The sequence below is a fragment of the Podarcis vaucheri genome (assembly GCF_965113315.1).
Source record: "Podarcis vaucheri genome assembly, chromosome: 3".
Taxonomy (NCBI): domain Eukaryota; kingdom Metazoa; phylum Chordata; class Lepidosauria; order Squamata; family Lacertidae; genus Podarcis; species Podarcis vaucheri.
Window position 1 is genome coordinate 25051021 of NC_138761.1, and position 144179 is coordinate 25195199.

The 144179-nt window shown below is 42.2% G+C and overlaps 1 protein-coding gene and 1 long non-coding RNA gene across 4 annotated transcripts; both read right to left on the reverse strand.

Annotated features, from left to right (window-relative positions):
* Positions 1–18345: 18345 nt before the first annotated feature.
* EML4 (EMAP like 4) lies at positions 18346–115189 on the reverse strand. Of its 3 annotated transcripts, XM_082217394.1 has the most exons (24): positions 114830–115189; positions 98195–98377; positions 75246–75375; positions 72475–72654; positions 67303–67431; positions 66247–66272; positions 65356–65388; positions 56032–56155; positions 53870–54019; positions 52935–53004; positions 51214–51324; positions 48275–48370; positions 47300–47434; positions 45765–45900; positions 42228–42379; positions 39860–39985; positions 39243–39374; positions 37811–37878; positions 32083–32171; positions 29347–29444; positions 23665–23752; positions 22606–22704; positions 22039–22169; positions 18346–21277 (listed from the first exon to the last, which is right to left on the reverse strand). In XM_082217394.1, the coding sequence occupies exons 1-24, from the start codon at positions 114894–114896 to the stop codon at positions 20807–20809; spliced, it is 3024 nt and encodes a 1007-aa protein (XP_082073520.1). In that variant the 5' UTR covers positions 114897–115189; the 3' UTR covers positions 18346–20806. The 3 variants fall into 3 exon arrangements, with proteins under 3 accessions (XP_082073520.1, XP_082073521.1, XP_082073522.1); XM_082217395.1 differs by lacking the exon at positions 72475–72654; XM_082217396.1 differs by lacking the exons at positions 65356–65388; positions 72475–72654.
* Positions 115190–121829: 6640 nt separating this feature from the next.
* Positions 121830–125569, reverse strand: LOC309529802. The gene is made up of 3 exons (XR_014218473.1): positions 125484–125569; positions 125143–125353; positions 121830–122185 (listed from the first exon to the last, which is right to left on the reverse strand). It is a non-coding gene; the product is annotated as an uncharacterized lncRNA (long non-coding RNA).
* Positions 125570–144179: the final 18610 nt, after the last annotated feature.

The window sequence follows — 144179 nt, forward strand, 5'->3', positions numbered from 1 at the left end:
AGTAGATAAATAGGTACCGCTCCGGTGGGAAGGTAAACAGTGTTTCTGTGTGCTGCTCTGGTTTGCCAGAAGCGGCTTAGTTATGCTGGCCACATGACCCGGAAGCTGTACGTCGGCTCCCTTGGCCAATAAAGCGAGATGAGTGCCACAACCCCAGAGTCAGCCACAACTGGACCTAATGATCAGGGGTCCCTTTACCTTTACCTATATTGCTTTTTAATGAACAGTCTCCAAGTGATTTACACTATACATAATGCAGCCAGACATATCAAAACACTGAACAAAATCAATACAGTAAAACATGTCTGAAGGACGCCAGGACCACATCCAAAGCATATGCAGTGGTACCTTGTTTCTTGAACTTAATCTGTTCTGGGAGTCTGTTCGACTCCCGGAATGGTTCGAAAACCAAAGCTCGGCTTCCGATTGGCTGCAGGAGTTTCCTGCACTCAAGCGGAAGCCGTGTTGGACGTCCAGCTTCCGAAAAACATTCACAAACTGGAAAACTCACTTCCGAGTTTGTGATGTTCAACAAAGGCGTTTGACAACCAAGATACCACTGTATTGAATTCTGCATTACACCACTTTACCAGTCATGGTGCCCTCCAAAGCATTCTGGGAAGCGTAGAATGGCTTATCAATCTACCCCTCTTCCCAGAGAACTCTGGGAAGTTGTAGCTCTGTGAGGGGAACAGAGGTCTGCTAACAACTCCCAGAATTCTCTGGGGGAAACCTTGATGGTTAAAGCAGTATAGTCATGCTTTTGATGTATGGGGTGGATTGCAGCCTGTGAAGCTCGGATTCTGAAACAAAAGCCTGAGCTAGCGGATTTCTTGAATAGCTCGATATTTAATGTGGTCTGGTGAGATGAGGAGCGCAGGCAGACCAAGCAAGGAGAGCTGTCAGATACTGAAGGCTACCATAAAACCAAGGCAGACTATTATGCAGAGTTGTGAACACAAACAGCTGCTCGCGAAGCAGCAGCAAATTACATTAGACGGTTATGGTCCAATTTAAAAATTGCAGCAGCTGAGAGCATTAAGTGGTGAGTCTTTGCCCCCACCCAGCTAACTCTCTTTTCAAACTTATTTTGTTAGGAAGGAGGAAAGGTTAGGAACTACCAACAAAAGGCTGGCAGCGGCAGAAACGTCACCCGTAATTTTCCTTGCTCCCCAGTAGCTATGGAAGCCTCTGTGCAAACGTAGGCCGTATTCACACCACATGTTCAAAGCACTAGGATACTACTTTTAACAGTCATGGCTTCCTCCGAAGAATTATGAGAGCTTTAGTTTGTTAAGGGTGCTGAGAGTTGTTACGCGGCCCCCTCACAGAGCTACAGTCCTCAGAGTGGCTTAACAATCAATCGCTCTGGGAATCACATTTCTGTGAGGGGAAAAGAGTTCTGCTAACAGCTCCCATAATTCTTTGGGGGAAGACATCATGGCTGTTTAAAGTGGTATCATAGTGCTTTAAATGTATGGTGTGACACATCCATTGCCACGAGGAATCCTGAGGAATATAGTTTTCCATTTAAACCTATAATTCAGCGTTTGCCATGACAACTCCCATTGCTCCCAGTATACCCCAACTCTCAGTAGCAGATTCCGCATGTGGGGTAAGAAGGGAAAGTCCTATTATGTGAGCAGAGATTTGTAATGCTCTCACAATGGCAGTGTTGGATGCAAGCAAGGGTCTTGTTGCAGCCTGTAGCTCAGTTAGGGTTAGAGAGATGGGATGGTGTGCCACAGGCAAAAGCCATATACCATGTTTGTTTGTGGTGTAGTGGTTAAGAGCGGTAGTCTTGTAATCTGGTGAACCGGGTTTGCTTCTTTGCTCCTCCACACACAGCTGCTGGGTGACCTTGGGCTAGTCACACTTCTCTGAAGTCTCTCAGTCTCACTCACCTCACAGAGTGTTTGTTGTGGGGGAGGAAGGGAAAAGAGATTGTTAGCTGGTTTGAGACTCCTCGGGGTAGTGATAAAGCGGGATATCAAATCCAAACTCTTCTTCTTTGTTTGTTTGTTTGTGACATCAAGTGTGATTATCTTTGGAGCCCACCCACAAGTGAAACTCTAACAGCTTGAAGATGAAGACAAAATGGGTGAAGACACTGCCTGCAACAAAATACACATTTTCTTTTCCAGTCAGAAGGGCTGTAGCTCAGTGGTAGAGCATCTGCTTTGTGTATACAAAGGCCCAGGTTCGATCCCTGGCCTCTCCAGGTAGGTCTGAGAGGAAAACCTAGATGAAATCCTGGAGAACCACTAGCCAACCAGAAAAGACAAAAGATGGACTAGTGATCTGACTCTGCAGTTTCTTATGCTCCTTATTCTACGTATGCCCTCACAAACCATGTTGGATTTGCAAGTAAGCAAGAATCTAACTTGGTCATCCCAGGTCTTAAGGCATATGCTGGGAAAATGCTTTTCAGCTAACTTATGGGGATAAAACTGGGAAGTTTCCCAAGTCAGAGGATCTTTAAATACTGGAAAATATTTGAAAGTTGCGATGTGCATCTTCATGGCATGTTTGCTTTACTATTTTAAATGGATATGGATGGACTGTATATTGGCGCCAGGATACAATAAAAAGCAGAATAGCTGGATGCCTCATGGTGAAATAAAAAACCAGGCATTTGGTATTGATTTTCTAATTCTAAAAAATAGAGCTTGGATCAGGTGCATAAATATATTGAAAGCAGGCTCTTTGAATTCTAAGTTTGCCAAGATGCAGAATCAATCCAGAAACCATTATTCTCACCATTCTCCCCCTCCCATTTCTTTACAGCATCTCATGAGCAACTTGTATGATCTGACATCTCCCTACTTCCTAAAGGCCTTCGTAGCATTACTATTTCAGGTAAAATTCTTCTAGATTCACATTTATTTATTTGTGGATCTGGAGGGGTTGAACATGAATGTCATTGCCATTCTCAGTTGTGTTATAACAGCTTGCCTTGAAAGATATTCCTGGTGGTTAGGCTGGCAGATGAGGATGATCTGGGTAAAATAATCTACTTCTTGTCTAAGAGATGGAATATCTCACTGCTAGTTCAGTGGCAGCAGGTGTCTGTAAACTCAAATAAAGGACTTTGTTGAACCTGCCCAGGTGCCAATATTCTTGGGTGAGCACTTTCTCTCTGTTCCATCCACACCAGAGGCACAGTTCGTGGTGACACAAAAGACGGAGCCTTTTCTGTGGCTGTTCCCATATTATGGAATTCCCTCCCAAGAGAGCTTAGACTGGCTCCCTCTTTGTTACCCTTCCACTGGCAGGCTAAGACCTTATTCAGACAAGCCTTTGAAAATTAAGGTGCCAGTTACAGCAGCGAGAATATTAATGGCCCAAAGATGGAAACAGGAGGAATTACCGACCCTGGAAGAATGGAGAATGAAAATGATGGACTATGCAGAACTGGACAAATTTACTGGGAAGATTAGATATCAACGAGACCATAAATTCATCGAGGACTGGGGAAAATTTGTAGAATATCTGAAAAATATATGTGATGAACAAACAACGTTCGTGGGATTTCAAGAAGCTCTGTGAAAGGTTGAGGAGTATTGTAAAAAAGAAAGTAAGATTAGGAAGGCATATAAAAAGGCAGTATTAAATTTAGGAAATGCGTAACTAAAATTTAATTACGGATGATTGGCAGATAAGCTGAAGGAAGCCCATAATATATAATTTGTGATAAACCTTTGATATGGTATTATATGTAAATTAATAAAAACTTTTACAAAAAAAATGAAAATGAAAATTGAGGTGCAGATGGTGCTGATCACTCGGTCTCTGTCAGGCCAAACTGCTTTCAAGTGCTGGTTTTAAATGTTTTTTGATGCAAGAGAGAGGCATTATGGGTTTCTGTGTCTGATGCGGTTCCTCTCCCCCCGAAGGAGCAAGTTTGCAGTGTGAGGATGCTTCTGGATCCAGCTGTGTCATTGGAGGCTCCTGGGAGTCAGGGATCATTCTCCGTACTATTATTATTTGAGGCACTAAGCCCTCTACCCACTCGAGAGCGGAATATGCACATGCAACAACTCACCAAACAATGAAATACTGTCCTGGCACAGTAATGTGTTCTGGATTTAGAGCACATTCTTCCGAGCTAATGATACATTTCTCTTCTCTTTATACATTTGAATTCCAACTATTTTGGTTGAATTATGGTCTTCATTTGGCAATGTGCTTTTGCAGATGAGCGATTCCCAGGCCTTGCATTAAAAGCTTTTAATCATTTTGCATGTTGGCAACAAGAGTGAGCTCCGGGGCTGTCCAGGGGCTTGGAGTATATTCAGCGTAACATAATCATGTTCAAATGAGAGACTCCTTCCACAATCTGTTAAGGAGCAACTGGCCAAACAAAAACACTTTCATCTGACAGGGTTTCCTTCATTCCTATCTCAATTTCCCATTAAGCATTAATTCTAATGCCTCTTTTTGTAGCTATTATATTAACCTATCACAATAACGTATTATTCTTGCACCAGCTTGATAGCGGTATGAATAAATGATAGCAGCTTTGGAATTACCAAGCTGATGGGCAACTTTGAATAGCTATAATGAAATATTTACTCCTATTGGCAGTAAAATAAAGCCAGAACGCTTCAAAACTAAACAAAAACCAAGAAAGTGGAACCTCCTTGGAAGTGGAATGATAAGTGTATGAAGCAAAACGCTCCAATTTTATGGATGTTGAAACTACAATTATTAAATTATCACCCTTCATTCTTCTTTTTGAACGTGTTAGTTACTTGTTACAAAAAAGATCTCCAAAAATGTGCAAAAGAACTCGATCCTGCAGGATGGCCACCAAGGATTGGAGAAAAAGACTGTCCATGCCTAATAGCCATGATGACTGTGCTCTGCCTCCACAGTCATAGAATCATAGATTTGGAAGGAACCCCAAAGGTCATCTATTCCAACCCCCTGCAATGCAGGAATCTCAGCTAAAGCATCCATGACAGATGGCCATGTTGGGATACTGTCAGGGAGATAAAGTCCATCATGGCCCCAAGCCGGCTGCCGGACGATCCATCGATCTCCCGTAGGCACGCAGTATCAGCAATTAGCGACATGAGTTTCTAGAAAATATCTTGCCACATTCTAGAGCTCATGCACACTCTATCAGCAGATAGTCACAGCAAAAGTCGCACTCAGGAGAGCATTATTTACAAGTTTTAATAAGCGTTGATCAGAACAAAGAAAGACATGACTGCCTGTGTCAGTGTCTCCAGCACAGAGAGAAAACGAAAGCAATAGAAACATAAACATCCTGTGAACAGGACATGCGCAGACTCTCTGACTCACAAAGCCTGCTCCCTTTTCAGGTGGAACGGAAATATCCTAACAGGCCATGCAACCTCTGCTTAAAAGTCTCCAAGGAGGGAGAGTTCACCACCTCTCGTGGGAGTCTGTTCCACTGCTGAACAGCTCTGACTGTCAGAAAGCTTTTCCGAATGTTTAGTCAGAATCTCCTTTTTTGTAACTTGAAGCCATTGGTTCGAGTCCTACCCTCCAGAGCAGGGGAAAACAAGCACGCTCCCTCTTCAGTATACCTGAAAGAGCACCCCCCCCATTGTTCTGCCTGGACACTGAGGTCCAGCGCTGAGGGCCTTCTGGCAGTTCCCTCACTGCGAGAAGCCAAGTTACAGGGAACCAGGCAGAGGGCCTTCTCGGTAGTGGCACCCGCCCTGTGGAACATCCTCCCACCAGACTTTTAGAAGACATCTGAAGGCAGCCCTGTTTAGGGAAGCTTTTAATGTTTAATGCATTACTGTATTTTAATATTTTGCTGAAAGCCGCCCAGAGTGGCTGGGGAATAAATTATTATTATTATTATTATTATTATTATTATTATTATTATTATTATTATTCCATGTGACAGCCCTTAAGGATATTTGAAGATGGCTATCATATCTCCTCTCAGACACAGGCACCAATGCTTCTGAATATCCGTTGCTGGAAACCAGAAAAAGGGGGAGGGCTCTCTTTCTCAGATCCATCTTACTGGTTTCCTACAGACTTCTGGATGCAGGACTAGATGGGTCACTGGCCTGATCCAGCAGCCTCTTATGTTCATAGATGTAAAAGGAGAGACATAAGTAAAAAAAATTATAATGTAAACACATTTAGACAAAAAAACCACAAGCAATTCATTAAAAAAAAATCACAAGGAGCGGCAGAAAAGCTTCACCAGGAAGCAATTAACAGCAAACATTGTAGTCCATCAAAGCCTGGAAAGTGGGACTATCAGTTTTTATCTGGCATTGAGAAGTTGTCAGCAATGGCATTTGGCAGATCTCATTGGGGAGAGTGCTCCACAAATGGGGAGCCACAAGTGAACAGAAAATGGCTTAATAGTACAGTGGTGCCTCACAAGACGAAAAGAATCCGTTCTGTGATTCTCTTCGTCTAGCGGTTTTTTCGTCTTGCGAAGCAAGCCCATTGACGGATTAGCGGATTAGCGCTATTAGCGCTATTAGAGGCTTTTAGCGGCTTATCGGATCAGCTGATAAGCGGCTTAGCGGCTTAGAAAAGGGGGGGGAGGAAAAAACCCTGCAGGAACTCGCAAGACATTTTCGTCTTGCGAAACAAGCCCATAGGAGATTCGTTTTGCGAAGCACCTTCAAAACGGAAAACTCTTTCGTCTAGCGAGTTTTCCGTCTTGCGAGGCATTCATCTTGCGGGGCACCACTGTATCAAGTAGACCAGCTACTTCACCTTTTCATTTCAACACACACACAGATCTGTGCCCCTGTTTATCTGTAAAGACCTTAGCAGCCTTGAGAAATGATACTTTAAAACAGGTAAGAATTGCACGGCACTTTGAACACAGAAAAAGAATGACAGACTCAATGATTGAGCAAGACAAATTGACAAAAGCAAATACCATCTTCGGCTCAAGCAACAATCGCTCCGGGCTTTGGGGAAATAAATCTGCCTCGGGCCTAGCAGTTTTAGGCAGTGTCGCGCTTACTGTGCAATGCTGTTTTAGCTGCGTAGTTTTTTAATGATGTAGCTACTGTATTTTTATTATGCTGTGCATATAAACACAAAATCATCACCATCATCAATTCTGAGCCTCATATTCAAGGACTCTTTTGCAAGCGCAATTCCGAGGCTCTGAATCCAGTCACTGTTTTGCAAATTCACTTCGCTGAAAAGAGGGCTGTAACTCTTAGCTTACAGCAGGGCTCCATCTAGTGCTTAGTTCTTTTTGGAATTAAGGTTTAGCACCCTGATGTGTATTATTATTATTATTATTATTATTATTATTATTATTATTATTATTTAAAAAAGCCTATTCTTGAAGCTATTACCTACCTTACATTTGCAGTGAGGCTCCAATTGCAAAATGGTCCGCTTAATATGCAATCATAGCTTCTAGGTCATGGCACAGTGATGGCACTGTTTTATGTGACACAGTGGAAAGGAGAAAATCATTGTAATGACGTAGACAAAGGGCCTTTTCTGAAAGTATATAGGTTTAAATCTGGGCATTAAAAAATGCATTATACTTGTACACTATGGGTTTCCCTTCCCAAGAGAGTCAAAGAAGCTATCGTTTCCTGCTTGGCAGGGGGTTGGACTCGATGGCCCTTGTGGTCTCTTCCAACTCTATGATTCTATGATTCTATGATTCTATGATTCAGAAGCAAGAAGGCTTCCTCTTGATGTCCTCTGGAACATGGAACCCTTGTCCAAATGAGAACAAAAAAGAACGCAAGCGAAAGTAATGCAAGCAGACAGAAAGTCATGTCATAAAAAGAATTTGAGGAGTGTAAAAACTCTCTGAAGTATGTTGGGATCAGCAACAGTGATTGGGGCAACCAAGGGCAACCAGGAAGCTGTATCGTAGCTGAGATTTGAACCTGGAACCTGCCATTCCAAATCCAGCAATCTGAACACTGCTCCATGCCAGTGTAAGCAGATTATTCATATCCTTATGTTAGGAGCCCAAAGACCTGTCCAACACTCAGAAATCTGGAAACAACAATATTGTCACTTTTAAAATTAAGCTTGATGAATGTGTGAGGAGATATTTTACTTATTATTATTGCTACATTCATATCCTCCCCATTCCTCCAAGTATCTAAAGGTGGCACATACAGTTCTCCTTCTCTCTAGTTTTACCCTCACCACAACCCTGTGAGGTAAATTAGGCTGAGGGAGAGTGGCTCCACTGAGCTTCCTGAGTGAGTCTGGATTTGAACCCTGGTCTCCAAGTCCTAGCCTAGTACTACTCTAACAACTACACCACACTGTCTCTATTGTAAATATTAAATTAATGTCCCATGGTTTATGGTGCAATTCTACATGTCTGTGCAGACATGAGTGTATAGGATTGCAGCCTTAGCTCACAGAACTGATGTCCCCATTTCTTTCTCCCTTTTAGAAAACTCAGAGATATTTTTTGAAGGCATTTCAAGTGGTGATAGATGCTGTCTATCTTGTTCTTTGCCTCAGGGATCTTTGAGCAATGTAGGGCCTTGATTTTCAAGGATTCTACACCATGCAAGGACCCAACCATTGGAGCCAACTCCTAGGAGCTGAGGTCCCTTTGCCCCCCCCAAAAAAAATTTATTTGAAGAGGCTGAGCCACCCCAAAGTTGATGGGCATTGCCATTCAAATGGTGTGTGTGTGTGGCACTGTGCTCAATTATGTAGGGTGGGGGGCTTACCCCCCATATTTTATTCAAGTTGGCACTCCTGGACCCAAAACATTGAGAATATGCTCCCTTGCTGCAGATAATTGCAGTGGTGATGGTGGGGTGTCAGGGAAGTAGAGCCTGTCGTTTGTGGGAAAATCAAAAGAAATGTCTGAAGAGGTAAAAAGGTAAAGGACCCAGTCAAATTTGACTATGGGGTATGGTGCTCATCTCCACTTTCAGGCCGAGGAAGCCAACATTTGTCCACAGACAGCTTTCTGGATCATGTGGCCAGCATGACTAAACTGCTTCTGGTGCAACTGAACACTGTGATGGAAACCAGAGCACACGGAAATGCTGTTTACCTTCCCATCACAGTTGTACCTATTTATCCACTTGTGCTGGTGTGCTTTTGAACTGCTAGGATGACAGCAGCTGGACAGAGCAATGGGAGCTCATTCCATCTTGCAGATTTGAACTGCTGACCTTACGATCAGCAAGCCCAAGGAGCTCGGTGGTTTAGAAACCACACCGCCCCCTGTGTCCAGGTGCCTGAAGAGGACTCCATTTTGTCATCATGTCCTTTTCTGTGCAAGCAACCATTTTCTGGGGTGCTTTCAGAGAGCCACTGTTTTCAGGTGGGATCCACATACCAGCAAATTCAAGTTGCACAATTATAGATGATCAGGTGGTCTCATGCAACAAACTTGTTTCCCCAAAAGGTCAGACTTCCCTGCCAAATAAGGAAAGTGAGGTGGGAACAAACAGTGGTACCTCAGGTTACAGACGCTTCAGGTTACAGACTCCGCTAACCCAGAAATAGTACCTCGGGTTAAGAACTTTGCTTCAGGATGAGAACAGAAATCGTGCGGCGACGGTGGCGCGGCGGCAGCGGGAGGCCCCGTTAGCTAAAGTGGTACCTCAGGTTAAGAACAGTTTCAGCTTAAGAATGGACCTCTGGAACAAATTAAGTTCTTAACCCAAGGTACCACTGTACTGGAAAACCTGGGACAACACTTGCTCTAACCTCCCCACAAGCAAATAAGAAATACTCCTTACATATAGCCAACACCATCTAACCTTCCAGCAAATGAATCAGGATGAATGCTCAATAAACAGGCTGTCTGGAAGCAGCCCATCAGTTCCACAGCCATTTCACTAAAATTTGCATCAGTTATTCTTCTGCATTTTAAGGGAGTATATTTTACTAGGTGGTGGGGGGGGAGTGGAGAGAGGTAAGAAAAGGGGATTTATCAATGACTTGTGAAAAAAGTGCTTTGGACCCCAGTGAGGCTCATGCAGAAATGCTGTGCTATTTCATGAAAGCTGCTCTTGGTTCTTGCATTTGGAATATTTAGACTTCCAGGCAACACTCAGCTGCAAAGTATTTTGGCTTTTGGCAGGGTATACTCTTGTTCCAAACGCACATGTGAAATGCATTCCAGGGTAATCTTTGAGAGAAGTGGGCCAGATGGTAGCAGTCAGAAGTGACCCAATTCTTTTTTAAGCCTGCGCCTTTCAAATGAGGTACCCTGGGAAGGCTTGAGCTCTCTGCTCTGCCTTTCACACACAAATGCACACCACTTTAAGGCTGGTAAACAGCTGGTTTCCTGCCTTTTTTTAAGGTCACAGTAAAGGAAGAGAAAACACACACAAGATCAGAATGAAACCAACCACCAGGCCCTGTGGCCTTTGAGCTTTGAAAGGTCTCCCAAATAACAGCTGGACACGAACGCCAGCAAGCAATCTCCAGACCGTTTGCAATTCACTTCCTGAAAGAGAAGGATCAAGGGGGCAGCTGTCAATCCTCCAGCAGTGCTGAGGAAAATAAATACTTTCATAGGGCTTTATTGAAAAAGGAAGCCCCCCCTTTTTTAATGAAAAAGCCATGATGACTATCAGCTTGAGCTGCCATAAAAGTGTTGGATGGGGGAATTCTCTGAAGGGGAAACTGTGCTTCAAATGTGCCACACTTCCCTGCCTGTCTCTTCTGCCACTGCTGGAGCAACAGCCAGGTAAGGAGGAGTGAGGAGGTCTTTTCCAGTTTGGGTTGCAATCTGAGCTAGACGAGACCTCTGGAACTGTAATGCTCTCCTATTCCAAGCGGAGGAAAACTGAGTGACATCCCTATGCATAACCCAACCAGTTAGTCATGACTAGGGATGGTGGGAAAATCCAGTTCAGTATGCATTTAAAGCGGAATTCATTAAAAATCACATTTTCTAAAACAGTACGATAACGAAAACACAGCTGTTGTTTGAAATTTGCACTTCTTCGAATTTTGCGATGCAGTTCGCCAACCAATGTTTACAAAAAAAAAAGGATCTCCCCAAATAAGCACATCCATTCAGCTTCCACATGTTGAAGTTGTTGGGCACTAGCATTCAAGAGCCATAAGCAAGTGGAGGAAATCTGCTGCTGAGCATTAAAGAATCATAGAGGGCTGTGAGGATTTCAGCTGTTGAAGCTGGAGAGGGTGCACAGATAAGCTTGGGTGATGTCCTGCTGAGCATGTGGGATCTTTGCCTTGAGAAGCCGCATTAGTGCTATTGTGTGTTCTGAATGGAGGGATGAGGATACACACACACACACACACACACACACACATGCACACACCTTCCAGTAGCACCTTAGAGACCAACTAAGTTTGTCCAATAACAAACTTAGTTGGTCTCTAAGGTGCTACTGGAAGAATTTTTTTGGTTTCTACTACGGCAGACCAACACAGCTATCTACCTGTAACTATATATATGTGTGTGTATGTGTGTTATTCTAACATAATGACCATTACTAACAACCCAGAGTTGCAGTAACAGGGTATTGCATACCCTGTATACAAAGTGAGCAAACCATAAATAACTAGTAAGAGGGGGAAATGGTAACAGGCCAATACAATTCAGGACACCCATATATCCCAACCTGTCATGGATGGTGAATGCTGGCCATCTAAGTCCGAAGCCTAAGAAATAAAATCCCTCCAGATGTGTTCTAGATCTCCCATCCCTCTGGAGGCATGAGACTGAGGTGTTATTTTTTTTCCTACGGTAGTCAAAGTCCATAAATTCTTATGCCGTAAATATAGATCCACTCTGCCCCCCAGTTTTTCAGTGCTGGGCTACTGAAATCCTAGATGTGGGAAATTAGATTCATAGTGTGTTCAAAGCCAAATTTATCACATTTGCACTTTACGGCACAATTATGAGAACAGCAGGAGTAAAAGACCCCAGGTCTCAAATCCTAAGCCTGGAATCTTTCTGCTTAAATTTGCTGACAAGTGATGAATTAAAGGGAAGGGGGGAAGAGGACGCACACATGATGAAGGAAATGCAATGTTCTCTGAACTTTTTACTGCAAGCAAATTTTTGGAATGTAACTGCAGAGAACAAAACTGCAAGATAAGCTTTATCTGATGAGCTCAGAACATCTTTGTTCTTTGAAATGGCCTGCCTAAATTCCTTATATGTGGCAGAACAACACACAAGTATAAAAATAAATGTAAAAATGCCTGCTTCCTCAGAGGAACTTGCTTAAGCAGGACACACTGCTAGTTTCTTGTCTGCTCCTCTCAGTAATAAATTGCTTCAGCTGTTTTGCAACCCCAAAATAGTTACTGAAGATTGGTTTTCCTCTACAGAACCAGAAAACGGATCCTTCAAAATTTGCACTTATCTGAATGTTGCGATGCACTTATCTGAACATTTCAATACAGTTCTCCAACAAATGCAGTGTGTCCTCTTCCAGCTCACAGAGAGCAACAGGGATGGCAGAGTTCACATGTTCAAGCCCAGAACTTGTGTTGCCCTTACTTGCAAGTGTAATGCCTGAATACGGCTAAACTTGCTGGATTTAACTGCAGCTTGCCTTTGACCTTATTCAAAAGAACAGTTGCTGCCTTTAGTATTATTGTTCCCCGATTAATGATTGGGGGCTGGCATTTCTTTCACTCCTTTAAATCAAGATCCATCCTCTTCCCGCCTCTCTGTCCATGACTTGGTAAAGCCAAAGGAGAAGGCTGATGAAATCTGAATTCACAAATACTGCCAGTGAGCAGACTCTGAAGAGACCATTTTGTTATGTTCTTCATATGGAATCAATATGGCAAATGGTAGCTCTCCCAAACATCCTCTCTTCGGGTGGGGAATTATAGGCCTCCAGCGCCAGGCAAGTCGTAGGCGCAGCGAACAACAAATCAATGCGGAGTTATGAAACGCCAATGCCGAGTCGATCAAAAAACCTGCAGCAATCGCACTGAGCATCTGATTTTCATTCTCACTCTTTATTATATGTAGTAAAATATGAATTTCAGGACAAGACCTGGCATGGAAAATCTGTAATGAAAACATGTGCATATAAAGTATGGGTAGTAGAGCATAGTCCAAGCTTGTCTCCTGCTCAGAATTGTGCAAAATTGCAGAACAATAAAGGGGAAAAAACCCTATCTTCATAATAGGACTATAGGTTATGAGGCATTGCAGAGAGGAATTCTCTCTACAAGCTTTCTATAGCCAGATACAAAATAAATAAATATGTACAGTGGTACCTCGGGTTAAGTACTTAATTCGTTCCGGAGGTCCATTCTTAACGTGAAACTGTTCTTAACCTGAAGCACTTTAGCTAATGGGGCCTCCTGCCGGAGCACGATTTGTGTTCTCATCCTGAAGCAAAGTTCATAACCCAAGGTACTATTTCTGGGTTAGCGGAGTCTGTAACCTGAAGTGTATGCAACCTGAAGCGTATGTAACCCAAGGTACCACTGTATCTAGCTATGGTCTATATTATTGTGTGCAAGCCATCTACTACCAATTCTGCTTTTAGGGGGAAGAGTTATGGAGGAGCAAATTTAAGTGTTCCTGGATGGCTCTGGATTATCCAGATCCATGCCTTTCTGTGTTTAGCCCAGGTTTGACCTTAGGAGTTTTGGAGCACAGGGCTGTCAGCATGCTGACATGCAGCGCATACTTCCCCATACCATCTGAATCAGGATAGGCTGTACAAGCCCTGGAATAGCACCTTTATGCAGTGGATAAGAGCCAATAAGCGGAGTTTAAACTCAGGGAAGACAGACACCTTTTGTGGGTGGTGGTGGTGCTGGGGTTCTTGTGCCCAGAAGATCTGCTAGCTGCCATGTTCTGGATGTTGCCTTTGAAGAAGGCAAAACCCTCTTTCCCTTGTGCTTGAGTCCTGCTAAGAGTTAAAAGCAGGCCTGTAAGTTATCAAGCTCTCCAGGCTTTCCCAATCTCTCTGGAGCAGCTTCTTTCTGAACTGATGGAATATTCTAAGTGCAGGGAGCCCACCCTGTACTGCTGCTTACAGAGCACATCTTGCTGTAGGAAGAGAAGGGAGAGGGCATTTGACATATTTTACGTTGGTGAAATACTAACGGTTGGGTATCAGCTGTGTGTGAACCCCACATTACAAGGTGGACTGAAGCAATTCAGGGAAGGTTGTGTTGTTCTCGAGTCAGATCACACCACCAACAAGTCTTCTCCAGGCACACCAGGGACTCCAGGAGGTTGAGGGCAGCTACATGGCCTTTAGCCCTCACATCTCAGCACCAGAGTCCACTACTGATATAGTTGGAAAACAAAAGATTATTTCATTTGGTCCATGCACGAGCCTCGGAAAGGACAGTGAACAAGTTACCTCTTCTAAGTGCCGAGAACAGTGGTGCTTAGAGGAACCACAAAATGACCACCCCCTGTTTCTTCCCACTTCCTGAAATATGCAGGAAACACATACCTAATGGCCAAGTTAACCTACCAACCACTCTGCTTCCAGACTAGATTTATTGCAATGTGGGGCTGCCCTTGAAGAGGACTCAACTTCAACTGGTCCAAAATGAGCTGGCCAGATTACTGGCTGGGAAGAGCTGCATCACTTGCCAGTTTGTTTCTGTGCCCTATTCAAGGTGCTCGTGTTTGTGTTTAAAGTTCTAAAGGACTCAGGCCCCAAATACCTCAGCAACTGTGACTCCTTGCCTACAGCCCCCCACACCTGTTAAGATTGACAGAGGAAAGCTCCACCATCTTCAGACGTTTGCAGGATCTGTGTGTGAGGGCAGCCCAGGAAAGAGCATACTCTGAGGCAGCTCCTAAGTGTCCCTCTCCATAGAGGTGTGTCTGCCATCTTCATTATGTAGCTTTCATCAGATGCTGAAAACAAACTTTAGTTTCCCTGGCACTTTATCCAAGATATATATTTTAGGACCCACTCTATTCTCAATTGTTGTACGTTTTAAATATTGTATTGCTAAAAAAATTTTAAACCTGCCCTGGGATCTCATGATGAAGGACAGCTAATACTACTGTTACTAGTAGTAATATTTCTGGATTCATGAAGTGCTATTGCAGCAGCACCTCCACATTCATGCGTTATTCAAGAGGTGTTGTTTCCCCACAGAAGTCAAATTATATGGGACTCAGCTTGTATGTTATGCCACTTCACAAACGTTGTGTCCACATGGCTCACTTTGTTTTTGGAGTTTTTCTGACCCATAAAATGATAGAAGACAAGGGATATATGTGGGAAATCTGAAGGTAATTCCTAGGGCACCATGCTGTCTACAGACAGACTTCTCCTGAGACCACTAACATTATTAGTCATTGATGAAAAACTTGGCAGTATTCTCCTTTTTTTGCACTTAGTGAGAGAATAACAGACAGAAATAGCAAATTTTCTGAAAATTTCATTTTCTTTAGAAATTGGCATATTGAGAGTATTTAAAATACTGCTGCTGGAAACCAGGAAGAGAGTCTGCAGAAGCCGCAAAGCTGATCTTGTTCCAAACTTATCTCAGCAAGTGTTCTCGCTGCAGCCGACAGAGACTCCAAAATGGAGAGTGCGTGTACTGGAAATGGAGTTCTCCAACCAAGTGGAATGAAAAGCACTTCATGTTCCTTTGTTGCCGCACTATGTAAATAAAACCCAACTGTTCTTTGTTTACAGTTTCAGAGAACTGAAGTCTGAAAGCTGAGCACTAACCAAGATCAAGTTGCTTCTCCCTTTGCAACATCTCAAACACACCCACCCACTACTTTTCTTCTGGCAGTTAGGCAAAAATTCCAGTCAGGGCCGGGGTGAGACAAGGCGCCACCTGAGGCGAGAGGCACAGCTGCCCTTCCTTGCTCTCTCTCACATCCCTTTTTACGTTTTGCTTCTGCTGCTGATGTGGCAAAAACATGCCTCCCCTTCCTCTCTGGCCTTGCTCTGAGAAAAAGAGAGTCCATCCTCAGAGAGAGGAATTCTGGGGGAAGTGGCCGGGGAGAGTGCCTGGATCACCCGCAATTTTCCAAGGTGGCTAGACACTCGCTTTTCCAACTGCTTAATCATTTTTAAAGGCCCCCTTCCCTACCCTAGAGAGAAAATGGAGGCGTGCTAAGGCAGCAGCGGGACGCAGGTGGTGCTGTGGGTTAAACCACAGAGCCTAGGACTTGCCGATCAGAAGGTTGGCGGTTCGAATCCCCGTGACGGGATGAGCTCCCGTTGCTCGGTCCCTGCTCCTGCCAACCTAGCAGTTCGAAAGCACGTCAAAGTAGATAAATAGGTACCGCTCCGGCGGGAAGGTAAACGGCGTTTCCGTGTGCTGCTCTGGTTCGCCAGATGCGGCTTAGTCATGCTGGCCACATGACCCGGAAGCTGTCTGCGGACAAACACCTTCTCCCTTGGCCTATAAAGCGAGATGAGCGCGCAACCCCAGAGTCGGTCACGACTGGACCTAAAGGTCAGGGGTCCCCTTTACCCCCTTAAGGCAGCAGCAAAACGTTAGGAGCAAGGGGAGACAGGTGGTGGCAGACGAGATATCTGACTGGGGTCCCAGGAAACAATAACTGCCCCCCACACACTGCCTGATGCAATTATTTTGCCAAATGGCTCAGCTGGTCCTGTCTTTAGTTCAGGCATAGGCAAACTTGGCCCTCCAGATGTTTTGGGACTACAACTCCCATCATCCCTAGCTAACAGGACCAGTGGTTAGGGATGATGGGAACTGTAGTCTCAAAAACATATGGAGGGCCGAGTTTGCCTATGCCTGCTCTAGTTCATGCCTTGATAATCTCCCACCTTGAGCAACACAAACTTCTCTTTCATCTACTGCCTCACCTTTATGGGTCTCTGCTGTCATAATTACGTTAGAGCAACAGGTGGTGAAACACATTCTTTCTTAAACCCCAAAACTCATTTCCTGTCTGTTCCTAAATGCAGCTCTCTTCTTGCCCCCCTCCCCACTTTTCCACTCTTCTATTGCAACAGAACTTAGTAAAACCTAAACAATTGAAGGCTATTGCCCGGTCCATTCTAGAGACATATGAATGGCATTCTGCAGTGTTTGTGCGAACGAACACAGTTGAGTGGAAGGAGAACATCAGCACCAAGGGAGGATGAAGCTTAGCAATGAACTTGGCCAGAGGACCAAAGAGAGTACCTGAGATAAAGGACCCCGGGAACCCCTTATCTGTGAGCAAATGCTTGCCTTTCCCCCATATAAAAAGTAGATTGGATCATGGAAAGTGCTTATTCTTCAGAATGCCATAATCCATTCTGCAGCTTCCCCATTCTTTAATGATTAAAGCCCAAGCAAAACATCTGTCACAAATAAAAGACTGAAACAATGAAGTCTCCTCAATCTCGCTTGGAATGTGAACGAGCAAACATCAAGCAATTAAATTCTGTTTCCCATCCAGCTGTTAACTCCTCCGATGCCAAGAAGCCTTTGTTTTCAAAGCACTTTGTTGTAAAAAAAAAAAAAAAAGCAGATGCAATCATATCTTTAGGTACATTAAGTTATAATCGCAAGGAATGGGGCTTCCATGTTCAAGAGCCTGTAAACATCCCCTCACCAAAATGCTGAGGACAAATGCCAAGAAGTGGCCATTTCCAGATGAATCTGAAATTCCACAAGCATCTGGCGGAACTACATGGACCTTGGGTCTACCCAACACAACTAAATCACCACTGAAAGACCAGGCTGGTTGTGGCCCATGGGAACTGGAGTCCAAAAGCACCTTTGGGTGAGATGGGTACACAAAATCCCCCATCCCTGCTCTAAAGCAAATGCAGTAGGAATGCTATCTAGTTCTAAAAGCTCATGTCATACTAATTTTAGTGAAACTGGGCTCCATAGGGCAACAATTCTGAACAAGCCAATTAGATAAATCACTAATATATTGCCCCAAATGTTTTATTTGAATCGAGTTGTGTGTTTTTTAACAAAACCACACCAAATGAGGTGAAAACTATGCACAATAATGTCTTCTTTTTAAAAAGTTGTCTTAAGATGTAACCTTATACGGTTGCTCTGAAAAAGGGCTTTACATGCAAAATTTATCGGGCACATCCCAGTCAATTGTTTCCTAGTCCTTTTTTTTGACATTCCTTCTGGCTTGCTCCAGAGTTAAAAGCTGGTTGCTTGGGCGAAGCTATCTGAAAAATGCCTCTCCACATACAGCAATCTATACAGAGCAGTGATTCCATACCACTAACATTCACTTTGGCCATTCCAAAGAAGAGTCTGTGGAAGACTTGCACTTCTTCTCCTGATCCCTGTGAATTAGTATGGGGATAAAAGGATGAATGCTCTCTCTGTGCAATGGTTGCACAGCTAGACCACCTAAACTGGAACCAATAATTCAGGTGAGCAGAAGATGGGTACTTAAAAACACCTGCAAGGTGCAGCCCCAAAGAGAAAAAAAGTACCATATTATTTTGATTCTTTTATTATTTTTTAAATCTTCAATTTTTTTTCTGCCATGAGACAGGAATGCATGATAGAAATGGCTCAAACATCTTCACATGACACTCTTTAAATCATATTTCATTCACAATTTCCCCCTAGAACATCTACAGTTAACATAATCCCACCCATTTCCATCCATTATCACAGATTAAATTATCCATTAAACAGTAGTTGCCAGCAATCGAAAGCTGTAAGGCTTTTTTTTTTTTGCATAATAGAAAAACAACAACCCTCCTTTAGACTACAGAATGAGAAAAAAAAATCACGTTAACTCTCTCATTTTACATGGCAACCCCCAGGTAATAGATATTTTCAAAATGAAATGCATTGTTTCATGGTATTCATCGAGGATGAAAAAGAGAGTTATGCGTCCAATAAGCTTTGAAAAAAACATTACTACATAGTACTTTTTCACCATAAGTGTATTCCTTTTAAAGGAATCCATTACACTAGGATGGGAAACCTGTGGCCTTTCACACACGGTTGAACTACAACTCCCATCATCCCTGGCTATTGGCCATGTTGGCTGGAGCTGATGGGAAAGTCCAATAACCAGCTGGAGCAGCCCAGGTTCTCCATCTGTGCCTTACACCTCGACACAATCATCTGCAATCGTCTGCCTTGCCCACTGACATTATTTGGCAAAGCAGCTAATCACACACAAGAGTTCTCCAACACCATTACTATTTAACAGCACAGTTTTAAAATAAACAGATAAATGGGTTGCTTGGAATCCACGCCTCTCTCCCGTTTGGAGAGAATTATTTTGAGGTTTTCCGGAATGGATGTAAACAAAGAGGAGATATATCTATCTATATATGTATATGCATACATACAAGTGTCCTTTGGGAGTTCATTTGAGTTCTCAATGTTACCAATGATGAATAGATACCTGATCTGTAGTAATTACTCCTGAGAAGATACTAGAAGGGAATGACAGTTCAGATGCACTTTGGAATGGCACAATCACGTAAACGCTTGCACACTTAAGACTTAACAAACTCATCCAAAGTTTCTAAAAACAATTCTAAAAACTAAACTCTAAGATATCAGCACAATAAAAAAGAAGATCCTATTAAATCAAAACATAAAACAACTAGGTTTTTTTTTCCAGAAAACTTTTTTTTTTTAAATGTAGGAAACTCTAGGTAATTAAGAAAAACTTAGCCGACAGGATTTTTTTGTGTATTCTTTTTTTAAAAATGGTACTTTTCCAAATGCATAATAAAATGCCATGCTATCCCATAACTGGCCAGGGTCCAGCCGTCTCAGAGCTGCAAGATTTACAGCAACTGGGCAAGAGGAATAAAACAAGCACAAAAAAACTGTAGCACGCAGAAGAGAAAAAATCCAAAAATATCCTACATAATCCATTAATGTGACATTTACATTAGAGCAATTAAAAAAGGAGGCTGTAAAAAACCCCATTTGAATTTTTCTGATTATGACGGTTATCCCTAGTTTTTGTAAGCAACTGATTTGTTATGTTAATCCCAAGCACCAGATTTCATAACTTAATGATATTCCTCTAACATTGAGCCTCTTCGCGAGAGAATGAGCTGTATCGTCTGAAGGCCAAGTTTAACTTGAGAATCTGAACTTGTGTCATCATGGAGTCAAGTCAGTTCACATCAAGGTCACAGTAGGTGTTCTTGAGTTTCAATATGTCTAGGCAAGTAGCTCCCTGGAAAAGACGTCCTACGGTGCCTGTCAATTAGAAAAACTACGTGAAGGTGGTTGTCTTAAAAGACCCAACTTAAAATCCATCGTCGGGGAAGGAGAAGTGTTCGTTAATATGAGTTGCCTTAGAGCTAGCTAGCAGCACCCACGTGGCTAGTAGGAATTAGTAGTGTTAGAAAATTGCATAGGTGTTAATAAAGAAGGCAGAGGGCATGATGCGCGATCGTGTTGTCCTCTTCGCTTCTTCCTCTCTTTTTAATATAAAAAAAGAAGGAAGAGCTCCCATAAAGAGCTTGCCGTTTCATTGGCTTTGCTGCACCCTGGTTGCATTATGCAGAAGGTATGACTTAGTCCTTCTGGTTGGTGTTAAAAAGTTCTTTCACAGGAGGCTTCCTCCGCCCCTTGGCATACAGCTGGAGCTAATTCCCTCTTCTCCTCTAGCCCTGGCCATTTGCACCATGCCTCTTTCCGACGGCAATTTCAGAATTACATTTAATCTATGTTTACATCCTACTATCCTGACCAGCTCTTGAACGGAACTGCCAAGACGGGTCCTTACAATAGTTCCATGCATTGAAAACAGAAGATCGGACTAAAGGTCGTCAACTGAAACCCAACAACTTGGGTTGCTCCTAGACTGGAGATGCTCCCCCTTCCCTTCTTGAACCCGACTCCCTTTTACAAAAGTATGCACACTGAGGGGATTTTCTTTTCTTCTAAAAAGACCATCTTGAACTTGCAGCTGTTAAGACAATGGAGAGGTTTCCTGCTGGTCTTCCGTAATAGTGGATTCGCTCTGCTCCTCGCTTGTTTCGTTGGATGGTTCTTCACCGTTTGGCTCTCCTGGATCCAGACTGCTCCCCTCACTATGCTCCTCGCTCTGCTCTTCATTGGCTTCCACAGTCTGCTCCAGATTACTCTCTGAGGACGTCGGGGAACTGTCTGTTGCATTTTCATTGGCTGCCATTCCGTCCAACGGCTGAGCGAGGGGAACGGGGGTACTCGGCTGCACAAAGCTTTCGCTGGCACTAGCGGGCACTTTGGCCGTGCCCATTTCTACCGTGATGTCGTTGTGTGGCAGAGTTACTTTCTCCACAAGTCTCCATTGGATGATACTCATGTCTTTGCCTCCAGTTGAAATCAAGTGGCTGTCGTTGTGAGTGAAGCTGACGTTAGTCACGTGGCTGCTGTGGGCGCTGTATTTATGACTTGGTGCCTGTTGAAACAAACCAGGGAATGACAGTCTGTGCTACTTGATGAGGATCAGGAGACTAATTGGAATAGCAGCTTCATGCCAGCATTTCAACACTGTGAATATACCAGGAACAAAAATATGCTTCTTACAAGGCCAATCTAAGAATCTCCCAATTTAGGAGGAAAGTAGGGGTGATTCAGGGGAGATTTTCATAGTCTTGAGTTGGACGGTGCTGTTAACAAGGCATCTCAAGCTGGACTCCCTAGATCCCTGAGTCACTCTGTGGACTTAGGTACCCCCAAAATGCTGCATTTTAAAAAAATGCAAAGTAAGGCCGACAAAGTTAATACTCTGAGCTCCAGTGGGGCGTGGGTTGAGAGGCAAGGGGGATTTTTCATTTTGGACGACAGGTGTAGACTTTAATCACACTGTATTTTTTTCCCTGGGCACTCTAACCAGTGATTTGGAGAAGCAATGTTGAAACAATTCCTCCCCCCCCCCCACATCTCCCATTAAGCCCAATGGATCTCTTCCCCACCCCCAGCAAGAACAGCTTGCATCCCAATCAAAAACTGGGTTGGGGGGGCAAAAGTCCACTTGCACCAATGATCCTGGAAGCAAGAGAATATTTTTATGAGTGGGGAGGAAGGGAGCAGGGGGAGTTGGTGAGCCTTTAGATGTGATACTGGAACAAGTATACCACCACTCCAGTATGAGCACACACATGGTTCCACACATGCATGTATCACCCTTGCCCCTAAAAATGTGTCATCTAGACATACCTTTGCCTTGGAGCAGGGATACTGAAATAGATGGACTTTACAAAAGTCATCAGCAACTGCGATCACCTTCCTGTTGTGGGACCTGATAAGAGCATTTATGTCTGTCCCGTCTGATCCTTCAGGCCACACTCCTTCAATAGAGGAAAGCCAACAAATTAAGAGTTGTCACCTGCTTGAAGAAATCTTTGCTGATTAGTCGCATGAGTGAGCAAGGCAGTTCTGGAGAAAGAGGCACTGTTTAGATGATGCACAGAATGGAATCCTGCAAGGGAAAGTGGCTGAAGGGTGAGGAATATGGCCTAAATCACTGCGTGCAAAGAAAAAGTCGAGCAACCGACCCCTTCCACTACTTATTGTGACCTTTCGAAAGCAGCTTCTTGAAAAAGAGGGTGGGAGAGGCCATTTTCTTCACACACTTCTTTTTTGCGACATTAGCCTCTGTTGAAAAGCTGCATCCCTGCTTAAATAGTTGAGCTAAGAAAGGGATGCACAGTTAACACTGTGCCCGCTTAGCTTTCCAGAGCACCCTTGATTTAAAATGCAAGAAGGGTCATCTTTGCTACTCACCAAACACCTGAAATCCCAGCACACAAGTGTATGTCGTCCAATCTATATCCTTACACTCAGAACGATTCCTCATTAGTTTGCAGCCGGCTGGAATGTCCCCTTCCAAAAAAATGCACAACTCTTATTGGAATCACATAAGCGGCATTTGTTTTAGCTGTTTCTGACATTAAGGGTGTTGCTTTTTCTTTCTTTCTTTGAACAAGCATCCAAGTGCATCTTCTAGCATTTCTATAGCTTTAAGGGTATGAACTGAGAACTCATGGGTCTCTTGATGCTGCTGGAGTACAACTCCTGTCCCTGAAACCACTGGCTACGCTGGTTGGGGGAATTCAACAACATCTGCAAGGCCACAAGTCTCCCACACCTGGCCTAAGGCAAGCCTGTCTTTCTCACATGGATATATAAACACTGGCTTAACTGCAGGGCTATACCAAATATTAGGGGGAGAATGTATACAAAGCTACATGCAGCTACCAGTCAAGTTCCAGGGTCCCCAAGTGTTCAACTTCACCCCATTTTTGGAAACGCAGGAGGTTAACGGAGACCCAGCAAGCTGCTACACTCTGCCGGTGTCCTGCCTTTGGGCAGGCCGAAGGGCCACGAAGCACGTGGCGTGCTAAGGAAAGAATGCTAAATAAATGCCAAGTAGCATTATTCCGTTGCTAAAGTGAAGTTTTAAAATGCCAGCAGGTGTCTGCACCAGTAAGTGACACAGGGCTCTAATGAGGCAAGGGTGTGTGTTGTTTTTGAAGCCGAAAACCTGCTTCGTGACACATCACACACCAGCACCACTCTCCCCTATAAACTGTTAAACTGATTGATGTCCCTGCAGAGATGTAAGCTATATTTGGAAGCTCTGTTAGCAAGAAGCAGCTCTGAATAATATCAGAAGGTCAGGTTACAGAAGGTCACGCCAGTATCCCCTGTCAGCAAGCGTTTTGCACCAACAGCTTGACTTGCAACAGCTCCTCCCCCCCGCCACCTTCCCGTCCCACTGCCTCCCATTATGAATGTTCAGGCACTCCTGTAGGCTGGAGGTAATTACAGCTTTGTACTCACAGTATAGTATTTCATAGTCTCCCGAGTTTGACATTATATACTTATTTTCTGGGGACCAGTCAAGGTGCGTAATATAGCTGGAATGTCCCTAAAACACACACAAAACCAAAAAAAGAGAAAACAAGCAAGCTATCAAAATTCCGATCAGCAGAAAGAAGTATTTCCGCCTGCTTCGCTGTTTAATCCCCCTTTGATAAGTTCATAGAAACAAAATGTCACGACTGACTGTAGGAGTAATTTACCAAGTTCTATCGCTGCAGAGAACCCATTCATTTTGATGGAATGCACGTAGAAGCCCATGAATTGAACTGCATAGGGCCTGCTGATTGCACTCCACAGATACAAATGCTTAAATTCTTCTGCCTGGTTATTATAGATAATTGGATTTTATGCTGTGTTAAAATTTCACCAAATCTTCAACAAAAGCAAGCTGATGGGATGCTAGAAGATATGCAGGAATGCAATGTAACAAAGGACTGTTTGAAGTGTCTGAAGCTAAATTTGTATCTGGCAAATGGTGAGAGAAAGAACAGCACCTTTCGCCTACAGCAGGTTTAGCTTTTGCTGCTTTGAAGTCTCCCCATGACCTGAGCTCTAAGTAGGTTCAGACCATGGTTTAGCCATGTGCTTAGGCTGTCCCTCCTCGTCCTCCTCCATCTCTGATTGCCCTTCTTACTTCTGACTCAGCTGACTCAGCCATACAGCTGCAAATAAAACGTTTTAAGTGTGTTGTAAAGTGCAATATACAAATATTACACTAGATGGCGATAGTGAACTATGGCAAATTCAATATATATTTCAAAACATTTTTTAAAAAAGCATTTTCACAGTGGGTTTTTTATGTGAGTGTAGATTCCACCAGTATCAAATCGTAATTTGCCAGCAGGTTAACATTTCAGCAAAACATAATTTGCCTGGTTCTCATGCAATGACAGATTATAATTTACTACTAAATAGGGAGCAAGAAGGGAAACACAGGGCTCATCCACATTATGCCAATCCACGGTCTGGTGTTACACATCTGAGCAGCCATTTACACATTTCAGCAGCCATTTCTGCAATTACTCCAGCTGCAGTTAAAGTGGAAATTGTTGCTGTGAGATTCATCTACGTATAGGCTGGTTCACAACCAAGATTTCCTCATGTGATTCAAAATGCAGGAAGATCTGTCAGGTAGAGGGGGGAAATAAGCAACCGGCTTTTAAAAATGTCCTCAATTGGTTTGGAAGACATGCACCAGGGTTAAAAAGCAAAAGCTCTCTCATTCTCTCCCTTCCCCTGCTCCTTCTCCTCATCCTGAATCTTTAAAATGCTGGAAGCTAGAACTGACATGGGGGGAGGTGCGGGGAGAGAGTTGGGACCACCATTTACTACATCCTGCCAGACATTTGGCAGCTGTAAACATTCCGAGGGGAGGCAGAGAATGGGTGGGTGGGGGGCCAATTGGGAAGGGGCACTCTGGAGTCGGAAAATCCCTCTGAGCCAGCAACTGCGATGGGAGAGGTCTGGACACCACATTGCTTCAATAGTTGAAATAGCAGAGTTTTGCATTCCACTCGAAAGGAAAAAACCTCCCCTCGGCAGCGACCACAGTGAGAGACATATTACACTTCGCTTCTGATCTACTGTTCACATAGTGAGAGTAATCACTACTGGCACCTTTGGCTAGTAAAACTGAGTGAGTGAACAGGGAAGCTCCCTTTCTCATCGCTAATGACAATCTTCTTGGATATGACAAGGAGAGAGAGAGAAAATATTAGGAGTTAAGAGTTGTTAGAGTGATTTATGTTGAACGGCCAGACAAGCTTACTCACGTTCAAGTATATATGAGCAGAAGCACCCTGAAGTCCATCCTTACTGCGTAAAGGATGGGGACAAGCAGAGGTACGCAGCACATGCAAGAATGCTGGCGCAGGAATTGTGCATGCAGCCCTGCCCCCTCCACACTTTGAACCTTCGCAAGCCCATAAAAATTCCAGAACATGTCTCTCACTCTGCATATATTGTATTATCACACCTATTTAGAGACCACTTCATGGTATAAAGCCATTGACAGCACACAGTAACACCAAAGCACAAGAACAATAAAACCATCCACACAGACTCTAAACAGAATGAAGCCATTTCATCAAACACAAAATAATTAGGACTCCACAATGTAAAGACTTTGCTAGTAGTTTGCTAAAAGTTTCTGAAGCAACCACAGGGATACGGTGCCATCTTGTACACGTCAACGGACATATGCATCTACACACAAGTGCGTGCTGCACACAACGTGAAGGTAATATCTGAAGGCAGTGCATGGATACAATGCTGTCCTTGTACACAGAAGATACAGTTTAATGCACAAAGGCCATGTCTCCTTCTGGTGCTAGAAATTTGAATTATGTAGTACTGTAAGTATGGCGCCGTGTTAGAGAGCCCTGACGTCCTCCCTGCCATCTGGACAACATCTGTATGGGCTGACCTCAGGTTTGAACATGGAATGCAAAATTTCACCAGTTTTCATTTAGATATCCGAGATTGCAAGGGAGATATCACATTGAAGTACATATTTTCCGGACTCCTTTCGGTTCAAAACACAGAAATCTTCAAACTTCCACTCCAATGCCCCCATTTTCAAGGGAGATAGCACAGTGCATTGCATTTTGCATTTCCTTCTCCTGGGCGGTGGGAATGTTGAGCTGGTTGGTACCCAAACACGAGGCACACAAAAGAGCCCTAAACACACAGACCAAACCTATTCTGATCAGTGTTTGGAATCCTCATATTACAGAACAAACAACCAAAGCAGGGATGAGCTAAGCTGAGGCAATTTTACCATGATTCAATATTCAAAATATGCACCCAAAACAATCCCTCTGAACAAGAAAACACTCTTAAGAACTAGCAAGTGAAATAATGGAAAATGAAATTTCGGGAGCCTTGTAATTCATTTAAACCGGGAAGAACATAATGCACACCTTTTTTATGAACTGGCAGAGAAATCAATAGGCAACCAATTCAGAGCTTTTCATAGGAATTGTAGTGTCAGAAATGGCTCTCCATTGGACTGTTTGGCTGAATGATTGTCCAAAGCATAGAACATGGGAAGCTGCCTTTAGCAAGTCAGACCTTTGCTCCATCTATCTCAGCGCTGCCCACACTGACTAGCAGTGGCTCCCCAAGGTTTCAGAAAGGTGTCTCTCCCAGCCCCTACCTGGAGATGCCAGGGTACCTAAATTTAGGACCTCCTTGCATGCAAAGCATGTGTTCTGCCACTGGGCTGCAGCCCTTTTCCAAGGTGCACAGATCACCCCACGTGTGACACTGTGTGGCAAAGCTTGGCCCTGATTCCATGTGTTGGAACAAGGGCCCCTGAAGAGAATTGCCTGCACAAGAGCAGCTGAATATGTGTAAGGAGTTAGGCAAAACAAGAGTATCCCGTGTCTAAAGCAAGTCTGCACAACACTCAGCCAGCGAAGCTGAATATGGGCCACTGGCCAGCTACTTGATAATTTTGCTGTGTTTGCAGCCTCAGGCAGGCCACAGCATATGTGAGCGACATCAGAAGGCTCAGAGTCTGGGAGGTATGTTTTGGCTGCAACAACAACAGGGCAGAAGGGCAAGAGGGGGGCAGCAGCCGTAGAGACCAGGCTGGGAAGGAATTCAAGGCAGATACTGGGGAAAGGGGTCACAGAAGGGACAAGGCTTGGGAAAGTATTAGCAAGTATTAAAACAACAGCAACCCTAAAGCAGGATCAGCGGTGGAGACTTCTGTATGAAAGACTGTCAAGAAATGCCAGGCATCTGTTTGATAAGTCCACCAGCATCCTTCTCTGGCTTCCTTTTTAGTCATGTGTCGGGAATCTTTGGCCCTCCAGATGTTGCCAAACTACAACTCCCATGATCCTTGGCCATTGGCCATGCATATTAGGGCCGATGGGAGCTGTAGCATTTGGAGGCTGGGACCATGGAGGAAAAATAACAACCAAAGTAGTCTGGCAGACAATGAGCACCTGACACACACCAGCCAGGCCTTCTAGTTCCCACCATGTCAAAGTGGTTGTAGCCAGAGGTGCCAGTGTGACCTGCTATACTGTTTCATGACCTTTCTTGATGTCCTAAACAATGTCACTGTGATCTAGTGTCAGCCTACCAGTTTTGATTCATTTCTCTTGGAAATAGCATCTACATTAGTACACCTAATTACAGCCCTGCAAGGGTAACATAGGATTAAAAATGAACAAAAACCAACCAAACAGGGGAAAGAAAACCTGGAATTCTGTAACAGATGCGCCTGCGATGCATCGTTCGAATGTTTAACAACCATCGGTTCTTTTCACAAATAATTATGTTAAATTGGAAATTCCCCACAAGGGGGCAATAGATTCTACAGATACACAATCCTCGTGCGCTGGAACAAGAGGATAAATGCTGTGCGATAAAAGTCCGCATCAACCATTGAAAGCAGCGTGAGTCAAAAGGTTATGTGCATTTCCTGTGCAACTTAGTGGAAGCCTGCATTTTTGACAAGCTGGAGCCCTGATCCCAGAGGATGGTCTGAAGGCGCATGGTGCAGGAACCTTGCCGAAGCTAAGCAGATCTGGGTCTACTTAGTGCACGGACGGGAGACAACACAGATTGGAACCATATGCATGCTGCCTTGTGCTTCATCGCTGAAGAAAGCAATTTGGTATTCATTACTCTGACTAACTAAGGCTCTTCAGAATCTCAGGGGAGAGGCTGCAGCTCAATGCTAAAGCTTTGCATGCAGAATGCTGCAGGTTCAGTCTCCTGCATGCACAGACAGGGCCAGGAAAGACCCTGTCCAAGACCCTGGAGAGCTGCTTGCAGTCATTGCAGACAAAACTGAGCTAGGTGGATCAAAATCTTGCTCTGTCTTACAAAGCTTTCCTATCCTTGAGTGACACTCCTTCCCTTAAAATTCACATGACACTCCATCTTTGTAACTGGTAGTCACTGATCCAGAGTTAACTGTAATCTCTGACACCCATGTTCATAACAGTTAATGCACTTAAAAGAGCCCATATTGCATGGGGGGGGGGAAGGACCTGTGCCACTGACCCCAACCACATGCTTCCCGCTTTATAACATGATCACCGCTGAATTGCTACACTTCTGCAGCAACGTATGAAGGGAAAGAGAGTATGGGAAGACCCCAATTTTTCATTGCCTTTTAAAAACCAACACGAATCCTGAAGTTAGTGCGCTGCAATGGATCATGTTATGGTTTTGGGTGTGGGTGCACAACATCAGTTCCTCCTACAAACTTTGTTGACGTTTACCAGGTAGTGTGAGGGCTGTTTGCTCCCTGCCTGTTGAAATTGTGTGGGGTGTGGATCGTGACTCACAAAAAAAACCCTTTTGGCATCATAGTACCACAGTGAGCACTTATGGGAGCAGTCAGACTTAAAAAACAAATAAAATAAAAATAAAATAAAATGGAATTTGTCTAAGTGACAATTTGGGGTTTTTTTGTGGGGGCAGATGAAACTATTATGGGGGCCCATGTGTTGCAGGTTAGCCATGCCTGCTCTAGAGATACATGCTACCCCACCGCAGTTTTTAAAGGCATTATTAGGGTTCCTGATCAATATGTGAAAAATTCCACACTGGTTGCCATTATGTTGCATGCAAAATCCTTTTACTGTTACCAATTCATCCTGCATAGGAACTTACAGTGCACTTTCCATATCTACTGTACTTCCTTCCATTTTCTGTCACTGTGTAGAGGTAAATGAAGTTATCATGGGATCCCACTGCAAGTAAGGTGCCATCTGCAATGAAAATCAGAAACAAACTGTATGCTGTGATATCCACTGCCAACTGGCATACCAAACATATTCCAGATGTGCTGAACAATTCCCTCCCTGTATAACATCACCCAGAGCTCATGTGGTGGCCTCGCTGTTGGCGATGAAGGAGGACTGAAAACACCACATGACGCAAACAGCAGGGATGGGAAACCAGATGTTGTTGGAGACCCGAGCCCCATCATCCCCTCACAACCGGCCACATTTGCCGAGGCTGATGGGAGTTGGGAGTCCGATAACATCTGGAGGACCACACATTTCCTATCCCTGCCAAACAGGATAGCCTCTCATAATCCATTACCGGATTGGCCCCAGAGAACTGTGAGGAGAAGGAAGATTGCAGATAGCAATTTTCCCAATTCCTTCCCCTGCAACCCCTGAAAGCCATTTCTGGAGGCTGGGTAGAAGTGGACAAATTCCATCAACCCACATTGGTTCCCCGCCCCCACTTACTTTCAGGAACCACAATCTGGCCATAGTGCAAGAAACTATGAAAGAATCAGGTTTTGGTTTTGCTTTTTAGCATTCAATTGAAAGTATGTAAGTGGTAGGCAAATGTACCAGAATCAGGATTGGCTGGCAAAGCTACTGAGTATATGTCTTGTGGCAAACCAAGAGTCGTTGCAGTCCACGTGTGAGTCTGCCTCTCCAAAGTAAAGTTTTTCTGAACATTCCCTGCTAATTTAAACCTGGTTAGCCAATAGAAATCTGGGCTCTCCTCCTTTTCTTTTCCTATTTAAAAAATCTCCTGTTATGTTGCTCAGGTGTTGTTTAAGGCTCTGTGGAAGCTTTATGCTGATTTTTGTAAGCAGTCTAAAAAAACTTTGGAAATACAGGGATACAGATTTACCGAACACACACACACACACACACACACACACACACACACACATATATATATATATTCAATGCATAAAAACTCTAAACATGCAGAAAGGCTATTTGGAGTAAGACTAGCATAGCTGGGTGTTCCTGCAGAATGCAGGCATTTTTTCACACTCTGCATTCAGCTCAAAAAGCAGCTGTGCTAACTGAGAACTCAGTACTGGATTGTGAAAATATTTGTCCATCTGAACGCCTTAATTTAAAGCACAGTTAGCCATGCTATGGGCTTGGAACATGACAAAGAGTCCTCTGAAGTGTCTGCAAATGATAATGATTTCCAAGTAAGCTGATTCACACAGCAGGAATGGAAGAGCTGTCCGTGTAAAGTGACAATTTGACAGGCTTGGGGGAAAAGAAGAGACTGTATGTTGACTGCCTCCCACAGAGAATCTCAGCCAAAATCTTACAGCACGCAGAGCTGCATCTAATGGGAGCTCCAGTATACCTCTCCTTGCAAATGCAGCCTCTATGCTTGGCACACTATGACACAGAAAAAAGTTCCTTTTCAGACGAGGAACTCCTGGTTTCCGCTACAGCATGAAAGATATCCTGTGCAGGCTACTCTCAGTGTTAGAAAGTGGGATACAAAAGTTAGGAGCTAAATGGCACCTTAAGCCTAGGTTATGGGTGCTGCAATGGAGTGTCTAGGCGTGCTTTTCTTATAACAATAATACAAAGCTGAAAATGAATGAACTGCAGCTAAAATATTATGTTCATTTTTCACATGGTCTAGTCCTTCTCCTGCCTGCCCCCCTGATATTCGTAAGAGGGTCTCTTCCCCAGTCTTCAGAGAGTAGCAGGAAGTGGGGAGGCAGAAAAAGGTCCTCCATTCCTTCCAACAGCAGCAGTTTCAATTTGAAATCTTAGGCGCAGTACTGAGCCCAGAGCTCAGAAACTACTTGCACTAACAAAATTTCCTGTTGCAAAACGCGCCTAGAACAATGGGAGTTTTGAACGCTGCTTTCAGTATTAGCAGGGCCCCACCTGAGGACATGAATGAGCTATCCAGGATCAGGCTCGAAACAAATGGCCTGCATGCCTGGCAAATCAATGGGGCACCTGGCATGAAAGCAGCAGAGGAAAAACTTCCATCGATTCTCCTTCCCCCTAAAATATTTTGCAAAAAACAGGAAATGGCAACTATTAAGAACTGTGCTGCTTCCTGGGGGGGGGGGGGAGCTGTCATGGATTATTGAAGCCACCCCAAGTCACTACCCAGCAATATGAAAATAGGTAAGTACATCAAATTATATCAGAGACTTAAAATTTTAAGGGCATAAACAACTTAACAATACAGAAAGATTGTTGTACTGCTGAGCTTGACCCATTCAGCAGCTGTTTTACATGCTTGAATCATAACTCCATAACAAATTGTCCCATTTTTGTAGGGCTGCCATTGCTTATATACCTGGTGGGTTATATTTTCCATCTGAATTAACATTTCAAAATGCTTTATTTAGCCTGCTATTCATGGAGAGAAGCTGGCAAACAACACTGTTGATTCAGGTGCAGCCAAAACACAAGTGAAATCCTTCATTTCTGCACCTGCTTTACAAATGATCTACTTTGTTAATGCTGGAACGTAATCTGACGTGAGTGTTAAAGCCATACTAAGACCTATGTAATGTTACCTTGTTTGTTTGTTTTTTTTAAAACGAGAAATCTAAACATGTGTTTGGAAGGATTCAAACACTGAATTCAGCGCCGTTCTGCCTACCTACTGTGTAGCGCATCACCGAAAGCTGCTCATTGCCATCTGTATGTATTGAGACCAAATCTCTTGTTTCGGCATCTAGAACGAACCACCTGTTAAGAAGAAACAGAAGGGAAACATTCTAGCAAAAGCTATGACCAATTTTTTTTTAAGGCTCTATGGGCTATGATCACATCCCTCTGATCACATTCCTAGAGACATGTGATGCTGAAAAATACATTTTTTGCTAATATGTGTTATGTGTAGTACATGCATTAATTTGTGTTATTTTTTCTGAATATGGCACATTTTTAGTCTTTCCAGGGAGGTTTGCCTGCCACCATCTTTGTGGTCTTTTCAGCATGAAGTGAAGACCTTTCTGTTAGGTCAGGACTTTTACGAAACTTAAGTAGTCTAGGCCTCTGTTTTTGAAACCGGTTTATAACTCTGGGGATGTGTGGAAAGTTCCATTCCATTGTATTAAGGTTACTACCAGAGGTCTGGAGGACAGAAACACGAGAACAGGCCTTCTCCGCAATGGCTTCCCATCTGTGGAATGCTCTCCCCAAGGAAGTTCACCTGGCACCTTCATTATATACATTTAGGTGCCAGGCAAAAACATCCCTTTTTAACCAGGCCTTTGATCAATTTGACTGACATCCTATGCTCTTTTAAAATGTGGGGTATTTTGGGGAGGGGGGTTTATTGGGTTGCTTTTATTTTGATTAAATATTTTGTGGCTTTATATATTAATTTTGTTCTGTGAACCGCCCTGGGACCTTTGGGTATAGGGTGGTATATAAATTCAATAAATAATAATAATACTAAATAATAGTTTTCTTTTTTAATGGTTTGAGGTCTAACTCTGTTTTTAATTATTTTTTACTTATCTATTGCAAACTGCCCCAATAACTTTGTATTAAAGGGTTGTATACAATTGCTGTATATGCATTGAAGGGGGTTGGACTAGATCAGGGGTCCCCAAACTAAGGCCCGCGGGCTGGATAAGGCCTGAGGGACTTGTTTATCCAGCCCACAGCGCCCCCCACTGCCCGCTGCCTGCTCTTACCAGCGCTGCGCTGTGCAGCTGCCCACTTCTGGGTCGGAGGAGCACCGGAAATAGCTTGTGTGCATGTGCAAGCATTATTTCCACTGCACATCCGGGTTGGAGGAGGCCTGTGCACATGCACACAAGCTATTTCCGGTGCTCCTCCAACCTGGAAGTGCACTGGAAATAGCCTGTGAGCATGTGTATGGGCACGTGCTCACCTGCCCTCCAGCCCGCCATGCAATCAGCGCTGGAGACACCAGCCCGAAGCGTGGTAAGTTTGCTTACCCCTGGACTAGATGACCCTTGGAATCTCTTCTATGAACACAACATAAAATATATAGAACTGTGATTCTACAGCACACGTTGTTACATTTAAAGCACGCATAAACTGAATACTCTTCATAGTTCCAAAGGAACACGAAGGAACGTGATTGACTCAACCTGCCAGTGGCCTGTCATGCTTAAGTTGAGCAAACAAAACTCTCAACTGCAGCAGACAGCGTGGAAACTGGCAACGTGTAGTGGCTCAAGAGTGCAAGTCGCAGCTCGAATTTCAGCTTAGTCCCACCTCCAATATCTGCATGATAGTAGTAACATGCCTGACACCATGCTTGAGGGGGAAAAGCACCCCAAGAATGGGGAAAAAGAGAAACACTTCTCTTTGTGACTAAGCTCTGCAAAACCTTAGTTATGACTCTCAGAAGAAGGGGTAAGTAAAGAAGATAGGCTTCTGGAATAATGCAAAGGGCTAATTTTACAGCTTCGTCCTACAAAAAAGGTATGGTTTCAGAGAACCGGCGTGCTGTGTTATTATGATGGAATAACACAGCACTCAACTTATATCCATATGGATTGATTTTCACCACCTGTTGTGTGAAGAAAACTGTATCCCGGTATGCTGCCACTCGTGAACAGGTTGCCAACAAGGAGACCAATTACAAGTAATCGTTAACATCCCATTTGCATGCACGGGGATGCACTAAATTTGCATTTAGGTTGGACATTGTAATTGCAGTGCTCTCAAATCTGCAAGGATGCTGATTTTTTCTTGGGCCAGAGGCAGCTGGGGCCATTTTACTTAAGCTACCAGAGTGCCATCTATAAATAGTGTGCACAAAATTAAAAACATGGGACAGCAAAACAAAATTCATCTTGACATTTTAAAATCCACATCACGGGCAAGGCTACGTCTCAAGAAGGCTAAGTCTCAAGAAGAAGTCATCCCTCGTTATTTTCAAAAAGCACTCCCAAGTCTGAAAACCAGATATCTGGAAAATGGCCTATTCCAAATGGCTTGGACCCAATTTGTGGTTAAGGGACCACATGAAAGACATAAAACATGAAGCAGCTCAGCATACCACCACAGCTTGTGAATATGCTGTGTGCAAGATGGATGGAACCAGTGGAAAAAAATGGCTGAAATATTTTCATTGGACAGCAGCAGAAACCACTTTCAATAATATCACGGGGGGCAACGCAAAAATGTAGGTTTCACCTACAGCCAATTTTGTATTGCAGCTGGATGACCGACATGTTTCAGCCTGCTGCTTTGGTGTTGAATAACATTCAAGTGTTTTTTAAAAAAATGCCACCAAAATTGCTGGTGTTTGCTTCTGCTATTCGCGTTAAATCCCGACAGATCTAAACCAGGGAAGGTGCTAATTCTTTATCGAAGGCACACAAAACCACCATACATGCAGCTTGTCATCTACTTGGGATCTCTTATTCACTTTAAATAATGCGGCAAATATTTAAAAAAGTGAACTTAATGAAAAGAGAATCTAGCAAAGGGTATCAGGAAGAGTAAAACTGTCCTTTCCTAAAATTGATTCTACAAATTGTCACGGATGACGACAACTTAATGCTACAGATTTTAAAGAAGTTTTTTGGGGGGCGGGCAGGGGAACAGGCCAAGCCAGACACCACAGGACCTTAAGTATTAATTTTACATATCTAAGCAAAGGAAGGCAGGGATGTGCAGATCTGCATTCTTCAGTGAATGGAATAGCATATCCATTATAGTTTAAGGAGCTCTGTGCACGCTCATCGGTGGGTCCACGAGAAGCCACTGATATAGGAAGCATGTGTTCCTTTGCACAATCAGTGGCTTGGTTCCAATAGTCAAGATGTGCAGGAGCTTCAGGCACCTGCACACAACTGCTTCATTCTTCACTTTACACGAGTGAACAAGCCAGGAACCAGTTAACCATATCTTCATTCCCAACAGTGAATTAAAGTGAATAGTTTCAAAACAAACCAGGATTTCTGGAAGCCAACTTTTACACAATGACTTCGTATTCTAGCTTGTTTAGAAGCCATTAATATTAGTTTCCCAGCTCAGATGCAATAGGAAGCTATGGTTAACCGTGGCTTCCTGGCTTGCTTCACTGGTCATGCAAAGTATCTGCATATGGGTGCAAAAAAGTTGTCTTCGCTTATTAAGCTGAGATCTTGATGGCTTGAATGTAGCCAGTGCAAATCTTTGGATTTTGCAGTATCTGCTCCAGAATTTTAGAGTTTGGTTCATCGCTGCACTGCTTGAGTCTCAAGGAATACAGAGCAACCTGGTTTGGGTGAAGCCAACCTACTGCTTTGCCTCTGGGCACTTCAGTCAAATGTCTAAGGCAGTGTGTATGCGCAAGGGCACAAGGAGCAGCAGGGCTTGGTTATACTGTGCAACTTGTGGTACCTATCCATCTCGCTATTTTATATTTCTGCACTACAGCTCCAAGCTTGCCATTTTACTGCCACTGTGTGCAAATAAAGATTTTGTATTCATCTCTATTGGCACCTGTTGGTTCTTGCCAATTCACCAAAGTAAGCGAGCAAATAATTGGTGTTTCTGAAGTAACCATGCCCATTACCGTAACCTCTGTGCAGTTCACTCCTGTGGACACATATGCAAGGTAAGGGTTCACATGTGCGTTTATACAGACATGGAAGCAGGTCCGTGATCTTTACCCCAAACACATAAATCAGTTTGCATTTTGTTGCTAGCCAGAGAGGACATTGACTGAGTATGTTGTTCCCATCAATGCAGCACGTTGATTAGTGCCTTCCATACATTAGGCCTAGCTAATGGAGGAGCATTAACATGAATCTACATTATGACTGTTGGGCACAGATGAAGTTGCCAGGGACTCTATGGGTGTTTTGCCTTAAAGTATGGAGTTCTTTCTTTTTTGCTTACACCGCTATTGTGTTCTTGATGTTACCCCTAGGACAGCACAGAGTATTAACTAGTTATATGGGTGCAATTTCTAGCATAGCTCCCGTGATTTTAGCTGCCAGATAATTAATTTTAATCAAGACACTGAAAGAAGCAGCTACGTTTTCCTGTAAAAAGCAAGCAGAGAGCGAATTTAGGTGTTAAGTTCACTTGAGGCAGTATTGTTTGCAAACTTTTTTTTATGAATAGTGTGTGCATGTGCTGTCACGAACCTTTTAAAGAAGTGGGTGGGATAGAAGGTTAAGAGAGTAACCCCATGAGATTAATTTAAAAAGAAAACCAGCAATCCTTTAGACCCCTGGGTTAGCCCTGTTAAAACTTACAAAACTTGGGCTACATGTCCACATACGAGACAATGAATGCCCCAAAGCTCCTACTTTTAACGAAGACTGGTGCTCTTTCATTCACTTGATACATGCATGGAAGGTGTCTGCTTATACAGACCACGACTCCGTGAAATGAATTTCCTGTGTATGAAAATCCAGCAGTTCACATGCAAAGCTCTGTTGGAGCTTTTTATTACTACAGCTGGGTTTCGCTTTGGGGAAAATATACATTCCTCGAGGAGCTCTCATTTCCAAGTGAAAACGTAGGCAGCAAGCAGATGGTAAACTAGCCCAGTAAAGTTGTCGCAGGCTGTGAAATGTTGGGCTTGGCTGCAAACTAAACATTAATACTTTTGATTGGTAGAAGAAAACGGGGGGGGGGGAGAGCCACTCCATAATTCTCCAAGCAATAACAAAATCGCAGATCTCTGGGAAAAAAAATCTCTTGTGCTTGGCTTTGTAGAATTGATGACTCAATTGTTAAGCAGTTGATGGATGTTTGGCAGTTTGAATGCAGAGCAAGCATGATAAATGCCTGTAGGGCTGAAACAGGGTAAAAAGACAACATATATAGGTGTTGCTGTTTTGTGTTTTTTTTGCAAGGTTCATTGGCTCCCTCTTGACAAAATTTGAATGGGATTGCATTGTAACATATCACTGTGCTGATCATCACAATACAGCCCTTCCTACCCCCTCCCAAGTATTCAGTTCCTCCAGCCTACAGAGAAGACAAAATTTTCTTATGTTTCAGCAAAATTGAGTATGGAAAACAGAGTCCTCTTATTTGGGAGAACATCTGATCTAAGGAGTTTTCCTTATTATTCCAAAAGACGTTTGCATTTTACTACCATGAAAAAACAAAGGATGACAATATGAATACACGAGATCTCTAGCTGGAGTAGGTCAGCTTTGTTTTGCTGGCATAACGATAAATTCCATTGGCTTAAAAAAAATATAAAAACATGTTAATGTGTCACCATTATATTTTTATGTTCTCTTCCCCCCCACCTCCCCAGAGGAGGTTACATACCTGATATGTAGGGAAAGGAGAATACATTGGAGTGAAACAAACAAATTACTAGAACAATTTCCTGAGATATAATAATCGCATTTGCTTCGCTTGAGCAGAGGGACAAAAGCATTTACCTTCCTGAGTGTGTTCCTATTGCTACCACTGTTCCACTTGGATGGAAGTCAGCACAATGTCCTGGTTCCTGAAAGACACATTTTGGGCTTACGATTTAGGCTGAAACCTAGTTAGCATTCACACAAAAACAACATATATGCCAAACTGCCTCACCTGGACTGAAAAAAAAGGAAAATGGAGCAAGCACCACAGTTCTAACTTATGAAGCAAGATGGCCAGTGATTGCTACAATATTTATTGTCCTCGTAGTAAGATTTGAATCAATTAACTCTTTCCCGCAAAAATAATATTTCCGAATAAATTAGTCACTCAGGTACCCTGATGATATGGAAAGAACGGTACTCCAACTCTCCATGATAAGAGATTCAATAGAAGAATACAGTATGGGGATGGGGAACCTGTAATCTTCCATCTGTTGTTGGGTATCAACCCATCAGCTCAGTCAGCGTGGTCAGGGATGGTAGCAGCTGTAGTTCAGCAACATCTGGAGGGCTAGAAATCTTAACCGCCCCCTAAAAGGTAAAGGTAAAGGGACCCCTGACCATTAGGTCCAGTCGTGACTGACTCTGGGGTTGCGGCGCTCATCTCGCTTTATTGGCCGAGGGAGCTGGCATACAGCTTCCGGGTTATGTGGCCAGCATGACTAAGCCGCTTCTGGAAAACCAGAGCAGCACATGGAAACGCCGTTTACCTTCCCGCTGGAGTGGTACCTATTTATCTACTTTGACGTGCTTTCGAACTGCTAGGTTTTCAGGAGCAGGGACCGAGCAACGGGAGCTCACCCCGTCGCGGGTATTCGAACTGCCGACCTTCTGATTGGCAAGTCCTAGGCTCTGTGGTTTAACCCACAGCGCCACCCGCGTCCCCTACCTCATGCCTAATTTTGAAGGGGACAATGCAAGAGCGTCTTCACTGTCCCTAATTACTAAAGCACAGTATATGTGTGTAGTGCAAGGAAGATACCAAGCTTACTAGCTTCAATGAAGGGGAACCGTAAGTAAATGAAAAATGAAGAAGAAACTTAGGGTTGCCTTCAACTAACCCTTACCCAGAGCAGACCCAATGAAACTAATGACCTGAAGTTAGTTCTGTCCATTAATTCCAAAAGGCCTATGTCTACAATCCTGAGGTTCCATGTTCATATGACCACTAACCAGACTATATTAACACCACACTTTTCTATTGTTCTTAATAACATGCGTACAAAAACACTGCCAACCCTCCTCCACACCAACAAGGCCCAATGACAAAGCACATGTGCTCTACTTCTGAGCTATGCCCCGCCCCTGACACTGCAAAGGCACTGCCATTGCTTGTTATGAGATGTAGTAGTACAGGCTGGCTCCACCCCTAAGAGGAAGCTCTACTTGTGTAGGCAGGGAAGCGTCCTACGATTACAGCTGACAACTTCAGAAAAAGAAGCTCGCATACCTCCACCAACCTGGTCCATTCAAGTGTGTGGTCCGCTGAGTTCCACATACAAACTTGCCCATCTTGAGCACACGTTAAGAAGAGATCTTTAAAAGGATGTGTCGCCAGGCCCCAGAGCTCATCTGTGTGCCCCTATAATGTAAGCAAAGCAAACCTGAATTACTGGACAGATATCTATAACCTGTAAAGGTAAAGGGTAAAGGGACCCCTGACCATTAGGTTCAAGTCGTGACCGATTCTGGGGTTGCGGCGTTCATCTTGCCGAGGGAGCCAGCGTACAGCTTCCGGGTCATGTGGCCAGCATGACTAAGCCGCTTCTGGTGGACCAGAGAAGCACGGAAACGCCGTTTACCTTTCTGCTGGAGTGGTACCTATTTATCTACTTGCACTTTGACATGCTTTCGAACTGCTAGGTTGGCAGGAGCAGGGACCGAGCAACGGGAGCTCACCCCATCACAGGGATTTGAACTGCCGACCTTCTGATCGGCAAGTCCTAGGCTCTGTGGTTTAACCCACAGCACCACCCGCGTCCCTCTATAACCTGTACCAAACCAATTAAATCTCAATGGCGCAGCTGAAGTAGCGGGTGGGTTGGAAAGGGGGCGAAGTGAACTCACCTGTACTTCCACTTGGAAACCGTCATTAAATGTTCCCCGCAAAATAAAATTCCGCGAAGTGCCAAGTAGAAATTGGTCAGCTTTGCCTTCTGCTACAGCTCTGATTGTCCCATACTGATCAGGAACCTAATAAAACAGATTTCCCATAAGCTCAATTATTTTAGTCCTCAGAGCATAACAGTTATAATTTCTAAAAACAATAGCATCTTGAAGCACATGCAGAGCTGAGGAGGAATTTGGAAATGGGTCTAAATCGGCACCAAACTATTTTAAATCTAGTGCTCCGCTCATGACATACACTACAATACTTGTAAAGAACACATTGAATGGAGTGGAGTAAGGACAGCTATCAATATTTGCCTAACAGGCTAGTGGTTAGATTTGAGGGACATCCCTGCTGGTTAGACCCCCTGCTGCCAACGTATCCTCCCACTTCTCCCAAAGCAAGGCTTTTCTGGACTTGAGGAGGGATTGGCAGGGAAGGCAGAGTGCCCAGAGACAGGAGTGCGAGATCCAGTTTGGAAAATGGGTCTGCTTAAAGGGCAAACTGTGCTCGCCTCAAACAGAGCTGCTCAAATGAAGACTGACTCTGTCCCTACTCATCAATAGGAGCAGCCTGGATTATTGAAGCATAAATGAAATGTTTCCTTGGTGCCGATGACAGCAGCATTTAGAAGTTGCTTGCTGGGTTAAGTGTAGCTGCAGTGCTAGTTTCCTGGCAAGGAAAGGAGGGGTGAGCGGGATGGGAGGGGAAGTTTGTGTGGTGCAAATGCAAGTGGAGCCAACTTGATCTTCCTGCCTGTGAATTTACACCATACTGACCTCTCCATTTCCTTGCCCCTCCTGGTGTGAAACTGACCTGCCAGGAAGCTAGCATAGTGGCTCCACCACATCTGGCAAGACGCTTCTGGCAACTATGTTTTTAAAGGCCACTTAAAAGGAGCAATCCCACTAAATTCTATAAGTGGTGGGGATGATTCTTAGAATGCACCATTAAGGAGTTGTGTTGCACTGCTATCTGATTTCAGAAACACAAGCGTTGAAGAAGACTTCAGAATGGATACAAACAAGGAAGAACCTGCTATACTGAATTCTTCGCTGCGCACCGTTTTAAGTAGTCTCAATAGAATGAAGGCTTCTCATGCAAGTATGTTAAAGACATCTCTCAACACATGAGGAACAAGCATTGGGAGTGATAAAGAATCTTAACATCAGCTGGCTGCTTCCTTACATTTTCTATTATAAAACGTTCAATTTGCTTGCCTGTCTAATGCCAAGAGGAAATAAAATGGGGGACGGGGGACAGGGGACCTCAAACTAAAAAAATGCAAAGATGTTTATCTAACTACTATATTTTTCCCAGAAGAGCTGGCAGGATTTTTCAGCATCAAATAACAGCTGTATACAGAGAACATGGCACGTTAACAAAGGGAATAGGATTAGGAGAGATAACAATCTACATCACTCAAGTTGCTGTTTACCAAGTTCAATGGTGATTTATATCCAGTTGGCATCTAACTTGTTGATTTTATTAATTATCTTTATAAAATGACTCTTTTGAAGCCATTTCCCTTACCGAACAGGTATATTAACACCCCCAGAGGCTGTGAATTCATCACCGCAAATAGAGATTAAAATGTCATTTTGCTTTTTACTGGGAGTTGCCAAGGCCAGGTGAGGGGCGTGCTGGAGTGGGACTTGGCAATTTTGGGTTCAAGCTGCCGATCACCTGTGGATTTCAAGACAAGCTGTGATGCGTCTGTCATGTTTCCCCATGTGTAAACTGGGAGTGGCACTGAACTTAACTTCACAGATAAAACCAAGGGCAGAATTAATCAGCAACATCTCTCTGCATGGTGTTCAGTAAGATGGAGCAGAGCTGCACAGACATCATTTTACACAACCCCGATTCAATGGGGCTTACTAAGGAACACTTCCCACTGGATTGAGCCCCAAGAAACGTATTGTGGCACAGACATGTGTTGGCGAGAGTCCACCACGGCAAATGTGGAAAGTGGGCATGAAGTGAGCAGGTAAAGTTGTATGAATATGACAGAAGGGAAATAGCCACATGTGGGCAGAATAGGCTCAAGGGTCTTGTGTTCCCTACCAACTCATAACGCTCACTAGGTGACTGCAGACCTAGACAATCTCTCAGGGTTGTTGTGAAGATAAAAACAGAAGGGGGTGGGAATCTTGTATACTGTTCTAAGCTCATCAGAGAAATGATGAGGTAAAAACATTAATAATGAAATCAATGAGGGGAATGTAAATGACGCTGTAAGTAGCACAGCAATAACAAGAAGAGCAACAGCAGTACCACAATTGCTACGTGGTTCCATTTCTTTGGTGACAGTAATATGCCTACCTCTATTTCCCTTTCAGGGTTCAAGTCATGATCCCACAGAATTATTTTTCTGTCCTTCCCACCTCCAGTGAGCAGCATCCCGTTCCTCATTTGGCAGAGGGTGAACACGCTGCCATTGTGAGCTTTGATTTGCCGACTGATCTGATACACACCTGTGGTCACAGCAGAAAGAGTTCTAAGTTGCTATAATGGTTTTGCCAGTTTACACAGAAGAATAATCAGAAAAATGAAAATATTACATTAAAGACAGACACTTTTTGGTGGGTGGGTGGGGTGGGTATTTTTTCCTATGTGGATGGTTTCAACAACACTGTGATTTTCTAGCCTGCCAAAACTGGAACTTAAAAGTGATTACAAAGTAGCTTCCACTGGCTTTATGATCACTCCTGTTGGGAACTTGGTGGTCAATTTCCTAACAGAGATTCTAGGCGTTCAAGGCTGCCTGAATTTGCAATCTAACTATGCTGTGGAATCTTTCGCCCTAGTCCTAGACTGGCAGAGGCTTCCCACTGCCATTCTGTAGTGACCAAAGTCCTCTCTGAATATTATAACAAAAGCATGAAGTCAGTTTGGATGACCATGTCTCAGTTTAGGAAGCTATGATATGCACAAACCTTCCGCCTGCACACTCCACACTCACGCTACCCCCTTCCATCCTCCTTTCTCAGCAGTAAGTTAGGAAACCATCAGTTAGCTATGATTTCCCATTGCATCTGAACTGGGAAACTAGGGTTTCCAGATTGGGGACAAGCTGGAATCTTAAACCACACTCCTGGTTTGGGCGGAACAAGAGACTATAGGCTTGTAAGTTTAACTGTGGTGTGCCGACAAGGGCGGGGAGGGAAATGGCTACATGTGCAGGCATAGGCTTATCTTGGCTTGCTAATGTGATGATCTGAACTGGGCCATGGAATCATAAAGATTTGGAGAATGTCTTGTAGGCCATTTAGTTCAACCACCTGCTTGAGGTAGGAAATCCAGAGCTAAGAGCCTTCCTTTCCCCCCAAGCAATGGTTGGCAAGCTTCTGCTGGAAGAGCAACAGTGAATAAGAGCTCACAATGCCTCTGGATAAATGGTCCTATTGTCAAATCGCTCCAGTAAGAAGTTTCTTCTATTGTTCAACCAAAATTTGCTCTGCTGTTAATTCAAGTCCATTAAGATCTAGTCCTTTCTTCTGGGGCAGCAAAGAAAAAGAAGAAAACGACTTCTGGAACTAAAACATATTCTGGGGCTAACTGCCTTGGTGAATCATGGTTTGAATAAAGCTACATATATGCTTTTTAAAAATGATTTTATGTCTTTTTAACTTTGATAGATAAAACAGAACCTCTAGGCTCGGAGGCAGTAGGATACTGAACGCCAGGTGCTTGGAGGGAGTACAGGGTGCTTCCGAGCTCAGAGGCTCTCATAACTAGAAGCTATCTGCCCAAATTTTCAAAAACAAGAGGTGTGTCCGCGAGAGGAGTGTGTGTGTGTGTGTGTGTGTGTGTGTGTGTGTGTGTGTGTATTGTGAGGGCCGGGGATGTCTAGGGTGGCTTTAGTAAAAGTTGGTAATGCTACGGTTTGCTATTTTTCTACATAAACACTGAAGGATGAATTCAGAAACAAATGTAAAAAAACCTCTATAAAACCTGCATTAAGTGCAGCTCAGGTGTGAATTGGATTACTGGTGTAAAGGCTTTGCACGTAACAATGTGCCCAGATATTTTAATTAGAAAACCTTACCAAATAACATTAGTTCATCTGGCTGCTACTGCAAAGGGTTGGGTTTTTTTTGTTAATCTTCAAGATTAATTTTTAAAGGGCAGATGCCATTAGGTGTGAACTACCATCTGTTCTAGGATAAAATGTATATATAACAAATGTGTGCCTAGCTTCAAAGCTCTCCATAAAACCCAAGTGAAAGTAAAAGATGCCAACTTTACTTAGCAGGCCATCCCTAGGGAGCAGTTTGCTTTATTTCTCAATGTAAGCACAGAGACACACACACAAACCTAAAACTCCATTAAAGCCATGATAAATTCAACAGCACACATCAGCCATAAAAAGCCCAACTCAACAAAATCCTGGAACCATTTAAATAATTAATACATTCAACTTTTCATTATGGAATATTTGCTATGGCAACTATAGCAAAAGAGCCATTTGCTTTAGGTGGGTTATTATGATATTAAATGTACGATCCATTTTATAATTAAAATTTTATTTTATTCTTTTCTTCAGAAAGAAAATTTGCTGAAAATATATATATTTGCAGTTAAAACGTCCTGTTCTGACAGTATGTTTTTTCTGGCATGCCCATTTAAGCCCCAGCATTTTAATTAGCTGCCAAAAACAACAATTATCCTTGGATTTAAGAGCTACCTTAGGGCTCAGCAATGCCAGACCTGCATATGGCTGGTTGCAAATAGTAATTCTTCTTTAAAATGTTAAATTGAAACAAAACGCTGGCCTATAAAGCATGCTTAACTTGAAAGGCAGAAAATTAAAATTAGAGAAAGCTCTAATGCCAGCATCTGGTACATTACTTTTTTTTTTAACGTATTCCTTTCATGTGTGTGTCAATATTAAAGACCAAATACTGCTATATAAAACTGCATTATGTTAAGACATCTTCTCCAATGTGATACATTACACACTGAAGTTAAGAGGTTTTGCATTGCTCATGCATATTTCTTAGTGTGCCTCATCCTAAGCACTGAGCAACTGCAGAAGCGATTCTTGACAATCTCATAGCCCATATGATGGCGCAGGCAGCCACATGCACCTGCTTGAGTCCCTAAGGAAAGGGGACCAAGTGTAGAATATGCTGATATTTAAGATGGCCCAGGATAGGTAAGCCAAAGGATCCATCTAGTCTAGCTCCCCAGTTTTCACAGTGGAAAGCTGGATGCCTCTGGGAAGCCCGCAAGCAAGAGATGGAAGGCAATTGTTCTTTGCCTCTTCTGTTCCCCAGCAACTGGCTTTCAGTGCCATGGTGTCCCTGAAACCGCCGGAGGTAGCAAATAATCACTGACAGGCCTGCCGTCCATGAATTTGTCTAATGTCATCTAAACCACATGCCCCCACATACTGCAGCAGCGACTTCCAATAAGCACATGCCATATGAAGAAATAGCTTCATTTTGGCCGTCCCGAATCCAAGTCTCTTCTGAAGTATACTAGTAAAAATTGTGGTTTTTAACCATGTTTAAAAATTCTTGCTGAGAAGCATGAACAGGAAAGTTAAGCGCTTGCTGATTTCGGAGCAGCCTGGGAGAAAACTGTATGGTTAGCCCGTAATATGAAAGCATGTTTTTTAAAAAAATCATTATGGCTACTGCTCCAGTGTGTCAAAATGGGAAGAAAATTTGCTGGAGGGCAGTTCACTAAGAGTCACCTGGTGTTTTTTCATGGATTGACACAACAGGCTGAAGATGTATGAAACCTGCGTGCACCTGACAATTCCTTCGACTACCTTTGTAATTCCTTGCATTTTATGAATTTTTAAACCTATCTGCCCCTATATATATAAGCCAGTTTAACAAATTGCCATACCTTTCGATCCTTTCCCAGGAGTGGCTTCTACAGCATTTTTGCTCCATATAAGCATTATCCCACCTGAGTCTCCAGTGAGAACATCTCCGTTTCCTAAAAATGCTAAGCACTGAACAAATTTGGGTTTTTCGTATTTCTAAAAAGAAAGAAAGAAAGAAGGAACAACAAAATGCATTTTTTTAAAAAAGTACAATATGCAAGGCAGATGTACAAAAGCAAAACGGGCACAATCCAAAACATCTCGTTCCAGAGACATTTCCGTGGGCTGCTTCAAACATGGTAGCACTCTCTCCATCTCAACCACTGCTTTGGAAAATGTGAGGGATGACTGCCATTCATTATGCCGTAGCACTTGAAGAAGAAGAAGAAGAAGAAGAAGAAGAAGAAGAGGAGGAGGAGTTTGGATTTGATATTCCGCTTTATCACTACCCTAAGGAGTTTCAAAGCGGCTAACATTCTCCTTTCCCTTCCTCCCCCACAACAAACACTCTGTGAGGTGAGTGGGGCTGAGAGACTTCAAAGAAGTGTGACTAGCCCAAGGTCACCCAGCAGCTGCATGTGGAGGAGCGGAGACGCAAACCCGGTTCACCAGATTACAAGTCTACCACTCTTAACCACTACAACACACTGGCTCTTGAGTAGAGCAGCAGCAGGACAAGATGCTTAGGCTGGTCTCTCCCGTTTTCTGCTTTCATTGCTGCTTCCACCCCACCCCACTCTGTGGAGTTGTATCTTGGAGACCTGTATCTTGGAGACTGAACATGAATTTAGAACTCCACAGGGATGAGGAGAATAGAGGTGCTAGAGAAACCAGAAAAGGTTTTGAAGAGGGCAGCAAAGATGTTCAGCTGAGTATGGGAAACAAGTCCAACAAGATGGATAGAACTGGGTTTATTTAGCCTGGAGAAAGGAATACTCAGCAGGGCCATGATAGTGCTCTTCAAATAAATAAAAGGCTGCCACATAGAAGAAGACTTGATTTCCGCTGCCTCAGAAGGCAGGACTATATCTAACAGGCTTGATATCACAGGAGGGAAGACTTTGGTTGAGTATTACGAAAAACCTTTCGACAGCAAGAGCGGTTCAGCGATGGAAATCGTTACCTAGAAGGGTGGCGAGCTCTCCTTTCCTACAGGTCTTCAAATGGAAGAAGGACAGCTATCTGAGGGAGATACACTCTTTCTCTGGATTCCCTATGTCAAGCTGATGGCTGGACTAGAAGATGGCCTAGAGAGCTCCATCCTGTTATTGCATGAGGTGGAGACATGATTATGAGTGGGAATATGGCTCACAAGGACAAGGTTTAGTGACCCTTGCTCAAAATCACTCTCTTGAGGCTTTGCTATGTGCATTTTACATTGGAAGTAGTTAAATGCATGTCTTTGTGTAGTCACTCAATATATTAGATATGGGACCTATTAGGCAGAACAGTCCTTTCTTCTCAACAACAGTTATCTAAGGATCATCAGTCTGATAAAATCAGATGATCTTGACTACCAAGGAAAGAAGCTTGCCCAGAGAGGAAGAATGCTTACCCCAAAAATCCCTTGCTTCCTTGTCAAAGAATTGCCGCTCCAAGTCCAGAAAAAAATATGGGATTTGCCAGATGTTATTATTGTGTCTTTGTCAGTTGGATGGAATGCTACTGCAAGAACAACTTCGTTTGTAGTCTGTTGAAACAACAAAAGGCAGTTACCACGGTTAACATTCCTGCTTACGCAGATAAGTGGAGACAATTCACCGTTATGCAAACAAATCCCACATAATGGGCATGCAAATGAGTATATTTATTAATAGCAGTTCATTCTTGCTACCTGGGGTTCTCCAAGCCACTGTCCCCTGCTCCTGCCTGCTTTGAATGTACTCCATCTTAGCCACCAGGCTCCTGAACTCTGTCCCACATTTTTAAGGAGGGCTTCCTACTTTGAAAAGAGGCTTTTTCAGAATCACCGAAGCGGGAAGGGAAATATGGAAAACCTTCCATCGTGAACTTCCTTCAGTTAATTTATCATAGGATCCAAGCCCATGTTATCTGGAATACATTCATTTCCCAATGCTAATAATATGGGGCTGAAAGCAGAAGAGATCTAGGGTTTAATCCCACCTACACACTAGCCTCTCTTCAGTTTGCAGATGTGAGAAATAGGGCGAGGGATTGAGAAAATGACATTAGGTTCTTGACACATACAATGAAAGATCCTTCATAAAGATAACTTCTGTGTCAGAAACCACGTGTGGCTTTGTAAAAGCACCAAATAAATAAAAATAAACATCATATATCCTGAACTTTTGCAAATATTTTGCTCTATGAAGCTCTAAAATAGGCTTTCTAAGATTATCTGACTTACATGGGCTTCTTAAGTTTTCCATTCACATTTCTCAATATCAAACACTGAAGAAGCTGCCATCTCAGATAACAAACATTTACTACAGTTCACAACATGTGTATCTGTGTAATGATTTTGTACATATATGTACAGGATACTGGATATATGAATTCTACTAATTACCTTAATCTCGGCTACTTTTGATCTCTTCTGCCAATCCCAGACAGTCAGCATGTGCTCGTTAGAATCATCGATCACACACAAATGTGTACCTGAGTCCTTAAGAGAAGAAATTAGCAAAGCATGTCGTCATTAGATGTAGGCTAAGCTACAAGTCAGATAGAATTCAAAACAGTGGAGAAGACCTTGCAATTGCTCCTTCCTAGACCTTGGCTACAGCTTGTGGTTAGTGAGGAGAGAGTTTAACCATAAACCCCAGTTCGGATGACATGATGAGCCAAATATTGCCTTACGGTGCAGCACTAAAAAGGGCTGAGGAGGAAAAAAATGGCTGCAACGTAGTGACCACACATTTGCTGGTCTTGGTAAGCCACAGTTTGGCCTACCAAGTCATAAGAAGCAGGCCAATGTGATGTATGCAGATAAAACTTGTACAAATCCATTTCCCTATTATTTCGATGATTATTTGAGGTTATTAATACCTAGCATTCAATATTTACAATGACGTTTTACTTACTTTCAAGTGCAGATTCACACACCAACCAGGTGCAACAACAGCAGGGCTTGGATTACATGCTCAATCTGTAAATGACTCTGAACGTGGAAGGAAATCGGCCACAAGTGGCCAGCTTAATCTTTCTGCTAGACTCTCAAGTTGCTACGTGTAAAATCTTGGCACACCAGAGCAGCTGCTGCTCATGCTGTGGTGTAGTAGTTGAGAGTGTTGGACTAGACCTGGGAGAACAGGGTTCAAATCCTCACTCAGCTGTGAAGCACGCTAGGTGACCCCGAGACAATCACACAGTAACATAAGAATACAATCGCATCTGGACAGGCTTAGGGTAGATAACATGCTCAACATTAGAAATGCTGGAAACGTCTTATCACATCCTAAAAGTCAATCCAAGCAGCTGATTTTCTCTTCTACCTTTGTCTAGTATACTGTCCACTGCCACATATCCCTAAGTACATTAAATGTCCCCAAGATGTAACACATGCACATGCTCCATTGGTGCTAAGTTAGATAAAAACTATTATTAAAGTCAGGTAGGTCACCTTTGACCTGAGAAACCTCATACTTGTTTTCTTCTTCTACAAAATCTCACTATTTTGACAAATGTAGGATGCACTGCTATCACCACCTCATCAGAGATGTAGAAATACAAATGTTTATGCTACAAACACTGATATGGCAAATGCTGAAGTACTGAGACTAGACAGTTGCTATTTAAAGAAATGGATAGGGCTAAGCTATTTTTGAAAAGGGCAGAAGTGCAAAGCAAGGGTTTCCTTATTTCCTGTTCTAGGTCAAGTCCAACATCAGAAGGGAAAACAAATCCTTTGTATCAGAGCTTGCCAAAATTTAGCCTTCCTGAACTTCCTCACAAGAAACAAATCTTTCAGCAGGTGTTGAAACAAATACACAATGCAGCCTTCATTTCTATTTCTGGCGTTGCTTGCGGACTTTGTGGGGTTCTTTTGTGTGTTGTTGTTCGGTCATCTGTCCTGTGTTGCACCATGGAGAGCTATCTACCCTCTAGAGAGCCACGTTTTAGTAGAATGTACACACCCATCCCCACAGTTCTCAACACTCTTAAGTTGCATGTTAGGTGACTCATTCTGGTTTTTCATTATTTTTCACAATTAGGGCAATTCCGGGGGGGGGGGGGATAAAATGTCATAGCATAGACTTGCTGTCAGCAACTGTCAGAACACTAATTGATGGAGATTTCCATAGGATCTGGCTGCTTGAGAACTAAAGTAGGGTTGGGGAAACCCATGGTCCTCTCGATGCTGTCGCATGCCAACTCCAATCAGCCCTAACCAGGCACTGCCAATGGTCACTGGCAGAACCTGGAATACAGTAACATCTGGGAGGCCATGGGTTTCCCATCCCTGAGCTGAAGCACCACAACTCCCATGCCACTGCACTGTGTGCATGTCATGTGTTGATCCAGCGCACCATGCTGCTGTAGGAGGATTGGCTGGAACTGCTAGGCTGACAATAACCTTAAGACAAAGCTTTGTTGTACAAAGCTACAATGCCCTGGTGCAGTTAACTAGCAAACAAGCAAACAACAAGAAGAATGCACAGAAGCTGCCTCTGAGGATGGCTGCAATTGGACAGACTGAGTTGGAAACCATGCACCAGCTTCATGAGTACAGCACTCTGCACACAATATGAAGCATCTTCTTCCATAGTGGAAAAGGAACTGATTAGCAGCATGGATGGGGCAGACTCTCCTACTCCCTTTATCTGCCACTGGATGCAGGTTTACAAACAGGTTAGCACAAGTCATACTGCAAACCCTCAAAGCTACTTAAGTCCCTTAAGTCCACAGAAGTAATGCAATATCAAGTTTTGTTGCTTAACAACAAAATACATACAAATCCACAGGTGTTTCACACAACCTTGCATATAGTAAAGGTAAAGGGACCCCTGACCATTAGGTCCAGTTGTGACCGACTTTGGAGTTGCGGCACTCATCTCGCTTTTTTGGCCAAGGGAGCCGGCGTACAGTCATGTGGCCAGCATGACTAAGCTGCTTCTGGCGAACCAGAGCAGCGCATGGAAATGCCGTTTACCTTCCCGCCGGAGTGGTACCTATTTATCTACTTGCACTTTGAAATACTTTCGAACTGCTAGGTGGGCAGGAGCAGGGACCGAGCAACGGGAGCTCACTCCATCGCAGGGATTCGAACCGCCGACCTTCTGATCGGCAAGTCCTAGGCTCTGTGGTTTAACCCACAGCGCCACCCGCGTCCCTGCATATAGTAGCTAGTTCTTTAAAAAGGTGATGTTGTGTACTATATATGCCTGTCAGCCATTTCCTTGCTGTATCTTACATGACTCTGGTTTAATTGAGAGGGAGGGGGTGATGTTGTAAAATCCAGAAACTGTTTTTTGTTTCGTTTGTTTAAAAATGCATTTCCCTGCTTACCGCTTTTGAAAAATCCAGGCATCCTACTCCACGCTCGAAAGTCCCAAGGCCAATGACTTGCAGAGTTGCCACACTCACCGAATCCCATACTCTAACATGGGGAGGCAAAGACTGAAAATGAAAACAATTTCATGGAAATGGTTACTGAAAGGAGCTGAAAATAGAAACATGCAAAATTAGCCTTACATTAAGCAGTTTAATCTTTTGGTTGAGGTGAACACCACCAATTACTAAGAAAGGAAGACCTTGCAACAATACGGGTAACTGAGCATGCTGCTTTTCAGATCAACCTTCAGAAACAGGATTTACAGTGTAATCTTATAAGTTTGCTTTAAGGCAAGTTCCAATGTTGTTTGCTCCTAGGCAAGTAGGTATAGGATTTCAGCCTTACTTGCAAACACCTTGTCACGAGAGGGGGAAAGTGCATTGAAACACCAGTCTGAATAGCAACTAACCAGGCATTTGGTAAAACAATATTTGCAATGGGTGGGATCTAGAGCTGAACAAGCTGAAATCTGTTCACATCACAGGGTTCACCCCCTCCCCAAAAAAGCCTCCCCTGAGGGATTCGTGATAACAGACACAAAAAAAGCTAATAAATCATGAAACTAGCAAAAATGACTGATGCAACAGGCTCTGAAATGAAGATTAATCTGCAATTAATCCAGAATGCGGCAGCTAGACTGGTGACTGGGAGTGGCCGCCGGGACCACATAACACCGGTCCTGAGAGATCTGCATTGGCTCCCAGTACGTTTCTGAGCACAATTCAAAGTGTTGGTGCTGACCTTTAAAGTCCTAAATGGCCTCGGTCCTGTATAGCTGAAGGAGCGTCTCCACCCCCATTATTCAGCCCGGACACTGAAACCCAGCGCCGATGGCCTTCTGGCGGTTCCCTCAGTGTGAGAAGTGAGGTTACAGGGAACCAGACAGAGGGTCTTCTCAGTAGTGGCGCCCACCCTGTGGAACACCCTCCCATCAGATGTCAAGGAAATAAGCAGCTATCCTATTTTTAAAACACATCTGAAAGCAGCCCTGTTTAGGGAAGTTTTTAATATTTAATGCTGTATTGTTTCTAACACTTGATTGGGAGCCGCCCAGAGTGGCTGGGGAAACTCAGCCAGATGGGCGGGGTATAACTAATAAAGTATTATTATATTATTAGGTCAACTATCAGCTGGTGTAACTTCATTTCTTTGGAGTGAATTAGTCAAAACGTGACCTCGGTCAAAGTGTCTCTTCCTCCCAACAGCCAAGTCATCCATCTATATATACTTTGCAGAGATGAGATTGGCTTTAAGTGCCAATCACAGCTATGCACAGGACTGTTTATGAGTGCTGCCACTTTGCTGTGTGCTCCTGCCGTGCTTTTTTGCCAAAGGCTTTGGGTCTTTTGACTAAGGCATGAGGTCATGTTTTGTTTTCCTTGAAGCTGTGAGAGCACATGAGTAGCCTCAGTTCCAGTAAGAGTTGCTCCCCCCACCCTTTGGGAAGGGGAGAGTAGAGGGATGGGAAGTCTGGCAAAAATAAATGTTTCAAGATCCCCGCGGGCCTTCTGCGGGAAATACGCAACGCACAACGCATTAAGATTATGCATGAACTTGTGCTTTTCGAATTATGCACCAGAGGTGAGCAGAAGTGAAAAGCGGACACTCCACAAGGCCTTCCTGGTTCCCATAAACACAAACCAGCTATTGAGGCAGGATTTCTTTAAAAGCTTACTCTTCCATCTTTATCCACTCCAGCTAGCTGTCCAGTTGCAATCCTGATTTTGTCTGGGTGCACAGCAAGGCTAGAAGACACAATGCCAACAAGGAAGTCACTTGTTGTGGGCCAACATTCATGGTAACAACTTGCTTTTACAAATGCCCTTTCACGGAACCCCTGTTCTGAGAAAAGAAGAGTATGACACTGAACAGCTTTTAGCACAACAGCAGCACATTGCTTCTGAGGGTTGTGCGGTCCGTGTGCAGCTTGGAGTGTGCTAAATCTGTTATATGGTGATGAAGGCAAAAATTTCATAAATATTCAATGTAGTTTTGGGACTACAATTCCCATCATCCCTGACCATTGGTCCTGTTTGCTAGGGATCATGGGAGTTGTAGTTCCAAAAAACATCCGGAGGGCCAAGTTTGCCTATGCCCAATCTAGTCCAACAGCCTGCAATGTATTCCTAGACCTCTGTAGCCTTCAGATCTCTCTCCATGCCACAACCCTCACTGAATCTGCCTTGCAGCTGGAGTGCTTTTGCCTGGCTGGAATGTGTCCTTGAACCCTTGTTTGTCTAGACAGAGAGGAGCGTGTGTGAATGTGTCAAGAAACAATCCTGCTCTACAATGGGGGGGGGGGAAATGGCATTTGTTGCTCCACCCGCTTCTCCCTCTGGCCGAGCCTGCCATTGGTTTGTGGTCCTTGGAAGGTTTCCCAGGAGGAAATGTGGTCTTAAGGCTGAAAAATGTATCCCATGCCTGCTATAGACCAAGCACCCGAGAAGGAGACTCCTCTTTCTTCCTCACTAAAAAAAACAACCTGTTGCTCTAATCCAGATTCGAATGACCTCGCTACTATTTTCAGCAGATCATTCGTGTGCAACATCTGGTACAGAATATGAATAGTCACATTTGTAAGACATACCACAGAAGCTTCACAACACTGACCATTTAATGCAGTCTGTATGTCCCAAGTAGTGGCGCTGAGTCCTCTCTTCATAGTTAAACAGTACTACCACGGATGCTATGAAATATACTATTTCTCCAGTAGGAAGGAGGTAAACATTGGCTCGACAGTCCCTTCCACGATAGCCATATCTTTTTTTTTTTTTAGGTCAAGGTTTTTAAAATCCATGAATATTAAAAGAGAATCAGTTCCACAAATCTCACACTGTGAAGGTCTGTGGCAACAGGAATGAATAGATCATTCTTTCATAATCTGCCTCAGATGTGAAACACTGTACCTCCGCCATACATATATTTTAACTTTTGGGAACTCAGGTTCCCCTTGCTTTTTGGTGTGTGTGTTAAGTAAAAGCCACATAGGAAACAAATGTACTGCAAGTTGCGTGAGTATAAAACAAACACACGAAGACTACCCTGAAGTATGAAGATTAAAACAGAGTCAAGTTTGTAAACCTGAAATATGAAATTTTCATTAGGCAATAATAGAAGCCGCTGCACAACCTTTAAGTACCTTAACCTGTTTTGCAGTCATGGAATTGCATCAGACAGCACAGGCCTTCCTATTGCTCCATTCCGGAGAGGAAGTGTATCAGTTCCATTTGGCCTTTTAAAAGAAGTGTGTGAAAATTCCAAAAGCTCCTCGCAAGGTGGCAAGACACCGCTAAGCAATTGCAAAATATTCAGAACCCTTTTTAGGATTACAGCAGGAGAAAAGTAATTTTTAAAAATATGGTGTGAAATAAAACAACTTCTGCACAATAGAAACATGAAGAAAATAAATAAAATATTATCCACCGCCTCTTTTTAGTTTCTGCTACCTGTTTCTATTTATTATTATAATGTTGGCTTCAATTGTGAGCTGCCCTGAATGTTGTATACATGACAGACAAGTGGGATATTCCTTTTTTTTTATTTAATAGAAACGAATAAAAGAGGCCCAGGTAAAGGGGAGAGAGACAGAGAGATGGGGCTGCAGGGCTTCTCTACCTGTTCTGCAGAAAAAACAGCAACTTTTGGCTTCTCCTCTCTTTGAAACCTTTAAACCCCAGCTGCTCATTACAATAATTCTGTCTAGCTGTTGTTGTTTTACTTCTTCCCTCCAAATCTCTTTTACCTTTTTGTCATGTTTTTTGCAGGGACTGTCTGGTTACTGAAATCTGTCAACTACTCTTGGGAGTCTTTTCTGACTAAAGAGTGGGATAAAAATGCTTTAAATAAATACACATAAAACATAAGGAGACTGGAAGCTAAAATACTCCTACACACACAAACACCCTTATTATTTCAGGAGATTAGCATAGTGGCAGCATCATATCTGCGCCGGTACCTTCACAAACCATGGTTAGCACTAAGTCACTGGCCTGAATCACATATTATGCTAAGCCAAACCATGGTTTAGCAAGGATGCATCTCCTAAAGGAGATCATGGCTCCTTTGCTGAGCCATGGTTTGGCTTAGTGTGTTGACCAAATCTGGGTTGATGGTTTAGCTCTCTCCAGGCTCACTAAAAGCTACAAAGGTATAGGAGCCTTAATACATCTCGTTGCACTGATATATTTTATTTGGAAACATTTCTGGGGTGTTAGCACTAGATATCCTCTACTGAACTAAATCAATCTTCCTCAATCTTGGCACCCCCTGTTCTGCTGGACTTCAGCTTCCACCTCCCCAGACAACATGCCTAACGCTCAGGGATGAAGGGGCAGGAGGTCCAACAAAGTTGGAAAAGATTGGACTATATGGGTGCTTGGATCTGATCCTGCAAATAAACTCCTAAATGTTCTCAAATGAAACAGTAACCCAATGCTTAACTGTGTGGAATGTGCAAAGCATTGGAGGGACTGTGGGAAAACGCCCGTGCCAAGCAAGAAGGAAGAAGTCAACACAAACAGCACCAGGAAACTATGAGTGGTTACCAGACGAAAACCAATAGCCTATTATTTAGTGATCCCAAAATTATTTTTCCCTTAGAGGAAGGACTTTTCTTTTTCTTTACACTACTATTAAATTATGCAGGCTTCACAGTGATAAAAGAAAACAGGAAACTAGACAGAAAAAGGAGGGGTGAGGGTGGGAAAAGAAAAAAGAAAAAACCACTGGAAAAAACAAGTGGGGTTTTTTGTTTAGGTTTGTGATAAGGATACACCCACTCCAGTTTTAATTTCTCAGAAGGCAGCTCTGTCTTGATTTCGTAATATTTGTCTACCTCCGAAGGAAGAAACATTGTGATTGGTCGTCCGCGCATGAACATCTTGATGTACTCTCCTTCTGTCAAAACAAAACAAAAGCATGCACTGTAAGTGAGTTTGCTTTGCAAGCAGAAATGTTAACAGACCCTGTAAAGAACTACATTTTTAAAAAGTGTAAGCTATGGATTAGATACAGATCCTGGTAGGACATCATCAGTACAACTTTTCTGGCTCAGACCTAATAAGGCGGAACAAATACACTCTTTTTTCTCACCACCCACCAAGATATGCTTCTGACCATCTTATCAACTTCAAAGCCCAATGGATGTAATCTATGGGCTGCTGCCCTCTTACCAAAAGGCACTGAATCTTTGTCAACATTTGCTGCTTCTCCCCACTTCTCCATTCAATTAGTATCCATTTAACAGTTCTACATGGCCACTCCTAAAATTTCTAAGGAGAGCAAGACTGGAGCCTCTCTTCTTCCAGCCCAAGACACAACTTAAGAAAAAGCAAAATGTGCAAGTAGCAAGGAGCAAGGACCAATTTTTACAGGCTCATTTTTACAATTTAAGCCATGCCTGGTGGGTGAGATGCCACCCCATTGCTTTTCAGGTTGGCATAACCATCCCATTACCTTCTATGGGCTCTGGGCCATATAGAAAATTTACTTCCTTTGCAGTTGAGCACAAGACTGTCTCCACTTTCAGATTATTCACCCCCACCCACCGCACGTTGAATGGAAAATATAGATTAGGGGTCAGCAAACTTTTTCAGCAGGGGGCTGGTTCACCGTCCCTCAAACCTAGTGGGGGGCTGGACTATATTTTGAAGAAAAATAAAAATGAACGAATTCCTGTGCCTCACAAATAACCCAGAGATGCATTTTAAATAAAAGGACACATTCTACTCATGTAAAAACACGCTGATTCCTGGACTGACCGTGGGCCGGATTTAGAAGACGATTGGCGAACTAAGCCGCTTCTGGCGAACCAGAGCACCACACGGAAACGCCGTTTACTTTCCCGCCGGAGCGGTACCTATTTATCTACTTGCACTTTGACGTGCTTTCGAACTGCTAGGTGGGCAGGAGCAGGGACCGAGCAACGGGAGCTCACCCCGTCACGGGGATTCGAACCGCCGACCTTCTGATCGGCAAGTCCTAGGCTCTGTGGTTTAACCCACAGCGCCACCCGCGTGTCCCACCCATGGATTAGACACACTGAAAAAGTCAAGACGTATGCAGCCTGCAGTGTGAATGACACCACAAACAGAGACCATTACATTTTAGAGCCTAAAAAGAAATTATTTCATAGGAGAGAGAGGTAAGGCCAAGTCTATTAAGAAACTATGTTATTAAAATGAGAGGTAAGGCCTATGCGGTAAATAATATATACACCTCATCCCAATTAAACTCTGAAGAGCAAGCTTTATTCTTCTTCAGGTGTTTTATTGTAATACCTACCAAGGGGGAACTTTTATGCATCTCAACATTATCATCAGACTGATAAACGTTCACTTAAAGCTAACTATGGCTGTCTGCCTAAATCAATATTTTTCAAGGGATGGGATCACCTTTCTATTGTCTAAGGAAGCCTTGCTGCACCTCTGGGTCCCCAGAGATTGTTGCACTACAGCCCCCATCATCCCCACCTAGTATGGCCAACAGCCAGGGATAATGGGAACTGTAGTCCAGCAACTTTTGAAAATCAAAGGTTTATGGAGGCTGATTCAAGTGTTTTATATTGATTATCTTTTGGCTGACCAGTCTCCTGAGATTACTGCCATGGAAGCTAGTTTTTGTGTGGTGCTCATAGCTTGTCAGAGCAGGATCTTGTCCTAATTTTAAAATTATTCACACTTAAGTTGTCACTCATCATTTTAATATATAGTGAGGGGGGAAAGTATTTGTTCCCATGCTAAATTTACCCGTTTGCCCTCTGATGAAGAAATGACCAGTCCATCATTTTAATGGTAGGTTTATTGTAGCTGTGAGAGACAGAATAACAACAGGGGAAACCCCAGAAACCCAGAAGACGAAAGTCAGAGATTGATGTGCATTATAATGAGTGAAATAAGTATTTGATCCCTCTGCAAAAGATGACTTAGTACTTGGTGGCAAAACCCTTGTTGGCAAATACGGAGGTCAGATGTTTCTTGTAGGTGGCCACCAGGTTTGCACACATCTCAGGAGGTATTTCGTCCCACTCCTCTTTGCAGATCCTCTACAAGTCAGTAAGATTTCAAGGCTGATGTGTAGCTACTCAAACCTTCAGCTGCCTCCACAGATTTTCAATGGGATTAAGGTCTGGAAACTGGCTAGGCCACTCCAGGACCTTAATGTGCTTCTTCTTGAGCCATTCCTTCGTTGCCTTGGCCATGTGTTTTGGGTCATTGTCATGCTGGAATACCTATCCTTGACCCATTTTCAATGCCCTGGCTGAGGGAAGGAGGTGCTCATCCAAGATTTGATGATACATGGTCCTGTCCATCATCCCTTCGATGCGGTGAAGGTGTCCTGTCTCCCTAGCATAAAAACACCCCTAAAGCATAATATGTTCCCCTCCATGCTTGATGATGGGGATGGTGTTCTAGGAATCGTAAGCAGCATTCCTCCTCCTCCAAACACGGCGAGTTGAGTTGATGCCAAAGAGCTTGATTTTGGCCTCATCTGACCACAATGCTTTCACCTAGTTCTCCTCTGGGTCATTCAGATGTGCACTGGCAAACTGCAGATGGGTCTGTGCAAGTGCTGTCTTGAGCAAGGGGATCTTGCGGGCTCTGCAAGATCTCAGTCCTTCACAACGTAGCATGTTACCAACTGTTTTCATGGTGACTATGGTCCCAGCTGCCCTGAGATCATTGACAAGTCCCCCCCCCCCGTGTAGTTCTGGGCTGCTTTATCGCCATTCTCCTGATCATGGCAACTCCATGGGATGAGATCTTGCATGGAGCCCAAGGCTGAGGGAGGTTGACAGTTATTTTGTGTTTCTTCCATTTGCGAATTATTGCACCAACTGTTGTCACCTTCTCACCAAGCTGCTTGGCAATAGTCTTGTAGCCCAGTCCAGCCTTGTGCAGGTCTACAATCTTGTCCCTGACATCCTTGGACAGCTCTTTGGTCTTGGTCATGGTGGCTGCTTTGGAATCTGCTGGATTGATTGTTTCTGTCGACAGGTGTCTTTTGTGCAGGTACTGTTAACGAGCTGGGATTACAGGTAAGATCTCTCCCTTACAGCAGGTGCTTCTAATCTCATCTTGTTACATACAGTAAAGATACCAGGTAGCCTGACATCTGGCTGGTTGATAGGGGATCAAATACTTATTTCACTCATTATAATGCACATCAACCTTTCCCCCCTCATGGTAATTATTTTATATTCCCTAGTGTTTTGATATCTTACATTGCTTTTAAATTCTATATTTAATATTGTACTTAATGTACCATACTGTGCCTTATGTATTTTGTTTTCTTCTCTCCTTCTCAACTGGTTATTGACTGAAATAAATGAAATGCAATTATTGCCCTAAGTGAACTCAGAAGTGTCACGAGAGAAACAGGAGGTTCAAGTGTGGTGCTGTGGAAGTTCAGGTTATAAATAGCACTGACAAAAGACACCAAGCATCTCTCCTGTTTCCTCACCCCAAAGAAATAACAGGAAAACCAAAGTAGCATTGTTTTCTTCTGGTAGGCTACACAAACTTCGGAGAACTCACTGAGCGCATTTTCAGACCTTTTAAAATTTTGATTGACCTTACATGGGGGCGGTAAAGCCTCTCACACACATCCTTGTTTCTCTTTTTGAAATCCAACACTACAAAACATTCTCTTAGGTATACAAGCCCACAGGGCAATTATAGCATTAATGCAAAACTTTTTTTGGAAACTGTACAGGTAATGGCGGCGTATCAACAAAAGCATTTTTACCAAACAGAAGGTTGTTGCCCAGGGACAAATTCCTGTAAATACAAGCTAGGAGAAGCAGCAGTTGAACTCCCTTTTAATTTATATTAGCTTAATTGCCGTGTTCTAGAACATCAAACTAAACTTTATTGGTCCCCTCCCAAACTGTTTAACTGTGGGCTTTTAAGGATATAATAAGATGAAGTATTTCATGTGTATCTCAAGCATACATCCTATACCCTCTTGTCCCCTGCCCTTTTTCGTCCAAATAAGAAAGCAAAAGGCCCTGTTTTAGAACAAATAGAACCAAAATGAAAAACAAAACAAAACACCCAAAGCATCCTTGTAAGAGGAAGGAGACACTGGTTTAATTTTAAATGTCATCATCCAGTTGGTGGGAGCCGCAACCTTTGTATTAAGCTCTGTAAATGCAGCATATGGAATGTTTGTAATAAAAAACCTGCCCTGAATTGCTTCAAGATGATACAGTGGTGCCTCGCAAGACGAAATTAATTCATTCCGCGAGTTTTTTCGTTTAGCAAATTTTTCGTCTTGCGAAGCACGGTGTCGGAAAAGTTTTGGAAAAGCTTCAAAAATCACCAAAAACCTCAAAAAAGGCTACCACACCACGTTCTATGAGTTGCTCCTCGAAGTCAAGTCACAACTGTATTAAGGGTGTTAAGAAAAAGGAAACAAACTTGCAAAAAATGCAAGATGTTTTCGTCTTGCGAAGCAAGCCCATAGGGAAATTCGTCTTGCGAAGCAGCTCAAAAACCGCAAAACCCTTTTGTCTAGCGAGTTTTTCGTCTTGCGAGGCATTCGTCTTGCGGGGCACCACTGTACCTTTCATAGCAGGGATGGGAAACCTATGGTCCTTCTCAGGCTTCCTCAACCTCGGCTCTCCGGATGTTTTGAGACTACAATTACCAATCATCTCTGACCACTGGTCCTGCTAGCTAGGGATCATGGGAGTTGTAGGCCAAAAACATCTGGAGGGCCAAGGTTGAGGAAGCCTGGTCCTTCTGATGTTGGTGAGCTGCAACAGCTGGCTGGGGCTTATGGAAGGGCCACAGGTTGCCCACTCCTGTTTTATGCATATTAAATGGATTGCATGCTATTACATCCATGTACACAGAACTCTTCTTCCCATGAAACCAAGACACGGAGGTTTTCTCTTGTTGCTGCTTGCAGAAAAGTTGTGTAAACCAAAAGCTCGATACCATAGCATAATTAGAGCAATCAGGAAGAATCTTTCGCAGTTTCTTATTGGCGTCATGTTCAAGGGGGGAGTGGGAAGGCTGGTGTTTTCCATGGTGATTCAGCTGCTAATTCAACTATCATGCAATGATAGTTTGAAATGGACCATTCAGTGGTTTAGTTCTGCCGCTGCTGTTAACAGATGTGAGCCAGTTGCCATAACGTACTTGGGCATCATGAGGTATGCATGTCAGCAACACACATCACTCATATCCAAACACTCCACACAGTTCAGCAGTACAAATTGGAAATGCTTCTACATACTGCAGTGGGGGAAAGTCGTCACATAGACGCAATTCCAAGCAGTCACTATATGATTTAAGGCCATGTTGAGACCAACTCTTATTTTCCTAAGGAAAGAGATCCTACTGTTAAAATTCTGATCCAATGGTCTTCTTTTCACTTTGGAAAAACAACAGCACTAATCTGTGGTGTTGTAGTAGCACTTATATGATTTGGCAGCCTTTTCTGCAGGAGGTTTTCCTTCTACAATAATTGCAGAGTTGTCTCCAATGTTTCCTTGCTGCAACTCGAGGTGGAAAAAATAAATGCAACAATGCAACCAAGTAAGAGATGAGATACGCATCTTTGCAATGCGGAGCAAGTTAGATGTGCATTTAGGAAGAGACTCAGAGATGTTCATCACCTCTATTCTATGGCCACTTTCAATGTGCTATTTTTAAAATTAAAAGAAATCCAAAGGCAGTAATGTATGGACGGGCACATGGTCTTAATTTTTAGAGCTCTTTTAGAACCATTCTGCTAGGAAGGTAAATTGCAACGTGAGGAATTATAGGAGGTCAGAAAGACCCTTCCTTCAATTTATTCTGTTGGTTTTAAGGAACAAAAATAAATAAATTCCCTACATTAAAAAAGCTCTATGTACAAACTGCAAAGTGCTTCAAGAAGAAACCCAGCTTTAGGGAGGGGGTGGGCCTCATAATTCCATACATTCAAATCAGGTACTTAAGCATGTAATCCTGTATCTCATTTCCACCATTATTGCTGAAGGCATCTGCATGTAGAGACCTGCTGCCACTGGCAGCCAAGCATAAAGGCTGTATTTCACGTGCAGCCAAGTTAAAAGCAAAGTCCTTAAAATAGGTACTGGCACACAACTGCATCCTTGATCTAAAGCCAAACATGGCAGAAAATTTATTAAACCGTTAGAACAGATTCTAAAAGTCACGGCATGTTCTAGATGTTAGTTTCAAGGAATTTGTACGCTTTTTAAAAAATGCACGTACACTTGGCTATAGCTGCTGTGAGAGTTGAAGTGGTTTAAAGGGAAGAGTGCCCCCATGGGCATGCAGTGGGCATGATGAATTGTTTTATTTAAACAGAACAAATATTTTAAATGATCTTCTGAATTTGAAGGCGACAATTACAAAAGGACAGCAGACGCCACGGAGGAAAGAATGCAATTGCCCCTTTGTAACTGCTGTTATTTCTGAAGACCAGAGACTCCTGAAAAACTAGAAGGAATTCAGAGCTGCCGAGTGGCTTGGACTCAACACAGTGGGAGGGCATCAAGAAACATGAGTAATGATAATATTCCCATCTACATATGGGTTTATAGTGCCCACAGTTGAACTTGTTATAGTTGGATGTGTGAGGCTGTATGTAAACCACCCCCGAATGCAAGAAGTTTGGCATAAACTTTCATGACCAGAGTCCACTTCATCAGATATCCTCAGTTGGCAAGTACATTTATATACAGGTGCAATGAGAGAAAGTAGACAGCAGGGCCAAACAGCAATAAAATAAAATAAAACCACCAGCTAACCTATGATACCTCATGCAAACTTTAAATGTGTACACAACTGGCACAATGACCACTTGCAATATCAGTAATTTGTAATTTATTCTAGCAGGAGAGGAAATAGTAATTATGTTATTTATTAAACATGTATAATGCCCTTCATCCGAAGATCACAACATAAAACTTCAAAATAAGGACACATAATACATAATGAAAACAAACCAATAACTCGCCTCCTACAAAACACATATAAAAGGTCATGGATTGGCTGATTAAACAGCTCTGGTTACAGACAAACATTTTTGACTGGCACCTAAAGATATGTAATGAAGGCCTAAACAAACAGAAATAATGCTTGTTGACAAGATCTAATTCATCAGTTCTATTCTGGAATCTCATTTTGATTTGATTTTTGATTTTTTTTATGAGAACAGAAACTTTCAGGTCCCCAGGGGGAAGGGCCATAGCTTAGAAACTTCTGGTCAGTAGGAGAAGGGGCATGCATTGCTTTTGGGGAAAAGGTTCCATGTTCGATCTCTGGTGTCACCAGGTAAAGAAAAACCATGGAGACAACAGATTCAGAGCAAAGAATTTTATGTCCCACTTTGGGCAAACTGAGGTCAGTCTTATTTACGGTTTATTGAAGCCAATTTCAAATCTTGACTTAGGAAGCTGCCTTGTTTCAAAAGAACATAGACGAACCAGAAGTAGCAAGTAAAGGGAAGCACATGAATGGAAGAATCATGTAGGTTCGTTCCCATTAAGATAACCATAGTCCATCACTTCACTGCAACACAGGATATATGAGAGACAGAGCCCCATTAGTTCACACATCTGACAAAGGGGACTCCAGTGCATGACTGCTGATGCCATTGTAAGTGTTACACATTTGAGGTGTCAGAAAAAGGCAGGTAGTTAACCTCCACACATGACATTCAGAGCTCTAAAGCTGGGTTTCACAATGGAATGAGAATTTACAGCTTCGTCCAATATGATTTCTCAACTACACCAGCAAGATTAGGAAAATGCCTGAAGGGCATTATAAAGTCGTAAGGCTACCGGAGAAAGCTCCAACAGGGATAATATGTCAATTACCAAAAGTCATAGCCTTTGAGTTTCACAATTAATTGCACTTTTTTCCTTCTCAACAGCTTGCCGTTTGAAACGTATCAGTCGTTACGTAAGAAAATCAGATGAGACACCTTGCGTTGAACTGCTACTCACATCTGCATCAGCTAACCAACAACATTAATTAAGATATTAAGCACACAGTTAAGTAATACAAGACTGAAAAAGCAAGATCTAACAGAAACAGTCCCATCAGACCTGCTCAGACCTTTTTTGTACTCTATTATCCCCATTTTGAATTTTTGTTTGTTTGTTCAAATGAGTAAGTCAGTAAGATTGGACCCAAACATGGTCCTGAGTTCTAGGAATAGGGAAACCCACGAGCTCATTAAGTTCTATGCTCTCCTACATACCATATACCCTACATATCATAATAATCTACATACAGTGTGCCACAAGAGGAATGCAGAAGCAAACAAATGACACAATTGCGGAATAGAACAGATAGCTGCTACAAGGCAAGCAAGTGATCCGAGTACAGGGAAAGGAATCCCCAGATTTCTTCCAGCAGGGAATTGTGCAGACTACAGATTTGTGGAAAGCATAAAGAATAGAATTTGTGTGTGTGATTTTTTTGTTTTAAAAAATGCAATGGCTATGCTCTATATGACATGCACATGAGCCAACATGCTCCAGGTTTCAAGCTTCATGCTTCAGTGACATTTGCAGATCAAAGCCAGTCATTCTCAATCAGGAATAATATTCTTAGCAGACAGTAACAATTCATACACTCTTTCTTCTCTCTCTTTCAACAAGCCAGCAGCAGCCAGACAGAATTTACTGACAGAAACAAACTTTAATCTTTTTTTAAAAAAATTGTTACCAAAGGAGGATATTTTCCGTTATTTGACTGCATAGTACACAATTTGTAACCCAGAATACCGAGGGTAACAAGGGATCTTTTAGTTGGCATTTCAGGATATTGTTAGAAGACAATTGCCTGGATAATGTTTAATGTACATGTATATCATGTCCATTCTCGGAAAGAGGAAATTAAGCATATATCAATTAACGTTTTAGATTTTGAGGGTGTGGGTTGGGGGGGAGGGAGGGATATGATGCTTCTTAATTACAGTATTGCATTATTTAGGTAAAAAATACAGGAATAGGTTTCTACTGAAATTGAATAGGTTGAACCCATGTGCTTTGGGAGACTAAAAAGCCAAATAAAAGATCAAAAAAGCATTTAACTAGGAAAGCAACCAGCTTGCATAATTTTAATCCTTACCTTGGCTGTTCTTTTCTCGAGTTGACATTTTTGCTGGTTATGGGACAGAAATAAAACAGCTTACAGGTGTCTCCTGCCTTGGGTGAAGTCTACCATTCAAACCCAATCTAGTATTTTTAAAATGCACATGGGAAACAGATATAGCACATCATATATGCATTGCAGATTTTCCTGTTTTTTTGTTTTTTTTAAAAAAATGAATAGCATACAACATTCACAAGAGGCAGAATCCTCTTTGCTGAGACCAAGCCAATTTCAAGAGTGCTTGGGAGTTTCTCGCTCTGATCCAGAGCCTCGTGTGAATTATGTGCGCTCTTCAGAGTGTCTGGACATGTGAGAAGCCTCGCTGGTTTATAAGCATGAAGGCAGCAGATACAAACCCACAAAGGAATGTGAATGTGGAGCAGCTTAAATGGGAAACCACTTATAAGCAGGTGGAGCTTCATGCATGTAAAGTTTCTCTGAGACACGGATACTCTTTTCATCTTTATAGGTCTGGAGCCAATAGAGAAATGCCACTGAATGCAGTATACAGTGGTAACTTGGGTTAAGAACTTAATTTGTTCTGGAGGTCCGTTCTTAACCTGAGGTGCAACTTTAGCTAATGGGGCCTCCCACTGCCACCGCACGATTTCTGTTCTCACCGTGAAGCAAAGTTCTTAACCCGAGGTACTATTTCTGGGTTAGCGGAGTCTGTAGCCTGAAACGTCTGTAACCTGAAGTACCACTGTACTTTGAAGCAAGCCCTAATCATCATATTAAAACATGACTCAACTTGTAGGTTTATCATAGTAATCTGAACTGGACATAGAAATAGATTTATCAGTCTTAGCAGAAGCAACAAGCTGACCTTGAGTAAAGGTCTACTCAAAAACAAATGTTTCCAATTACCTTGGCTGACGATGACATCTTTGTGTCTAGGGAGAGAAATGCAGGTTCAATTAATATATATATATTTATATAGATAGATAAACATTAACTTGAAAATAAACGATGTTATTAAATGTTAGTTTGAGTGCCTAGTCAAGGGTGCCCAAACTTTTTCCAAAGAGGGCCAGATTTGATGAAGTGGACATGTGTGAGGGCTGACAAAGTTGTTGCCCTTTTTTTAGGATTGAAGTTGTTGAGTTTTTTTGGGAATTTTGCCCCAAAGTTGTTCATGTTATGAAACTATGTTAGGAAAGAAAGCTTTGGAACAGACACCTAACTATAGTGAGTAGAATTACATAGTCACCCTCTATCCGAAAGGTGGATAAAACACATTTTTCAAAATGGCATTTTACAATTACATAACACGTCTAAAAGCTCTAATTAAATAAATTTCTCTTCTTAAAGTAACCTGGTGTATTGTGGAATTCAAGCTAAAATATCCAGTTAAGCAATACTAATCCAATAAAGAGCTGATTATTCCAAGCCAGGTATTTAAGGGGGGGGGGAGTACTCAGTTCCAACTATCTATCTATCTATCTATCTATCTATCTATCTATCTATCTATCTATCTATCTATTTATTGTAGAAGGCTGCAATGCATGCAGCGCTTCACCCAACAGATAGAGCTGCTTTGTTTGAGCTTTGTTCACACATTGCACTGAACACTGGTGCAAGCTGTCTCTACAAATGCACAAGTTTTTGAGTGAAACAGTATGCAGCTCAAACGCTTGTGTACAGATTGTGCACTCACTGAATGCTACATGTGAGTAACTGTATGAGTGTATAGCTTAACTATTTGTGCACACAGGGTTTGTATACTCTGATTGTATACTCATTCAATGTAACACACGAACTGGAAAAGGGGGAAATTCTAGTGTTCAGGAGCATCAGTTGTGTATCGAAGCATGACAGGAGTTATAAATCAGGGTGAAGGACCACACAATGATATAATACACATTTTACAGAACTTTAGCATTAACTCAGGAGAAAATGTTCGGCACTGAATCAAGCACTTACTTGTCTGCATTCTTGCCACTTTTTGATATCAATTTGGAGGCAGAGGTTGCCCTCATTAGTTTATTACGACTCTCTTCTGAACTTTCCCATGCACTGTGTGATTTTTCAAGTGTTGATGATCTCTTTACACTAGAAAACAAGCACATTTTATGTCCGCTGTTAAAGCAGGAGTGAATGATGCCACGTAACAATTCGTACTGGAAACACAGCAGCTGAAGCAGCAGCAGATGAAAGAGATGCCAGGCCAGGACATCCTTCAAGCAAATCCAGAAGACCCCAGAAATAAGGATAAGAGAAAGCAATCTAAATGGATGTTTGAAAACCGTCAAAAGGGCAACTTTAAACCTAATCAGTATAATGTTGGAACACTGTCAAGTGCAATGTAAATGCCATTTTTAAAAAGTATGCGCTATGCTTTCTCATACTTTGCAATCTGCATTTATTATTATTATTATTATTATTATTATTATTATTATTAATGCTAAATATAACAAAGGCTTTCATGGATGAGTAGTCTGATCATCCAATGTACCATCTGCAATTCAAAACGCTGCAAATGCAGATTTATTAAAAGCATGCTTCTAATTTGGTTTGGTTTTAGATTCAGGATGGTTATAGGGGAAGATGCTAGTTCACATCACAATTCCATAGTTGCCCAATAGACAGCCTAGCAACTTATCCAGTTAAAACAATTTCCGGAAGGATGGTATGCGAAAGCTACCAACGGCAAGTTTATTCCTGCAAGACCTTCAGAAGCTAAAAAGGGGGGGAAAGTGACAAAAAAGTTAGGAAGTCAAACATTAGGGGGGAAAAGTGCACACAGACATTTCTTTATGCTTTGGCAGATTAATATGCTAAACCCAAGAACAAATGCCTTCATACAGCCAAATGCCAGACAGGAGAACAGACCAAAGTCCACTTTAGGTTTGTGCAAGATAACAGAGAAAGAGTTTATGAAAGACTTAAACATGCATTAGTTGGGGCCATATCAAACACTATGCTTTTCCTACGCAGGAAGCATTGCCATTTAGAGGAAAAACACACAAGCCGGATGTGTGGCAATTACAAGTTTATCTACTTTGCTATGTGTCCAGGTGCCGGGAAAAGATATGTGGTTGCAGCATCCCAGCAGGTATACATATGCAGAAAGAGTCACAGGTATACAAAGGCTTCAGTTCAAAGGTGCTCTGGCATAAGCAAACATTTCCACTCACGCAAGATACCCTCTTTTATGCTGAAGCCTGCAGGGCCCCATCTCACGCTGCTGGGGGTCCTCAGACCTTCAACACGGGCTTTTCAAGGAATGCAGAATGATGCAATGAGAAGGAAGGGGCAGGAAAGACCAGTATAGTGAGAGGAATTCTGCTTATGTGTCTTAGGAGCCAAGCAGTGTAGGAAAGTTTATAATAATTGAATTAACTTTGAAGTAAGAATTTCTGGAATCTCTCCCCACTCCCCCTTTTGGAAGTATGACTGATACAACCATCTTCTTGAAATCCTTTGTTAAGGGAGAGTTAAAGTTATCCCCCCCCCCCTTGATCTTGAAGCACCTTCCACCAAGTTAAATGAATTTTAGAATTTCTGCTTTAATTCATGTAACTCTTATCGTATGTTTTTCGACAACTCTTAACTGCTGGTGTGGTTGGTTGTTCTGTGTAAAGAATTTAAGTCTGATTTTAGCAAGAGATTTTAAGGGTTATTTATCTGGCGCTGCTCTCAGTAACGGACCATATTCCTTTGCGTTTGGAAGGTCCCAGATTCGACTACCTGGCATCTTTAATTAACATGATTGGGTAGCAATTAATGGAACAGAACTTTGCTTAAGGCCCCTGAGAGCCTATGACACAATACTGGCCGTATACACACCATACACTTAAAGCACACTTATTCCCTCACATAATCTTGGGAACTCAATTTGCTCCTCTCAGAGCTGCAATTCCCAGCACCTTTAATGAACTACAGTTCCCAGGATTCTTTGGCAGGAAAATTGTGTGCTTTAGATTTATGGTGTGTACGCAGCAACGAAGGAGATGGTCAGGCAGCTGGTATTTGATTCAATTATCCAACTGAACTGGATTCAATTACAGTGGTGCCCTGCAAGACGAATGCCTCGCAAGACAAAAAACCCGCTAGACGAAAGGGTTTTCCGTTTTTCGATGCGCTTCACAAGACGAATTTCCCTATGGGCTTGCTTCGCAAAACGAAAAAGTCTTGCGAGTCTTGCGATTTTTTTCGCTTCCCTCCCCCTTTTTCTAAGCCGCTAAGAGCCTTTTAGCCGCTAAGCCGCTAAGCCTTTAATAGCCGCTAAACCGCTAATAGCGCTAATCCGCTAATAGGGTTGCTTCGCAAGACAAAAAAACCGCTAGACGAAGAGACTCGTGGAACGGATTAATTTCGTCTTGCGAGGCACCACTGTATCCAACCCTGGAGTTGTTTTAGGGTACTAAAATTTGATATATTCTGAAGGTAAGGTTTAATAGTCGTGACCTGCTATGGGGTTTCTCTCTCTTGAAAAAGAATGGCAAGATAGAATAACAACAACCACTGTATTTGAATAATTTTGGAGACTGTTCCAACTGCTACTTTCATTTGCGAAAGGATTATTGTTTCGTTTTTATCTTTTATGTATATTTTTTGTTAAAGTTTTTCTTGGTTTAGAAAAGTACATGCATTGTCTTTTTGAAGGTTGTACAGTCTGTTTCTGTTTATATTCAGTTTATATAGTTATTGCTCAGAAGCACTGAGAATTTTTATTCCAAGGACATAATAGTTCATTCTTTCCCAGCTTTATTGTTCTCTTGCAGAGAGTTTGTGCCCCAGAACTACAAGTGCCCTGTGGGTGCTGCTTGTTGTTTCTGCGCTCTGCCCTAACCTTACTGAGAACCCACTGCTGAGTGATAGATCACATGCTCCGCCTGCAGAAAATCTCGGGTTCAATCCCTGATATCTCCAGCCAAAAGAGTCTGGTAGCAGGGGCTATATCAAACACTATGCTTTTCCTACGCAGGAAGCATTGCCATTTAGAGGAAAAACACACAAGCCAGATGTGTGGCTGGATGTGAGAAAGACTTCTGTCTAAGACTCTGAAGGACCTCTGCCTGGAGAACCAGATACTGGACTGGACAGTCTGACCCGGTTGGTGTAAGAAACTCCCCGTGTTTGTACAGCAGCAAGCAACATCTGAATTTGTAAACTGATGAAAAAGGGATAACAAAAGCCCAGTGCACTGGTCTAGGGGTGCCTCTGCATTGTCCCTGTTCTCCCAGCACCCTGTGGGGAATGGTGCAGGTACTGGCAGAGACTTCAGACAGGAATTTATATCCCATCTGTCCACTGAACAGTCCTGTGCAGAGGTCCTAATGCACACATCATCCAGCCATGAACTCACTTTCTTATGCTGCTTGGTTTAGAGGTGTGCAATAGCACCCAGTACCACCCTGATGCAGCACTTAAGGGCTGTTTTACACACACGCAGAAAGATCGTGGGTGGTTTGGTTACAGGCAGCGCTGTTGCTCAATTAACGAATGGTCTTTGTTCTATTTTCTGGTTTATGGCAGGCGTTTATGTGTGATATTTATATTAATTACCTTAATGGATTGCAGCCCAAAACTTAATGTAATTGCTTGAGATACAAGGGAGTTCTCCAGGGCACAAGCCTGTGCAGTGTGCATGGAGGTCCTAGGCTGCCCAGATAACAAGATCCCCCTTCTCAGCCTCGTTAGTGTGGTCCAAAGGAAAGCAGAGCAATATGCTGGGCACCGGTTTGGTTGCCTGAGTTGCCAGAAGGAGGCATACAGTTAATCTAGGTGTAAAGAACTGGATATTGTTGGTGAACAGAGGAAGGGGCCACTGTGCACCCATGCAGAGACTGAAAAAGAAGGCAAAGCAACACACTGAAAAGCTGTTTGAGAAGCAAGGAGCCAAAATTAAAGTTTGCAAACTATACCAAGCAGACCCGAGATCTATTAGTATGCCATCACGCACAGGCAGCACAAAGTATTAGTTAGATATGTTTACAGAAACTATGGAACGCATTTAGATTCAAATGTAATCGTTGCAGATTTCTGTTATGGTCATAGACGTGAATGCTGGGCTCAAGCTCATTAAATTGAAAGTGTCTCTACCGCGAAAACAGGTTGTATCAAGGGTGGTTGGGTAGAGGCTGATAGTCAGAGTAGGTGGCAGCAGTGGCTGGTGGGACTGCATAACTGCTTCTTACTAGGATGCAGAGGGGCAAGGCAGCAGGAAGGCAGGCATGATGCCTATGTGCCAGTGGGAGCTCTGGATGGGCTCGGCCAGTATGTTTGCACCATGATGACCTTCCTGCTGTGCCAACTCTTGCCCTCGACCTCCCCATTAAATGAAGAATTCAGTTGAGTGGCCAAATGCCACTGAGAGTAGGGAGTCCACGCTCAACAGGGCTGCTTGGGTCAGCCCCATCACTCTCACACGAATTTCTCCTTTCATGCCAGATGCTTTACTGTAGTATAAAGCCCTGGGGTTGGGGCTCAGAAGTGGACTTGTGGGGGAACAGCTACTCTCTGGCAAACAGTGGAATGCCATTCCTTTGAAAAGAGGAAAGGGAATATCTATCTTCATTTGGCTGGTTCACATGTCACTTTAAACCATGGCTTTGAGTTATGCTCACGGCCTGGAATGGGCCTGCTCCATGGACTCATTTCTGCCCCCCTCTTGGCTCAGGTTCAAGTATCATTTCCCACAAAACCTCCCTAGCCATTAGACATGAACCAGGAATTGTGCTTCATCAAAAGCCACCTTCATAAAGCCATGGTGTGCAGCTAAGCTGTTTTGAAACTGACCAGAGCTTGTCATAAACCAGGACCCCTGGTTCCAACAAGCCAGGATTCATGAAAAGTGAACCTAAACTCTGAAGTAGTCCATTTCCCAGGGACTGGAGCTGGGGGGCTGCGGAGCGTCATTGTCAGAGAGACAACATGTGTGTCTGAGATTCTCCTAAACCTTCTTCCAGCTCACACATATGCTGTGCCACTAAAAGCATGGTTTAGCACCATGTGCAAACCAACCGGTTATGTTAATCTTTTGAAAAATGGTTTTATAAAAGACATAGGCATGCTTTTAATTGGGAGCAAAGCGCAATGTTAGTATCGTTGCAACCACTTCCTAGCTGTGTACTTGGGTACTTAGGAAACCTTTTGCCTGGAGCAGAGCTCTTGACTTCTGGGGTCTGCCTGTGTGTTGGGAGAGTCTGTGCAGAGGGCTGGGGAGAAGGTGAAGGTGATGCTTGAGTTTGTGGGTTTTGATCATTAGAATGAGAGTCCTCTTTTTTCTCTGTTTGTCCATGAAGTTTTTCCTTCCTTTTTTCTGTACCACTGAAAAACAAAGTATAAGAAAGAGGTAAAGATTGTATTTTTAAAATGAACGCAAAATGGAGAAAAGCGAAAGGGGAAGAAAACCCAACACAATGAAAACATTTGTGCAAAAGAAATAATATGTCAGGTTAACGGCTACAGAAACCAAAAATGCAATTCATTTTCTTCATAAACAGCTTGCTTTAAGATCTTTTATTTATCTACCAAACATAAAAAGTGGCTCTTATTTTAGATTACATAAATCATCTGAAACTCACAAGTATAGGTTGTTATGTGCTGTACAGTGGTGCCCCGCAAGACGAATGCCTCGCAAGACGAAAAACTCGCTAGACGAAAGGGTTTTTCGGTTTTGCGTTGCTTCGCTAGACAAATTTCCCTATGGGCTTGCTTCGCAAGACGAAAAAGTCTTGCGCTTTTTTTAAAAAGCCGCTTGAAGAGGCGCAGTTGCGACGGACCGTGCTTCGCAAGACGAAAAACATCACAAGACGAAAAGACTCGCGGAACGAATTATTTTCGTCTTGCGAGCCACCACTGTATTGGTGTTCACATATTATTATTATTATTTTGCAAAAAGCAAGCAGTTGCAACAGAGTAGTTTTTATGTCTAATATATTTCTAAATCATCAAAATTATATGTCCTCACCTTCTGTAGATGCACATTTAGTGTTCTGAAGAATAAACTAGAGCTTTGGTCTCATTGTTTAAGAAATAAATGCACCCCCAAATTTATCATGCATATTTCTTTTCCTTAAGAATTTTTTGAAGGGTTGAATCCAATGGTTTCCTTTCTGCTGATGGAAGGCTCTTTGATCCAACAGGGATCATCCAACGGCAGAACAGTGAGGAGGAGATTTCTGGCCCTGCAGCCCCCATGCTATTTCCTTAGCTCTTCCCACAGGATACCTGAACCACCTGCAGCAGATTTTGGAAGTCTATGGAAAGCTGCAAGCTGAGGAGGGATTGGTAAAAAAAATGTCCCTCCCCATTCTGCTGATGGAAGACTCCATTGGACCAAAATAACTTCCATCAGCAAAAGCGATACTGTTGGATGCAACTATAGTTTACATTTTTGAAAAATAAAGTTAAGAAAGGGGGGGGGGGTAGACCACTGCTGCAATTAACTTTCAACTTTTTCCAGGATCTCTGACAAAGCAATATTGTATGGAAAAACAAACCGTAGGAAATGTCTTACCACTAGAGAAAACAACTTTGAAGTTTATTATTATGACAGATGTATTGGCAGCCCTTGCTTGCTGGTATTGTGACAGTCATCATGCCAGTTATCCTACAGTGAATCAAATATTGTCTTTCTTTCTTTTTTGTCTCTTCCAGGGTAGTTACATCCTGAATCAAGACCCGTTTGGAAGTGACAGCTAGACTTCAAAAGGAACCACTGATGTTCTGCTTGCTATTAAAACATGTTACAAATATTGATGATTTAAGCAGCATTTCTACTAATATGGCATATATGGGGAATATTAGATTCAGCATGCATGAGCTAAGATCATTAACTCCTGGGGCAGAGATGGGAAAACTGGTCCTTGTGATGTCATTGGACTACAAATCCCACCTTCCTCGATCACTGGCCATTCTGGAAGGCCACAGGTTCCTCATCTCTGCTATACTGCGAAACTATCTTATTCCACCATGGATAGAGCAATGAAATTTCAAAGAACAGCAATTTGGACTTATTTGCACATACAACAACACAGGCCATTCCTGTAGGTCAAAGGCAGAAGGGATTAAGGCATAGGCTGTATTTAAACCACAAACAATGCAGACATCAACACAACCATCATCATGCAAATGGGCATATGGCAGATATATGGCACAGACCTGCAGAGAAACTGCTTCAGCTTTGTGTCTTTACTAGGAAAAGCCCTGAGATTTTCAAATGCAACAAATAGAAAGCTTTCAAATAAATAAATACGCTCAGAATACCCAGGACCTATAAATATATCAGAATACCACACAAACATGTTTTTGTTAGCTTCTGGCCATCAGGCAAACGGTTAAGAAAAGTAGTTAACTTCAGCTTCTATTATCCTCCCGATCTCTTTTTTTTGTCTTGGGCTTTCGATAGACAAAAATGGAAATAATTGGCCATAAATCAGGAAGCAGGTAAAACAGAGGCAAAACAAAGGGAGAATGAAGGCAGAATAGGCTACAAAGTGATATAGCCAGCCATTTTTTAAAATTTCTAATAACAGTAGTAATACTTGTAATAGTAATAGTAACAATAACAATAATAATACCCATGCTGACTACTGACATCAGCCAGACTCTTTTTTTTGTGTGTGTGGTGCCTGTAGAATGTAGAAATGTGTTTTAATTTTATCAGTGATTTTATTTATTTTTGGAATGTTATAAACTGCTTTTTTCAATGGTTAATTTTATAGTTTTGTTCTTTTTGTAAACTGCTTTGAGGTTTTTATTACAATCAAGCGGCATATAAATTACTGCGAATTATTCACAAGTGAGGTTCCTGGATGGTTAGGGATTTGAACCCCGCTCTGTGAACTGAGTACACTCCGACTTGTGTTCCACATTTCTCAAGTTTATGTATTTACTGTTTCAAGGACGAGGTATACCTTTTAGCAGCAGACGAAAGTGTTTCTTTTCGGGCTATTGGTATGGAAGGGCTGTGGCTAGTTTTTCTGCTTCCCGCACTTCCATTAGTGATACAGGACAGGGAGATAGCTTCACGGAGGCCCGGCTGACCTACGAGAAACACAATGAGAAGGTAATTCGTAACAGCCTTCAAAAACATCCCCCACTGACATTCAAATTGTGATTTATCACATTTGAGATTGGCTTTGATAGAACAACAGTGAAGATAAAAAGGCTGCACATCTGGTCTATGTGTGGCCGGCTTGTCAGTCAACAACGGTACTTGAGTGGAATCCAAGCAAAACAGCCCTTTGATATCCTTAAAAATCAATAAACCACCATTTGGAAAAACAGTTATAACTTGCTCCCCACACCCCCGTTTTATACAGGAAGCATTTTTCCTTCGCACAAAATAAATATCACTTTTCCGCCCACCCAAGCTTTCAACATCGTCATACTCTGCAAAGACTGTGAATACTGTAGAAACAAATAATCAAAATAATAATCAAAACTCTATATATGCATAGTTAACAAAACAAGTAACTTGTAGACCAGAACTTGGAGTGCATTTGTTGTTGTATAAAATACTGAAATGGAAAATTTAACTTTAAAGTTTCTTTCTTTTAACTTCAAAGACTATCATTAGGAATAAAAATAAACCAAATACCATCAGGTTCGCAGATGTCATTTGATTGTTTTGGGTTATTATTTTTAAAGGATCGCCCCCCCATGCTCTAGATCAGAGAGCAAGATTACAATTAAAGTGAAGTCTAGGAATACAAATATATTTACACACACACACACACACACACACACACACACACTAAGTCAGACTAAAATGCATCTTGCCCAGCACTGTGACTCCATGGAAGACAGAATACATTGTCATCTACAGAAAAGATTCCAGGTCTTTGTCATTTTTCCTCTCTTTTCTGATAACTTGGCCTTGCAACTTATTCTTCAAAACCCTCCATGGGTTTTGGCCACCAGATGGCTCTTATTTCATGACCACCATCATTAACATACTGCTTCAGTTTAATAAGATGAGCTACTGTCCATAGCAATATTTTCCCACTGCACACCTGATCATGACAGCTCGCCATTACATTTATTTACTTAATATGGTCTGATGACAATGAATACGTAAGAATGTACACTAATAGCTCATACTGCCCTGTCTGTTCTATAAGGAGATGGCAATGATATCTAATATATTTATATTTAGAAGGGGGTCCCCAAACTTTCTGAGTCTGGTGGCACATTTGGCAATCTAACAAACTGCTGTGGGCACCATAAATTTCACAGAAGAAAATTTGAAAGAGAGCTCCCCAACAGGCAGAGCAGCTACACAAAGACACACAAAAAAGGAGGCAACCCCCCCTCCCTGAACTGGAAATTCAGAAAACCATTTAAAAACTGGGAAGGACGGGTGCCAAGGGGGTGTCTGTGGGCATTGTGATGCCCACATGATGAGAATGCCAGGTACGGAGAATGATGATATTCTTTAAATGTCTAAATGTTACCACTGCACATGGAACATTATGAAAATAATTTAACAGCTCTGATGTGTACTCAGTCACTTGGGCTCAGACATTGCTCAATGAGAACAGGAATTGCCCTGGCCACTTCAGAGCGAAAGCAACTTCCTTTTGCACGCAGCAACCTGAGGAAATTTTGGCTGGGTGCCATCGAGTACTATTAACGAAACTATTTCTGAGATCCTTCCCAGGGATCAGAAAGGCAGAAACTATATCTGAGACGCTTCATTCGCCCTTGAACTGTAGGTGAACTCCCTTCCATTCTGTATTACCATAATAGATCAATACCTCAGAGGCTGCCAGTTCTATGGAGTTGTGAATGGGAGGGACACAACTACCACAGCTCTAAATTTCCTGTCAGACAGAAAGAAAGAAAAAACATGCTTTCAAATTTCACAGGAAATATATAAATTCAGAACTGAAACAGGCATTTATCAGATGTTCAAGAGGAATAAAATTTGCTTTGATGAAAGGAAAGAATTGGGGTGGGGGAGATGTCAATGTTTTCCCCTTTCATTTATCCTAAAATCACTAGCATCCATATAAACTGAAGAATAAAGGCTTCCTGATTGGGGAGAGGCTTCTAAGGTTGCTCAGCTAAACATGCTTACAAGCCCCCATCTGACCTTTATGTTAAATACGTGAGAGATGGGAATGGAGTGGGAGAGACCAGTAGACATTATAATTTTGGGAGGGGGAAGGGCTGGTACATGAGCTCCTTGCCTCCCACATCAATTTTCCCCTCACTTGGTCACACTGAATTACCTGAAAAGGGCTAAATTTGTGTTGCAATGACATTCAACAGAACAAATTGTCCTGGGTGATAGATTTTACTTACTGGATGCATAAAAGGTAGCGTTGTGTGATTTGTTTGCAAATACAGTGGTACCTTGGGTTAAGTACTTAATTCGTTCCGGAGGTCCGTACTTAACCTGAAACTGTTCTTAACCTGAAGTACCACTTTAGCTAATGGGACCTCCTGCTGCCGCCGCGCCGCCGGAGCATGATTTCTGTTCTCATCCTGAAGCAAAGTTCTTAACCTGAAGCACTATTTCTGGGTTAGCGGAGTCTGTAACCTGAAGCGTATGTAACCCGAAGCGTATGTAACCCAGGGTACCACTGTATTTGTTTATATTTCTAGATGGCCCTTCATCCAAAGGATTCCAGGAAGGCGCACAACAGGACCATCAAGAAGGTTGGACAAATTCATGGGGGATTAAGGCTATCACAATGGCTTCTAGCCACAATGACTATGCTCCATCTTCATGGTCGGAGTTGCTGGAAACTACAGAAAGGACAGTGATCTTCCACTCATGTTCTACTTGTAGGCATCTGGATGACCACTATGAGAACAGGATGCTGGAATAGATGAGCCATTGGGCTTGATCCAACCGACTCTGGATGGAAGGTGGGGAAGCCCCGTTCCAAGATGAGAAGCATGATCCAAGGATGCTGAGATCCAAGTCATTATTCTAAAGGGGATTTTCAGGTAAGAAGGTGCTCTACACCTGGATAAACTCTGTTGAGTGTCAGTAGCATTTATACAGACAAATCAGCCCTCTGGAATGATATGTTACATGACATCAATATTACAATGCCTTGGTGACGCTTTCCTTTTGCATTAGTCACTACAAATGACCATGTGCATCTATCATAGAATCATAAGTGTTGGAAAGGACGCTGAGGACCCTCTAGTCCCTGCAAATGCAGGAATATTGCAGCTGTTCCTTACGAGGATCAAACCTGCAACCTTCACCATGCTCTGAGCAATCCAGCTTGTGTAACCACTGCAGGGGGTTCCAGTTACAGATAGGTAGCCGTGTTGGTCTGCCATAGTCAAAATAAAAAAATTCCTTCCAGTAGCACCTTAAAGACCAACTAAGTTAGTTCTTGGTATGAGCTTTCGTGTGCATGCACACTTCTTCAGATACACTGAAACAGAAGTTGCCAGATCCTTCTATATAGTGAGAAGGTGGGGAGGGGTATTTCTCAGAAGGGTGGTGGGAATGGGAGATTGGCAGATAGCTGAGATGAGCCTGTTGACGACTCTTAACGACTGTAATAGGTCTTACAGGAAAAGGCAAGGGGTGAGAAAGTGAGAAATGGCTTAGTCATGTATAATGGGATAAGAATCCAATGTCTTTGTCAAAGACATTGTCAAAGACCTATTACAGTCGTTAAGAGTCGTCAACAGGCTCATCCCAGCTATCTGCCAATCTCCCATTCCCACCACCCTTCTGAGAAATACCCCTCCCCACCTTCTCACTATATAGAAGGATCTGGCAACTTCTGTTTCAGTGTATCTGAAGAAGTGTGCATGCACACGAAAGCTCATACCAAGAACTAACTTAGTTGGTCTTTAAGGTGCTACTGGAAGGAATTTTTCTATTTTCACTGCAGGGGGTGTTTATGAAAGTCAATATGGAACTTAGTTATCTCAAACAGCCCTAACGCAGTAACATTTTTGCACTTACTATACATACAACCATCTGATTTTATGCTGCATGTAAATTGCCAAACCAGAACGAACCATTACAGCTAGACTAGCTCTCGGTCTTATCTTTTGGCTCAGGACAGGAGCCAGATGCAAGCTGAATGTAAAATGAGATCCTGTGTTTGGGCAATGAGGATTAGAGCCAAACTGCTGGAGATCAAAGTAGTGAAAATGTCTTCCACAGATAATGGATTCCATCTCCATTCTGATAATTTTCATAGAATAATATCTGCCAAGCTTGAGAGACCCCTTTCATTAGAAACCTGTCAAGTATGTGTGTGTGAATGAAAGATAACATAGATTTAGACAAAGCCCTCTTTAAACCTTTTATGTTGCTCCTACAGGCACATAATCAGAGAACAGAAATGGCTAGAGAAAGATTAAGGCTAATTTTGTTGCAAGAATGCATGAACATTGCTCTTTGGGAAACAGAACATTTGTGGGTTCCGCTGGGCTTTGCCTTTGTCCTCACAAAAAATCCAGCTTCTCAATTACCTTATAGTTCCTTTAAGCTCTTAAAATCTATTTCACAATGTGCTTTTCCCTACCTGCCCCATTTCCCCTCTCAGTTTAGAAAAGAGTTAAAACTGTGCCTGCAATGGCAGTTTAAATTACCGTATCTGTAAGAAAAGAGGGATCTGCCGGTCTGAAATTTGGCACGTTTGATGCTATGGAAGGTAAGGTGATCTGAAACATTCCATGTCAATAAATGAAAAGCACCAAAAATAACAGACATCATTAGTTGCCTCTTATACTCCCCCTGAAATTAAGTACAAAGAAAAGCAACAAAAAGGAACATTGAAGACAAATGGAATTTATCATGAAATGAATACAACTGTACGGAATGAACAATAAAAACAGTAAAACTACCAAAACGTTCTTTTTCCACAATCCTTTTTGCAAAGAGATAAAATAAATAAATACTGTTTGTTTGTTTCTTTTTCACAGTCTGAACTAACCTGAATCTTACAATCTTCACTCTAGAACAACTTGAGAATGTTTGCACCCAGAGAAGAACTTGCAGGCTACAAGCTGTTATGGGCAGCACTGGTTGCCATTAGAGAACAACGGTGAATATGCATTTTTAGATACACAGAAAAATTACAGACAGGAGGACTACAGGGTACGTTAGAAAGCTACTATGAGAACCCTTGGAAGCTTTAAGACAGCTCAGTGCCACGGGACTGGAAGAAAGATCAAGAAGAGTTGGGATAGAACTGACAGAGATTAAGGGAACCGGGTGGTCATACATAATGAGGGCAAGGCAAGAAAAGGGAAATAAAGCTGTCAGTACCTCGTGGCTACGCACTAAATGACTTTATTAAAAACCAAACCTCACTTTTCATACCCTAAAGCTTCCACTTTGCTACAAATCTGCCATCCAAATCCCCAACTGCCCTGATACGTAACACATGTTATAAATATGGCTATTACTATACTTTAATAATTCTTTAGAACCAATGCACATGCATAATAGTAGCATTGCATTCCTTAATGAAAAACTGCTACACCAAAAGTATATTCGGGGGTGTAAAATGTACTTGTTTGCTTTCCTTAATTAATGTTTACAAATGCACAAACTCAATGCACGGGGTGGGATATCAGATTCTCTAGCTTTATCATAAAGTAAGTATGACTGTACTGCTCCAGCCTATGGTAATAATAATAATAATAATAATAATAATAATAATAATAATAATAATAAATTTTATTTATATCCCGCCCTCCCCAGCCGAAGCTGGGCTCAGGGCGGCTAACAACACTCAAAATAACTCAACATTCTAAAACATTCATTATAAAATTAATTAAATCAAATTAAAATCAAATTAATGGCAACCATCAAGCAAAATTTTGTGCAGATTGCCAGAGGAGGGGGTCAGGCTGCGCCCTGACAAAAGGCCTGGTGGAACAGCTCTGTCTTGCAGGCCCTGCGGAAGGATGTCAAGTCCTGCAGGGCCCTAGTCTCTTGTGACAGAGCGTTCCACCAGATTGGAGCCGCGGCCGAGAAGGCCCTGGCTCTAGTTGAGGCCAGCCTAACCTCTCTGAGGCCTGGGATCTTTAGGGTGTTTTTATTTGCAGACCGTAAATTTCTCTGTGGGACATACCAGGAGAGGCGGTCCCGTAGGTACGAGGGTCCTAGGCCGTATAGGGCTTTAAAGGTTAAAACCAGCACCTTAAACCTGATCCTGTACTCCACCGGGAGCCAGTGCAGCTGGTACAGCACTGGATGGATATGATCTCGCAGCGAAGACCCCGTAAGGAGTCTCGCCGCGGCATTCTGCACCCGCTGGAGCTTCTGGGTCAGTCTCAAGGGCAGCCCCACGTAGAGCGAGTTACAATAATCCAGTCTGGAGGTGACCGTCGCATGGATCACAGTGGCTAGGTCAGGGCGAGAGAGATAAGGAGCCAACTGCTTAGCTTGGCGGAGATGAAAAAATGCCGCCTTTGTTATAGCTGTAATCTGCGCCTCCATAGAGAGGGAGGTATCGAAGATTACACCCAAACTCTTCACGGATGATGCTGGCACTAATTGCACCCCCGCAAGAGACGGGAGTTGCCCCCTCAATCCCATATCGCTCCGTCCCAGCCAGAGGACCTCTGTCTTCGAAGGATTTAACTTCAACCGGCTCCCACGTAACCATCCAGCCACAGCTTCCAGACATCTGGTCAGTGTGTCTGGGGCAGAGTCAGGATGGCCATCCATCAACAGATAGAGTTGGGTGTCATCGGCATACTGATGGCAACCCAGCCCAAAACTCCGGACAAGCTGGGCGAGGGGGCGCATAAAGATGTTAAAAAGCATCGGGGAGAGAATCGCACCCTGAGGCACTCCACACACCAAGGAGTGGCGCAATGACAATTCCCCCCCAAGCGCCACCCTCTGTCCCCGACCGGAGAGAAACGAGCGCAGCCATTGAAGGACTGTGCCCTGGATCCCCACGTCGGCAAGGCGGCGGTCCAGGAGTTCGTGATCGACCATGTCGAAGGCTGCTGACAGGTCTAGAAGAATCAGCAGCCCCGACCCGCCTCGATCCAGCTGCCTGCGGAGATCATCTGTTAGGGCGACCAAAGCTGTCTCGGTCCCATGGCCAGCGCGGAAGCCGGACTGGAATGGGTCGAGAGCAGATGTTTCATCCAGAAACCTACCAAGCTGTTCAGCAACCGCTCTCTCAATCACCTTACCCAGGAATGGAAGATTCGAAACTGGGCGGTAATTGGATAGATCTAAAGGATCTAATGATGTTTTCTTTAAGAGCGGACGCACCACTGCCTCCTTCAGTTCCCCTGGGAATATCCCAGTGCCAAGGGACAAATTCATGATTCATAATTTCCGATATGCTGTCTACCATGAGCGGCTGATGGTCCAACCAAACCCACAGATTAACTAAAAATATTAGCACTGTTCATAAGAAGCACATGTTCCATCAGAGCATGAACAGATCAGCCATGCTGAGTAGCTTTTACTAGCAAATGCTAGCTTGCCTCACCTCCTGATGCCTACACATTTAGCATGTCTGCAATGAGGAAGCTTTCACATATACAGCTGTATGCATGACGGTGTCCACAAAATCTGGAACCCTTCTACATTCCAGAAGACTTTGCACAGATACCTGCACTGTGCACTCAGACATCAGGGGGCACTGTGCATGACATACGGTTAAGATAGTTGGTGTGATCCTGTCAGTTGAGAGAGTGAGAGTTTTGTAGGGACAGGGTCTGTCAGGTCTGTTGTTTTCTTTGTGACATACTTCACAACACTCAATTTTGTAGGCACATAAACTGTTGATTAACTGGTCTGTTTCATATCATCTCCCCACCCCAACTGCCTATCTGAACTTGATGGCCTGTATATGTGTGTTAATGCAAAACTCATCCTATGAATCATTTTTAAAAACAAAAATTGAAGCATCTTTCACATTTAATCAGAAGTCCATCATTTTACTCGTAATTCATACTCGCTGAAAAATATAACAAGGGAATTTTTTTATTACGTTCACAAATAATTTCTTCAAAAGGGAAACAAATGTAGGCTCTTCTACATTAAAATAGAAACGGCAGCTGTGAGTAAGTGTGAATGAGAAGCGCTTCCGCTTTTCATACTTCCTGGGCAGTGTCCAAAGCATCTGGTATCCACTTATCTCTCCATGTCATCACAAAAGAAATCCAAAGAGAAGCATTCTGGCACTATCCATCCCATTACTTCTGGGAGCATCTCTGAAGCCACTAAATGGCCACCGACCTCTAGCATCTAGGAGCAGTTAAGAATAAAATATACCACCAGTAATTCTCCATTGCAAGATCCATTTGCAATGAGTGGCTTTAACCAGCTTCTCAAATCCAACACAGGTCTGATCAAGAAATGCTTGCATAAAACCTCCCTGTGCATTCTTTACGGAATTCTTTAGAAAATACTGGGGAGTTTCCAAAAATCTGTGCAAAATCCTTTCTCTCTCATCAATTTATATGTTAGCAAAATGCTAATTCTGAGTGACTGTTTAGAAAATAATTAAACTCAATGCAGAAGACAACCAGGGGTTCCCCACAAGGGTGAGGAGGCAGGTTCAAGACTCCTCAGTTTCTTCCCTTCTAAACTTTGAGGAAGTTCTATCTTCATCTGAAACCGGGGTACGCACCCTGGTTAAGAATGAAAACTCTGGTTAGCATTAGCCAGTGTGGTGTAGTGGTTAAGAGCGGTAGGCTTTTAGAAGACATCTGAAGGAAGCCCTGTTTCGGGAAGCTTTTAATGTTTGATGTATTATAGTATTTTAATATTCTTTTGGAAGCCGCCCAGAGTGGCTGGGGAAGCCCAGCCAGATGGGCGGGGTATAAATAATAAATTATTATTATAAATTATTATAGTCTCGTAATCTGGTGAACCGGGTTCGATTCCCTGCTGCTCTACATGCATCTGCTGGGTGACCTTGGGCCAGTCACACTTCTTTGAAGTCTCTCAGCCCCACTCACCTCACAGAGTGTTTGTTGTGGGGCAGGAAGGGAAAGGAGAATATTAGCCGCTTTGAGACTCCTGAAAGGGAGTGAAAGGCGGGATATCAAATCCAAACTCTTCTTCTTCTGGTACAGCCTTTGTACTGATAAGGCAATGTTAAAGCACATAAAGAAAGGAAACTGAACAACAGGAAGGGGAGAGATCTTTTCATTTTAAAACCGCAATTTGCAGGGGGGTAAATCTGCACCATAGATCATTACTCAAAAATGGTTTTGGTTATTTGTCAACATATTCCCCAAATCAACATGTAAAGATTCTGTTTCTAGCTGATATTACAGGAAATTCTCTAAAAAAATAAAGAAAAGAAGGGGGGAGCCATCTAGTTTCAAAGTCGCTACAAAAGTTGTACATTCATTCAAATGTAAACTGAACCCTGGCTGTACTTCTCCTGTAAGACAATTCCATCCAGCTGTGACACACATTTGCATCTCCAGAAACGGTGCTTATGTGGGAGACAGATAACATATCACATTCTTATACTCTCCTATTCTCCGCACACAGAGCGCAAAGAATTTTTTGCCATTAGAGATTCCATCTAAGCCAACTCTCAGCTCTTTGCCTCCACGTTCAGCAAGAGAGGCTGGTCCATTTATCTTCCTCTGGGGTCAGATGCATTACGCTAGGCTTTCAGCCTGGAAGCAGCTTTTTCAGAGGAGGCGCAGTAGCCTTCATCTTGCCCTTCAAATGCAGGCTTAATCCAAGCAGTCTCTAACTAGTGCCATTGTGTGTGCTGTGGACATGTCTTTGCAGTCCGGGCCTGCAGTCTTATGTTACATATATTTTGACACCCTATGAGGTCCTAATGCATTTCCCAGACACCAGCTGTGGTGCAATCTATCTCGTTGGCAGCCACAAACGCCAGAGTATACCTTCCTCCTCCTTCTCCTCCTCCGCTGCTTTCAGGTTGTCGTTTTCTGGCATACTATGCAAGTGCCAACATTTTGTAGTGTGAAGGGAAAAGTCATGAAATACTGACATTCCGAGACTTTCCAGAAGGCAAAACATCCTAGCAGGAACAAGAGATGCTGCTAATCTGCCTCTCTGTTTGTCCCACTGCATAATACACACCTGCATGAACCTCTGCTGGTAGGGATATATAGGAACCTATCATGTGTAAATAATTTCTTCATGAAAAAATACTACAAAAAAGTACACCTGTGGAAGGTCGGAGTTCAAAATTGTTTATTTCATTTATATCCTGCCTCTTCTCCAAGAAGCTCAAGGGGGCGTACGCAGTTCTCCTTATTTTATCCTCACAACAACCCTTTGAGGTAAGTTAGGCTGAGAGGTAGCGACTGGTCCAAGGCCCCCAGTAAATTTCAAGAATGAATGGGGATTCGAACCATGATCTCCCAGCTCCTGTTCCAACACTCTAACTGCTACAACACACTAGCTCTTAAATACCTATTAAGAGATCACCTTGTGGTTTTAATCTAAGTGCAAATTTAGAAGACTAAAAGGAACCCCAAATCCAGGATCATTTCCAGATTATAAACTTGATTTTTCAAGGGGATTAACACCCCATCCAAAATAAAGGGTTTAAGCAAAAGGAGTTCTGTCTGTGCAACAGGACTTCCTCTCCTCCCCAGAACAGGGGTTGGGGGGTGAGATTGGACAAAGAGCGGAAGTCCCATTGCACAGACAGAAATCCTTGTGCTAATTAGTTTTATCCATTAAAAGTCATCCCAAAACAAATCCAGAATCTGCCTCTCTTCTAACCAGGAGCATCTGTTTTGTCTGGAATAAGCTTCAATTTATTAGCACTCATTCAGCTCCTTGCCCTCTTCCAAGACACTTCGCTTCCCTGACATAGATGAAAAGGAGTAACAGAGATGCATGTCATCTGCACATTGATAGCAATGTATTTCAATTACACTTACTTAGGCTTATTTGCAAGCTCAGTTACACATTAGGTCTTCGTGGAAAATGTGAAGAAAGCAAGACAGGTGTTCTGGGAGACAGTTCCAAGCGTACAGGCAGCAAGAAAGAAAAGTATGAAGCCTTTTGGCGGAAGAAAGAGATCCTCAGCCACTGGAGGATGGTAGAACTGGAGGAGAGAAGCTCAGGTGCAGGGATATATTGGGATGCAAGGGCTGAGAGACTTGGGTCAAGACCATGGAGAACTCTGAAGGCAAGGACATGGGGGATTGTGCTGGATCCAGATGACAGAAATCCAGTGAAGGCATTTAAGACAGTGTGTCGTATGATCAAAGAAAAAAGAGAGGTCTCTGCAAACTGTTTTTTTCAGGACAGCGCTGGATAGAAGGGGAGGGACCAGGATGAAACAATGAAAGAGAATAACAAGGAAAGGAAAAGATTACTGTAGTCTAGGTGCTAGGATGCCAGAGTTTTTGCTGAGGCGACTGAGAAAAAGGGCCATATTTTTGCAGTGCTGTAAAAGGAAGAAGCTACACGTTTTGGCAACAGACTGGATATGGGTAATGAAAGCAAGAGAGAGAAAGCAATCAAAGCTACAGTCAAGGCTGTGTGCTTGTTCCACAGGGTGGATGCCAAGGAATTGATAAAGAATGTGCACAGGAGAAGAAGGCTTGGGAGAAACTAAGGGAAGCTCAGTCTTGCACAGATTGTGTTTGAGACAACAACAAAGCAACAAAGCAGAAATACCAGAGACGTAGAATTGGGGTGAGGGGGATAATTTGGGTTAGTGAAAGAGAGAGTATGTCAACTGCATGCAGGTGGAACTGAAAAGTCATGGGATTTGAGAAGGACACGGAAGACAAAATGTACTTAAACAAACAGAGGGTGAAGACAGATTAATTAAAATTATTTCAGCATAACAAAACAAGACAACACTCAGTACTGAAAAAATCACCCCTAAAGAAACAGACTTTGAGTCTTCAGCATATGATGAAACAATCCTTCAGTGTGAATGAGGAAATAAAACTGAACTTAGCACTTTGTTCCTTCCATATTTGTTTGTTCGTCCCAACATTCCAGTTCAGTACTTCACAGAATGCATACACATCCATTTTAAGGCAATCGATAAAAGAGAAGAAAGGAAACGGAAACTGTAGGTTTCTGGTTTGCATATTCAGATTTCTGCATCCTTAGGAAACTTGTAGAATAAACAAAGCTGTGCAACTGTTGATGCAGTGAATCACAACGTGCTGAATAAAAATCCACGCTTCACCAAACTGGTGCCTCCAGATGTTGTTGGACTACAATCCCTATAACCTTTGACCATTGCCATGCTGACAGGGACTGATGGGAGTTAGAGTCTTGCAACATATTGAGCACACCAGACTGGGGAAAGGCAATTTAAACCAAGTTTCTGACATTCAGAAATGTGACGTTTGTACATGTGAAATTGACCGTAATTGATGTACCTTCCAACTGGTTGATTGACAAGAGAGAAGTGGGCATTGTAGGTAAACTCATAGAGTACCTGCAGATTATCTTGGGCTGTACAGCCAATCCAAAGAGTTTAAAGGGCCCTCTGTTGCCCTTGCAATGTTCAGTCAATGAGGTAAATGACTGGTCTAGACTCTAGACAATACACTCAGCCACGATGGTAGCTTGAACCGTGGCCAGGCCACCAAGATTCCCCAAACTGGACTTGGGTAACTGGCTAATCATGCATGAATCACTTTGAAATATTGCTGGACCTAGACCAACTCCTGTGATTTGCCGGACAGTTTTCTGGAAGCTCCCCTCCCCTCCAAATTAATGTTCTGTTGCACGATTTCTGCTTCCAATTTTTTAATATATATTTTCAGTTTAAATGCACAATGGCTGAAGTGGTTTCCATTGATAATGTGCAAGTAATAACAGCTGCTTCAGAATCTTCAAGTATCTTTCCTGGTCACAGTATTTGCACCCTATTTTGTTTAGATACAGTAGTAAAATCTACACCAATAACTGAATTGACCTTTTCTGTTTATGTGTTTTCCGGGGTGGAGTGGGGGGAGGGGAGAGGGTATTATCAATTTTGAATCCATTCAGTTTTCTCTAGTTTTCTTCAAATAAATATTGTTTCTACATAAGATGACCCAAAATTCACAATGACATCTGGATAAATTAAAATGTGCTTGCTTCCAGAAATAATTTTTGCTGCACTGATGCTGCAGAAGATAAAATTCTTCTTTTACTGAGACTTTCAGAAAAAAACCCCATCTGCTTTTTAAGGATCTAATAGAAACAGAATTGTCAGTTCTCTCTTGAACTCTTTTTTTTCCCCTGAAGGCTTGCCATGAGCATTGCTGGCCACAGGAATTATATTTCTTCCAATCAGCCAAATAGCATGGCTGGTTTTTAAAGCAGCCTGAGATAAAACCTGTCTTCTCTTTTTTTGCTCCTTTGGGCATCATGCCAAACCATGGCAAAGGAATCTTAAGTATGGTTGCCATGACTGACATCTGAACTGACAAACTGTAGACACAGCCATAATTATGTCTCTATGGTACAGCTGTTTCTGCAGGCAGAAGAGCTGAGCAGACAGAAAACCAAAACAGACAAACAGTTCAAAACTCTGGTTTGTCTTATAGTTTGGAAATACAAATCATGGTTTGGGTTCTAAACTATGGTTCATGTAAACCATGGCTTGGTGTGACGTCTGAACTGAGCTCTTGTGTTGCTACAAGAAGTTACCAGAACAAGGACCATATGCAGAATGAATATAACATGAACAACACGTGAGTGGCTTTGCAAGCAAGGCATTCATGTAAAGACAATTACATTTAAAAACCAACACCCAAGTAGCATTCAGCCTTGCATATATTATATATTTTAATTGTGGCCCACAGTCCTGAATGGGCTTTCCACACAAGATTACTTCATGCTACCCATCTAATTCTTAAGACCTTGAAACAGCCTGCTGCTCCTGTAATTAATGGCCCAAACATTTATTATGCTTTTCTGCTTTGGAATAAGAATTTCTGTGTAACTGCTGCCAATAACAAAAGGCACTAGAATGCTGCTAATGGCTCTTAAAACAACAAATTTGCTTTTATAAATGCCAGCTTGCTTCATGTACTTGTCATGGATCCTCTTATAATATCATCTTACTTCATCAAAAGCGTTTTCTGGGTGGGATTACAGCCTTCAGCCAACTCATTATATTCATTCTGTTTGGCCTGCTTTAAACTAGATGCAAAGTACTTTTAAATAACCATTCCCTCCTCCACCACACATAATAGCTTAACTCCTTGATCAAAAGAGATACTTTAAATAATGCTGTGGCAAAACCCACACATTCATGAAACTGTGAATGGAGGCCTGTTTCCTTCCCTCCCACTTTTGTGAGGGCAGGAGGGCAGAACTACAGTGAAAAGTTTTCAGGGAGGGGTTCCTGGAATCATAAAAGCGCCTGCTGGATCAGGCCAATGACCCATCTAGTATCGCATCCTGTTCTCACAGTGGTCCCTCAGGTGCCTGTGGGAAACCAGGAAACAGGATTCGAGGTTTCTCTATTCTTCTTGCCCTAACCTTAAAAACATTATTAAGCCCATAGGAGGACAAGATATCAGGACACACTTCCATAGGTGTAATAAATATGGGTTGCTCGTGCGTAAGTTGGCTTGTTAAACCTTTCCTGTCTGGACAGCCCTTCACTTCGTGGCTGCCTCAGTCGCTAGCAGAATCCGTCAGTGGGCGTTTCTTAAACCTTTTCCAGCATAAAAGTTGTTTGACGCCAAGTCTCCTCCTACTCTCCCTGCGCGGAAGTCTTCTGCGCAGGGAGGGTGTGGGTAGCGGAGGACCCGTGCTCTCCCCGCTGGTGTCCAGCGAAGAGTCCTGGAGCCCTCTCGCCGATTCCCCCATCTGCCCCCCTTTACCCCTGGTGTTGCGCTGATTTGCTTCCCCATCTGCGGAGCTGCCTCTCTCCCTGCTGGGTCCCTCTCCAGCATCACTTGAGAGCCTTCCCTCCGCCTCTGGCTCCGATGTCAGTTCCCTGACAATAGGTTTCAAAGAAGAGTGTCTGGCCAGGAGGTGGCCTACAGAAAGCCAACAAGACCTGGGTGGTTTTTAAATATAAAAGTTACAAGCTTTTAACATAATAAAATTCACCTGGAGCTCTCAGGTGCCAGACAGTTTCCAGTGGATCTGTTGATCAGTTCACTAGGCTATGTGGATGGTGTATCAGCCAATGCATAAATTATAGTACATATATTAAACTGTGGCATGTATGTCCCACAAGTTACAGATGAAATATCAGCTGTCCTCCTACTGATGAACACGCACAAGAATACAAGATGTGGCCTGTATCAGGGTTTCTGCCCCCAGGACCCACCTGAGAAAGACAGAAATTACTGAAGCACACCAGTAACAAAATGGTGGCAGATGGGAGTAAGAGTTTGGAGTAATCACCTGGGAATTACTAACTTTTTGTTTTTATTTTTTACTGATATTTAACTTATCTTCGGAAATTGCTAACATATTTACTGTAGAGTTTTGCTTGTGGCAAGGAGTTCCATACATTAGCTTTTCTCAGGTTAAGGACAGACATGTGCTCTGGAGGTATTGTAAATCCTCTCCATTTTATGTATCAAAACAACTGCGAAGTTCCAATAGCTGAAACATTTTCATTCGCATTAGACTGAATAAATATTGCTAATATTTTTTATTTTATGGGGAGGGAAGAACAAATACGTACAGGAAGCAGACTTAGTGCTACGATGGTGATGTTTTATACCATGCCCGAATATGCATTTGATTATTTGCTGGCAAAGTATTTCCTTCATATCCTGTTGGTAGAGCCAGATGAATGACCCAAATTAGCAAGTGACGAGAAACTAGCACCTACCTCTGCGGTATAGCTTTCTTGGTGCTACTAAACTGTTTCTGGGGAAAATTATTAACTGCATCCACAAATGACAATAGACACTTACTGTGGAATATGGCCAATAAATCTTTATAACAATGCAGCATGGCAATTCTTGCCATTGCTAATATTATAGTATGCAGGTGAAGTAACTGCCAATTTGTTGCAAGACTGCAAAAGAAAATCACTGTTTGTTTGTTTAAAAAATCTGCAAATTGCATTTTACAGGTGCTTTTAAAATTCTCCTCACCCTCCAAAACGCATACTTTGTTTTCTTCATTGCTAGCGCTAGCTTTTCTCATATTTTTTACGAGGAAGGCACACAACTCAGCAGTAGAGTACATGCTCTGAATGTAAAAGGTCACAAAATCTCCAGGTAGGCTAGGAAAGATGTCAGTACGAGACTCTAGAGAGCCACTAACAGTCACAATAGACAATGCTGAGAAAGATGGACAAATGTTCTGCCCAGCTAGAGAGCAGCTTCATACATTTCCAACAGTATCATGTTGAAAACAGCTCACAAACTAGTTCTTATAGCAGACTTCTCCAGTCCGGTGGTCTCCAAATGTTCTGGACTACAGCTCTGATCAGGTCCAACCAGTGCGGCCAAACTGGCTGGGCCTGATGTGAACTTTGGGAAAGGTTGTGTTAGAGAAAGCGCGTCTGTGGTTTTCTGAGTTTCTGCCTTGAGGGAACGTCCATGCCAACTTGTCTGTGAAGAACCTGCTGGCAAGCTGCCACAGAATTTCGGTGAATTACAGAAGATTCTAAGACATGGTCTAGCCAATGAACTTAGGATGCTATTCAATGTCACTCATACTCAGAGAAGACCCAGTTAATTCAGTGAGCCTACTCTAAGTAAGCACCTTGGGGAAAGGACTAATAATAATAATAATAATAATAATAATAATAATAATAATTTATTATTTATACTCCGCCCATCTGGCTGGGCTTCCCCAGCCACTCTATCAACCCTACCTATGTCCATTCTAAGTGACTGCTATGCCAATAGCGATATAACAAGCCTAGGGGACAGCTGGCTTGCCATTAGTACACGTGAAAAGGATCTAGGGATCTTAGCAGACTGCAAGATTAAAATGAGTCAATGTTGTAATGCAGCAGCAAACAAAACTAATGCTATTCTAGGTCAAGATAAGCCATAGTATCACTCTATTATGGCTTGGTCACACCACATCTGGGGTACTGTGTCCAATTATGGGCACCACAATAATTTAAAAGGGATATTGACGAGGTGGAATGTGTGCAGGAGGGCAACCAAGATGATCAAGAGTCTGGAAACCGAGCCTTGTGAGGCACAATAGAGGGAGCTGGGTACATTTTGTTGTGATTGCAGAGTCCTTTGCACAACGGAATGATGAACAGTACGTGCCACATGCTTATGTTGCTTTATTTTCAGTTCAAAGTGGAGAAATTACAAACATGCATCTTGCCTCTGCTGGAGCAGAGAAGCAACCATCCTTCTCTTCGGAATAACGAACACCGAGAGATCAGTGAAAAACAGGAAACCAGTGTACGTCACATCCAGCTTCCCATTCCCGTGGGAAAACCCAACAGTGCTCTGACTGTGGAATGTAAACATTGTCTTGTGACAAGCACTTCGCTGCACAGTGAAGGAAGCAGAAACCAACATCCTCCCCCTTTCTGTGAACATCACTGGGCAGCATGTTCGTACAACATCAGTACAAACCCAACTTCTGTACATAGGTACAGTGTTGATCCCTTGATACAATCTTGGACAATACATCAGCAGGAATTTCATTACCTGGCATATAGGACACCGTTACGAGTCCCTTCTGAATATGTTCCCTAGCATGTTGCACCTTCAACTGCAAGTGCTTCGTGCTTTGCTTACAACCTTCCGAATTCAGCAAAGCCAAACATGCTTTGTTGTCCTGATAAACCTGGATTGGACATTTGACCGGAATTTTCATGTCTTTGCACAATTGTAACAACCATTCACAATCCTTAAGTGAATAAGACAGTGCATTCAGTTCAGCTTCACAAGTACTTAAGCTAATTGTTGTTTGCTTCTTGCATGACCAATCAAATAGACCCTGATTGTACATGTAGCAAACTCCAGACGTACTTTTCCTGTCTGTAGTGTCACTTCCAAAACTTGCATCTGCAAAAATCTCAAGACCACCAGACTTCTGATTGTTAAATCTCAGTCTGTAATGCATAGTGCCTTTCAAATAGCGTGCTATGCGTTTCAGAGCTTTCCAATCCTTAACAGTAGGATTGTTAACTTGTCTGCTTAGCAAATTACAGCTAACAGCAATGTCAGGTCTTGAACATCTGGCAATGAAGTTTAGCTTACCTAGCACACTTCTGTACAGTGTAGTGTCAGAAAATGCTTCTTCAGTGTCTTCTACCTGATAACCTGTTGTCATCGGTGTGTCTACAGGGTTAGCATCCATCAGGTTCAGTTTGCTTAACACATCAGCAATTTTCCGTGACTGGTGTACTAGAATGTTACCACTTTGATCTTTCTCTATTTCCAGAGATAGGTGGTTGTTTACCTCACCAAGATCTTTCATGTCAAAGTGCTCTTTCAGTTGAGCTAGGGCGTTATTGTACATTGTGACATCTTTCCAAAAGAATAAAATATCATCAACATAAAACAAACAATACAGCTTCTTTTGCCCCTCCTCTTTGACAAACACACATGGATCAGCTTTCCCTTGCTGAAAACCTAGAGAAAGAATGCTTCAGTGAGTTTTGTGTGCCAACACCGTGCACTTTGTTTGAGACCATAAAGGGACTTTTTCAGAGCACAAACAAATCCCTGTTTTACCTGTACGCCATCAGGTGGAAGCATATAAAGTGATTCACCTAGAGATCCGTACAAAAATGCTGTATTTACATCGTGGTGACTAATGTGTAGATTCTCCTCTGCAGCTAGCTTGAGCATAAGCCTAATGCTCTCATACCGTACTGTGGGTGAGTAGGTCTCGTGATAGTCTTCACCTGGTACCTGTGCAAAACCTCTGGCTACCAATCTGGCTTTGTGTCTGACCATCTTGCCATTTTGATCAGCCTTCGCTTTGAAGACCCATTTGCTTCCAAGCAGTTTCATTCCTGGAACTACTGGAACTAGCTCCCAAGTTTTGTTCCTTTCTAAGGAATCAAGCTCAGCCTTCATTGCATTTAACCATGGCTCAGCTTCCTTAGAATCCAAATCCTGGACTTCTTGGAAACTTGAAGGTTCAAATACCTTCTTGGAGCTTTTAACAGCTGCTACTGCTGTCTTAGCAAATTCATCAGCAAATCTCTTTGGAGGTCTGCCTTTTGTGGCTCTTTGTGACCTGCGAATTAGCCTTTGGTCTTCAACACTCTCCTCTTCCTTCTTAGGAGAAAAGTGACCTATTGTGAACAATGGTTCTTCCAATTCCTGATCAGAGCTTTCAGAGGGTCGCATAGAGGCTTTCGCACTCTTGAAATCCTCTGAATTATCCGATTCAGTTTCAGACTCAGAATCAGAACCTTCATCAGTGGGTGTGGGTTGTTGCTTATCCTCAGTCTCATCACTGTCATCAGGATAACATTGGAAAATTCCCACGTTCTCCCCCCACTTGGCATTGTACTCAACACTTCTTGTGAGCCTAATTGTCTTAGAGTCAGTCATCATTATTCTGTAAGAACCTTTCTGATAACCTAGAAAGATACCATGCAAACCACGTTTGCCTAATTTGGAGCTTTGTGGTGAGTGAATCCACATATCAGAACCAAAAATTTTCATGTGTTTGATGTATGGTTTCTTGTCAAACATCTTCTCATAGGGGGTACAACCAATCGCTGAAGATAACCTGCGATTGTAACTGTAAACAAAACACGAGAGAGCTTCGGCCCAATAACTCTCTGGAAGATTGGCATCATGCAGCAAGGTTTTTAACCCTTGAAGCAATGTTTGATTTGCCCTTTCGCAAAGTCCATTCTGCCATGGCGAGCGAGGACTGGACAAATCGTGTTGAATTCCTTTCTCAGTCAGAAAAGCTTCAAACTGCTGAGAAGTGAATTCTCCCCCGCGATCTGTGAAAAGAATTTTTATCTTCTTACCATGCACATTTTCCAACCAAGCACAGAATTCCTTGAACCTTGGAAAAGCCTCTGATTTCTGCTTGAGATTATACACGTAAATATACCTGGAAAATGCATCAATGAGAACCATGAAGAACCTATTTTCACTCAAAGAGGGCGATAGTGGACCGACTAAATCAGCATGAACAATCTGGTATGGTTCTGTAGCTTGCCTACTAGACACCTTACCTTTCGCAGCCATTTTCACTTTGTTTGCTGCGCATGCTTTGCACTTCATGTGGTACCTGCAGGGTTTAATAGTCATACCTTCAACCAAGGCAGGCATTTTAGATACTGCCTCAAAATGCAAATGACCAAATTTCCTGTGAAAATCATGAATACATCCTGCATGCAGACTTTTGTTAGAACCTGCAATGCAACAAGTATCATTCTGCACAACATCATCATAATACAAAACAAACAAACGATCAACACATTCAGCATGCAATACATAATCGTCTTTCTTTGTGATGGTGCATTTCTTGTTCTTGAAGGAAACGTCAATGTTCCGTTCATTCAGCTGCATCACACTTAGAAGATTGTGTGTGGCATCTGGAACGTACAGTACATCATGTATCTCTAAGTCCAAACTGTGAAGAACAACAGTTCCGTAGCCTTGACTGGGGATCGTGTGGTCATCCGCCTGGTGAATCGCACCTTCTTGCGGTGTAAAAGACACGAACAGTCTCTTGTCGTTGCACATGTGGTGGGTAGCTGCTGAATCAACAACGAAGAAAGATCTAGACGTCTTCTGGACCTTTGCAACCTTTGGAGTGAAGCGTGAGACCATTGCCTTGTGCTGCGTTGTCCTGGACACCGGACCTTTGCCTTTGCTTTGGCCTTTTCCACGCGATGAGCTTCCGCTGCGCTGCTCTGTCTTGGCCCTGGGACATCTGCATTCCCTCTTCATATGGCCTAGACCTCCACACGAGTAGCATTTCACTGCCTTCAAAGCTTTGGCGCCCTCTGGTGGTTCCACTGCACTCTGGGATGACGTCTGTGAAGACTCCCCCTTATCCATGCAGCTAGCACCCCGGCGATCTGCTTCATTCTGGATCACGGCAGTAACATAGGCTACTGTGAGCTGAGCAGTTGGTTGAACAGCAATCTGAGTGGCAACGGACTCCCAACTTGGACCCAAAGAATGTAGTATCATAAAGGAATACACAGCCTCTGGAAAGTTGAGTCCTCTCTGTTGCAGCTCATGTCTCAGATTCTGCATCTCCATCAGGTGTTTACGCACATCTCCACCTTCAGCAAGAGCCATATCATGCAGCTTGGCATAGTAGTGCTTGGCAGGGGGTTGGACTCGATGGCCCTTGTGGTCTCTTCCAACTCTAGGATTCTATGATTCTATGTAGTACATTGAGGAACCAGCTTCTGTCCTCAAGTGAGCTTCTCTTAAAGTGTTCCAAATTTCTCTGGCTGTGGTCTTTCCAAGCAACAGACAGAGCTCTTCTGGGGATACTATCAATGTAAGCGTTCCCCTTGCTTTGGAATCCTTAGCTGCCCATTGAGCTGTAATTGGAGCTGGGGGGTTGTCTGTAATAACATTAAACAGACCTTCTTTCCGCAGAATTGCCTCTGCATATAGTACCCACTCCGTGTAATTTTTCTTATTGAGCTTAGGAATCCCAAAAGCTTCAACCAGCTTTGCTTCAGCCATCTCTGCTACTTTAAGCAAGCTGCGTCACTGTATAGCAACTACCAAAAGCACTTGTAAAAAGTACTTTCGTTTTCCCCAGCCATTGCCTGTATCGCGGCAAAACGGCTTTAAAAGTTCAAAGTCCAGCCATAAAACCATAAATTAGAAACCGGCAGGCTGCTCGGAGCATGAGCACATACCTTCATCAATCAAACTTGACGCGCAGAGCAGATAACGCGATCCGTTCCTCTGTACCTCTGCCGGCATTCTTCAGTTTGATTTACGTCTTTCTGGGCCCGATAACCAAAATGTTGTGATTGCAGAGTCCTGTGCACAACGGAATGACGAACAGTACGTGCCACATGCTTATGTTGCTTTATTTTCAGTTCAAAGTGGAGAAATTACAAACATGCATCTTGCCTCTGCTGGAGCAGAGAAGCAACCATCCTTCTCTTCGGAATAACGAACACCGAGAGATCAGTGAAAAACAGGAAACCAGTGTACGTCACATCCAGCTTCCCATTCCCGTGGGAAAACCCAACAGTGCTCTGACTGTGGAATGTAAACATTGTCTTGTGACAAGCACTTCGCTGCACAGTGAAGGAAGCAGAAACCAACACATTTAGCGTGGAAAAGAGGTTATTGAGAAGAAATATGATAGCCACTTTCAAATATCTCAAGGGCTGTCACATGGAGGATAGAACAAGTCTGTCTTCTCCTGCTCTGGGGAGTAGGAACTGAACTAATGGCTTCAACTTACAAGAAAGGAGATTCTGACTAAACTTCAGGAAGAACTTTCTGACAGTAAGAGCTGTTTGACAGTGGAAGAGACTCTGCTGGAAGGTGGTAGACTCTGAATCACTGGAGATTTTTAAGAGGACTGGATGGTCATCTGTCATGGGTGCTTTAGTTAAGATTCCTGCATTGCAGGGTGTTGGACGAGATGACCCTCAGGGTCCCTTGAAACTCTACAATTCTATGATTAACAATTAGGAACATTAATAAAAATGCACTCAGTTTCCCTGAAGAGCTGCTGCCAGTTAGTGTAGACAATACTGAGTTAATAGACCAATGCATAAGGCAGCCTTTTACATTCCTATGGTGCATTGGGTCAAGCTCAATCAGCTTCACTAATCTTCTACAAGAACTGATGGCTGCTTTAGTCTGCTTTTTAGTTTGTTTGTTCATTTGTGTGGTTTTCTTTTGCCTCTGCCTTGCTTTATATTTTAATGATTGTTATTAAAATGCGTTCTGTGGATTAGCTTTTCTTTTCCCTTCGTGCTTTTGTACACCGCTCTCAAATTCTTTTTAAATCAATAAACATCCCCCAAATGAGTGCCGAACCATGTGCACTCGAGGCCACCCTTACCTTTACTTGGTGCCGATTTCCTCACAGATGCGACCTGATCTTCGGAGATGGCAAGGCGCCGCAAAACATCAGCCAAAGCTGCTTTCAGCACTGTGATTTCATCCTCTTGTTGCTGCACTCTCAGTTCAAGAGCCGAAAGGCGGTCTTGGACATCGGATGTACTTGCTGCAGAAATGCTGTCATCTGCCAAGAAAGAAATAATCGGAAGGAAAGTCATGCGGCGTTCTAAAGAGCTCTGTTTGTGCAGGATTTTGAAATAAATGCAAATAAATCATTAGTCATGTTTATACCCCAACCCCCTTCTATACAAAGTGCCCAAAGTGGAAGGAAGGCAGCAAAATCGGCATGAAAAATAACCAGTCCACTTAACACCAATAAGCAATGCCACGGTATAGAATGTAAAGTCAGCAAAAATGCCCGACAGGAGGAAAGGCTCGGAAGCTTAATTCTAACACATTCGGCTTTGTGTTATGACCACCACACAGGGGCAGCTTTAAACAGCTTCACTGCTAATGGGCATTTCAAAACTGTTTAGCATTTTAGATTTTGCCAATTTCCCTTAGAGCTCCCAGTGCTGGCGGTCCTCTGTCCTTCTGAAGCAGCTTTTCAGGAGGACAGCAGGGCTCTGCAAAAGGAACTGATGAAATCGCCTCTCCTGGCGGACTATGTGATGGGTAGAGTGCCACGCAAATGTGATCCGACACAGTGCTGAGTTGAAGCTGCTCTAAACATCAGACTTAAAATTTTCTTTTAAGGCTGGCTCCTGAACAGGAAAGTGTGATGAACCGTCTATAGAATCTTAATCTTTGGAAATGCAGAATCTCAACTTGAATAGAGCATCGCTATTAACGACAATCTGAGATCTTAGGGGATATCTTATATGAAGTAGACATTCAAAACCTGCCCTTGGAATATGCTGAGGTCACTGGGTCAAAAATACATTGGCTTGTATCCAAAGGACCACTAAGTAAGTGTTCAATCAGCGCAAGGATTTCTTCTTGTGCAGCGGGAACTGTCCTCCACCTGCCCTGCCCCCTCCCCTAAATCTGCTCCGGGGGGTCGTGTGAACCCCCAAAACAGTTTTAAATGGCGAGCAGTGAGAAGTCCTGTTGCATAAGCAGAAATCCTTGTGTTGACGGGGTTGTTACTTATTGCTAGACTGGATACAAGCCATAGAAAGAAACTAACCACTATTGTTTTATTAATTTGAAGAAGTGAACCCCACCACCACCTGCCTGATCCTTCCTGCTGAACAACATTAATTTCTGGCTCATGCCCCTATTCTCATACCATCCTGCTCCAGTTACAACTGGTGTTCTTCGTGAGCAGAATATTGAATGTAAATGATGCTAGTGAGCAACACAGAAACACATTTAAAGACACTCCTGCAATAATCAAATGAAGGCACACAAAAACAAACCGAAAGATGGAATTACTCAGGAATCAGTACTTAAAGCGAATCTGCTACCACAGACTCAATTCAAAGTATCACTGGTCTATTTCTAGATTACTCATATTGGTGTATGATTCACATCTCCCACTGTTGATCATTTAACAAGATGTTCCACTGCCAGTATTATTTTTAAATTTGGCAATTATCAACTGATTATATTTTTAAGCGATTATGATAGCTGCTCAGCACCTACATCAGTGAGTTAATACAATGATGTCTAAAGAAGAAACAGGCCCGATTTACAAATGCAAAATCAACCGGCAATAATGCAGTTCCACAGATAAGAATCTAAAGAAGTGCTAGTGACTCGTGGCAGAAATGTGACCCCATTGCATGGAAAGTGCTATTTTGGGCTCACTATCAGAAGCAAAATGTGCAAGACGCAAAAGTAACAAGAACACTTTCTTTAATATACATTCAGCTCTGCTGAAATACAATGGGCGGTTGGGGGCCATCACACAGATATAAAGAGCCTGAGCTGGAAAAGCTTTACAGCTGGGGAGTCAGACTAGTCAAGAAGTTGTGGAATCTCTAAAGGTTATTAGCGAGAGGATGAATAACACCTGTTATGTCTAGGGATGTTCTAGAGAATTTGCCCTTCCAACTCCCGATTCTATTTCAACAGGAGCCAGATTCAACAGATACATATTTCTGGCTTTCGTGTATCTTTAAAGGGGATTTAAATAGCTTGCAAACATATGCAAATATCACGCCGTTACGGACATTTCAGAACTGTTTAACATTTTACATCTCACGTGCCAACCCCACCCTCCTGGGGTCTGGAGCAGCTGTACTCCTGGCGACAGAGCTACTTGGTGTGTTTTATAAGTGGTAGAAAAAAACTGGTTGTTTTAACAGCAAGTAGAAGATAATACATTGGTATACCATTTAAAAAAATATTATGGCAACATCTCTCATACATTTCTGACTGTTCAGCAGTGGAACAGACTCCGACGAGAGGCGGCGGACTCTCCTTCCTTGGAGGTTTTTAAACAGAGCTTGGATGGCCATCTGTCATGAATGTTTTAGCTGAGATTCCTGCACTGTAGGGGGTTGATCTAGATGGCCCTTGGGAACCCTTTCCAACTCTTTGATTCTATAAAGAGTTGCTGTTCCTGGCACATAGCCCACCGAGGTTTAAGTCCTGGGTGAGAAACTACTTGAACTTGCATCTAGTGTTGAATAGAGGAAGAATAGAATCTAAATTGTCTTTTTTTCTCTTCCATGATATTCTTCCCCTCTGCCAAGAGCAACAGTCATGGTTACATCCCCACCGTTCTGCCCGGACACTGAGGCCCAGCACCGAGGGCCTTCTGGTGGTTCCCTCACTGTGAGAAGCCAAGTTACAGGGAACCAGGCAGAGGGCCTTCTCGGTAGTGGCGCCCACCCTGTGGAACACCCTCCCACCAGATGTCAAAGAGAACAACAACTACAAGACTTTTAGAAGACATCTGAAGACAGCCCTCTTTAGGGAAGCTTTTAATGTTTGATGTATTACTGTACAGTGGTATCTCGGGTTAAGTACTTAATTAGTTCCGGAGGTCCGTTCTTAACCTGAAACTGTTCTTAACCTGAAGCACCACTTTAGCTAATGGGGCCTCCTGCTGCTGCTGCGCTGCCGGGGCACGATTTCTTTTCTCATTCTGAAGCAAAGTTCTTAACCCGAGGTACTATTTCTGGGTTAGCTGAGTCTGTAACCTTAAGCGTATGTAGCCCGAGGTACCACTGTATTTTAGTATTTTGTTGAAAGCTGCCCAGAGTGGCTGGGGAAGCCCAGCCAGATGGGTGGGGTATAAATAATAAGTTGTTGCTGCTGCTGCTGTTATCATCATCATCATCATCATGTAAGGGTACCCCAGGAGCAATCAAATTGGAACATGGGGAAGCTAGCATCTACACATCATCTTAGAAAGATGAACTTCTGGCACCTGCTCATGGAGAAGGGGTCATAACTCAGTGGAAGAAGAGGAGGAGTTTGGATTTGATATCCCGCTTTATCACTACCCGAAGGAGTCTCAAAGCGACTAACATTCTGCTTTCCCTTCCTCCCCCACAACAAACACTCTGTGAGGTGAGTGGGGCTGAGAGACTTAAAAGAAGTGTGACTAGCCCAAGGTCACCCAGCAGCTGTATGTGGAGGAGCGAAGAAGCAAACCCGGTTCACCAGATTATGAGTCTACTGCTCTTAACCACTAGACCACACTGGCTCTCTTTCCTTTACACGCAAAAGCCCAAAGGGTTAAATCCTGACATCTCCGCTTAGAAGGAACTCAGGTGGCAGGTGGTGGGAAAAGACCCCTGGGGGTGCAGCTATCAGTCAAGGAGACAACAGTGTGCTGAACGGACGAAGTCAGCTTTATATGATTCATGTTCAAGAGAAGGCAATTTGCTTCTAAGCTAGGGCTGGGCAATATCTGGTTTTTAACACTGCGGCATATCACCACCTAAACATCACAATATACTGAGATATAATGGTGCCTGAAATAAGGATGGAGTTATGTAGAGGCATGGGCTGGCTTCATGTTTTTTCCTGCATCGTGATTTTTGTGATTCACTGCCCCCCGCAGGAATCTGCCAGCAGAGTTAAGTTAAGTTAATCTGCTAAGGGTAGTCCGATAAAGGACTCCGGGGAGGGGGGGCGTTGCCCTGTCCGAAGCCTGTGGAGGTGTGGGCCTAAGGCACGCCCCCGAGCGGTGACCCGGGGGGAGCTCCTAGTTGACGTGCCTCAGCAGGACTCCCTCCACAGGTAGTTAACCCTTGCCAGTCTTCACGCAATCGGGCTGAAGCCGGCTAGTCAATAGGGCCAATGCCTAAGCCAATACCACTCATTCCTGTAAGTTGTGGCCTAATTCGCCCATTAAACCTAATACTTGGTGTCCTGTGTTTTCATTTCTCCTGGGGGGGGGGGCGGGAACTCGCCACACAATGACTGTGAACTAGAAGGACATGAGAAAGAGAATGAATTTTGAATACTGCTTGGGTAAATAGAGTCTATGACTGCATGCTTCAATTGCATGCATCTCTGAGCAATTGTGCCCTGCTTGCACTGTGTGCACACAGCAACTTTTGCTGTAAACTCTATTAATCCAAAGTACTGCTAGGAGGAGTTTTATTCAAACCAGCACAGAAAGCTTTTACAAACCTAGTAAACATGTTTTGCTTATTCCAATAACAAACTTTGGCAATTAAAAAAAAAGTGGTGTGTGGCCTCTGGAACATTTCTGCCCAGAAGCAGAGTTGTGCTGTTTAAACCCATCATTTCCTGATCAATTCTGGAACATTTCAAAGACAGAACAGGAAAAAATATTGAAGTAATTATGCTAGATAATCTAAGACAGCGCACGCTTGACTCTTCATTTATGAACTCATGTTTATTTTATTGTGTCACTGATGTTAGTTTGCAACTATTCCCTCTCCCAACTCAGAGACATGCTGCAGTCTGAAATTAAAGGAACTTCCTTCCCAAAACAAGGTCACATTTATTTATCTGCCAAACCTATACCCCACTTTTCCTCTAGGGAGCTCAAGAAGGTATTACGTGGTTCTCTTCCTCCCCATTTTAACACAGCGCTGTGAGGTTTGCTAAGGCTGTGAGTGTGGCTGGCCCAGCTCACCCAGTGTGTTTCATGGCTGAGCAGGGGAATTGAACCCTGGTCTCCTGGGTCCTAGTCCAGCACTCTAACCACTACACCACATTGGCACACTATGGGGAACAGTTCCCAATTTTACAATATCCCAAAAGGATCTGTATTCTCTTGCAACTTCTACAATAGAAAGCTGGTCCTTTAGAGGAAAGAGCAGGAGTGGTAACTTTGCAGGGGGGGGGGAGGAGAGGCAGTATTTACACTTAACTAATTCGTCGGTTGCAATTTTGCGCTGTCACATACAGCGTTAGAAATATGAAAGCTAGGAGCCTTAAACCTAGGCTATGGGCACAACAACAGAATGTCTAGGCGAGCTTTTTTATAACAAGAATACAAAGCTGAAAATGAATGAGCTGCAGCTAAAATATTATGTTCATTTTTCACATGGTCTAGTCCTTCCCTTGTCCACCCCCTAATATTCTTATGATTCTCTAGTCTTCAGAGAGTAGCTGGAAGTGGGGAGGCAGAAAAAGGTCCTCCCTCCCTTCTACTCTGCAGTTTTAATCTGAAACCTTAGGCGCAGTAGTGTGCCCAGAGCTCGGAAACTGCACACGCTAATGAAATTCACTATCTCAAAATGCGCCTAGAACAATTGGAGTTTCGAACACTGGTCACATAACTGAGTTGGCATCAGCTTGAACCTCTACTGCTTGTAGAGATATTACCATACAGTTAAGGCTCCTGGCACCATCCATGCAATGCAACATGGCTGAAAACTTCCATGTAACTGAGCCTGGGCATGGACACAGGGGTGAATAACAACACAAAGCTGCCCTTTCATTTCAGTGGGGCGCATCAGCTGCAAGAGTTCTCTGATGGATCATACTCTTTCTTGACATGGTGATGTGTGAAAAAATACTTTAAAAAATATATCCAACTTTCATGAATCAGCTACAGCACTATAACACAGTGGGACTAGAATTCGGACCAGGGAGTGAGTTCTTGGCCAAATGTGATTTTGCTGCCTCCTTCAACTGCTGTTGTGTTTCCATGTGTTTCCTTGTCCCCTGACCCTTATCAGAGTATTAAAGTTTGCCGAGAGGATAGGACTGGGTGCGTCCAGTGGCTAGGAGAGCCTTTCACTAGCTCCAGAGAAGACAGCTAGAGCCATTTCTGACCAGAATGGCCTGAACACAGTAGTCCAAGCAGTCCTTGCATACCAAATTACCGCAATTACCCCACTGTGGTCTGCCCTTGAGGTTGGGTCTGCCCTTGAGGTTGATCCAGAGGCTGCAGCTAGTGCAAAAGACAGCAACTCATCTGCTCACCGGGGCAGCGTATTGCCATCATATCATGCTGCTGCTGAAAGAGCTACACTGGTTCTCACTTAGCTATCAGGCTAAGTTCCAAGCGCTGCTGGTACAGGATACCTAACAGTTAGTCTCATACAATATATACACAGCTGATTGCTACGCTCTGCAGGAATGTGCATCTTGAAGATAATAGTTCATCAGGAAGTCCATTTTTCAAAATATAGGAATCAGGCCTACACTTCTGAATTCTCTCTCATTGTATATCAATCATGTCCCTATTGTCTTTTAGATGCCTGTTGAAGACTTTTGGTTTTTTTTATAACAAGCCTTTTAAGTGGGGATATTTATCCCAGGTGGTATCTGGATTGGATTTGAAATTGTTTTTATATACATAATTGTTTAATCATTGTTATACATGCAATTGTTTTCTGTATTCTTTTACTGTATTGTGAAATACTACTACTAACAAAAACAACCACCAACTTCATTTCTCAACAACCAACACAGGAGACAAAGAAATATACTGCTGTTCAGACATACATTTTAAAATGCAAATAGCACAGAACACTCCCACCTCTTCCCATTCAAGGTAGTAAAGCAAGAAAATCCTGCTGTTAAGGAGAAGTCAACTCAAAAGAAAAATTAACCTGAATCAGCTCTTCCAGCTCCACTTAAAGTTGCTTTTAAAAAGAAAAACAACAAGCATTGTTAAATAAAGTTAGCATTGAAAGGTACCAGTGGTATGCTGATGTTAACATCTTGCTGAAATGAGCAAGATATAGACAGGTAAGCACTACAGACCCTTGCAGCCTGTGTCACTATTCTGCAGCCTAGTTTTATTCAAGGATCACTAAGCCAGCTTCTCCCCAGCTCGTGCCCCCCACTGATGGACTGCAACTCTCATCATTCCTGACCACTTGCCATGCTGGCTGGAACAGATGGGAGCTGCAGGTTCACCAAAATCTGCAGGGCAATAGGTTGAGGAAGACTAGTGTAAGCTATTATACTAGGCATACAATTGGCTTGAAACTCACCTGCACGTTATCAAACGATGGGTGGGATTCAACAATTGAGTCCCATCTGCAGAAGCCCTGCACAAGGACCTCCATTTGTACGGGGGGGGGCTTCCCCCCTCCCCTGAAATTGGCTCATGGTGTGTGTGTGCCAGCAGAAATGCCAGAACAGCAAGCAGGTGGAAGGAACAGAGATCATATTCCATCTGGTAAGTGGAAATGCTTTCTCATACGGAATAATCGCCTTAGCACAACACTGAATTCCTCCCTGGACTTTTTGTTCTCCTAGGTATTAGCTTCTGTGGAACAACCATGGTAGTAGGTTGAAGCAATGAGTTTAAGCACAATGGGCATACAATGGTAGGATGCCCAAGCCCTAAAGTTACAGTGCCCACTTATCTAAGCAGCAACATTTCTAAACAGCATAATCACAAACACCTGCTAAGAAGGGAGTCTGGTTGATTTCAATGGGACTCATGCATTGCAAGTGGTTCTTCAAAGCTCTTGTTTGATCCCAGCTTCCAGCAGTGTGTGCCATATGAGAAACTCCACGGCTTCGAAGGGAATCATGTGGAGAGGCTTCAAGACAGGAAGAGGCATTAAAACTCAGGCAATCTTTCTGGGAAGCCTGTTCAAAGAACTTTCAGAAAAAGGCAAACTATAGGACCCCCCCCCCAAAAAAAAAAATGCTGCAGGAGTGAGGAAGGGCAGGCAATATTCTGGCGTAAGACTCTTTTTCTTACTTAGTTCAGAACTAGAAGTAAATAGCCAGGCAGGGGGTTTTTTTTGCAAATACTGCCCAAGTACCATTATGAGCTGTTTAAGGGCCAATAAAGAGAACTTGATAGTTTAGCAGATTCAGAGTGCTGGGTTGGAATTTGGGATGGGTTTACACTTCCCCTAAAAGTACAGATATATAACCCTGGGGATCTCTTCAAGACTTGGTTCTACTGCTGGATTCAGAGGTAGTGATTGTGGCAGCCCAAAGTACCTTTCACCAGCTTCAGCTAGCCAAACTCCTCTCTCAGATTTTGATCTTTTATTTAAGCACCGGTTCCTGTATACTTTAGGCAGAGCTGCTCTTGAAAACCTTCAACTGAAGCCTTCAACTGGTGCAAAATGCAGTTGTTCATGTATTGATGAGTGTGAAAAGCCATCTCCCTAGTCTTCGTTTGCACTAACTCCTTATTTCCTTTCAGTAAAACACATTATTATTTGCAAAGGTTGTTTTTTTTTTACCCAATTCTGACTAGTGTAATTTCCCCTTCCTCCACTACTGTGCTTTAGCTCTCTTTCTGTGTTTCCCTTTCATAGCTTTTATGACACTTTTCAAATAATTTAAAGTCATCTTGAAAGTTTAAATTTAATTAGAAAAAGAAAAACTATGTAGGCACATTTGGGTGCACAGGGTGGAGGAGAATAGTTCTTACATGCTCATCCTACTGTACATAGATCTTTATATTATTATTTTTTAGAACTCCCAAAAGAGTGTGTTACAGTGGTACCTCGGGTTACAGGCGCTTCAGGTTACAGACTCCGCTAACCCAGAAATAGTACCTCGGGTTAAGAACTTTGCTTCAGGATGAGAACAGAAATCGTGTTGTGGCAGCGGGAGGCCCCAATTCTAGTTATGACCGGACCTCCGGAACAGATTATGGTTGTAAGTAGAGGTTCCACTGTACAAGGTAAGTCTAACAAAACACTTGAGCAGCAGAAAAAAAATAATACCAGCTAGTTGTCCACACAACCACTTAAAACTGACAAAAAACAAACAGTTCTTTTTAGGGGTGAGTTGCTGAGGTTAACCAATACTGAAAACACTCAAACAGAGAACAGTCTTTGCACACGCAATGAATGGTTAGGGAGAGATTCAAGTGAATGTGTTTCAGGCAACACATGCAGAAGCAAGTATTGTTTTTAATCCCACAATATTTTGTTTGTTTATTTATTTATTTTATTGAATTTGTATCATGCCCTTTATCCAAAGATGTCAGGGCGGTTCACCATATACCTGTGGCAGTAAGGACATGTATTATGTGCACAGGAGCCACAGGTGCTGGATGTAAACTGGCCTTTGGCATACTCTCCCTCTTGTCTCCTCTCCCATGGTGTGATTTTAGCTTTCCAGTTGCAGAAGTAATTAAAATGCTACCTTCCCGAAGAACGGTCACCAAGAGAACAAATTCTGAAGCCGAAGTGAGGACTCTAAAACTCGAACGAAGTGTGGCCTTGGGAAAGAACTTCAGACCAGACTGTTCACATCCTACTACCCTATCATTTCTGTGAAATGACAACAAGCTGCTCTTGGAACTTCCTGTTCCAAAAAGCTCTGCTTTGAAAATAAGTTTTTAAAACTTGTCACTTCTCGATTCCATATGCTGTTGGATGTGTTTTGATAGTACCGTAATCAACAACCCCCCCAAACCCCACCTGCGCAATCTTTTTGCATGGGAAAGTTTTACTCAGACCTTTTGGTTAGGATCACATGCAGCAAGAGCACAGCTGCATTTCAGTGGCCTGGACTTCCAGGACGTCTGCTCCCATTATTCCACACAGAGTTCTAATTTAGTCCCACATCATAGACTTGGTATGTTTAGAAGAGCTCCACGTATGGGATCATTTGCATGAATGTGCTATTTATAAATCCTGTTTTACACATCGCTTTTGTTTTTAAATACAGGATGTCATACAAGGCTTTGTTTATGTGGACTAACTGGTACCAGGTGGAGAATAATTTCACCAGCCACGTTTACATACGCTCGTTAAAAACCCTCCGTTCCCAGGCCAAGTTAACTGAGCTCCCACTGATCACCCTCACTGCTACAACAATTCTTGCTTTTTGAAAACATGCAACACATGTCCAAAGTTAGAATGTGTGTGTGTCCTGTCAGGTCTTAAGGGCATGCATTTACACTATTTAGATGCACACTTCTCTAAAGGGGGGGGGGAACCCCCCTCAGAAACAGGACCTGGGAAAGAGGCAGGTTGTCACTTAGTTATTTTTTTAAAAGGGTGTGTGTGTATGTGTAGGAGAAAATGTTCACTCAAATCCATAGGCATGCGCCACTGCCACTTACTGCAGTGAATGTGCATTTTATAAGTAAAAATCAGACCTCAGCTATTACAGTTTCTCGCTGTTCTCTCAGATTCCATGCTGTTTTCTGTGAGGTTAAAAAGCACTTTCCAACTGATAAAAAAGGAGACCCTCTGTAATGGCTCTACGTCTATTTTGCTCAAACTGTTGCATACACACACACACACACACACACACACACACACGATAGGTCAGGAGGGAAAACTACAACTACTCCCAAGAGATGCAGTAATTCATGGCCAGAATCACATAGGTACAGTCTAGACAACACTACACTAGAAGAAGAGTTTGGACTTGATATCCCGCCTTTCACTCCCCTCAAGGAGTCTCAAAGCGGCTAACAATCTCCTTTCCCTTCCTCCCCCACAACAAACACTCTGTGAGGTGAGTGGGGCTGGGAGACTTCAGAGAAGTGTGACTAGCCCAAGGTCACCCAGCAGCTGCATGTGGAGGAGCGGAGACACGAACCCGGTTCACCAGATTACGAGTCTACCGCTCTTAACCACTACACCACACTGGCTCTCTATCAGGCTAAATATTTGTTTATTGTGGAGCTCACATATTTGTAAGTTCTACTATGAAAATGAAGAATGCAAAAACCTAACATTTCACAGAGAATAGCTCAGGTCAAGGATGGAAACTTGACGTTCTCCAGGTGCGTTTGGGTTCCAACTCTTACCAGCCACAAGCCAAACATGGCCAAGGCAGAGATCATGCTAGCTGTTGTCTAAGTACCCCATCCTTGGTTCAGGATAACCATTGCTCAGTGGAGAAATAAAATGTTGCAATTCCCTCGCATGCAGTCTATTGGAAATACTGTGCCATGAGATTCTGCTGCATGTCTGAATCAGCTGTAAGGAAGTATCTTCTGCATTTCAGATAGGAATCAGACATGCTCATTCAGTTCCTTGGTGGTCAACCTCACATGGAAGGAGAATTCATTGTTTCTGGTTTACTAAGGTGGCAAACTGGGAACATGGGCATTTTCTGTGAAATTGTGTAAAGAGTATGTAATAATATGGTGTATGTATAATATGGTGTAATAATAAATAGGGAATCTAGGTTATGCACTTTCTTGATTTTCAGATACACATTAAGAATCAATTAACTGCAGAAATACTCTTTCCTAAAACAAAGATTGCTTTAATGTTAAATACTTTTTTGTATATTACTCATTATCATACTCTGATCAACCTCCCTGCTCCTAGTTATTTGGATGAATTATTATGGTCATTACAAAGGGGGAGTGCAACCAGCACATGATGGATGACTGATGTCACCAGTGTAATTATGACCAGCGGCTTCAAAAAAAAATAAAAATTAACTAATGCTGCCTGGTTGCTCTCTGAGGTTATACAGAGGTAACCCATTATGTAAAGAGATGTGTGAGAAGGGAACTGTAATTCCTATAATCTCTGCATATTTATCTTATGCAAGTATTAATCTCTTTAATTAAATTACTTCCTGCAGTCAAATACCAAACCATATAGTGGCCTTAGAAACCACACTAAGGCCGGAAGAGCCATAAGTCTCCTCTCCCCCAAAAAAGGAGAGCCTTTGTAAGCTACGCATTACATTATCTGGTTTACGCTGCTCAGCTAAACAATCGTTTGTTCAGTCTTAAAGGCAGGCTTTGCTCATCATTCTGCACAGTGCTGACATAGTCTAGGTTATTCTGGGCACAGCTGGAAAAGGCAAGACATGCTCTGAGGTATCAGTTACCTGAAAAGGGAGACGCAAATCAGAAAAGCATTCAGAGTGTATGTTTAATATAAAAATTGTGGGCCTGATCCAGACAACCCTGAGGAAAAGCAGTTACTAACTTCCCTTCATTTTTTTGACACACGGTGGAAACCACAGTTTGCAAAACTTATCTATATGTGCATCTTCTCACTTATAATGAACAAGCCTAACATATTTGCAAGTGTTTTAAGCTACCTCTCAAGACAGCATTGCAGGTTGGGTCTTTTCTTTCTTTTTTAGAAATTAAAATTAAAACCTTTAGAGGCACAAGTTGTTATGTGCTACTTTTATTTGCCATTCATTCGCCCAATTTGCACATAATGCCATAGCTAAGTGTAAACACAAGGAGAAGGGGACGACAGAGGACAAGATGGTTGGACAGTGTTCTTGAAGCTACCAGCATGGGGTTGACCAAACTGCGGGAGGCAGTGGAAGACAGGAGTGCCTGGCGTGCTCTGGTCCATGGGGTCACGAAGAGTCGGGTACGACTAAACGACTAAACAACAACAAAGTGTAAACAAGCAACTTTCTTTGGATGACAACCATCCTACCACAATCTTCCTTTCATCCTGTCAGATGAAAATATTGAATCTGGAACTCCAAAAAATAAAGAAATCACCTTCTCAGCTCCTTTGTCAGAATAATCACTTCCACTATTTCTAAAGTTCATGGTGCGAGGGGCATAATTCATGCGGCCAAAATGGCAGCATCAACCCACAAGGCAGCGAAATCTTCAGCTCTGGGGGAACTTTAAGGAGGAGAAAAACCTAAGGTGGACAAAACGGCCAAATAAGAACTCGGCAACCTCAATAAATTTAACCACCACAATCTCAATATCTGTGAAATACTGACTGAATGTTGGGTGAAGAAACCAAACCAAGCAGACTGGAATGGAGCTGGGATCCTAAGCAGGAAGTATTCTACCTTGCAACACATTGTTGCTGGTCCAACTTGGTAACTGTTCTTAACCTGAAGCACCACTTTAGCTAATGGAGCCTCCTGCTGCTGCCACACTGCCGGAGCACGATTTCTGCTCTCATCCTGAAGCAAAGTTCTTAACCTGAAGCACTATTTCTGGGTTAGCGGAGTCTGAAGCGTATGTAACCTGAAGCGTATGTAACCTGAGGTACCACTGTACTGTTTTGAGGTTTGTTTGTTTGTTTGTTTGTTTGTTTATTTTTACAATCAAAGGGTATATAAAAGTTATGGAATAAATACATTTCATGACACCAGGTGAAGCACCTAGGATTATTTTTCAGAATCAAGGGCAAAAGTTGGAGATACATAGCACCTGATAGCAAAAACACATTTGTTCTCAAAATCTTGTTGTTTCCTCATCTTCCCCCACTACCCTAACAAACAAGAAAAATGATATCATATGTGAGCAATAGACACTCCTAAAGTCTTTGCGGGAGTATGCTTCATCACTGAAACCTGGGTCACAAATTTAGACCTGTGTTGTGAATCTTATTCTCACTGCTAGTTCTCTTAAAAATAAAATAACAAATAGTATTAAGAGACACAGCAACCATAGTATGCACAATATTCAAATTAAGGCTTGAACACTGGTCTTTGTAGATATTCTTGCTATCATGCCTGGGACGTAAGCAGGAAACATTCCAGGCCACTAGGTACCCGGTGTTCTTATACATGGGGTGTTTAAGTCAAGCAATTTCCAGCCCTACAACATACTGGTGCTTAATTGTGGCAGTAGGGTGAACAGCTGTGAAATATTTTCCTAATCATGACCTTACACTAAAAATGGCTTTGTTTTGTATTCAGGTTCTATGAAAGATCTGATGCATACAGCACTATCCTCTAGAAGTGTCACCCATAGACAGATCCTTATTGCCTGGTGGATAGTAGTAACTTACAGAGAGTAACTGTCACCACCAGGAAAATGATTTTCCAGAATATGTATCTGTCCACAGTAAGACTATAAGAATATATGGAGTGGACTGTATTAGTTATTTTGCTTTCACCAGTTTGATTTGCAATGTCATATTGTAATCAAAATTACAGGTTGTATTGCAAAGCTCTTTGACCCTGCATTATTGATTTGGCTCAACCATAAATGAATTGATTTTGCACAACATTGATCCACAGATGACCGTTCAGTGTCCTCCCCTACTGTTTCATTAAGACAGGATGTGGCCCATACTACTTCTATGTTAATTGTGACTACAGCACAAAACATACTTACTTGCAGGGAGTCAAACTGAACTGATAAAAAAGTTTGTTTGTGAACCAGAACAGAACCAGAACTTCTATAAAATGTTTTTTCCAACTTTACTCAGACCATAGCCTTAAAATAAAATCAGGTGACCAGTTTAAAATGAGTGATCAACTTTGTTTCAAGTGTTAAAAATGAACAACAACAAACATCCACCAGCTTCCCAAGTAAAATGAAATCGTGAACATGTACAATTAAAGCCCAATAGCTATTTTATGCATTCCTCCCCCACAATTATACAAATGTTGCTTTTGCATAGGCTTCTATACTCTGCCCTCCTAAAAAGGTCGAAAAGACCTTTTATGTTAAGGGTACAACTCACTTTAAATTAAAAAAAAAACCAACATGCTACAAATGGAACTATTTCCCCAGTTATTTTCATCTAAAAGCATCCTTAAAATATCTATGGGTTATGTCTGATCTAGTGCTAATGAATTAGGTCACTTAAAAGTTGCTTTGCTCATGAAATGAAACACAACCAGTTACCAAACCTGTACTGGGGTGAACTGGAATAGCCATACAAAGCAAGGTTACAGGTGTCAAAATAAATACAAATGCAAAGTTCATGTCAGTCACAGGCAAACTGGGTTCCCCGCTTGCTTACCTGTAAGCACAAATATTTCAAGGGCTGTAGACCGACATGTGGCATGTGCAACTTAAACTCCACATTCAACTTTAACCAACCCTTCCCCAAGCCTACGCAACTATGTTTAGCGCTTTTTTGTTGAAAAATAATAGTCCTTAAAAAGTTGTTATCAAAGCCCATAAATGTAACCCAGTGCCAGCAGTATCAACGGGATTTGGATTTGCAATCTCCAATATGGAACTCAGTGGAAACAAAGAAGGTGAATCTCTTGCCTCCCTCCACTCCATTTCCTGCCACATATCTGCCTAATCCAAGGGAACAATTTTTATCCTGCACAAGAGTACTTAACTTCTTGTATTAGCAAGCATTCTAAACCACCAAACTCCAACTAACCCCCAACCGCAACCCAGGATTTCAGCACCTTTGTATTACATATTGTGCTATCATTGTTTTTTGTTGTTTTTGCAGCACTGAACATTACTTACAGAATTTATTTTCAAAAGTGTGTTTTTTCCTACCAATAAAAGTAAGTGTGGAAAGATATAACTTTTTTTTGGTGTTCAAAGCAGTTTCTATTTTAACATTTTTTCTACGGAAGTCATTTTCTCTTCATCTTAAAGCTCTAAAACTGCCCCCCCCCCAAAGAAAAGAGCCTGCCTTTTTTACACATGTATTAATCTGGACAAATCAGCAAGATGAATATTTCTATACTCGCTTATCATTAGGTGCATTTGTAAAATAGGGTTGCATTTGGAGCTCCTCCACATTTTGTTTTGGCTCTGTACTCTTGGCCCCGTATTTCTAAACAACCACTGCAAAAACTCTATGAAGCAAGAGCTTCTATAGGCAGCTTTCTGCTATATACACAGATCTAGCTACTGATAATGATGTATGCGTATGAAGTTGCGCTGAGATGCTTCAGTAATTGCAGATTAACGATCACAAGAAAGCCGGGAATAAATTGGTCTGGAAAATATCACATGCTGTGCAGAAATACAAACCGTGCTGCGAATGCTCAAGACTGCAGCATACATAATGACTTATTGTGCATAGATGTTTTACGGTACTACTTCCTGAGGGGGCCCCCTATGCAATCCAAAACTTTCCTCTAGGGGTTCAACCTTTCGCTGAAAGTTAAGTCTAACTGAAGCATCTTGCACACAAATATGGAAACATGTTTAACACATGCTGAATGTTAAAATTCAATGATACAACAGGTTCTCCCCCCCCCTTCCAAGCATGCAATATTCAGATTTATTTCATGGGAGGGGATTTTTCATACTGCAAGAGTAGTCTCACCAAGCAAAATCGTTTGGTTTCTGCTTTCCATTGTACATGAAAGGCATTAACTAGCAAAAAAAACACAGATTTCCTTTAAGGCTAGGAAAGAACTAAGACTGCAAAGAGGTAAATACTTTTCTTCAAACTTTGTATGTATTTGTGAAGGAAGTTGTAGAGGAAGATTTACAAAAAAATAAAATAAAAAAACAAGGTTTGGGGGGAAGAGAAGAGAGGGAGATAGTCCTTTCCCCTTGTGGGTTAGCAAGAAACTGCGGTGGCTGTACTGGTGTTCCCAATTAAAGAAGGGGGAGGGAGGGAAAGAAGTTATACTTTACCGGTGCAGAAGTTCATAAGTGCTGATGAATTGCACACCGAAGCAAGGCAAGGCAACGCGTCTTCCATTCCTGCCACCTATGTTACGAGCCGCGAACCAGTTCTGTCTACGTTCCCTGCTTGCTGCCTTTCCCAGAGTTTCACGGCAATCCCGAGTTTTCCAAATCAGACAACATACTTTAAATATTCTGAGGAAATCCTGCCAGTCCAGATGGCCCGCCACAAAAGCACTTATGCAGAGCACAAGCAAGAAGTCCCGACAATCAGCTTTGCTCCTTCCGAGCCCTGGAACTCTACTGAGCAAAAGAGCTTTCTGCGTTTGAGAGCGAGCGTGTGTGTGTGTGCTAGAGAGAGCGAGAGAGAGAGAGAGAGAGGCAGAAGGGGGTGGGATACATAAGGGGAGAGGGGGAAGAAAATCTGAGACTGCTGTAAGGAGTGGCTAGACCTTAAACGTCACAAATACACTAATAAAGGCACTTACTAGCACAGACACAACACAGCAATCTGTCTTGCAGCACAAAGAATTAAAGAGCTCACTAAGGGCTAAAAGTTTGCTTTTTCTTTTTTTAAAAAAGTTAGTGATTAAGCAGGCTATATGATTTATTATTATTAACTAGCATGCTAAGTTGACTGGGACACAACAGTGTCAACATAATAGAGACCCATCTTTTGTTTAAAGCAACTGAAACAAGAGATTGCATTCGGAGCCCTGAATCTTAAGCTCCTTTTTTCCCTTCACATCAGGCTGAATTGCTGCCACAATTGGTACAGGCAGCTTAACAGATCTCTACCCGTGTGAGGCATCCTGGACCCTGTGATTATCATCGGAGACTCTTCTTCATCTGCCTCTTCCACAAGAAGGGCCGAAACGTGAGAACGGGTCCCTTCCATGGTGGCTTTCTGCTTGTGGAATGCTCTCCCCGTGGAAGCTCACCTGACACCTTCGCTACATATCTTTAGGCGCCAAGCAAAAACATCCCTCCTTTCCCAGACCTTTGGCTAATTTAACAAACTGTAGACAATGGGTGGTATTATTTTTGTTTCGTACTATGGTATGTATTTTTGTGTTTCTATATTGTAAGCCACCTATGATCCTCAGATGAAGGGCGGTATAATTGTTTTTTAATGTTGTTGTTGGCAGCATCCTTCTGTCTCAAGAGACAATGGAGTGCGTCTCCGGAGCTGAAATTAAACTGCTGGGAGAATTAACGAGATCGGTAACTCGTTAAGGTTGCCTCCTGCATGGCTTTTGCTGTGTTATCAACACAGAAGTGAAGTCTCCGGGGTGCAAGCATGGGCAGTGTGTATGCCCAGATGACAAGACCCCACTTTTAGCATCACTGATGTGATCCAAAGTAAAGCAGAACAATACATTTGGCACCAGCTTGGCTGCAAAAGTTGCCAGAAAGAGGTGTAACATGATCAACCGTCTTAGGGAGTCCACTCCGGATTTGCACAGGGTTTACTACTTTCTTTTCCCAAAGATGTCCCACAGATCAGCTGGTAAGACGTTAAGTCAACAAATGAACAAATAACCCAGCATTCCTGCAGCATCATAATAAGGAGATGGGCGATTTGGCCCCTTCATTTGTTGGGCATTTTTACTCTTTAGGGTAGGGTAGGGTAGTGATAAAGCGGGATATCAGATCCAAACTCCTTTTCTTCTTCTATTACGGTCAGAGAACTCATAATTTGATTTATATAGTTCTAAATTACAATTTATATAGTTCAATTTATATAGTACAATTTATATAGTTCTACAATTAGTCACTTCAGGGAAAGACGCAAATAAAGGGGCAATTTTTTAATTTTTACTTTTAAAAATGAGAAATAAAGTCAAAAGGTATGCCAAGGGAGAGCTGTACTTCCTATGAATGCACCTAGAAAATAAATAATAAATAGACACTAGTGGTTTGAAATCAAGTTAAGTCAATGTTGATAAAAAAAATATTATCTTATGCTTTCTAAGAGCATGACTTGGGGCTTAAACGCTTGAAGTGGCAACTCTTCTGGAAGGCCCACTAGCAAGTGAAGCTTTTGGGAAGTGGGCTTCGGGCAGGGGTTTCTTAGTAGTGGCCCCCCAGCTATGCCTTTTCCCTATTTTGCCTCCTTATTGACTAGCATTAGCTACAGCCTCCTTTCTTTGAGCAAGGGTATTGCCAGCCAGGGGTACTGCAGCTGTTGCTGCTGATATAATTATGGTTTTAGTGTTTTTATATTTAGGGATGTTTATGATTATAGCATACCATGCAAGTGTCCCAGAAAAAAAAGGACATCCAGGTTTTTCCCCTGGCAAGAGCACAGTGGTCATTTTGGTGGCCATGATCTCACACAGCACCCCGAGACATGTGTGTTTGGGTGCTGTGAGAGCACAGCCCCCCAAAAAGCACATCTTTGGGGCACCATGATCTCACGCGGGTCACTTGACCCATACAGGAGCACTTATGGGAAGAAGTACATCACCATTTTGGGAATCAACATGTTGGAGGGTATGGTATAGTTGAATTGTAGTTTGCATACAGCTGTGGCATTTGCTATGTAGCTACTACTACAAGTCGTCCTGGGACCACTACTGATGAAAGGCAGCCAACTGATCCAACAAATAAGTGATAAAAGAAGATCCACGTCGAAATATCAATGTGCATAGCAGCAAACAAGCTTCACCTAAGCGGACTTGCTCACACACATAAACAAAATTATCCAACACAGTCAGTTTGAAAAGGCATTAAGTCTGTGGTTTTACATCTAGCGTGGTTGGACAGAACACTGCAAATGGCTGGAAGAGACCCAAGTTGGAATTCCTGCTTAACCATGAAGAAGCACACTGGGCAAACTTTGGTCGATTTCACTCTCTCAATCCGGCCAACCTCACACAACCATTGTAAGGGTGACATGGGATTTCCCCATGTACAAATGCATCACGGAAGAAGGAGAAGATGCAAGCAAGGCTGAATGATACATCTACAGCTGCAGCGTTTTAATTTAGAAGGAGGGAGCAACACATGCACTAACAAGAATTTGCACCGAGTTGGAGAGGCATAGTAACTCCCAACAATTGGTGGGGTGGGGGGGAGGGAGAGATGCAGGTTTCTCAAGATTATCATTTCATTAAGTGTGTGAGAGAACTCATATTACAACTGCACTACAGTCCATTTAATATGATCATGCTTTTGTCTGACTTGCAAAATTGAGCAGAGCCAGAGGAAAGTTAATGAATGCAACATGTGTTCACTCTTTTGGTAGCCGTGCCTAAAGCCAACTGGCAGAACGATCACAGCAAGATAAATGTCAAAACAAAGCAATCTTACTGTGTGGAGAACTCTCCACCCCCAACATCTCTTAAATATGTTAAAAGAAATTTACATCTCTCCAAGCGCTTAGCCATCGAAATGCAAGATTTTAATACAAAGAAAAAGGAACCCTAGAAAAGAACTAGCATAATAACAAAGATACACGACATTTTTATTCATAAATGGGTGTGTAGCATATAATACAGTAGTGAATTAGTGCATTACTGCAGCACTGTTCTCTCACACTTAATATAACTATGCATTTAAAAAAGCCCTCAGTTGTCATCACATTTCAGTGCACTGATTTACTCATTCTAACAGAGCTTACTGGGAATCACTGGATTCTAGAGAGGCAAAATCAGGTTAAACTGGCATTACAGTTAATTACTAATGTTTTACAAGATAGCGATTGTCAGAAAGATAGAGTAAATAAAATGCTTATACTACACTACATGCAACAACAAGAAATGTGCTGCAGTTAGAAATACTAAATGGTCATGTTCCACAGTAAGTATCAATTGTCACCTGTGGACGCAGATAATAACTTTTCCAGTTTTCAAGACTCCCATTGTTCTAGGTGCATTTTGAGACAGGGAATTTCATTAGCACGAGCGGTTTCTGAGCTCTGGGCGCAGTACTGCGCCTGTGATTTCATATTAAAACTGCCTTCCCACTTCCAGCTACTCTCTGAAGACTGGAGAAGAGACCTCTCTTAAGAATATTAGGGGGTGGGTAGGGGAAGGACTAGAACATAATATTTTAGCTGCAGTTAAATGATTTTCAGCTTTGTACAGTGGACGCTCGGGTTGCGAACGTGATCCGTGTGGGATGCACATTCGCAACCCGCAGCGTCCACAACCCACAGTGGCGCGTCTGTGCACACGTGGGTTGCGATTCAGCGCATGCACGACTGCCAAAACCTGGAAGTAACCCGTTCCGGTACTTCCGGGTTTCGGCGGTCCACTACCCGAAAACACACAACCTGAAGTGTCTGTAACCCGAGGTATGACTGTATTCTTGTTATAAAAAAGCATACCTAGACATTCCATTGTTGTGCCATTTTGCTCCTAGTTTTCATGTCTCTAACCTTCCAGAATTTCTTTTTGGAAGCTACAAGAAGCAACAATAGGGAAGGCCCCTACTGTGCATATAGCCTCCTACTCACTCAAGTCTTGATCCAACACTTTATCCTTGAAATTCCAATGGCACTCCCTTCGCCCTTCACCCATAAATTACAAGTTCAAATGTGGGTAAGTTTTGTGCACTCTGTGGCTGTCCAACAGTCTCCTTCGTATGTGTGCACTTGTGTGTGTGAATGAGTAGACCACTAATATATCTGCTTAAAGTAATGAACCTTATTCACAGCTTTTCTGCCTCTCTTTGCCCCACCCTCCAGGGTATATATTGGCTTGTAATCCACTCCCCGCCCCCCAGCAGTTAGGTTTATTGCAGGATGCGTAAACAAAATAGCTCTGCTAAACCATTTCCTTTAGATAAGTTTAAATGTTCCTGTTTATGGAGGTATGAGGCATACACCCACGTCAAAACAAACCACTATCTCCCGTAACTCATAAATGTAACTGTTCTATCTGAACCCCTACAGCAACAAAACTTATTCCCCCGCTATGTTTCCATGAGGTTCTTTTCTTGTCCTTGCAAGCATTTTATGACAAGGAGTTGAGTAAATGGATTTAATGTTAACTAATTTAATGACAGAGGTGGGGATTTCTTAATATTTGAGAGTATTGATTTAGTATGATGCTTCTGCATTTGCATTTTCAGGAGGAGGTGAAAATTCAGATCTGAAAAATAAAATAAAAATCAAAGAATGATTTTTTTTTTTTAAAAAAAGGATCGGTTTTATGAACCAACTATTCAGTGCAATCTTGTATAAAAAATGCACAGCCAGCTTGTAATCACACTGTGTGCATTATCTTTAATACTAATGTAATTTTTCTAACAGACTATTGCCATTGTTCTGTTGCAGTTAATTGAACTTTCTGTAGACTATTTTGCCCCCTCATGATTTACTTCATCTTTCTTAGATAGAGGAAATGTGCTTTGATTCATGAGCAACTGGAAGTGCTACATAGAAATATTTATACTTAGGTGGCTTCTGTTGATAGTTTGATAAAGTCAAAATTCTGAGGGGTTATGATGGAATTTTGAGTGAAGATAGACAATATTTCTTCCTGAATGACACTTGCATCACATCCCATATTGTTGGGCATCTAAATTTAACTGCACTGCTGCCTCTGGTCAAACAGAGTCTGAAAGGTTTCGGAACAATACCCAAAAACCACCCCTTTAACAGAGGCAAAATTGGGATATGTCTGAAGTGCCGCAGCAAATGAAAGTCACCCTAAAGCTGATCAAGTTATTTCGGCACCTGACGCAGAAAAATCCCACAGGTGCCTCCTGGGAGTAAAAATTCAACAATAAGCTATTCTTTATTACTATTTATTAAATTCCTATACTGCCCTTCACCCAAGGAAAACAGGACGGTTTACAATTAAAAAAAACAACACAAAAATACATAACATAGTAAGAAACAAAACAATAACCCTCCCCATGATAACTAGCCATTTGCTGCTCTTTTATGGCACCCAAAACCACATCCCTCACACAACAGCTATGGGACTTTGGCAAAAAAGGGTGCGAGTGACTAAAAGAGAAGGTTCTCCACAGTGTGTCTGTTGTGGGACCGTGTTGCCCTCTAGGAATTCTCTTCTACAAGAGTCTTGCTTTAAAAGAGCTTCAAAGTCCCAAGTAATGCACTTAGATCAGCCTATGCTTTTCAGTTCAGAAATGGCTCTGCCTTCAGTCATATGTGATTAAATTTGTTTTGTTCAAGGTATATATTTAAAATGTCGGGAGCGGGGGCTCATAGTACAATTTAAAACGTAATAACCACTCTAGGAGAGCAGCACAAAAATATAGGCAACAAAATTCAAAATCTATAAAACGGAAAAAGTGGAAAAAGTCAAACGACAGGGATTGTTTACAAATATGAATGTTTAACATGCCAGAGAGAATGAAAACATTGTAAGCTGGTGCATATAAGATGGTTAAATGGATGCTGGGTGGCTGTGATACCCTGAGCGTTTTATCTATGTCTTTTGGTTTCTTTGTGAACTTGCCCTAGACTTTCCTCCTTTCTGTGAACTAGCTATCAGTAACCCCAACATACAGCCTGTATACTCTGCAGCTTCTAGACTGAACTTCATGAATAGTCTTCTGAGAAATTGCAACCTCCATTTTACAGCCTGGAGGTCTTAAAAACTTACTTACTTACTTACTTACTTACTTACTTATTTGCAATGTCTAGTAGCGTGGTAGTGACTACACCTTGTCCAAATAAATATTTGATTTCTTTTATTTGCATCAGTGTCTGTTTCCTGATGCAGAATACTAATGAATGGCCCAAACGAATTCTAATGAGGAACTACCTCCTGTGGTATAGCTTTCTTAGAGCAGTTAAAGACTTTCTGTGAAAAATTAAGTGTTAGAAACTGAGATATGAAAGCTAGGAGCTAAATGGCACCTTAACCCTAGGTTATGGGCACAACAAGAGAATGTCTAGGCACGCTTTTTTATAACAAGAATAGAAAGCTGAAAATGAATGAGCTGCAGTTAAAATATTTCATTTATTTTTCACATGGTCTAGTCTTTCCCCTGCCCACCCCCCCTAATATTCTTAAGAGAGGTCTCTTCTCTAGTCTTCAGAGAGCAGCTAGAAGTGGGGAGGCAGAAAAGGGTCTTCCTTTCCTTCCACTCTGCAGTTTTAATCTGAAATCATAGGCGCAGTACTGCACCCAGAGCTCAGAAACCGCTCGTGCTAATGAAAGTCCCTGTCTCAAAATGCACCTAGAACACTGGGAGTTCCGAACACTGGAGAAGTTATTAGTTGCTTCCACAGCTGACAACTGATACTGTGGAACATGACCATTTAGTATTTCTAACTCTGCAGCACATTTCTTGTTGTGTAGTATACGCATTTTATCTACTCTATCTTACTCCAGCATTTCTGACAATCACTCCTCAGTTTTAATCTGAAATCTGAGGCAACTAAAGAAACAAAGAAATGAAAAATTAATAAATAAAATAAAAGTAGAAGAGAGGACAATAAGGGATATGACAGAAATCAAAAAAGAATTTGAAAAATATTACAAAAAATTATATCAAAAAGATGAAGTGCTAATAGAAGAAATAGAGGAATATATAAAGAAAAATAAATTAATAGAGATAGCAGAAGAAGACCATAAATTATTAAATGAACCAATATCAACCATAGAAATTAAGGAATCAATTCAAAAATTAAAAATAGGGAAATCCCCAGGTCCGGATGGCATACCAGCAGAATACTACAAAGAAATGTTAAATGAATTAATTGACCCACTAAAAGAAGTAATAGAGGAAGCAGTAGAGAAGGGGAATGTTCCAGACTCTTGGACTCAAGGGTATATAACGCTTCTGCCAAAACAAGGTACGGATTTGGAATTGGTCTCAAATTATAGACCCATTTCATCGTTAAATTCCGATTATAAAATTTACGCAGGATTACTGGCTAATAGGTTGAAAAAAATTATAGGAAAAATAGTACATAAAAATCAGGCTGGATTTGTGGAAGGTAGACAAATAAAGGATAATATCAGAAATATAATAGACATAATGGAATATCTACAAGTAAGAAGAGACAAACAAGCAGCCCTGATTTCAATCGACGCGGAGAAGGCTTTCGACAAAATCTCATGGGAATTTATGAAAAAACTATTAAAAGAATTGTGTTTAGGTGAAAAATTCCAAAAAGGTATAAATGCAATATATAACCAACAGAAAGCAAAAATTATTATTAATGGAGAGTTTGGAGAAGAAATCAACATCTTTAAAGGTACAAGACAAGGATGCCCCCTATCCCCAATGTTATTTATAATAGTATTAGAGGTTCTATTAAAGAAAATAAGGCAGGACAACCAAATAAGAGGAATAGCAGTTGGTGAAAAAAGATATAAGTTAAGAGCCTTTGCAGACGATGTTATGATCACAACAGAAAATCCCCTACAATGTACACCTAGAATATTGGAATGCATAAACGAATATGGCAGATTAGCAGGATTCAAATTAAACTATGGGAAAACCAAAATACTAGTGAAAAATATGGAAGAAAAAGATAAAGTGAAATTACAAGAAATTACAGGATTGGAAATCAAAAAGAAAATAAGGTATCTTGGAATAAATTTAACAACAAATACTATAGACTTAAGTAATGAGAACTATGGGAAAACATGGAATGAAATAAAAAATGACTTGCAAGTATGGGGAAAATTAAATCTTTCCTTACTAGGGAAAATATCGGTAATAAAGATGAACATATTACCAAGGATGATGTTTTTATTTCAAAGTATCCCAATACTAGGAGGAGATAAATGTTTTAATAACTGGAAAAGAGATTTGGCTAAATTCATATGGTCAGGAAAAAAACCAAGAATAAAACACAAAATAATGATAGATAAGAAGGAGAGAGGAGGATTTGGTCTCCCAGATATGGAGTTATATCACGATGCGGTGGGTCTGACCTGGATAAAAGAATGGATCAAATTAGATGACTCGGATGTATTGGATTTAGAAGGAGTAGAGACAAGATTTGGATGGCATGCCTATTTAATAGATGAAAAAGTGAGAGTACATAAAGGCTTCCTAGGGCATATAATCAGAAAATCTATATATAAAATATGGGAGAAATACAAAAGACTTTTAGAACCGAAAACTCCCTGGTGGGCATCGCCGGCAGAAATTGTCGCAGTGAAAAAATTAAATATGAAAGAAAATTGGGCTACCTATAAAACTGTATTAAAGGAAGAAAACGGGGAATTGGAATTAAAGGACTACACAGAAATTAAAGCTCATATTAGTGATTGGTTTCAATATATTCAAATTAAGTATAGATTAGCAAAAGACAAAAAGTTAGGATTTGAAAAAGAAATATCAAAATTCGATAAATATTTAATACAAGAAAAATCAAAAAATATATCTAAATTGTATAATCTGATTTTAGAGTGGGAAACAAAGGATGAACTGGTTAAAGCATCAATGATTAAATGGGCGCAAGACATTGGGAAAAACATTATGTTTGAACAATGGGAAAAATTGTGGAAAGAAGATATGAAATTCACCATGTGTTATATACTGAAAGAAAATTACCTTAAAATGCAACATAGATGGTATTTAACACCTGAAAGAATAGCAAAAATGAATAAAAACTGTAGCGATATCTGCTGGCGATGCAACACGGGAAAAGGTACTATGATACATATATGGTGGAATTGTTTAAACATCAAACAATTTTGGGAAATAATATATAATGAAATGAAAAAAATGTTTAGATACTCATTTAGGAAAACACCAGAAGGTTTTCTATTGGGAATAGTACCAGGAAGCGTAAAGGAAGAAGATAAGACCTTATATTTATACGCAACAGTAGCAGCAAGGCTATTGCTTGCGAAAAACTGGAAAAGTGGTATAATACCAACAAAAACAGAGTGGCTTGCCAAACTATTGGAGTATTACAATATATCCAAAACAATGGAAGAAATTGGAAGGATTTCGAAAGAAAAGATAGATAGGGACTGGAAAGTGTTTAAAAGATACTTGCAAAATCATATCGAAAAATCAGAACTCCTATTAGAATAAACAAGTTCCGTTTCAAATACTGAAATATCAAATAAGATGGAAAACAACGTGTAATAGAAAAAGAAGTATGAAATTAGGGTAAAGGTGTGTGAAAGAAAGTAATAGAAGTGGAAAGATATTGTAATTGAGTAGATTGGAAGTCAACACAAAGGTGGGGTGAAGGGTCGGTGGATGGTGATGGGGAAAGGAACTATTTGTGGGATTGAGTGTAAGTATGTTTGAATATTTTTAAAGATTGTATGAAATGTATGTTTGTATGCTTGTATATGTGTATTAATGATAAAAAATAATAAAATTTATTTAAAAATTTAAAAAAAAAATGAAATCTGAGGCACAGTACTGCGCCCAGAGCTCAGGAACTGCTCACGCTAATGAAATTCCCTGTCTCAAAATGCAACAACGGAAGTTTCGAACACTGAGTTCGAGACACCTCCAGAACAGCTGGTGTCTGGCATGCAAGGAGTTCTGCCTGATTTCTAGTCACTCCCTTTTTCGCTGCACTTTCCCACAATATTTTGAAAGGGTACCTAGACCTCTTTCAGAAACCTTTTGATGTGTTTAATGTTTGTATTTTTGTATGGTATTGTTCTTTGTGATTTTGTATTCCTTTTGTCTTTGTATGCTTTTTTATTGTGAAAATTGAATAAAATATTTATAAAAAAACAAAAACAGATACGGCAGGCGACAAGAAAACCACACCATGCTCACAGCTCAGGAACTAACCCAAGGTCTTTTATAATAGTGTTAATCGGGGGGGAGGGGGTATTTAGTTCACACGTGAAGCTAGATGGTTAAATTTGCACTTTCTGAAACAATACAAGAAGCAAAATAAAAGTGAATGAATTGGAAAACAATAAAAAGGAGACACCCGTGGCAGAGAGCTTTATATCCCAACTGGGGAAGTTTGTCTGAACAAAATGTCTTAATTTGTTTCTGGAAAAATGCAGATAGTGGCCTGCCTGTCGTATCTCAACAAGAATGCTATGCTACAGAAAAGAAACAGTTGTAAGCAAAGGAAGTTTACTGGGTTTTCAGATGCCAATGCTAGTTAGCCGACTGATACTGTAAGACACAGGAAAGTTGGAAGCCCTACTTTTTAAAATGTTAGATTCAGAAGTACCCTTTGCATGGCAAATAAAATCAGCGATGGAGACCCTATGCCTCTCCTGAATTTGTTGTACTGCAACTTCTATCAGCCCATTCACCATACCACTGGTAAAAGTTGAGAGTTACAGTCCAATAACATGTCCAAGGCCACAGGTTCCCCACTCCTGAGTCAGCACTGACTTGGAAGCAGAAACCTAAGACAGAACCAGGGAAGATTCACATACTTGGGATGACAAAAGTATTTTCTTTTACCTTCCGTACCACAGAAATGGGATACCGTAAGTCCTGCATTTTGTGCAAATTAAGGAAAGAAGGACAGAATTAGAAACACTATAGGTGCAATGTAAAAACCAAAACCAAAAAAACCCTTCTCTATATATAGTTACTGAAAATCAGTATTTAACAGTAGCTTTAGGAAAGAGTTGAAGATTGAGCCCTTTTTATTGTGGAAATGGAATTCAACATTTTGTTTTCTAGGCCTACGTAAATTAGAAATGGAATACATTTTGTCTCCTTCGTCACCCTGGCTGATGTTTAACATGGAGGTTCTAGTTTAGCATTTCGTTCAATAAGAACATACCTAACAAAATTAAAATAATCAAAACTTAAGTTGTTAACGTTTACTACAGTATGATTACTAAATAATCAAACATGTCTACCAGTCAAACTTCGGATCTGCACATTCAGCCCATTCGCTTACAACTTTTCCCACTACAAATAAATTGCTAACTTAGTATCTGAGCTGCTCAAGAGCTGGCTTTGAAGGTGACAATTTTCCTTTGGCACAAAGGCAGTCCATATGCCTCACACCTGTTAAGTTTTTCACATTCAGGAACATAGATGCATACTCCACAGGAGCAGATATGCCTGCAGCCATCTCCTCCTAGTTCCTACCCACCGGTCGCCAATCTCATGCTCTGAATATGAACAGCCCACTTTGGGTTCTACCCTTATGCTAGCAAGAATTACAGATTTCAAAAAACCAAAAAAAAACTTCCAACAGCTCCAAATAGTTGGCATGCAACTAAGCTGGCACAGTGTTTCCCTCTAAGATCAGTTGGGGATGGGGATGGGGAGGAAGGAACTCACTCGCCTGCTGCTTCCCCTTCTAACTCCCAATCTTACATCGATGTCAGAAAAAAAATAGCATGTAAAGTCACCTGGTTCAACAGACACTCTGTTATCGCCACAGCTCTCAAGCCCTGCAATTATGCCATAGACTGTGTTTAAAGAACTGCTCCATCAACAAGCTCCTGGGCCAGTCAGTGACCACAGTCAGATGTCATTAGCATCTCAAGAAGCCAAGAATGGTTGTGTGGTCAGCAGGGCAATGCAGATTCTCCTATTGCTCCCTGCTCTGACTGTAAGCCTCTCCAAACAGAAAGGCAGGCTTGTTTCCTACCGCATCCCCCAAGATTAATGTGTGAGTCCTTCCTAATGCTGAAATTACAAAGCTTTTGACGCTTGGGGCATAGTTATTCACTGGTTCAAGTTCAGTTTTACACTCAAAGGGTTGTATCTAAAGTCATACTCAGAGCAGACTCATTGGAATTAATGGACACAGTGGAACTGCAAAGGCAGACTGTGATGTGAATCCATTGAATTACATTCATCAAGACTACCAATGCCAACTTACAAGCTTCAAGTTACAAGACAGGTGATTCCGACTAAACACCAGGAAGATCTTTCTGACAGTAAGAGCTGTTCAACAGTGGAGCAGACTCCCTTGGGAGTTTGAGGATTCTCCTTCCTTGGGGGTTCTTAAGCAGAGATGGCCATCTGTCATGAATGATATAGTTGAGATTCCTGGATTTGCAGGGGGCTGGACTAGAAGACCCCCGGGGGTCCCTTCCAACTGTACTATTCTATGATTCATCACTTGTGGACTGAAGCAGGACAATGGATTTTTATCACACTGCATGTGTGACTTGGTTTGCCAGTTCCAAGATGTTAAGTGCTATCAGCTGTTTTTGGAGGAACAGCTACTGCTTAGCATCCAATGATGTGGTTCCATTAGTGGAAGCATTTTGATTTGTGTAACAAAACTTGTCTCCTTTTGATGTTCACAGTCTATTGCTGCCACCACCCGTGGCCTCCAAAAGAGTGTGCGCGCACTTACCAAAATAAATTTGATAGGCTTTATTAGTGCCACAAGACTCTTGTTTTGGTGCCCTCTGGAAACTCCCAAGTGTGTGTAGGACTGCGACCTAGTCACAAGTTACCGTATTTTTCGCTCTATAACACGCAGATTTTTTCTCCTAAAAAGGAAGGGGAAATGTCTGTGCGTGTTATGCAGCGAATGTGTGGTCTCTGGAGCCGAAAAATAAGGCAAAAATCAAACCGCGCTTCAGGGAGAAGGGAGCTCCGTGAGACAGGAAGCTGTTGCTTTCCTGCATTCTGCCTCAGGGTCTTACTGCCCGCCCTCTCTGTTTCCTTGCTGTGTTTGCTCAAACGGAACAAAGAGCAGGGGAAGCCCCTCCCCTCCAGGCAAGTAGAGAGGAAAGCAGAGCGTCGCTCTATCCTCTCCCTGCTCCGGAGGGAACAATGTATGTGAAGGGAAGAGAGATTACAGGCTCGGCTTAAAATTCTGATTTGACTTCCTGCTTTTTGTTTTTGGAGACACACAGCATTCAAATATGCTTTCTTCCATTTAAAAGGATGAAATCCTTAAACAGTGGCTGGCTTGTGTGGGTGGGTGGGGGGAAACTTTTGCCTTCCTATCCTCACGTTATAGCCCTCTCCTGCATTCTTAGCCTTCTGTGTTTTTCCTTCCCTCCCCACTTAAAATGTGGTTACAAAGCATGGATCCACATGGATCCTCAGGATCTTTGCATTGGGTCACCCCAAATTCACCATCAGAGCACACAGCATGTCCATGGCTACAGCCTGCCCCACCAAAATCACACACCCATTGTTGCCTGGGGCTGCAATGGTGCAAAAACGTGGTTACAAAGCATGGGTCCACATGGATCCTCAGGATCTTTGCATTGGGTCAGCCAAAATTCACCATCTGAGCACATAGCATGTCCATGGCTACAGCCTGTCCCCCCCAAAAAAAATCACGCACCCACTGTTGCCTGGGGCTGCAATGGTGCAAAAACGTGGTTACAAAGCATGGATCCACAGGGATTCTCAGGATTTTTGCATTGGGTCACCCCAAATTCACCATCAGAGCACATAGCATGTCCATGGCTACAGCCTGCCCCCCCCCAATCACGCACCCACTGTTGCCTGGGGCTGCAATGGTGCAAAAACGTGGTTACAAAGCATGGATCCACAGGGATTCTCAGGATTTTTGCATTGGGTCACCCCAAATTCACCATCAGATCACATGTCTGTGGCCACAGCATGAAGCACAAAAATGATACGTCCACTGTTTCATTCAGAATATTTTTTCCCTTGTTTTCCTCCTCTAAAAACGATGTGCGTGTTATGGTCAGGTGCGTGTTATAGAGCGAAAAATACGGTAACTAGCAAGTCAGAGAACTAGCAATAGAATAAAAGATGTGAATAGCAGTCCAGAAGAATAGGGAAACCACAAAGCCTGCTATCCCAGTGCTAAAGTAGATGCTACTCATCATATAAGCACAACAGTCCATTTCAAGACTTGACCTTTTTTCAAGTTTGTTAATAGCCAGGTGGTAATTTTAGATTTTGGAATTTTTATGGTGCAATAAAAATTATACAAAGAATAGAGTAAACGGATATCTTGCTTGTTTAAAATACACCAGCAATTATGAAAAGAACATTTCTAGTCTGTATGTAAAATACTGTTTAGATTTAGGTTTGCTACCTGGCTGGTGTTACACTACACTTACAGAAAAAGTTTTCCCAGTCAGGCTTTGGAAGGCAAAGACATTTGGGGATATTTATATGCTTGTGTTTATATAAATCTAAAGAAGTGAGCTATCTTACCTGAACAATGTTATGATTTGTTTTAAAATATTCATATACCATATTTCACTGAAATCACAAGGTGGTATATACAGGTAGTAGAAAACACAATGCAAAATAAAACAGCAGCCAATAGGTCAGGACAGACAATCCTGTTTTGTTCCAAATTGACAGATAAAAGGTATGCAATCACTGGTAACACACTGGTTAGCCAGCAACCTGGGTTTGGGGCCATTCTCCAAGATTAGGTGCCCATCATTAATCAAGTGAATGGACTTGGGACAGAGTTCCAGTATGGTTTCATCAAGATCAGAAGTCTTCCAAAAGGAGAAAATTTTAATTCGTACCCTTCAAAGTCAGTCACATTTTTAACTCAGAAAGATTCTAAATTCCAGAGCACACTTGACAAAGCTACCAAAGATGCAGAGCACTATAGAAGCGGAGATTGTGTTCTTAAAGGGTATGTTTTGTTAATTTTATGTTCTCTCTAAGGAGCTGACGAACACAGAGGGGGACACTTTTTTTTTTAAGTGTTTAAGTTCCATTGACAATCTGTGTGTCAACTGTGAATACCAAATGCAATGATTTAACCAATGCTCTAAAACATGCACTTTCATAGCTATTGGGATAATTTTAAAAGTGTACACGGTCTACCATTTACTACAGAAGGCATTTCACTATATGGCAGTAAAACATCAAACTCAGTTGGCCACACAAGCAATTCTTCTTGCACAAGCAAGAGCTGACAATCCCATGATTTGTAGTACATGCAATTTTCCAACAAGGCTTCAGTGTTCCAGTTCCAACAGAACACTGAAACACCTTCTTTTTAAACTCTTTGCGAACAATGGATCAAATGGAACAAAACTGCAATTAACTCCACCTGAAAGGGATGTGGTGTATTTACCATGCTGTAAAGTAATTGTGTCATTGAGTACATTTCAAATACCTGGCAAGATAAGGCATCATGTAGCTTGAATTATGGAAGAGAGACGGAAGGAATCTGACCAAGGACAATGATGTGTCAGATTTCAGTGAAATTAGGAAGGCTCAATTTAACCTTGTTAACATTTCTACCATGGAAAAAAAATCCAACAGCTATTATTTCATTTATTTTTTAAAGAAACAATTCAGATAACTTTTTGCCACCCTGGAATATGGTGGCATAAGGTGAGTTGAGCGTGCTTTAATGACTGTAATTGGGATTTTACTTTAAAAGTTAATTACCCACCCTGAAGCCTTTGGAAAGGACGAGATTTAAATACAAATGTTATAGATCCAATTATTGGTAGCACAGACTGAAAGCAGAAACCACAATAAAAAGAACCAACATTTTTAAGGAGTTCCATAAAGGAATGCATAGTTTTCGCATTTTGCTAGGGCAGCAATATCTATTTTTCACTCTGTAACTATTCCTAAGCACACCACAGAAGTTTCAGCTCCCGGTTTCCTTATCCAAAATCAGTGCATTAAAAATATACACATTAACTTCAATCCAGTCAATGAGAAGGACACAATGCAGAAAAGCTATTCCATGAATATGCAGTGCAGCACCACTAAATATGAGGGGTTGCATTACAGCATAAGAAACAGTTAATAAAATGCATATACTGCAGACTGACGTGCATTTTAACCCAAGTGGATCATAAAAAGTTCTTGAGAATGAGCTTATCAAGGCCTTACAGAAGAATTTGCACCAACACAGTAACTCATCTGCATCTGGAGTCACTTTTCTCATGCAACACTCTTCAATCAAGTCTGAAGGAGCCCTTACTTTAATAGAAGAGCTTTTCCTGTATCCAATCTGACATGTAGAAGAGGCTTTTGGACCCAACCCAGAATGTATTGTTAAAATCTGAAAATTGGTACCCATTTCTCCTTAATTTCAAAGTGTGCTCCAAAACCAGTTAAGATGCTATTACATCCCACAGAAAGCTGAAGTTTGCTATGCATGTAGTACAAAACACTGCAATTCCTGTTCAAGTAAAAAAAACAACAACCATACTTATAACAGTTAAAACTCAGAATACCGTGTTCGCCTCACAGTATTTGAAATTATATTTGCATCCCACACTTCTTTTTAAAAATTCATGAAGGTTCTCCTGTTCCCCCACCCACCCAATTTTATCTTTATAGCCATTTGGTATTGCATGTTAAGCAGAGGGGGGAAATGAATGGCCCAAATCACTCAGTAAGCTTCAAGGCGAAGCTGAGGCTTCTCTGGTCTACGTCCTGCCACAATACCACAATTTAGAGGACGCAGCAGGCACAATCACACATGGGACAAAATGCTAGTCTGCTGCAGATCAGTTTTCATTCGCATATTCCAGTCTTCCTTTGGGTGGGTGAGTACGGAGAGAATTATAAATCAGAAATATGTGCTTATGCTTTCAAAAAGCAAGCTTCATTTATAAAAAATGGAGCATGAGAATGAACACACACACACACACACACACTCAGAATGACAGATGTTTCAAAAGTATGTCGTTGTTGCTTTAGGCACAATAAATATAGTTTTCATTTGCTTATAAAAGCAGAATGTTTTCACTATTTTCGTTTCTGTGCCAAGAACAAGAACGCCAAATTTGAGTTCGACAGATCTTTTTCACGTAAAAGGGGCTATATGGCTCTCGTGACGATTAATCTGAAAAGGGATCAAAGAGAGAAAACTGTGTCAACCCGGCAAGGTTAGCACGCGAAATTCTTGCCAGTAGGCATCTCCTACTTTTCAGCACCTCACATTCCACAGACCAGAACCAGTTAATGCTTTATCCACAGTAGTGAAACTTTTCAGTTTCACATAATAGAATATAAATGGTCAGAATAACCACTTGCTACCTACCCTGTCTCTACATAACTGTACAATACTGTTACACAGGCTGCCGGTCCAAAATATATAAAACTGTCCCATTAATCAGAGAAAACTCATCTGTGTTAGTAGCAGCTAGTCTGCTGCAGGAATGGATTTTGTATCCGTAGAAATCCCCAAGCAATAGGAATATTGCACCACTCCAAGGCTGCAGTCACTCCTGAGAACCAAATGTGTCTGAGGCCACTGAGGCAGATATAAATTCCTTCTTAGGGAAACTCATTCTCACCAAGCTTATGAAAAGGGTCAGGAGTGCGTTTGCTGCAAGTCTGAATTTTGAATTATTTGAGATACACACACACACACAGAGAGAGAGAGAGAGAGAGAGAGAGAGAGAGAGAGAGAGAGATGTGCATGCACAAAAGATTATAATTAATTTCATTTCTATACTGGTTCATATTTTTAAGAAAAAAATCTTGAAGCAAGTTTACAACCTACCTTGAAACATCAAACAAAACAACCCAGAAGTCAAAAATAAAGCATACATTCAAATTAACAGGAAACCAAAATATGTTAATTTTTTTTAAAAAGAAAACGTTACAAAGGCCAACTACAGAATGCACCTTTAACACAGCAGTTAACAAAAAAAAAACCGTACAAATTTTAGAGAAAACATTACTGAAGATAATCAAATATAAACTGAATACTTAATGCTGCACAATTAGCAAAATAATAAATTTTATGCACAGACCATACCGTATTTACTCAAATGTCATGTGAACCTTTTTTGGCCAAATTACGCTGTGAAAATTAGGGGGCACATTAGATATGATGGCGCATTTACATTCGCCAGTAAATATTTTTATTGTTTCTAGGTTTTCAGAACTGAGGTGCGCATTAGATTTGATGGCGCATTAGATTCGCATAATTATGGTATCTGCTGCTGTTGCTGCCAGTCCTGCCAATGGTGGTTCATGGTGAGCAACAGCTGTGAAAGCTCAAGCTGGATGACCTGGGACTGCAGGAAGAGACCCTAAGATGTCTACTCCTGCTCTAGTTTTCCCCACAACAGAAACAGATCAGCCAATTATCCGCACCAGTCATACAAATATGCTTATGCAGCTCTGAAATATCAAATCCTGGGTCCTGGAGGACTCTCCAAGAGTATTAATATTTTAATAATTTTTAATAGTTTTAAGCGTTCAGTGCATTTCACAGATATTCTCTCCATAATCTTTGTAACAGCCCTGCAAGGAACACCAATGTTGATGTTTATTTATACACCTTGTGCCTTTCTGCCAACACACTCAAAGCAGCTTCTATTTAATAAGGATTTACAGTCTATGAGACATGAACCCTTTTCTTGAAAGATGGGGAAAGGGGGAAAAACAACCCATACACAATGCTCAGTCTTTTGGATTTTCTGCTTCTGCCCCTGAAATCGAACATGCAGCAAGGAAGGAAAAGCTGCATTTATGAGAACATATCCATCAATCAATCAGTCAACCAACCAACCAACCAACCAACCAATCAAGGTTCTGTGTACAAAGGTCCCAGAAGATCCTTCATCACCATTAGTCATTAGTTCTACAGGCATTTCAGACCAATACAAAATTTCCAGAAGAAGGGGTAGACATTTGAGAGTTTCTTTGAGAACAGTTTTTGGATTAAAAAAAAATGTTACAAAGATTAAAAAGTGTGTATGTTTAAAAGAAGAAGAAAAATGAGAAGTATACATAAGATTCCTAATTAAGTTCTGCTTGGCATAGAATTAATGAATATGACTCATTTAGGTCCATTAATTTCAATGGGTCTACACTGAAAACTTGGCTGGATACAACCCTTGGTATCATCCCTGCATACACACGCCATCTGGTCCGCAGTTCCTTTTTTTCTTAACATGATCAGAATAGAAGCGGCAAGCAGTAAATTGTCTTGACCCAGTGAACATTCTGTGAATTTTTATTGTGCAGTGGTGACTCAGAGAAAGGGTAAGTCTAAAACATACTTCAATAAGCTGTTATGCAGGATGTAGCACTTGTCTCCCAGTGTGACCCACTTCCTTTTCCTCCCAAGTCAAAAAGCTAAACACTGTAAATCAAAACCAACTTGTTACAAATCCAACTGAGCCCCGCTGGGTCCCGAGGGCTATCGCTATCATCTTTCCCACCTACCCTCTGAGTCTCCCTGCTGTTTTGCCTGAAGATTATTATTATTATTTCTGCATAGCAAATCACTCAAGCTTGGAGGAGAACTCATGAAACATTTTCCAGAAGCACTATAGAGAGCAGCATGGTGGATTGGCAGTCCAGGGCCTGACTAACTTTGCCATTTCTTTTCAGGCATTGCATCTGCATATCTACCAATAATAATAATAATAATCATCATCATCATCATCATTCTTATGTATGCCAAAAATGCCCCAAGAGAACGTACAGTAAGCAATATTTTTTAAAAAAAGCAAAAAACTAATTCAGCATAATTTTATAACTTGCATACAGGAGCAACAAAAAATGGCAATGCACTAAATTTATAAAAAAGAAAGAAAGAAACTTCGCAACCTCAACATGATCCCCATAAATATAACCAAGCTAGCAGATAGCCCCAAAGCTACAGAGAAGCTTGAAAGATCAACAAACAAATACAAAGGAGAAAAAGAAAGTCTTGTGTAGGTGCCAAAAAGATGGCAATGACAGCACTAAGCAGACAGTGTTAAAGTGTTCGATCTATGTATTTCTAAGGGCACCAAAGGCCAGATTCAATTAACAAGTTCTGCGAGGGGAAGTCCGCACAAGGGCCTCTGCTAGTGCTTTCCCTTCCTCCCAAACTGAATCGGGGAGGGGGTCAGGAGAACCACCCCCCCAAAAAACCCCAGCATGCATGCAGGGGGAGAAGGGGGGTGTCTTTCCATCCGGCAATTTGAAAAGCTTTACTGACAGAACAAATACCGCAGCGCTATGTTGAATTCCTCCAACAGAGATCAAGAAAAGAAATAGTGCTCCTATAGGCTTGTTGAACCCATCACCAGGGAGATGGAGACAGGAGAGGGGAGAGAGAGAGAAAGCTCTAAAACTGCAAAGGAACATCTCTTTCAGCGCCACATTTGCTGATGAGGAAAGGGCCAAAGGGGTCGTGTCAAGAGAATGTGCAGACAGAATGTCAAGAGGCATCACTGCAAGTTCCTCTGCTGAATCCTTATGTCTCTCAGCGCAGGAAAGTCAATCCAGTCTAGTGAAGCCAGCTCAGAACTTCAGCAAAAAAGAGGGATAAAGAAGCAAGAAGTGTGTTAGTTGGACAAATAACATATGGAGGGATCCAGACTCTTACAAGGGTCTTTAAAGAGGAGCAATACTGCTGCTGCAATTATCAAGGAATGGCAGTGTTAAATTTCAGTTTCCAAGGAGGCCTGAAAGCTGTGCTAGCTTGCATTATGAAGACTGATTAACTTGGTTCACAAGGAATGTGAAACACAGACCAGGAGAGGTCATGATAGTCCAAGTCAGGAGTGAGTCTTGAGAGGTTTTAGCTATCTGACAGACCAATTTGACCTACAAGATGATAAGCAGGCTATTCAGCACTTATAGCATTGGAGAAAATGTAAGATCTCCATGAGGGCAGGGGCCATAGCTCTGCTTTGTATAAAGCAAAGTTCTAGGTTCAATCCCCAGCATATCGAGCTGGAAGAGATCCCCGTCTGAAAGCATGGAATGCAGTTGCCAGTCGGTGTAGACAGTGAATAACTGACTGACTCAGCATAATGCAGCTTCCCATCTTCCTGATGTCATTTGTTGGCAGCAAGAATTTGTTCATAGAAGCAAAGAAGCACAGAGGCAATAGCCATCTTCATTTGCTCAAAAAGTCCAATGCATAAGCTACAGTCCAGGATAAAAGGTAAAGGGACCCCTGACCATTAGGTCCAGTCGTGACCAACTCTGGGGTTGTGGCGCTCATCTCGCGTTATTGGCCGAGGGAGCCGGCGTACAGCTTCCGGGTCATGTGGCCAGCATGACTAAGCCACTTCTGGCGAACCAGAGCAGCACACGGAAATGCCGTTTACCTTCCCGCTGGAGCGGTACCTATTTATCTACGTGCACTTTGACGTGCTTTCGAACTGCTAGGTGGGCAGGAGCAGGGACTGAGCTACGGGAGTTCACCCCGTCACGGGGATTCGAACCGCCGACCTTCTGATCGGCAAGTTCTAGGCTCTGTGGTTTAACCCACAGCGCCACCCACACCCAGTCCAGGATGCCTTAGGGCTTTGCTGTTTGAAGTTTGATCTCTGATCATTTTTATCCTACATTTCCAAAACTCAGGACTTCTCATATCTCAGTTGAATCCACTTTAAAATATATATATATAATCAAAACCTTTACATATGAAAGACTAACATTCACAGTATAAAACCGACACTCGCATATGCTCGAAGTGCAGGTAGGAGGAACAGCCTGTCAGTGGCTGACCTCAGCCCCCGACCTCCATATACTGGGGCAAAGGCATGAATGGGCTTCTATAGGCATGGACAATTCCATGCAACTAGGGACACCCGTCAGCCAAGGTTACCAAACACGTGAAAGGCTGGAGTGTGCACACAGAAGCATCCTTCTAAAACTTCACATCAATATGCTTTGATTGTAGCCAGCAAGCACAATTCCATTCCTTGGCTCCATGCATGGTGAATCCAAGGCTGGAGTCAACTTATACACAGCACGTGGGAGAAGAGGCCACAGCAGAATCCTAATACCCAACTTTCCAAGTCCAAATGAAACAGATGTTGCATTATGTGCTGCTTTAAAAGACAAAGGAATTAAGTGGGCATTGGACACCTCTTCCAGGAGTGTGTCCCACTGCACTGGGGCCGGTTACATTCCCTTGGAAACATGTAGTCCCGTGAATGTAGCCTCCAATCACCTGCCTAATGCATGTTAGAGATTTCCCCCAGCGCACTATACGCTAAGCTGCAATTGAGAGCTGGAGTCAAAGAGAGTACATTAAACAAATCATATATTTTATTTATTTCCTGCCCTTCTGGTGTTAAAGCACTACTCAGAATAGCACGCAACATTTAAATTTACAATTTTCATAAAATATAAAACAATCCACCAAGGAAATAGGATTCATGGAACACAGAATGCTCTCCTCCCCACAAAATCATGGTTCAATATTAAGCCTCAAAGTTGGTAACTGAATGTGATTTTAAGTATATTAGGCAAAATAATTTTTTTGCCCTTCCTCTGGTTCTCATCCTCTTCAGTTGCTCTAAGCAGGATGCTAATACAGGAAGGAAGGCAAAATACTTGCACAAATGAGGAAGTGAATGTAACAGTAAGCATGTTTGTGGGTAGGTGATAAAAGGGCCAAACTGTGAACAGGAAAAGGTCAAAGGAAAACTAAAGAATAATGCTAATTTCCAAGTCCAAGGCTACTTAAAGAGGTAGATGAATGCCCAGTTATAGAAAATATAGTAATAAAGTGTTTAAAATGAAAAATAAGGGTTGGAAAAGCACTGAAAAGATTTGTGAAGTTACAGGCTTCGTAAAGACGAATGGAGCAGAAATATGTGTGCACATATACCTATAAATCACAAGCAGGGAGAGTGCTGCTGAATTCAGGTCCTGCTTGCAGGGTTTACATAGGTATCTGGCTGGCCACTGTGAAGTGGTGCAGAAATAAAACGGCTAGCACATCTGCAAAGCTAAGCAGTGTCTGGTATGGTTTCAAATGTGGATGGGGAACCACATGTTGGGATTCCTGCATTCAGTGGGTTCCTTGGGATCCCTTCCAGCTCTACAATTCTATGATTCTAAAACAGAGTGGTAATTCAACAAGGCTTACCTGTTACTGAGAATACATCTGATGATGCGGATTACAGTCCACAAAGGCGTATGCCATAATGAATTTCTTATACAGCAATACTAACCTGACTGGGCAACAGCAAGGGATGGTGCATCCACAAAGCCACTGCCACATTATCAGCCCTGGTACTCACACTGGCCAGGGGCAGATGCTACTTGGAGCTTGCAGCCTGAGGTGATGGCACTGGGGTGGCTTGGAATCCAGTGGATGCCTGGTCAGGTCAGCCTCTCACCACTCTGCTTTGGGGCTTTCCACAGGCTACCCCAGAATCCCAGTGGTTTCCAGGGTTAGGATTGCACTTTTGTCAGCCATAACAAGGTGGTCCACACCAGAGGAGTCATGCCAGCATCACTCTGAGGGCAGAAGCTGGTGGAGCTTCTGCTGGTGGAAGGCCTCTACTCCATTCAACCCAACTCCATCCCCGCCCAACAAGGTGGATTGGAGATTTGGAATGCAGCTTCAGCCTTTAGGATGCCATAGAACACTTTGCGTTCATTGCTGCAACACGGACTACCACAGTTCCCCCTCTGAAAATTAGTAAAAATGATCAGACCCGTGTGAATCTTCGATCTGCATATACTCAAATGCTTGTGAATACTCTTTGAGCGCAGAAGTTTTCCTACCGATGTCAATTCACTGAGCACACCCGTGAGGAATATACATCTGGAATGACTTCCTCAGTTGCCTCTAGTAAAGAAGCTATCCCAAACATGAGAACAATCTGCATGCACTGGAGCCTTCCAAAGGACATCACCGGATAATGCCAACATTCCTAGGTCGTGGTTAAAAACAACTGCCAAGTACTGGAACAGTATAATGCTTTTCACATACCTCTGGATCAAGTATTCAAGACTGAAGCATTTTGTAAATGTATAAAAACCACGAGTCTGTCTTTAAACTAAAATCCCCTTAAACAAATGAATTCTGCACTATTGTGCAATCTGCTAAAAAAAAGTAAAAGGCAAAAGGCAATTCTGCATGCATAATGACTTTCACCCAAGTTTCAAAGGGACGTCCTTTGTTTCAAAAAGGCTATCCCTTTATCCCAGGACATCAGCTTGTCATAAAACATAATGCGTACTGCTTATTTTAGAAAACCAGAACTCTGGCATCTAAAGAACAGATGCTATACCTCTGCGGTGTCATCTTTGATCAGGCAAATTTCCATAGCTGATTCTTAGTGGAAACCCAATAGTCCCCTTGACGGTTCTGACTCCTGACGTTTCTGAGAAGTCATAAATGTACTGTTCTTTAGGAGAAAAATATCTCCCAGGATAAATTTAGCTCTTCCATTGACATTTTATCAGATGCATGGTGTGCTCCCTGCTGCTACTCTATTCTTGTTCTTAGAACATGCAAATCAAATACTATCTGGACAAGATGTTCAGTAACAGGTGGGCATGGCATACTTTTAACAACAAAAATATTGAGCATTTTCCACATCAAAATTCTGCAAACAATAAAAGCAAGTGAACACACTAGGTACCTAATAATAGTTATCTTCAGGCTTCTTCAGATTAACATTTCATCCTGGGGAAAATTGACTCTGGCTTACAATGTTCGTCCAGGAGTGGATACAAAATGAGACCTAATTAACTTTATTATGTGCACAAATCTCTTGTACACTTTAAGCAGATTTGGAAATACAGAGTCCTCTCACTCTTCAGTATACAGTGGTACCTCTGGTAAAGAACCTAATTCGTTCTGGAGGTCTGTTCTTAACCTGAAACTGTTCTTAACCTGAAGTACCACTTTAGCTAATGGGGCCTCCCACTGCTGCCGCGCAGCCAGAGCACGATTTCTGTTCTCATCCTGAAGCAAAGTTCTTAACCTGAGGTACTATTTCTGCGTTAGTGGAGTCTGTAACCTGAAGCATCTGTAACCCGAGGTACCACTGTACTTCTTCATCTTGCATTAGCGTAAGGCTGATTTTGCAACCCAGTGTAAATTGGAAAAATTTACGGTTTAATTTGATCCAAGACTCCCAGTTGGCAATTAAACTTTAATTAGAAATTGCCTGGTATGCTAAAGATAGATTTCGAGAACACTAGTCAACAACTGCAGACCTTTCCACAAACAGTTGCCATAAGGTGAGCGAGCACAAAGAGGAGGGAGATGCACTTCCTAAAATGATTTTGAGGCTGCTGCAGATATCCTCATTCCTCCTAACAAAAATCATCATCAATGTTGATATTCTCTGGACCAGAGTAGACATGTCCCAGATCTTCTCCTTTAGTGAGGCTAAATAGGTCCACCTTAGACAAAGGCAGGAAATGGCTTGAGCAAAGACAGGAATTTTAATTTACCAAAGATACAGTGCCCACAAATCTGTTGATTTCATAGTTCTATAGGGATCCAGCAAGGAGGACAGTAACTGGTGTTGTTACTACAGGCAATCAGTTAAACAAAAGGGTTGAGGAGCCATTGCCAGGTATCTACCCATACTACAAAGCTAAGCATTTCATCTGAACATGATCTACAGGGCATGAAGATAGATAGCTTTCCAATAACTTGGGACAGTCTTTACCAATCTGGTACCCTCCAGATGTTTTGATCTACAACTCCCTTCAGCCCCAGCCAGCAGCCCTATGTTGGAAGTCGTAGTCCAAAATGACTTTGGAGGATATCAGGTTGGCAAAGGCTGGCTTAGGGATTAGACTCACCAGCAAAAAGCTGAAGAACCAGAACATTTGGGCTATAAAAATAAACTGTAAAGTCATTAAGATGCAAGCAGGTACATCTGCATGCTCAGGCATATCCTGAGGCCTATAATTATTTGCAGAGCAGTGCAAAAGTCAACGCTGAAAGCAATTTCACAATAGTAGATTGTGTCGGCTTGTTTTTCCTTGATCGTATAAATCTTTCACTGCTCAATTTTATGTTGCAAAGGTCCATGCAATCATGATCATCATCTTAGGGCTTGTGTAGACCACAATTATCTGGTTTCGGCATAATCAGCTGCTGATATTCATGTGAAAGGGTACAATCTACAGCTAGAAAGAACCTTACTAGTTAAGGTGCACTTCCAAGAAGAAGAGTTTGGATTTGATATCCCGCTTTATCACTACCCGAAGGAGTCTCAAAGCGGCTAACGTCCTACTCTCCCTTCTTCCCCCACAACAAACACTCTGTGATGTGAGTGGGGCTGAGAGACTTCAAAGAAGTGTGACTGGCCCAAGGTCACCCAGCAGCTGCATGTGGACGAGCGGGGAAGCAAACCCGGTTCACCAGATTACAAGGCTACCACTCTTAACCACTACACCACACAGGCTCCTCTCCTAACTTTTATGTACGTCATTAAAGAGGGTAGATGCATCTCCCTATCCCTAGTCACTGTCCAAGTTACTGTCTTTCACTAGTGGAGCATTTCTTATGTGTCAATTTCTACTCTGCAACTTGAATTGGATGCATTTCCAGATAAAAAGTTCCAGTAGCAAGCAAAGAGCAAGATTTTTTACCCAAGACCCTGGAGAGCTGCTGCCACTCAAAGTAGACAAATTGACTAATAGCCTCACCTAAGGAACTGAATTTTTCACCCATTAGGACCAAAAGAAAGGCTCATGTCAATGAGGAGCTGTGCCTTCAGTGCTGTGTGGCCACCTTTGTGGAAGTCCTTCCCAACAGAAGTTCCAATGGGCACCATCCCTGCTGAGTTAAAACCATTTTATTTCAGGAGGCCTTTATGTGATGAATGCTTATCTGATGTTTTAAAACAGGTTTCCTCAACCTTGGCCCTCCGGATGTTTTTGGCCTACAACTCCCATGATCCCTAGCTAGCAGGACCAGTGGTCAGGGATGATGGAAACTGCAGTTTCAAAACATCTGGAGGGCCGAGATTGAGGAAGCCTGTTTTTAAAGTTTCTAGCGTTCTTTATTTACATTTCTGAGACCTTAAATTTCTGTTGTTCAAGTTATGTTTTAAATATTTTACATTTTTGTATTTTTTTTATTGTTCTAAGCCCCTTTGAGACCTGGGTGGTAAAAAGCTGGATATTAAAAAAATAATAATACATAAACATTACAAGTGCATTGAATTATCATCCTGATATGCTTCTCTTAACCTCCTAGAGATTCAGCAGCACAATAGAAGGTTTAAAGAAATGTTAGGATAGCCACTAGAGTGAAGGCCTTTTAGGAATGTCACAAAAACTACTTCTCTGGCTGAGACCATACGTTAATGGGAAACACATAGAGATTCATTAAATAAAAATGCAAAGCAGAATGATCAAAAATGAGATGTTCTTCACAATTTTTACAACACCTGTAAAGATGGCTATCATTAATTCAAGCAAACATTATGTATAGGCATGTTTGGAGAAAAAAGATTAATCATGAACTTGGCAAAGAAGTATTTGCCGCTGGGGTTCAAATTTTCAAAGTGTTTGAATGGGAAAATTCAACTGTTCTGATATGCAAACTACACATTTGCTTATATCTGTGTGGACTGCTGCAGGCATAAAGGGGCGCATATTCTTTTGAAGGCCTGTTTTAACCACAAATTTAGCGAATAGGGAATTCCCCCCCCCCTTAAATTAGATTGCTAAAATCACAGAATTCTAGAGTTGGAAGGGACCCTGCGGATTACCTAGTCCAACCCCCTGCAATGCAGCAATATGCAGCTGTCCCATATAGGGATCAAACCTGCAACCTTGGTGCACCATGCGCCAACCAACTCAGATAATGAAAATACTATCTACATTTTTATAACAATCCCAGATAGAGATGTGAAGTGGTGTGTGACCGTAATGCAAGAGAAGACGTTCTGAACATGCAATGCTCAAGCAAACAATTCACTGTTGCAAAGGGAAATATGCAGTTCTGGTTCCACTTATACTTCAGCTTGTACAAGCGGGGATTACCTTTCTCCTTCCCATAGCCTCCTGTGCATGACCAAAATCTGCTCCAGCGAGTTGGGTACCTTCTGGAGCAGATGAGGGGGAGTGCAGGGGTCTCAAAAGGAATGGGAAGCCCCATCATATTCACTAATGTTCTAGCACAATAAGAATATATCAGACTTTGGGGGCAATGTCTCTTCATAAACCGATTTCCATCAACCAGAGAACAGAATATATACATATACATACATATATCCATACACACACACAAACACACACACACTCAATTTATATATGGTTTTAATCCTATTAATGTTTAATTTTTTAAAAAGTTTGTTTTTCCCCAATGTTTTAAACTGTTCTTATTTTATCTGTAAGCCACCTTGAGTCTCTGATAGGAAATTAATTAATTAATTAACGTGACTCAAGGCTGAGAAAGGCTTCTCTAGAGGAAACGAAGTAACTCTGGAAACTAGTCCTATAATACTAAAGCTAATTCACGGAGTGATTATTGTTATGTACTGCTATCCATGCAATAAGGAGAGGTTATCAGAAATATGGAATATTAAGTGGTTTGTAAAGGTTTTTAAATAAAATAAAATTTAATAAAATTAAATCCATAGGCTTGGGGGACATCAAGGTTTGAAAAAAATACAGGTACCTGAGGGTGTGTGAGCTTAGGTGGGAGAGGTAACTCAATGAAGACTGAGCATACACACAGTGCTCGAAATTTTGCACCTGGCTTTTGATCACTTGAGACCAAATGAAGATGCCTGGATGCCAAAATGGCACGTGACATCTCCACTGTCTGGAGTTACACGCCTAGGGACAATTGGGTCTGCACTGTTTTCACACATGAATACCCCGTCCTGTA

What these genes read in the sequence shown, in the direction of transcription:
- EML4 (XM_082217394.1), bottom strand. Translation starts at nt 114,896, where the DNA reads ATGGAAGACGCGTTGCCTTGCCTTGCTTCGGTGTGCAATTCATCAGCA. An exon ending in ACCCTGAAAGGGAAATAGAG is followed by an intron (nt 39,986 to 42,227) that starts GTAGGCATATTA and finishes CTGTTTTATTAG; the next exon opens with GTTCCTGATCAGTATGGGAC. An exon ending in ATAGGAACACACTCAGGAAG is followed by an intron (nt 32,172 to 37,810) that starts GTAAATGCTTTT and finishes TCTTCTTAACAG; the next exon opens with GTGGTTCGTTCTAGATGCCG.